This window comes from Triturus cristatus, unplaced genomic scaffold, assembly GCF_964204655.1.
Source record: "Triturus cristatus unplaced genomic scaffold, aTriCri1.1 SCAFFOLD_569, whole genome shotgun sequence".
In the NCBI taxonomy this organism is placed as follows: Eukaryota; Metazoa; Chordata; class Amphibia; order Caudata; family Salamandridae; genus Triturus; species Triturus cristatus.
The window spans coordinates 12,453-156,631 of record NW_028187671.1 but is presented as its reverse complement, the minus strand read 5'-3'; the positions used below and the strand labels follow the sequence as shown (position 1 = coordinate 156,631).

Below are 144,179 nucleotides of genomic sequence, written 5' to 3'. Positions count from 1 at the left end.
TCGCTCCCCAGGGGGCGGAGCCAGCTTTGTGGTGGTGGAGCACTGCCCTATTGAGTGTCCAAGGGACACCCCCACCTCCCACCAAGGTGCTCTCCTGCCATTCGCTACCTGTCATCCCCCCAGCCCTGTCACTCACATAGCCCAGACAGTCAGATACACGCACAGCAGAGGCGGGCTGAGATGGTTAAGCGAGTAAATACGGACTTTCTAAAAGTCGTATTTACAAACCCAGGATAGTAAAATAAACTTGACTACAAGAAGTATTTTATCATTCCGAGTTGAGGCATACTAAACATATCTCTCTACCATGTTCCCTGAGCCTGCTGGGATTATAGGATGTAATAATTCCAGCAGCTCATCTGGCCTAAGGGGAACAGGTAGCCTTGCAATAGTGAACCACGAAGATGGCGGTGATTCACTATTAGGACAGGCCTCACAACCAGGGCCTGTCCTACCTTACACCTACAACGCACCCTGCCCGCGGGCCTACCATAGGGGTGACTAACATGAGGCTAAGGGAAGGTTCTGGGGGCTGGCAAGTGTGTGCACTTGCCCAGCCAGCGTGACAGCACGGGACTGCACGCGGGGTCGGCAGTGGCAGACCCAGGACACATTTTACATGGCCGCTGGTGTGGGTGGCGCAACCAGCGCTGCAGCCCACTGGCGGCATTGGCATTCACAAGCCCTGGCACTCCGGGTGCACTTTACTGGGGACTGACAGTGAATCCAATAACCCAATCATGAACATCAATTACAGGTACACTTTATCTTAGGGAGCACTTGCGCTGCGGCACGGATTAGCCGTGGCGTAGCGCCCTGAGCGGACAACACCAGAAAAACAATCGAGGCACACCATCAAAAAGTGGAAGGGAAACTCACGCCAAGGTGCCAGGTCTAACAGAGGTGGAGGTGTGGAGATGGAGATGGAGGTGGAGGTGTGGAGAAGGAGATGGAGATGGAGGTGGAGGTGTGGAGATAGAGGTGGTGTGGGGAGGTGTGGAGGGAGGTGTGGAGGTGTGGAGGTGGAGGGAGGTGTGGAGGTGGAGGGAGGTGTGGAGGTGTGGGGAGGTGTGGAGCTGTGGGGATGGAGGTGTGGGGATGGAGGTGTGGGGATGGAGGTGTGGGGATGGAGGTGTGGGGATGGAGGTGTGGGGATGGAGGTGTGGGGAGGTGGGGAGGTGTGGGGAGGTGTGGAGGTGTGGGGAGGTGTGGAGGTGTGGGGAGGTGTGGAGAGGTGGGGAGGTGTGGAGGTGTGGGGAGGTGTGGAGAGGTGGGGAGGTGTGGGGAGGTGTGGGGAGGTGTGGAGGTGTGGGGGTGTGGGGAGGTGGGGAGGTGTGGAGGTGTGGGGAGGTGGGGAGGTGTGGAGGTGTGGGGAGGTGGGGAGGTTTGGATGTGTGGGGAGGTTTGGAGGTGTGGGGAGGTGGGGAGGTTTGGAGGTGTGGGGAGGTTTGGAGATGTGGGGAGGTTAGGAGGTGTGGGGAGGTTTGGAGGTGTGGGGAGGTGTGGAGTTGTGGGGATGGAGGTGTGGGGATGGAGGTGTGGGTAGGTGGGGAGGTTTGGAGGTGTGGGGAGGTTTGGAGGTGTGGGGAGGTTTGGAGATGGAGGTTTGGAGGTGGAGGTGTGGGGAGGTGTTAGACTTGGGAGTCTCTGGTTGGCGCAAGGATGCCCTTGTGTCAAGCAGGGACCCTCTCCTCTACGTCAGGGCGCAGGATAACCCCTTTGGAATGACCCTTGCTCACCCTCTAGGTGCGTGGCGTGAGCAGCCAAGGCTATCCTCCAGGCGTTAGTCAGTTAAGCAGTTGTAATCATACACACAGTAAATACATCTATCCCCCCAGAAATGGACACCAGACTGGGATATGTAGAAAAATACGCTTCTTTATGTAAAAATAGGTATATATATCAGCAGACTTATCACAAGACCAATAACGTTTTCTTTATGCCACCAGATTGTAAAGCAGGCAAATGTTCTTTGTTTGCAGTTTCAAATGGATACTTTGTAGTCTCTTGGGAATGTTACTTGTGTTTCCAGTACTTACAGGTGATTTGGGCCAAGCGTAGCCCTTCGGTGCGCTTCGTCGCGCTTCACTCTCTCTCCTGTCAAGGATCGGCCCGGACCCTACCGCGGCTCACGCATCGGGCGTGGGCATGCCTGCGCCGTGCACGGCTCTTCCCCAGCGGCTCTGAGGCAGAACGGGAGGCGAGACGGGCTTGCGGTGCGGTGGGGGCGACAGGGAAATAAGGCGTTGCGGGCCCCGAGCCCGATGCTGGAACTTTAAGAATCGTTGTAGTTGCTTGGGGCGTCGGCACGGGACAGTGTGACTCAGTGATGATGGGTGCACCTTTGGATCCTACTTCAGCGGGTGCATGCAATCAGGCAGGCGCGGCCCACGACCCTCAGCACGGCAGTGCGGGGGTCTCCACAGCGGGGGCGGCGCTGCCTGGTCTCAGTCCGGGATAGTGAAGCGGGGTCACAGGGCACGGTCCGTGCAGCTGATGACCCGGCGGGGATCACAAATGTCGGGGAGGAATTCCGGCGGGAGGGGCGATAGCGCTTCAGCGCGCTCCAATAGCAGGCGGTGGCAGAGGTGCCAGCGGCCTAGCCCGGGGTAGAGAGCGACTCCGGTCGGAGCGAGGCTCTCAAGGGGGGCAAAGGCAGGCAGGCTCCCGAGTGTCACAGCCCTAGGAGGGGCGATGAGGGGCGCAGTCTTCCTCAAGCGGGATACTCACACGGCTCGAGTTGCAGGACGAGCAAAGGCACAAAGAACCCACTGGTCCTGGGGTTCTGTTCAGGGGGCAAGCTCAGATCAAGCCCTTGGAGAATGTTTAAAGCACAAAGCAGCAAAGTCTTTTAAGCAAGTCTCTTCCTCTCCTTTCTCAGCAAGGCAAGCAGCAGGCCAGTCCTTCCAGCGTCTTCTTCTCCTTCTAGTCGGGCAGAGGTTCTTTGTGGTAAAACAGGATTCTGATTTCTTAGGAGCCAGGCTCCTACTTTTATACAGTGATTATTTTGTTCTTTAGCGCCAGGGGGCCTGGGCCTGGCTCAGTCCAGTTCTGAAGCACTTTGTTATGGTGACTCTGCTCTTTCCTTTCAGCAGCAGGGCAGAGACATCAGCCGCTCCACTGGGGGCGGAGCCAGCTTTGTGGTGGCAGAGCACAGGTCTATTCAAGAGTCAAGGTGTACTCCTCCCACCCATCCTGGTGTAATCTCTCTACCCACCACCTGGCAGCCAGCCTGTCTCTGGGGATTCCCCAACCCTGCTCCTTACTGTTGCTAGGCAGAACACACACACACAGCAGAGGCGGACTGAAATGGCCAGGTCAGTAAATACTAACTTTCTAAAAGTAGTATTTACAAACGCAGGATATTAAAATAAACTTTACTAAAGGAAGTATTTTATTATTCTGAGTTCAGGCATACTAAACTTGACATTCTACCATGCTCTATGAGTCCACTGGGGTCACAGCGTGTAGTGACTCCAGCAGCCCATTCTGGCCTATGGAGAGCAGGTAGCCTTCAATAGTGAAAAACGAAAATGGCTGTAATTCACTATTAGGACATGCCACACACTCAGGGCTGGTCCTACCTTACACCAACAATGCACCCTGCCCGTGGGCCTACCATAGGGGTGACTAACATGAGGCAAAGGGAAGGTTTGGAGGCTGGCAAGTGTGTGCACTTGCCCAGCCAGCATGACAGTACCAGACTGCACGCAGGTTCTGCAGTGGCAGACCCTAGACACATTTTACAAGGCCGCTTCTGTGGGTGGCGCAACCAGCGCTGCAGGCCCACTAGCAGCATTGGCATTCACAAGCCCTGGCACTCCTGGTGCACTTTACTGGGGACTGACAGTAAATCCAATAAACCAATCATGAATATCAATCAATGTATACATTTTACCATAGGGAGAGCATATGCACCTTAGCACTGGTCAGCAGTGGTAAGGTGCCCAGAGTCATAAAACAGCCAACAACAGGTCAGAAAAAATACAGGAGGAAGGCAAAAAGTTTAGGGATGACCCTGCAAAAAGGGCCCAGTCCAACACAACCCCCTTCCAGTCAAAACGCAGGGTAGACCAATCACCACCGTGATGGTCTTCCCTGCTTGGGGCGATATAACAAGGACCTGGCCCGCAACTGCAGGGGCAGACTCCATTTCTACGCCAATCTGAACCTATCGGACTTCCTCTGTCCATACTCTCAGGGCCCACCAAGCCAATCCATGGGGAACCCTTCTCCTCACCTGTGGACACCACCTGTGCAGCACCTAACCTTAACTGGCCCACAGGTGTGTCCCAACAGACAGACAGCAAAATTCTACAGTGGCCACTGACAGTAGTCAGGGATGAGACCCAGGCCGTATGCCTCTCAGGGCTCTCAATCCTCTGTGGCGCCAGGGGGCGGGGGGCAGTAGCCCCAGGTGCTTGGCACCCTTTGTCCATTCTCCCCCTTGTCAGGTCAGGTATGACATCCTGGCACTGACCCACCAGCCCCAGGACTGTACCCGGCGGCTGGACCCAAGACTGGGGTGGCCTCTCCCACACCCGGTCCTTCTCCTTGGGGCTCTGTACCCTCCTACCTGGAGTGGTACCCCCTTCCAGAATTGCCAGGGCACCTGGGGCAGGTGTCCTGTGCAATTCGCCCACCAGTTCAGGTGTTCTATCCTGCAACTGGGCGTCCAGGTCAGGGGGGACACCCTGAACCTGGCCCTCCAACCTAGGGTCTAAACCCTTCAGTTGAGCCGGGGTCAGAGGCGAGGACTCCCTCCCTCTGCACCCCCTTCCAGAGTACTGCCCACTCCCAACTGGCGTGGTACCCCCAGAAGCAACATGGGTCAGGACACTGATTACAGTAGTCCCACCCTCCAGGTCAGACAACACCTGAACCTGACTTCCCAACCCTGGGACCAACCCATGCGGTTGAACGCTCGCCTGGCGCACCAGGACTTCCCGGGGAGCACGCATGCCCCCCCTGAGGGTGACACATAACTCATGTGTCGTGTGACAGTCTGCCTGGTGCTGATCTCCCGACCCCTGTCCATCTGACAATGCCTGAAGATCCCCCAGGACATAAGTGGTGTCACCATGGTCACTCACGGGGGACACAGCCCTTCTGGCTGGCCCCTGACCCACTGGTTCTTCCACTGGGGACTCTTTCCCCCTCTCACCCCTCAATCTGGACCTCTGCACCCTCCCAACTGGAGCGGTACTGCCAGACACCAGAACTGATGGAGGCCTGCTTACAGACACTCCCAGCTCACCAGACACTAGGGGATCCCCCTCAACGGGCGGCCCATCAGGACAGCCTAGGCTCCCCGCCTGGTGTTCCCTTAAAGAACCATCCAGGCTCTGAGACTGGGTTTCGGGCACCTGGGGGCACGCAGCCCCACACTCACTCCTTCTCCACTGAGACAGGACGTGAGCCCCTACACCCCTCCCACTACCATGGGACCTAGCTGGGCTACTCTGCACCACGGCAGATGTCTCAACAAAGTTCAACAAATGAAAAACCTGTGGCTGCGTTACTTGGTCTGCTCTCACTATCTGGTGATTAATAATTCACTGTATGCAGATTACAAATGCAAATTCGAAATCCCAGCCGCTGCCAACAATGTTAGACTTGGGAGTCTCTGGTTGGCGCAAGGATGCCCTTGTGTCAAGCAGGGACCCTCTCCTCTACGTCAGGGCGCAGGATAACCCCTTTGGAATGACCCTTGCTCACCCTCTAGGTGCGTGGCGTGAGCAGCCAAGGCTATCCTCCAGGCGTTAGTCAGTTAAGCAGTTGTAATCATACACACAGTAAATACATCAATCCCCCCAGAAATGGACACCAGACTGGGATATGTAGAAAAATACGCTTCTTTATGTAAAAATAGGTATATATATCAGCAGACTTATCACAAGACCAATAACGTTTTCTTTATGCCACCAGATTGTAAAGCAGGCAAATGTTCTTTGTTTGCAGTTTCAAATGGATACTTTGTAGTCTCTTGGTAATGTTACTTGTGGTTCCAGTACTTACAGGTGATTTGGGCCAAGCGTAGCCCTTCGGTGCGCTTCGTCGCGCTTCACTCTCTCTCCTGTCAAGGATCGGCCCGGACCCTACCGCGGCTCACGCATCGGGCGTGGGCATGCCTGCGCCGTGCACGGCTCTTCCCCAGCGGCTCTGAGGCAGAACGGGAGGCGAGACGGGCTTGCAGTGCGGTGGGGGCGACAGGGAAATAAGGCGTTGCGGGCCCCGAGCCCGATGCTGGAACTTTAAGAAACGTTGTAGTTGCTTGGGGAGTCGGCACGGGACAGTGCGACTCAGTGATGATGGGTGCACCTTTGGATCCTACTTCAGCGGGTGCATGCAATCAGGCAGGCGCGGCCCACGACCCTCAGCACGGCGGTGCGGGGGTCTCCACAGCGGGGGCGGCGCGGCCTGGTCTCAGTCCGGGATAGCGAAGCGGGGTCACAGGGCACGGTCCGTGCAGCTGATGACCCGGCGGGGATCACAAATGTCGGGGAGGAATTCCGGCGGGAGGGGCGATAGCGCTTCAGCGCGCTCCAATAGCAGGCGGTGGCAGAGGTGCCGGCGGCCTAGCACGGGGTAGAGAGCGACTCCGGTCGGAGCGAGGCTCTCAAGGGGGGCAAAGGCAGGCAGGCAGGCTCCCGAGTGTCACAGCCCTAGGAGGGGCGATGAGGGGTGCAGTCTTCCTCAAGCGGGATACTCACACGGCTCGAGTTGCAGGACGAGCAAAGGCGCAAAGAACCCACTGGTCCTGGGGTTCTGTTCAGGGGTCAAGCTCAGATCAAGCCCTTGGAGAATGTTTAAAGCACAAAGCAGCAAAGTCTTTTCAGCAAGTCTCTTCCTCTCCTTTCTCAGCAAGGCAAGCAGCAGGCCAGTCCTTCCAGCGTCTTCTTCTCCTTCTAGTCGGGCAGAGGTTCTTTGTGGTAAAACAGGATTCTGATTTCTTAGGAGCCAGGCTACTACTTTTATACAGCGATTCTTTTGTTCTTTAGCGCCAGGGGGCCTGGGCCTGGCTCAGTCCAGTTCTGGAGCACTTTGTTATGGTGACTCTGCTCTTTCCTTTCAGCAGCAGGGCAGAGACATCAGCCGCTCCACAGGGGGCGGAGCCAGCTTTGTGGTGGCAGAGCACAGGTCTATTCAAGAGTCAAGGTGTACTCCTCCCACCCATCCTGGTGTAATCTCTCTACCCACCACCTGGCAGCCAGCCTGTCTCTGGGGATTCCCCAACCCTGCTCCTTACTGTTGCTAGGCAGAACACACACACACAGCAGAGGCGGACTGAAATGGCCAGGTCAGTAAATACTAACTTTCTAAAAGTAGTATTTACAAACGCAGGATATTAAAATAAACTTTACTAAAAGAAGTATTTTATTATTCTGAGTTCAGGCATACTTAACTTGACATTCTACCATGCTCTATGAGTCCACTGGGGTCACAGCGTGTAGTGACTCCAGCAGCCCATTCTGGCCTATGGAGAGCAGGTAGCCTTCAATAGTGAAAAACGAAAATGGCTGTAATTCACTATTAGGACATGCCACACACTCAGGGCTGGTCCTACCCTACACCTACAATGCACCCTGCCCGTGGGCCTACCATAGGGGTGACTAACATGAGGCAAAGGGAAGGTTTGGAGGCTGGCAAGTGTGTGCACTTGCCCAGCCAGCATGACAGTACCAGACTGCACGCAGGTTCTGCAGTGGCAGACCCTAGACACATTTTACAAGGCCGCTTCTGTGGGTGGCGCAACCAGCGCTGCAGGCCCACTAGCAGCATTGGCATTCACAAGCCCTGGCACTCCTGGTGCACTTTACTGGGGACTGACAGTAAATCCAATAAACCAATCATGAATATCAATCAATGTATATATTTTACCATAGGGAGAGCATATGCACCTTAGCACTGGTCAGCAGTGGTAAGGTGCCCAGAGTCATAAAACAGCCAACAACAGGTCAGAAAAAATACAGGAGGAAGGCAAAAAGTTTAGGGATGACCCTGCAAAAAGGGCCCAGTCCAACAGGAGGTGTGGAGATGGAGGTGTAGAGGTGGAGGTGTGGGGAGGTGTGGAGGTGGAGGTGTGGGGAGGTGTGGAGGTGGAGGTGGAGGTGTGGGGAGGTGTGGAGATGGAGGTGTGGGGAGGTGTGGAGATGGAGGTGTGGGGAGGTGTGGAGATGGAGATGGAGGGGGAGGTGGGGAGAGAGAGCGAGAGGGTGGAGGAAACTGCAGCCTGCTTGCTACATTGTCGTAGTTGTTTCCCGGCCAAAGAAATGCAAACAGATTATTGCAGCCTAAATTGTAGCCTGGCCGTCTGTGGGATTTGCATAATGAAATGCTGAGAGGCGATCTGGCTGATGTTATTTCAGTGAGGGTTTAACTTTAATACAATTCAATTTCTGGAAGGCGTGTCACTCAAATCAACCCGCCATTTGCAAACTAACAATTGCCATGGTATTCAGGTCACGCTGCTATTCAGGGTTAAGTGGCTCTGCGTCGTGGCTAAAGATGATAGGCGCATACCATGTTTATGTTGCAGCACAGAAATAACAGAATGGAAAGTCCAGGCAGGCCCTTCAATTCCCTCTGAATTTAAGGACAGTTAAAAGTAGGTCTGGGGAAAAGGACATTGCTATAGGCAGAGTAGATTGAAGTGGAAATTTGGCTAATTGCTTTGCCGTATCTTATTGTACAAACATCATGTGAAAGAGAACTTAGAATGCCTAGTGATAGACTAGTGACGTCAGTGCACAGATTTGAACAGCAATAGCATGGTAGTTGCAGCATCCTCCTGCAGAATACAAACAATCTGATGAACGATACTGGCTTCGAACTTTGAAGCTGCTGTCTACGATCAGGGTCGGTGTTACAGCCATGGCATAATGCAGTAGTGACTGTCATCCACAGACGTTGAGAGATTATGGGGTGACAACGAAAGAGTGCGTGAGAGACAGAAAGAGGAAACGTGAGGATGAGAGAGTCTAGAGAAAGAGAATGGGAGAAAGAATCAAAACATAGCAAAATAAAACACACTACAGGAAAGATAGACATGTTGTCCAGATGGAAAGCCCCTTTACAAACAGTAAATAAGTTGGTGGACTTTGTCGATTATCACTGACAAGAGTACATCGTCATTCAGTGTTAGTTTGTGGGTGCCCTCCCTGCAGAGGGGCAATGCAGCAGGCATGTTGGACATTTGTAAAATGCATGGTCCCATGACCTGGCGTTATATACTGATTTAATCTTGTAAAGATGTTTTAAATAAAATCCAGCGACCTATTCTGATTCATGAAGGTTAGCAAAGGGGAAGGATTAATTCAGACCAGATGTAGAACGTTGGTGTGTTATACATTCGGATAATCTCCCCCAGTGTTCTCTTTAGCTGCCTGGGTCCCAGATGGGTACACAAACGAGGGGCTGAAGTTTCCCCGCTCAAAGGATGCGAGCCTGGAGCAGGCCTTGCTACCTCTACATTTTCTCCATGATGTTGCTCAGACAGCAGGAGCAAACAGTTTACCCGACCCTGCTTTTACCAAGAGAGAGGTGGGAGGAGGAAGTGGCTTAATTGCGCCCATAATTGTAATAACGGCCGCCATTGTCTCGGGTTTGGTTGTAGTTTCCAGTGGGGAGTGCAGGCAGCCATGTCGTTAGAAAATTAAAGAGACTGCGCATCTTCCCATGCATTATTGAATAGCTGCAATATTGAACCACTCGTTGAATACGGCGGCTAAGGAACATTTGGCGCCTGCCTCTTGTTGGCCAATTGAAATGCACGTCTTAAATTAGTGTTTTAATTGTCTTCGCCGGGTCAGCGGCTGTGTTGAAGCGCGCGCTTGGGAGAACACCCCGCGAGCGATGCGAGGAATGCGCATTACTGTGCACGTAACCGCATACTCTATGCCACCCAAAAAGCTGGGGTCGGCTTTTTAAAGCCCCACTCACTAAATGTCTCGCCATAAAAGGACCTTAAAAGGTCAAAAGTCAGAAAACAGGCCCATTCTGGATCTACGAGCACTCAACAAGTCCATGAGACGAGAAATTTTGCATGTTGGTTCTCCACCAAATATATCCTCACCTCCGCAAAGGGGATTGGATGTGTTCGCTGGATCTGCAAGATGCCTACTTTCATGTACCGATAAATCAGTGTAGGAGAGTAGGGTCTGCTTTCTATGTTTACCCCCACTTTTTGCTTTTTGCTTTACTGGTTTTTGACTTAGATGTGGCTGTGGGCCTGCTAATCAGACCCACAGCCCTGCTGTTCTCTCTCTAAATTGATACTATGTACTTTAGGTGCATAACCCATTTGGATAGGGTCACCTTATTGGCCCCTGTACAGTGTACCTTAGGTACCCAGGGCATAGGTGTACTCTAGGCCTACCAGGGGCTGCAGCATGTATTATGCCACCCCTGGCCTGGCCTTCCATTATGACACAACTGGCTGATCACTCAGCTGGGGCAAGGTCGTGTAATCACCCCTTGCTTAGGTGTAGTATTCCTATACCTAACTTACATATAGACACATGTGTACCTATCAGCCACTCCTATGGCAGGCCTTAACAATCCTGGAGGCAGAGTGCTTGGTAACATGTGAGATGGTGCTCTAGCATGAGCTGAGCCTGTCTGCAGCTTCCGGAACCATGTCCTTATATCTGTTCTATGATATAGCCTACCATCTACTCTTAAAGTGCCTTATAATCTTAAACGGTTATGGTAACTATGGTTTGGCTTTATCAAAACATGTCGTGTAAGGTGTCTAACACTTTGGAATAATACCCCCATCCCATTTCTGGGGATGAGGATATTATCCCTCCCTTCTAGAGGGAGAAGACATGTTGTAACCTACTTACCCGGTTAAAGTTAACCAGAGCCCCAGCATCACAAAATGGATGCTGCTGCCACGACACAAGTCTGACCTCCTGCTGCTGGGAGTGATCCCGGCAAGGGAGGCTTGGACAATAGGTTTCCTGCCTTGGGAGGTGCGAGCACCACCCCAGACAGGCCTTAGTGTATTGGGGCAGGGAGGGATGAATGAAACGAGACACTGCCTGGGGCACACAAGGTGCTCCATGCATAGTCCAGTTCAAACCGGTGCTGGGGCACTCCAGCCCCAGTCCTGGCGCGAAACTGGACAAAGGGAAGGGGGTGTAACCACCCCCCTCCCAGGTCCCACCCATAAGGCGTGACCTAGCAGGCAACCCAGCCCCCCAGATTAGTATAAGAGTGGTAGCTGGGCCCCAGGAGATTAGATTATCCTGAACCTGCAACTTGAACAGAAACTCTGGACCTTCGACATTCGATGAAAGAAGAAGACTGAAGAATCTCCCTTGTGGCCAAGGAGTGGCTACCCTGTGCAAACAGGCACCATCAAGAGACTACCCTTTTCTTTGCTGAAGTTCTACGTGGGACCGACTGCAGAGCCCGACCAAAGCCTTGACTTCCAGACTTCTCCGACCCTGATCCACATCCACAGCCGAGCTGAGATCAGTGGAGGCGACGAGAGACGTGGGACCGGCTACCTGGGAAAAGTGGCGAGTATCTTCCAGCGCAGCTTCTGAGGCACCCTCGAAGTTGTGCACCGGGGATTGAGAAGCCCCAACCCCAAGCACCATCTGCACCGAAGATCAGACCCCCACACTCCACGAGTCCTGCGTGGGGCCCTTCTGCATTTTCCTGCTTGCCGCGTCTGTCCGGTTGCTTGCCCATTGGCTAGCGGCCTTTGTGACGACACACCTTGAAATCTTCACTGCTGGTTTGGCTCCTCCAGACTGGCTTCCGCTTCTTTGCAAAAGAGAAGCACCCCAGACCTTCCTGGTCTGCACCAGAAGCAAGTCCTCCGTTCTTCGTGGGTTCCGCTTGCCAAGGCTTGGTGAGTCCTAGTTCGACTTCGACGCCGCCGACAGCAAGAGCCTTCGTGGGACAGCTCGCCTCCTGGTCCTGGTTGTCCTCGACGTCTCCTGGTACCCGTGGCTGCAGCGACAAGCTTCACCTTTCACCTGCAATCTTCACGACATCGCCTGGTTCCCTCCTGGTTCCACGTGGTCACTGGCTAGTGACCTTGACTCTGTCCCTTCTGCTTGCAGGTATCCTCTCTTCTTGATCCTTGACCGGGCTTATGGTCCTCAAAAGAGCAGTTGTACCACATAAACATTCTAGAGCTAAGGGCTGTTCATCTGGCTCTCAAGGCTTTCCTCCCTTCGATTCAGGTGAGTTCCATCCTAGTACAGACGGACAATACCACCACCATGTACTACCTGAACAAACAGGGAGGAACTCGCCCGAGGACTCTCTCTTTGGAGTCACAGACCCTTTGGCACTGGCTTCTGGCGAGGAATCTATCCACCACAGCAGTTCATCTGTCAGGAGAGCAGAATTCTCAAGCGGATGCCCTCAGCCACCACTTCAAGGAACAGCAGGACTGGGTCCTCAACGACTAGGTGGTCGACATCTTCCAGGCCTGGGGTTGTCCAAACATAGATCTGTTTGCAGACGACGAAAAAAGACAAAATGACGAGACTTCACCTCAAGGTACTACCAACCAGGATCGAAAGGGAATGCCCTTTTGATTGACTAGTCAGGGGCATTTGTGTACGCCTTTCCACCCCGGCCGCTCATCCTGAAGGTGGTGACCAAGCTATCAAACTCGGACACCACAATGATTCTGATTGCTCCGGACTGGCCGAGGCAGTGGTGGTACCCGGTGTGAGAAGTTGGCCTGATGTATGATGTCACTAGTTCTAGTGTACACCTTATATCAGTCCAAACAACCCTTATGGTGATTGGTTGTAAAGTCAACCTTATAGACCAGCTATCCTAGTGGTAGCATGGACAAGAGCAGTCTTAGCCTAAACTCTGAACGGCATGTGAAGCCAGCTGTGATACCATATATAATCCCTTGAATACCAAATTAAAGGACACCACAACAGGTATATATATATAAAATAAAGTGTATTTATTCTAGTCAAACCCTCAGCACTCTTTATGAGATTAGAGGTAAGTACAACACAGTCTTATTTAAGCATACATTAAGTCACACAGGTAAGTAATACAGTTAGGCCATAGGAGCCACGCAAACCATATACTAAAGAAGTGGTATAAGGACCACTGTCACGGAAATAGGATAGGCCTAGGCCTAGGGAATCGCTGGGGCTACACTACACTAGCAACAGTTAGGAAGTGGGAGGCCCACGGGATTCAGGTGCTGAGTGGAAACACTCACGCGTAATGCTTAAAAGTCGATAGAATTACTAGCAGTTAGAAATTAACAGTTTAAGGACACTTCTGAAGCAGCTAGAGAGTCGAGACTCGGAAACTAGACCCTAGGATAGTCACTACCCATGTGAGCACCGAAGTACCCAAGTTACCTAGTCGTGGACTTCTATGGATGCCTGAAGGAAAGTTGCTGACAGGCAGTCAGTGAAGAGTGTCCGGTGGATCCCAAGGCTGGGATCAAGAAGAGAGGAGTCCTGCAAGCAGAAGGGACAGAGTCAAGGTCACTAGCCAGTGACCACGTGGAACCAGGAAGGAACCAGGCGATGTCGTGAAGATTGCAGGTGAAGGTGAAGCTTGTCGCTGCAGCCACAGGGACCAGGAGATGTCGAGGACGACCAGGACCAGGAGGCGAGCTGTCCCACGAAGGCTCTTGCTGTCGGCGGTGTCGAAGTTGGACTAGGACTCACCAAGCCTTGGCAAGCGGAACCCACGAAGAACAGAGGACTTGCTTCTGGTGCAGACCAGGAAGGTCTGGGGTGCTTCTCTTTTGCAAGGAAGCGGGAGCCAGTCTGGAGGAGCCAAACCAGCAGTGAAGATTTCAGGATGCGTCGTCACAGAGGCCACTAGCCAACGGGCAAGCAACCGGACAGGCGCGGCAAGCAGGAAAATGCAGAAGGGCCCCACACAGGACTCGTGGAGTGTGGGGGGCTGATCTTCGGTGCAGATGATGCTTGGGGTTGGGGCTTCTCAATCCCCGGTGCACAACTTCGAGGGTGCCTCAGAAGCTGCGCTGGAAGATACTAGCCACTTTTCCCAGGTAGCCGGTCCCACGTCTCTCGTCGCCTCCACGGATCTCAGCTCGGCTGTGGATGTGGATCAGGGTCGGAGAAGTCTGGAAGTCAAGGCTCTGGTCGGGCTCTGCAGTCGGTCCCTCGTAGAACTTCAGCAAAGCAAAGGGTAGTCTCTTGATGGTGCCTGTTTGCACAGGGTAGCCACTCCTTGGCCACAAGGGAGATTCTTCAGTCTTCTTCTTTCGTCGAATGTCGAAGGTCCAGAGTTTCTGTTCAAGTTGCAGGTTCAGGATAATCTAATCTCCTGGGGCCCAACTACCACTCTTATACTAATCTGGGGGGCTGGGTTGCCTGCTAGGTCACGCCTTATGGGTGGGACCTGGGAGGGGGGTGGTTACACCCCCTTCCCTTTGACCAGTTTCGCGCCAGGACTGGGGCTGGAGCGCCCCAGCACCGGTTTGAACTGGACTATGCACGGGACACCTTGTGTGCCCCAGGCATGTCTCATTCTTTTCATCCCTCCCTGCCCCAATACACTAAGGCCTGTCTGGCGTGGTGCTCGCACCTCCCAAGGCAGGAAACCTATTGTCCAAGCCTCCCTTGCCGGGATCACTCCCAGCAGCAGGAGGTCAGACTCGTGTCTGTGGCAGCAGCATCCATTTTGTGATGCTGGGGCTCTGGTTAACTTTAACCGGGTAAGTAGGTTACAACATGTCTTCTCCCTCTAGAAGGGAGGGATAATATCCTCATCCCCAGAAATGGGATGGGGGTATTATTCCAAAGTGTTAGACACTTTACACAACATGTTTTGATAAAGCCAAACCATAGTTACCATAACCGATTATAAGGCACTTTAAGAGTATATGGTAGGCTATATCATAGAACAACTATAAGGACATGGTTCCGAAAGCTGCAGACAGGCTCAGCTCATGCTAGAGCACCATCTCACATGTTACCAAGCACTCTGCCTCCAGGATTGTTAAGGCCTGCCATAGGAGTGGCTGATAGGTACACATGTGTCTATATGTAAGTTAGGTATAGGAATACTACACCTAAGCAAGGGGTGATTACACTACCTTGCCCCAGCTGAGTGATCAGCCAGTTGTGTCATAATGGAAGGCCAGGCCAGGGGTGGCATAATACATGCTGCAGCCCCTGGTAGGCCTAGGGTACACCTATGCCCTGGGTACCTAAGGTACACTGTACAGGGACCAATAAGGTGATCCTATCCAAATGGGTTATGTACCTAAAGGACATAGTATCAATTTAGAGAGAGAACAGCAGGGCTGTGGGTCTGATTAGCAGGCCCACAGCCACATCTAAGTCGAAAACCAGTAAAGCAAAAGCAAAAAGTGGGGGTGAACATAGAAAGCAGACCCTACTCTCCTACACAACCCCCCCCCCCAAACTTAGGGACATTAAACTAACCTTGACCAGTTGAGTCTTCATGTTCTAAGTGGAAATATCTGGAGAGTCCATCTGCATTGGCATGGTCAGTCCCAGGTCTATGTTCCACTGTGAAGTCCATCCCCTGTAGGGAAATGGACCACCTAAGAAGTTTGGGATTTTCACCCTTCATCTGATTTAGCCACAAGAGGGGCTTATGGTCTGTCTGAATCTTGAAGTGAGTGCCAAACAAGTATGGCCTCAGCTTCTTCAGGGCCCAAACCACAGCAAAGGCCTCCCTCTCAATAGCTGACCAAAGTTTCTCTCTAGGGGTCAGCCTTCTACTTATAAAAGCAATGGGCTGGTCTTGACCATCTACATTCAGTTGTGAAAGAACAGCTCCCACACCTAACTCAGAAGCATCTGTCTGGACAATGAACTCTTTGGAGTAGTCTGGACTTTTCAGAATAGGTGCACTGCACATGGCCTGCTTCAGGTCATCAAATGCTTTTTGACAGCTTACTGTCCACTGAACTTTCTTTGGCATTTTCTTGGAGGTCAAGTCATTAAGTGGTGTCACAATGGACCCATAGTTCTTAACAAACTTTCTGTAGTACCCAGTCAGGCCCAAGAAAGCTCTGACCTGAGTCTGGGTAGTTGGAGGAGTCCAGTCCTTTATGGTCTGGATCTTGCTCTCCAGTGGTTGAACCTGACCCCCACCAACTAGGTGGCCCATTTATACAACCTTGCTCTGCCCTATCTGGCACTTAGTGGCCTTGATAGTGAGGCCTGCCTTTTGCAGGGCCTCTAAAACATTCATCAGGTGGACCAGGTGATCCTCCCAGGTGGAGCTAAAGACAGCAATATCATCAAGATACGCTGCACAATAATCATCCAACCCAGTAAGGACTTGATTCACCAACCTTTGGAAAGTGGCAGGTGCATTCTTCAAACCAAAGGGCATTACCACAAATTGATAATGTCCTCCTGGGGTCGAGAAAGCAGTTTTGGCCTTTGCATTCTCAGCTAGTCTGATTTGCCAGTAGCCTGCTGTCAGGTCAAATGTGCTCAAAAACTTAGCAGCTGCCAGCCTGTCAATGAGCTCATCTGCCCTAGGTATTGGGTGGGCATCTGTCCTAGTGACAGCATTGAGACCTCTGTAATCCACGCAAAACCTCATCTCTCTCTTACCATCTTGGGTGTGAGGCTTTGGCACAAGGACTACAGGACTAGCCCAAGGGCTCTCTGAAGGTTCAATGACTCCCAGCTCCAACATCTTTTGTACCTCAACTTTTATGCAGTCCCTGACATGGTCAGGTTGCCTGTAGATTTTACTCTTCACAGGCACACTGTCACCAGTGTCCACCTCATGGGTGCACCAGTTTGTCTGACTTGGGGTCAGAGAGAACATATGTCTGTAGGACTGCAGAACCTGTCTGCAGTCCTGTTGTTGATGGACAGTGAGGCTGTCAGAAAAGACCACACCATCAACTGAGCCATCATCAGGGTTCTGGGTCAACAGGTCTGGGAGAGGGTCACTCTCTTCCTTCTGCCCCTCATCTGTAGCCATGAGTAAGCCCATGTCTGCCCTGTCAACATATGCCTTCAATCTGTTGACGTGAAGCACCCTGTGGGGGCTTCTGGGAGTCCCAAGGTCCAGCAAGTAGGTGACTTCTCCCTTTTTCTCAACAATAGTGTGGGGTCCAGACCATTTGTCTTGGAGGGCTGCTGGGGCTACTGGCTCCAACACCCACACTTTCTGCCCTGGCTGGTAAACAGTCAGCACAGCCTTTTGGTCATGCCAAGCTTTTTGGAGTTCTTGGCTTGCCTCAAGGTTTTTAGAAGCCTTCTTCATATACTCTGCCATCCTGGAGCGGAGACCAAGTACATAATCCACTATATCAAGTTTGGGTTGTCTGAGAGGTCTCTCCCATCCTTCCCTTACTAAACATAGGGGTCCTTTTACAGGATGCCCAAACAAAAGCTCAAAAGGGCTGTAGCAAACCCCCTTTTGTGGGACCTCTCTGTAAGCAAACAGAAGGCAGGGTGAAAGGATGTCCCATCTTCGCCTAAGCTTGTCTGGTAAACCTTTTATCATTCCCTTTAGGGTCTTGTTGAATCTCTCAACAAGCCCATTGCACGGTGGGTGATAGGGTGTGGTGAACTTGTAGTTCACAGCACACTCCTTCCACATTGCAGTCAAGTATCCTGACATGAAGTTGGCACCTCTGTCAGAAATGACCTCCTTTGGAAAGCCCACTCTGGAGAATACTCCAAGCAGGGCCCTTGCCACAACAGGAGCTGTTGTGGTCCTCAGGGGAATAGCTTCTGGATACCTGGTGGCATGGTCCACTATCACCAGTATGAATCTGTGCCCAGATGCTGTTTGTGGGTCCATTGGTCCTACAATATCTATGCCCACTCTTTCAAAGGGAACCCCCACCACAGGTAGTGGTGTGAGGGGGGCCTTTGTGGTGCCACCTGATTTGCCACTGGCTTGGCAGGTGACACAGGAGCGACAAAACTCCTTGGTATCTTCTGACATATGGGGCCAGTGAAAGTGAGGGACAAGCCTGTCCCAAGTCTTGTTCTGGCCTAAGTGTCCTGCAAGGGGAATATCATGGGCCAAGGTAAGAAGGAAGCCTCTGAACTTCAGTGGTATGACCAACCTCCTGGATGCACCAGGCTTGGGGTCTCTAGCCTCTGAATACAGTAGCCCTTCATCCCAATACACTCTATGGGTACCTTGAGCATTCCCTGCAGCCTCAGCAGCAGCCTGCTGTCTGAGGGGTTCAAGAGAGGGGCAGTCTAATTGGGCCTGCCTCAGATCTGCCCTTGAAGGTCCCCCTGTCCCAAGAAACTCAACCTGATCAGGTTCAAGTTCTTCTAGGACAGTTCCTTCAGGGCTCTCAGAATCATTCTCCAGGGAGGGCTGATCCACCACCTGAGGCAGGGGGGAAGGCACAGCCTTAACCCTACTGCTCTTTCTCTTGGGTTGTGGCTGGTCCATAGTTTCAGGATCCAGCACTTGTTCAGTGGTGCACTTTTTGGCCTGTGACCTGGTCACAGCAAGGACATGTGCATCTATCCCCAGCATTTCTGCATGGGTCCTATACTCCACTTCAGACCAAACTGAAGTTTCAAGATCATTTCCCAGTAAACACTCTACAGGAAGGTCTGAACTCACAACAACTTTCTTGAGGCCAGTTACCCCTCCCCAGGAGAAGTTAACAATAGCCACACTATGGGAGGTAGTGGCATTGCTAGCGTTGGCCACTAGGTAATTCTCACCTAGTATGATCTGTCCAGGGTCCACAAAGGCAGGTGTCACCATTGTGACACTAGCCCCAGTGTCCCTGTAGGCCTGAGCCATTCTTTGGTTGATAAAAGGAGTCTGTCTGTACTTTCCCAGGTTACTGGGGCCTACAGTAGAGGACAAAGCTAAGTCCCCATCACAGATCAGAACAGCCTGAGTAGGTTTTCTGACTAGGCCAGAATCCTCCTCAGTTCCCAGGGTTAACCCTACTACACCCTTTTGCTGGGAACCACCACTTACAGCTGGACTAGGGGGTACAGTTGCCTTAGGGGCAATGGTGGCTGGGGGCTTATCCTTTTTGGTGCACTCACTAAACCAATGTGAGTTGGACTTACAATAGTTGCACCATGGTTTCTTTTGGCCATCTTTCTTTTTATCCTTTTTGGGACCACCCTCCCCCTGAGCCTTTTGGCGGCCTGGTGAAGACTTCTGGTCTTTTTGTTTCTGATCATTACCCTTCTGGTCTGCCTTTTTCTGATCACCGCCCTGGTTCTGGTTTTTCTGCTTAACTCTAGTCCTGACCCATCTATCTGCCTTCTTTCCCAATTCTTGGGGAGAAGTCAAATCAGAATCAATCAGGTGTTGATGCAGTAGCTGGTTTTGACAGTTGTTAAGGATTTGTTCTCTCATGATCAAATTATACAATCCTGTATCGTCCTTAACCTTACTTCCCACTAGCCAGCCTTCCAGAGCCTTCGTGGCACAATCTACAAAGTCAGTCCAGTCCTGAGTCTGTGTCTTCTGGGTATCCCTGAACAACAACCTGTATTGTTCAGTGGTTAGGCCAAACCCATCAATTAGAGCACTCTTCAGGACAGTGTAATTGTCTGCATCCTCATCACTAACTGTGAGGAACTTGTCTCTACCTTTCTCAGAGAAGGAGAGCCACAAGATAGCTGCCCACTGACTTTGGGGTACCTGCTGTACTTTGCAAGCTCTCTCCAAAGCAGTTATCCATTTGTGGATGTCATCCCCACACTTGTAGGGAGGGACAATCTTGCTCAGGTTTCTATTATCATAGTGCCTGTCTCTATCCTTAGGGATATTGCTGCCACCAGTGGGTTCTGACCCACTTAACTTTTGCTCTCTAGCCAGAGCAAGCTTCTCCTTGGCAAGGGCAAGTTCTTCCCTCTGAATCCTCAGATTAGCTTCCCTCATTCTGGCTTCATGCTCCTTTCTCTCAGGGGAAGTAATTCCCCTGTGAGAGGAAGCATTAGAGATGCTAGAGACATGGGAGTGGATGGATTCCCTTGAAGGGGATCTGTCCCTCCTGCTTCTCTGTGTAAGCCCACTTGGGGGTCTGTATGGGGGGACCCCATGCAAACTCCCATGTAAGCTTAGGTTAGCCTGGCTAAGTCTTCCTACTTGGCCCTGGCTGTCTACCTCTTCATTTGAAGTCCCATCTGACTCATCTGTGGTGGGCAGACCCTCCTTGGTACCTAGGGTACTGGCCTGTGAGGCCCTCAAAGTATCATACTCCTCTAGGAGTTGTACTAGCTGAAGGAGGGTAGGGTTTGCACCCTGTTTTAACTTTCTGGAGGTACACAATTGTCTCATCTCCTGAAAAGTTAGGGTATCATATCTAGAGGGGGTCTTCTTCAGACCTGCCCCTCCTGAGAGAGCATCTACTTGATCTCCTCCCAGAGACATGATCTAGTGAGGGTGTGGTGTGTGCACCTACCTACACTAGTTGTTTCTACTAAACCTCTCTGGTAGTTGTAGTCAGGGTGTGTTACTCCCTTCAACCTACAACCACTAAGTCCAGTAGGACTTAAGTATTATAATCTATGTTATATGTACCTAAACAATATCTGTGTGATCTTTCAATTTAGTATCTCAAGATTACAATGGTATTAAAACAGCAAGCTCAGATCCCAACCGCTGCTCACCAATGTGAGAAGTTGGCCTGATGTATGATGTCACTAGTTCTAGTGTACACCTTATATCAGTCCAAACAACCCTTATGGTGATTGGTTGTAAAGTCAACCTTATAGACCAGCTATCCTAGTGGTAGCATGGACAAGAGCAGTCTTGGTCTAAACTCTGAATGGCATGTGAAGCCAGCTGTGATACCATATATAATCCCTTGAATACCAAATGAAAGGACACCACAACAGGTATATATATATAAAATAAAGTGTATTTATTCTAGTCAAACCCTCAGCACTCTTTATGAGATTAGAGGTAAGTACAACACAGTCTTATTTAAGCATACATTAAGTCACACAGGTAAGTAATACAGTTAGGCCCTAGGGGCCACGCAAACCATATACTAAAGAAGTGGTATAAGGACCACTGTCACGGAAATAGGATAGGCCTAGGCCTAGGGAATCGCTGGGGCTACACTACACTAGCAACAGTTAGGAAGTGGGAGGCCCACGGGATTCAGGTGCTGAGTGGAAACACTCACGCCTAATGCGTAAAAGTCGATAGAATTACTAGCAGTTAGAAATTAACAGTTTAAGGACACTTCTGAAGCAGCTAGAGAGTCGAGACTCGGAAACTAGGCCCTAGGATAGTCACTACCCTTGTGAGCACCGAAGTACCCAAGTTACCTAGCCCACGGGCAGCGGGTGCATAGGTGTGAACTTGCGTCGGGTTTCGTCGTGGACTTCTATGGATGCCTGAAGGAAAGTTGCTCACTGGCAGTCAGTGAAGAGTGTCCGATGGATCCCAAGGCTGGGATCAAGAAGAGAGGAGACCTGCAAGCAGAAGGGACAGAGTCAAGGTCACTAGCCAGTGACCACATGGAACCAGGAAGGAACCAGGCGATGTCGTGAAGATTGCAGGTGAAGGTGAAGCTTGTCGCTGCAGCCACGGGGACCAGGAGACGTCAAGGACGACCAGGACCAGGAGGCGAGCTGTCCCACGAAGGCTCTTGCTGTCGGCGGTGTCGAAGTTGGACTAGGACTCACCAAGCCTTGGCAAGCGGAACCCACGAAGAACGGAGGACTTGCTTCTGGTGCAGACCAGGAAGGTCTGGGGTGCTTCTCTTTTGCAAGGAAGCGGGAGCCAGTCTGGAGGAGCCAAACCAGCAGTGAAGATTTCAGGATGCGTCGTCACAGAGGCCACTAGCCAACGGGCAAGCAACCGGACAGGCGCGGCAAGCAGGAAAATGCAGAAGGGCCCCACGCAGGACTCGTGAAGTGTGGGGGGCTGATCTTCAGTGCAGATGATGCTTGGGGTTGGGGCTTCTCAATCCCCGGTGCACAACTTCGAGGGTGCCTCAGAAGCTGCGCTGGAAGATACTAGCCACTTTTCCCAGGTAGCCGGTCCCACGTCTCTCGTCGCCTCCACGGATCTCAGCTCGGCTGTGGATGTGGATCAGGGTCGGAGAAGTCTGGAAGTCAAGGCTCTGCAGTCGGTCCCTCGTAGAACTTCAGCAAAGCAAAGGGTAGTCTCTTGATGGTGCCTGTTTGCACAGGGTAGCCACTCCTTGGCCACAAGGGAGATTCTTCAGTCTTCTTCTTTCGTCGAATGTCGAAGGTCCAGAGTTTCTGTTCAAGTTGCAGGTTCAGGATAATCTAATCTCCTGGGGCCCAGCTACTACTCTTATACTAATCTGGGGGGCTGGGTTGCCTGCTAGGTCACGCCTTATGGGTGGGACCTGGGAGGGGGGTGGTTAAACCCCCTTCCCTTTGTCCAGTTTCGCGCCAGGACTGGGGCTGGAGCGCCCCAGCACCGGTTTGAACTGGACTATGCACGGGACACCTTGTGTGCCCCAGGCATGTCTCATTCTTTTCATCCCTCCCTGCCCCAATACACTAAGGCCTGTCTGGGGTGGTGCTCGCACCTCCCAAGGCAGGAAACCTATTGTCCAAGCCTCCCTTGCCGGGATCACTCCCAGCAGCAGGAGGTCAGACTCGTGTCTGTGGCAGCAGCATCCATTTTGTGATGCTGGGGCTCTGGTTAACTTTAACCGGGTAAGTAGGTTACAACATGTCTTCTCCCTCTAGAAGGGAGGGATAATATCCTCATCCCCAGAAATGGGATGGGGGTATTATTCCAAAGTGTTAGACACCTTACACGACATGTTTTGATAAAGCCAAACCATAGTTACCATAACCGTTTAAGATTATAAGGCACTTTAAGAGTATATGGTAGGCTATATCATAGAACAGCTATAAGGACATGGTTCCGAAAGCTGCAGACAGGCTCAGCTCATGCTAGAGCACCATCTCACATGTTACCAAGCACTCTGCCTCCAGGATTGTTAAGGCCTGCCATAGGAGTGGCTGATAGGTACACATGTGTCTATATGTAAGTTAGGTATAGGAATACTACACCTAAGCAAGGGGTGATTACACGACCTTGCCCCAGCTGAGTGATCAGCCAGTTGTGTCATAATGGAAGGCCAGGCCAGGGGTGGCATAATACATGCTGCAGCCCCTGGTAGGCCTAGAGTACACCTATGCCCTGGGTACCTAAGGTACACTGTACAGGGACCAATAAGGTGATCCTATCAAAATGGGTTATGTACCTAAAGGACATAGCATCAATTTAGAGAGAGAACAGCAGGGCTGTGGGTCTGATTAGCAGGCCCACAGCCACATCTAAGTCGAAAACCAGTAAAGCAAAAGCACAAAGTGGGGGTGAACAAAGAAAGCAGACCCTACTCTCCTACACCCGGACCTTCTGCATCTCCGTATGTCCACACAAGTGGCTGCCGTGCAGACCGGACCTGCTGTCCAAGATGAATGGGATGATTCATTACCCCAACCTGCCATCGCGGAACTTGGCAGCATGGCTCCTGAGGTCCTCCAGTGTGGACATTTAGGCCTTCCACAGGACTGCATGACCATATTGAAAGAGGCAAGGAGACCTTCTACAAGGCACTCTTATGCTTGCAAATGGAAACGGTTTTACATATGGTGTGTGCAAAATAATTGTAGTCCCACCAAAGGGCAGGAGGAGGTAGTTTTGCCCTATTTGCTACAACTAGCCAGAGCAGGTTTGAAATTCTCGTCCATTAAGGTGCACCTAGCTGCCATTATGGCATACAGTTAGCGCACAAGCCTCTTTTGACCGCTGCTAAAGCTCATTCCACGAGAGGAAAAGCGGCTACCACTGCTTTTCTCATTGTACCGCTCACCGAGATTGGTAAAGCAGCTACTTGGAGATCAGTGCATACATTTACAAGGCATTACTGTCTTGACTAAGATACTAGAGCGGACACTCAAGTAGGCCAAGTCTCCTTGAGGAATCTGCTCAACTGCTGATTTTTCGGTTGTTAATTTGGTCACTTTGTTTCTCATTTGCCTGCAGGTGGAAAATGGGTTTGCTATTCTATTCAGTGCTTATGACTATTGATGAGGATCCCCTGGAAGAGAAGGATACGTTACTTAACTGTAATCCTAGATCTGAAAGAAACACGTTAGTTAGATTCCTCACCTTAGAATATCCCCAGGCGTCAGCCTGGATCCGGAAAGAATTTTCGTCAGCAATACCCCTTGCGCGTCGCTAGGCGTCGTCTGCGGCTCCGCGTCCATCGTCTGCGTCGTGCGCCGGAATGACGTCGTCGGAGTACTTGGACGCTGCCCTCGCGTGCTGACGTCAGTTCTTCTTTTTTCCGCGCCAGACAGCGCCGATCCGGGAAGAGCTTACTACCCCTTAGTCAATTTTTGACTAAATTTTTTGACTCTTTTTGGTCTTCTGTCGACTCGACTCTGCTGCTAGGATGCCTTGATCTAAGGCCTGTGCCGCCTGTCATCGCCTGATGTCGGTGACGGATCACCATTGCCGGTGCCTTTACTGCCTGGGGGCCGACCACGACGCAGAATTGTGCCCCGATTGTCAGGCCTTGACCTCGAAGGCTAGGCGGGAGCGGTCCCGTAAGCTTCTCGAGCTTCGGCACTCGGCTCCGTGCCGCTCACGGTCCCGGTCCAGGAGGAGGTCCAAGGACCGGTCGTGGAGCCGCAGTCACCATCATCGCTCGTCGGGCTCGAAGTCTTCGGGTAAGACGAAGCGATCAAAGAAGTCCAAGAGGGGACACCGCTCTTCGGACTCCCCTCGCCGGTCGCGCGACTCGGCCGAGGGTCAGGGTGGTCCCGCCGCCAGAGCCGCAGGAGCCGCGTCCGTCTCCATACCCGCTGGTCCCTGGGACTGACGCGACTCCGCCGGAGGTCAGTGCCTTCCTTTCGGCCATGAGGGGCCTGTCTACGCCTGGCGGCGCGCCTTCGGGCCCCGACTGGGCGACCTCGCGTGCCGGCGGCTCCGGCGCCGTCGAGGATTTCCGTCCTGACGCCGCAGATCCCCGAGGGATCCAGGCCTGGATCTCTGTCAGCGCCGGTCGACCTCAAGACGCCTCCTCCGCCGGCGCAGACACCGGTTCCACCTCCGGCACCGTCTCCGGATGCCGCCGTTCCCCGGTTTAGCCCCTGTCCGGACCCGACACCGATGGATGACCGTTTTCATCTACCGTCCGGCTCCGATCGTTTCATCTGTTAGGAATCGGATGACGGGGGCGACTGGGAGGGGTCTGAGGACCCTATGGCACTCCAGGGTCAACTTTCACAGGACTGGGCAGACGAACTGGGGGATGTCAGTGGTCTGGACACTTTGCCGGACGCTGGCTTCATCTCTCCTCCGACTGTGGCTTTGGAGGAAGGTGCAGCTTTTTCAGTGGTGCTGCCCAAGGCGGCCGAAGCCCTGGGGCTTGAGTTGCCTGCTGTGGCCATGAGGACTAATATCCTCACAGAGGTGCTTCAACCATCAGCAAGCTCCACAGAGCCTCTGCTGCAGTTCAATGAGGCCCTCATCGATGTTCTGCAGGGCACTTGGTCCAAGCCCTCCACAGTTCCTCCTGTGGATCGGAACGTGGCCCGGCGCCACCGCCCAGCTCCAGGCGACCCCAGTTTCATGTCCCAACACCCCACCCCCTAGAGCCTGGTTATACAGGCCTCCACTTCCCAATCCTCCTTCCCGTCCGCTCCTCCGGATCGGGAATCCAAGAGGCTGGAACAGTTCGGAAAGAAACTGTTCTCTTCCCTGAGTTTGGGCCTGCGGTCTTTGAACACCGCTTGCCTCTTGGACCATTTCTCCCACTCTCTGTGGGATGCGGTGGAGGACGTGCTGCCACTGTGTCCGGAGGAGGCCCAGGCACGTCTCTCCCAGGCACTTGCTGACGGGCGAGATGCAGCGCCATACGGTGTGGACTTGACACCACGGACTCGCTGGGTAGGGCGATTTCCACCACGGTGGCGCTCCGGCGCCACGCCTGGCTGAGGTCCATGTCTTTTTCGGGGGATGTCCAGAGTACCCTCATGGATATGCCCTTTGATCCCACTACTTTCTGGTTCCCAAGAAGGGCAAAGGGGGCCTACGCCCTATCTTGGACCTCAGGAGCGTCAACACCTTCTTCCGGAAGGAACGGTTCAAGATGCTAACTTTAGCTCAGGTTCTGGCTGCCCTCGCCTGGAGACTGGATGGTAGCGTTGGACTTGCAGGACGCCTATTTTCACATCCCCGTCCTGCCGGTCCACCGGCGTTACCTGCGGTTCACGGTGGGTCAGGAGCACTTTCAGTTCACCGTGCTCCCCTTCGGCCTCACCAGTGCTCCTCGGGTGTTCACAAAAGTGATTGCGGTGGTTCGCAGCTCATCTGCGCAGATCGGGGGTTCCAGTCTTCCCCTATCGACGACTGGCTGTTGAAAGCGGGCTCGCCCCAGCAAGTCGTCTCCCACCTCCAGACTACGACCGACCTCCTCCATCAACGTGCCAAATGTCACACCTGAATCCCTCTCAGAAGCTCCTCTTCATCGGAGCGGTTCTCGATTCGGCGCAGTTCCGGGCTTATCCTCCGGAATAGCGGGTCCGGGATATTCAGGCTCGGATTCCCATCTTTCGGCCTCTATCCTGGGTTTCGGTCAGGTTGGTGCTGCGGCTTCTGGGGCTGATGGCCTCCTGCATCCTGTTGGTGCATTACGCCAGGTGGCGAATGCAGGCTCTGCAGTGGGACCTGAAGTTTCAGTGGGCCCAGCATCGAGGCAACCTGTCCGACCATGTCTTGATCTTGGAGGGCACTGCGAAACAATTGCAGTGGTGGCTCATGGACCGCGATTGGGTCAGCGGCAGATGCCTCTCCCTACCCCAACCGGAGCACGTAGTAGTGACGGACGCGTCCCTGCTGGGATGGGGGGCCACATGGGAGAGGCGGAGATCAGAGGACTCTGGTCTCCGGCGGAGGCTCAACTCCACATCAACCTTTTGGAGCTGAGAGCGATCCGGCTTGCACTGAAAGCCTTCCTTCCATCGGTCCGGGGAAGTGTCGTGCAGGTGTTCACGGACAACACCACCGCCATGTGGTATTGCAACAAACAGGGCGGGGTAGGGTCGTGGACCCTTTGTCAGGAGGCTCTGCGCCTCTGGACATGGCTGGAACACCAGGGCATCACCCTGGTGGTTCAACAGACTCACTGGATGACGTCATCAGTGATGTCATTTGAGATGTCATCAGTGATGTCATAAGTGATGTCACTGACCATGTCATGAGTGATGTAATATGTGACGTCATCAGCAGTGCATTGCGGGGGCGCGCGAGTTATAGTTAGCTGAACTAACTATAACAGGGGAATTTCTAGGGTTTTGTACGAGGGAAATGTCCAGCTAACTATAACACCCCTGAAACCTATGGTTTTTTCAGTGAATTTCAAAGGTTTTTTAAATGCTAATTCCGATCTATAATTTATCTCTACAGCTATGATGTTTAATGATTTTCATTGAATTTCTAAATTTTTTATTTTCAGTGTGTAAATTCCTTTAATTATGTTTTTTTAAAGTAGTTTATCACCTTTTCTTAACTTATTTTTTCCATTAATTCTTTTAAAAATTAAAAAATATTATTTGTTTTTATTGGGTTTTTAAAAAAAAATTGTTAATGTTTTAAAATATATTTTTATATTTTTTAAAAATATTTTTAAAAATATTTTCAAAACTTCAATTTTTCCCCCCATTTTTGGGGATCTGCGCACCCTATGCGCACCGTTCTCGACCCCTACGCGTAAGCATCCGTGTACGGTATGCATTGGGTACGTGTTTGGTGCGCGATTGCAATGCGACCGGTACGCGACTCCAAGCCTATACTCGACATGTATGATGCTCGTTACGCGACGCTTGCGCGATGCGTCATGTGAGTGCAAGACGCGGTGGGTGCGCGAATCCCGTGAAATATTTAACTTTTAAAAAAACATATATATGTATTTTATGTGAATATTAATTGGAGACAAACTGTAAACTACTCATAAAAGTAATATATTTTTACATCTAATCCTATATTCTTTTCTCCCAAAAATGTCTGTTTTTTTTCCTTGGATCCGCGCACCCAACGTGTTAGGAACCGCGCACCCAACGCTAGAGAAACCGTACACCCAACGCGTTAGGATGCGCGACTCCTAATTTTACCGTAAAAAAAAAAATAGCCCCTATCACTAATGTTTATTATCCCGGGGGGGCCCCATCCCCCAGGGCTTATAAAAAAATGTTGGAGACCGTGGGGGAAGCCCAAATGCCCCCACGGTCCCAGCCGGCTCCCCTCGTCCTTCGGGAGTCAGTATTGCTTTCCCACATGGGGAGCTGCTGACATGCAGCTCCCCGTGTGGAAAAGCAATATCGTTTGGATTTTGAAAGAGAGAGCAGGTTTCCCTGCTCTCTTTCAAAATCCTAACGAAGTTTACTATGGGAGGGCGGGAGACTCCCACCCTCTCATAGCAAACAGTGTACTGGGGGATGGGCACCCCAGGACACTGTCGGAGCCGGCCCTGGGGGGTGGCAGTCCCCAGGGCCCTCGAGGGCTTCAGGAGGGGGGCCACGGAGCCCCCCTCCCCCTATTAATTTACAAACATTTTGCACCCGGGATTTGGCCCACCCGGGGGCTAATTATTAACGAAGCGCGGAAGCCTGCGCTTAGGGTTTTTTTTATTTTTTTTTCAGCCGGATCCGCGCACCGTGCGCGCATTTCGCCGTTTTTTTTATTTTTTTAAAAGGGGGACCTAGGGGGTCCTTCTGGGACCCCCTAAGCAACACTAGAGAGGGTCAGAGTATTTCTACCCTGCCCCCTTTATATGTTTTAAACACGTATTCCCCTAACTACTTTAACCTCGCTTCTACCGAGGCACAAAATGGCTGCCAACAGTTCCTGGTTTCGAATGTAGACACACTTGACAGTTGATTAGTATTCAGCGCGTGATCGGGAGGGTGCGCGCTCGGTTCGGGGAGGGTGCGCAGATCCTCCGAGGCCATAGATATATCTATCTTTTTTTAGTCTAATTTTCTCAGGAACTACTGAACGGATTTACACCATTTATGCAAAAGGCACGAGTTTGAACTGAGGACTACCTCTTTGCCAAATTTGGTGGCTGCGTCAACAGGTCCTATGGGAAAATGCATTGGGAAAACGTGTTTTGGGACCCCCCTTTTTTCTCGGCCCCCGCTTGACGAATCACCACGAAACTTTCAGGATAGGAGCGGCCCGGAGCTGGCCAAAAGTTTGGAAAATTTCGCAAAAATTCGTCAACCGACGCCAGACTTATTGGGAATAGAATGTTGCGGATTTCCTATGGAAAATAGGTCCTAACTATAACTACCTAGTGGTGACCGCCAGTAGGTTGTGTGTGTGTGTGTGTGTGTGTGTATATATATAGAGATATAGAGATATAGAGATATAGAGATATAGAGATATAGAGATACATAGATATATATATTTTCTCTGGGATAAAAGTCTTTCACAAGAGGGCACATAATTTGACAGATTATTTTCCCCTTCTTACTACCATACTCCCGTTGGTGCACTGTAGTCACCAGCAAGCCACTTTCGTCCTCATGAGAAGGAATGACGGCAGCCGTGTCACCAAGTTAAAGCCATTTGCTTTGCTATACAATACCATTAGCAAAGCAAATGGCTTTAATTTAATGAAAGGCGAGACCTATTGCATTTACAATGCTTGTTTTTTTTCAGCCTTCGGGTTCGGACGTGAATTGCTGCGCTCCGGTTTGCAACCGTTTTCCGAGTTCCCTTCGGTGCGCAATTCACTTACCCTCAATGGTATTGTTTCGATCGCATACTTACATTTCTCCGCGTATCATATCAAATACAAAACTCTTTTAGATCGGGCATCTCTTGGAAGGTCGTCCGGCCTACCTGCGTCGGTTCACCTCGCAGTCGATGGATCGGATTCCATTTAAATTCTGCCCTCGGTGCCATGCGAAGTTCCCGCGCACCGACTCGCACGAAGTGTGCAACTTGTGCTCATCTCCGGAGCACAACGAACAGGACTGCAACGCGTGAAAGGAAGAACAGGAGCATCCTATATCCGTCTCCGAATCTGGCTCCTATATGGACAAAGATATTCTGCAAGGTCAGCGTATTGTGAGTACCGAACCTCCCTTGCCCCAAAGTTTTACTCAACCCAGGAAAAAGTCTCCGGTCCCACCTCTGCCTTCGGGCCATGGTCGGTACGGAGATTTTTTTTTTACAACTCCCCGCCTACTGGCTTGGCACCGAAACACATGTTCAAGCCTTCTGGCTTGGGATCGAGTCGTCCACACTCAGGCACCGAACTGAAACCCTTGGGGTTGAAACCAGTCTCGGGCCCAACTCCTTAGAAACAGTCTTCGGAGCCGAAATCCTCTGCACCGAAAACACCGGCACTGAAAACTTCGGCTCCCATACCACCAAAGGATCCCTGTTTCGACGTCCCGTCTGCAAAATCGGACCCAAAACAAAAGGAACTATACATTCATCCAAAAAATGGACATATTGCAGCCAAATTGCCACATAAACGCTGATCTGAGTCGGAGGAGACTTATCGCATTCCTTTAAAAAGGAAACCTGTTGGGACTAACCCGTCTCCTCCTCCTCCCCCATCACCTCCTTCCCCACAAACAGTGTTTACTCATTACTCCGACTAATTCGCCACAACCACAAACACCTGATCAGGATGATAGAGATAGGGGTCATTCTATTATCCTTCACCTGCAGACCCCTGGAACGATTATAATACAGACTCTGCAACAGATAATGATCCTGACCTTTATCCTACTATTCCTTTTCCACCAGATGACAATGTAGGCTCTATAGAGCTTCTATGTAGAGCTGCTGAATACCATGGGGTGCTAGTACATAAGGAATCCCTAGAGGAGGATTTACTCTGTGAAACCCTTAGTAGTGCACAAAGATCCACCTACACACTCCCTATGCTCAAAGGTATGTTAAGAAGTGGATGACCTATTCAATGTTCGTGTACGCATTCTCAAACCCAAGATAGACAAAAAAAATTAACCTGCACCATCGGATCCAGTTTTCATCTAGAGTGAGTTACCTTTAAATTATTTAGTAGTTTCTAGCACCCATAAACGGGCCAATTCACAGACACCGGGGGATGCTCCACCTCCAGACAAAGAGTCTAAGTTCATAGATGCCTCTGGGAAAAGAGTAACCTCCCAAGCTGCAAATTACTGGCGTATTGCTAATACCAGGCCCTTTTAGCCAGGTACAATAGGGCGCGCATTGGGATGAAATGGAGCAATTGCTCCAATTCTTACCAGATGAGCATAAATCCAAAGCTCAAGACTTGGTGCAAGAGGTAAAGCTCATTTCTAATTCTTCAATTAGGTGTGCATTAGATGCAGCTGACACTCTGGCTAGAGCCATCACTACCATTGTGTTACTAAGACGACACTGTGAGAAAGTGCCCTCTTTCTGCATGGTTACCCCCACTTTTTAGGTCTCGCCTGGCGTAGGCTGCGCAGACATGCGCAGTCTCGCTGGCGAGATTTAATAAGTTAGGGTAGATTTCGCTAGCGGGGTTTAAGCCCCGCCCCTCTTTTCCATTGGCTGGCGCCACCGTTTATGCTAAACGGTGGCCAGCCATTGGAAAAGAGCTTCCAGTGACTTACACTTTTCTCTTTTAGAGCCGTCCCAGTTGGACTGACTGCCCCGACTTACTGCTGGCGTAAAAGGTTTCTTGTCTTTATGGGGCCAAATACATGGCCCCATAAAGATAAGAAAGCTTTTAGCAGGCGAGGCCTGGGACAGCAGAAAAAGGGGTTAAAAACGTCATGGCGAGCCCTTTTTTTTTTTTTACATGCAACGTGCTTTGTCCCTCTAAGATCAGACCGCAAGGGGAAGCGGACCGGTGTTCGCAGCTCGAACCCGCTCATATTTATTTATTCAGATCTGCGGAGAGATCGAAACAGATAGATCTGTGTCCGGCTTCACCGAGGATCGGGGGTGCCAAAAATAAAGAAATCCAAATCCCAGCTGCTCTTGCCCAGGATCACACCTTGCGATCGAGCAAGTGCATGGCACGCCTCAGTTTCCCGCAAGGCCTCCTGTGACAAGTAAGGGCTGTGGTGGATTGGCCATGAAGGCAGGCGCTGTCTGCAGGATTCAAGGCACACGCCGGCCTCCGGTCTACGTGTACTGATTTGTTTGCCGTGATTAGAAGCGCCCCATCCCTTAAGAGTCCAACTTGAAGGCGCTGCTCGAGAACTATCAATGCATGTTCTGATGTGCTTCAAGTATCGGAGATTATTGTTTTAAGAACATGCTTTTATTGTATAAGTTTTTTGGGGAAAATTAGTACTTATATTAATACAGAACACTACACATGGTTATTGTAATCTTTTGCTATATTTTTTAAGGAGGGCCTTAGCGGAAAGGTCTGGCACAGTTCTGAAAGGGGGCGGGGAGCGCAAGCTGTGTCTGTGATTGAGCACCCCTCCCCCACACCTCACTATATTAAAAGCTAGGATATTTGATTTCTATTCCGCAACCGGGTCTCTCCAGCGGTGTGTGATTTGGGGGGCCCAGGGGAGTTGGGCCCCCCACAAGCTGTGCCCTTACTGGCATCTGCTGCGTCCCAGATTGAACAGACCTGTATTGCATTCCTTCTCCGCCGAGGCGGGGAATTAATACACGGGACACCGCGTGCTGCATGGAAATGGAAAGGTCAGATCCCGCCGCGTTCTCATTTCAAGTCTCCCCCCCCCCCCCCCCTTTAATTAATCCTGTAGCTTTTGCCTATGGGTTAATCGGTCTGGTGCGCAAAATCAGATCTGTCGGGTGGTTACCATGGGTAAAACATCATGTACACTTCTGGTGTGCGAGGCACCTTCAGGTTCAAGTATGGCAGCCGTGCACTTCTTTTGTAATGCACAGCTGCCGAAATCAATGAACAAAAACTTGCCATTGGCGCCAGCGACTTGCAGCCTCTCATCCCTGTCCTGCCCCCGAGGGCTGCGCTTTACTTTTGAAAAACGTGCCGCTTTCATTAACACAAATCCAACTCCGTTTTAATCGTAACTGTCTCACTGCTTGAGTGTTAGTTAACATTCAATGGTGACGTCGGTTCCCTGGCGGGGCGCCTCCTGTGTGATGCACATGTGTGGTATTTCCGAGTGTAATGCATTTTCTGACCCCCCTCCTCCCCAGCAGAAGGAAGCGGGCAGGGGGCTGAGGGCTTGTGCCACCCCGGAAGTCCTGCCAGCAGCCCGGAACACCAGAGCCCAGCTGCTAGCCTTGGTGGTAGCCCACGCAGTGCCAGCCCCCGCAGACCAGTCCAGGGGGCCCCGCCAACGACTACAACCGCCTGGAGGACCTTCTTGGCATCATCGAAAGAGATTCCCCCCTCGGGTAAAGTCCGCTCTTTTATCATTGTCACTTCTAGTGTCTGGCCAAGGACAGCCTTAGCAGTCTTTTGCAAGCGCTTTCAACGTCTCGTCGGGGGTAGTAGGCGCTATATCAATGCAGTAACAATACAAATAAGATTGATGCACACCAAGGGCATGTCTTCTCCGATGGCTATACAGTGCCATGGACTTTACATTATGTCTACTTGGTTGCTTCAAATGTTTCAATCGGACTTTGTATATAGATGTGTACACATTTAAAGCAATGCTCCTACCAGCTGCTGCCCGTCTACCTGCCCCAGCCCCTCCCTCCCATTGTAGTCAGCTTACCCTGAGCACCTCCCTCTGTTGTCTGTGCCCCCTCCCGCTTACCCCTTCACCTTACTCCTTGTTGTCTCCCACCCCCTCGCTTGCAATAAACAAGAACTTCCCTTCCTGTTGCCTCCAGTCCCGATGCCCGCCCTATAGCAATAAAGTAAGAAAGCACTATGGCGCGGCATTCACTGACAGCATCGGTGCTTTTTGCCAGGCATGCAAAAGGGGGTGGTGATGGACGGAGCATCAGAACCAATGAAACACTCACACCCAGTCAACAGATCTGGGTTTGATCCATCACCGTTCTTTAGCCCACTCTGCCACCCCATAGGCGATACACATTGGCTTTGCAACAGTAAACAGGTGGGGATGATAGTGGTCATTTTATAATGGTGAAAGACTGGTGCTAGCCCCGTTCACGTCTGCACAATCAGTGCTTGCTTACATCTACACTACAACCGCAGTGCGCACAGACGGACAATGAATCCATGTATTAAAGTTGCCGCACTTTGTGGCAACTGCTGCTTACCTACCCCGGAGATAAGCCACCCACCATCTTTCAGTTGTTGCAGGGTCGCCACTGTAGCAACAGCGTGCTGCGGCCCCACGGGGGGCTAATCCCCACAGCCAGCGGCACACCTCCACACTTGTGAGCTTGTACAGCCACCCTGGTGCCCCACGGTTTGGTGATCTTGTAAAATGATGACATAGCATTATAAACAATCCTCCTAATTCTTTCAAGGCGCGCGTTTGGTGCCATGTTTGTTTGCTGGACTGTTGTATTTCTTTTGCAAGTAAGTTTGTGCGTTTGTTTGTTTTAAGACTATACTCGCCCAAACTCGCCAGTTGGCCGAGATACAATTTTCGGACATGGCTCTATGAAGGGCTGCACGTGACAATAACTTTTCACTCTTTTTTTTTTTTTTCCTGATTGAGTCAAACTTTCGTACCCATCCTGTGACCACTGCAGACAGCTGCTACTACCCCCGCCCCGCCCGTGCCCTTCTCCGGTTGTTTGGCCACTGGGGACTTTTTCCAGCTCTGGGAAGTCCGTGAAAGGGAAACAGTCTCTTAGTATCGGATTCAGGAGGGGGCGGGACTGATCTGCTGTCTCTCCACCACCTCCTCTGAAGGGAAGCCCTCCGTGCCTGTCTTCACTCACCACTGGCTCTGTGTTTCCGCCTCTCTTCTGTGTGATGCCTCTGGTGCAGTGCTGGGCTCGGGCAAAGGGAGACTCTCTGCTTGTATTGGGAACACATCTCTCAGTGACCCATAATTTGGGATCCCTGGGTGGGGTCCATATTATGATCATCTTTTACACACTGACCTTAAAGAAATTGGCAACAAAAACTGCTATAGTGGTGGCATTACGGCAGAGCTTCCAACTTTGGAACTGGGAAACCCTGTTTGAATCCTGGCGATGGATCAACATCCTGTGATTCTGTGCAAATCATGTAATCTCTCCCTGCCTACAAAAAGTAAATGTGTTCTTGTGTAGTATAAATGGGGCTCATGTAAAGTGCTCCAATACCTTCGGGTCGAGTTCGCTCTTTATAAAAACTAAAACAAGCATTAAAAATGCAATAGGTCTTGCCTTTCATTAAGTTAAAGCCATTTGCTTTGCTATACGATACCATTAGCAAAGCAAATGGCTTTAACTTAATCAAAGGCAACACCTATTGCATTTTCAATGCTTGTTTCCGAACTGCTGATATACTTTAACTGAGTGTTCCCTGGGCTCCTGCCAATTAGGTACCCAAGGCCTATGTTCTTTCCCTAAAACTGCATTGAAGACCAAACCCAATTGGCACTCTCTGGCCACAGGTGAACCCTGGTAAAGGGTACCACAGGTACCCAGGGCACTGTGACCAGGGAAGGCCTCTAAGGACTGCAGCACTTATTGTGCCACCCTCAGAGGTCCTGTTCCTTTACACTCTCACACTGCCTTTGCAGGCTGCGTGTCTTGGTGCAGAACAAAGTGAAGAGTCGACATGGCACACAACCCTGTGTGCCATGCCTACAACCCAATGCCCTGGCATAGATCAGTCACCCCTCTAGCTGAGTGAACTATACCAGTGGTGAGCGTACAGGTGCATGAGCCCTGTACACCCACAGTGTCGAAGTTCATTCTGAGCCATTGTAATTGCAGTGCTGCCATTAAGAGTATATGGTGCTGGGAGTTTGTCATTACGAACTCCTCAGCACCATAATGGCTTTACTGAAAACGGAGAAGTTTTGTATCAAACTTCTCAGCACATTAAACCCACACTGATGCCAGTGTGGGATTTAATGAAAAATGCACACAGAGGGCATCTCAGAGATGCCCCCTGAAAACTAACCCACCACTAGTGTCCAGGCTGAGTGGCTGCTTTCAGCTGCCACCACCAGACATGTCTCTGGACCCCTGGGTCGAGAGCCTGCTGCTCTCTGGGGCCTGAAACAATGCACATCCTGGGACGAGGTGCCAATCTTCCTCCCCCAGGATGGGCAGGGTTTACGAAGGGGAAGCTTCAAAGGCTTGCCCCCTTTGTGAGCTTCCCCAGGCCACTTGCTGCTTTTAGCAACTGGTCCCCACTGGTTCTGACCCCCACTTTGAGCGGGAGAACCAGTGGGAAAAACAAGTGAGGAAGAGAGGTGTGCCCACCTTTGCCAAATCCACCCCTCAGGTGGGGGAGGCGAGGTGAAGCACAAATCTGTCCCCACCATCTTGCAGATGGGAGGACTCCGCCAACCAGGGACAGGCTCATGCCCCGCTCCCACTGGAGGGTGGCATAATAGGGAGTGAACCCACCTCAGAGAAGGGACCCATTGGTCCCAACCTTTTATTTGCCTGTAATGCCCCCAATTCTAATATTTAGTGGCACCCCCAAACCTTGCCTCCTCGTACAAGCAACATCAAGAAAAAAAGGACCGAACAGCCACCCCGAAGTTGAGAAGAGGAGGGCACCCACTGACTTGGCCCCAGCCCTACCGGCCTGTCCCCACCTCAAACCTGCAGAAGCGAAACTCCAGTGTGTCCTGCAGCCAGCAACCTCGAGACCTCCGAGGACCTGCCCTGCCTTCCAAAGAAGACTTTGTCTTCCATGAACACCGGATTTGTTCACCTACAGACTCCAGCTTTGGCAAAATCCACGAGTATGCACCACTCTGCACCTGTCGCTCATGGTCTGAGTTTGAGTGGCTCAACACCACAAGGAGGTCTCCCTAGTGCCCTGACCCGAGATCCAGTGATCAGTGACCTGCCTGAAGCCGACGCCTGCAGCCACAATCCAGAAGGTCCCCCAACTGCGAACAGAAGCGGGTAAGAAGATCCAACCCTAAAAGACACACCTGCACTGAACACCCCGCGTCCTAGCCGACCCCCTGTATCCCACCTTCTCTTCAAGTGGTGGTCGCTCCTAGAAGACCTTCGTCCCCGAACCTGCAGTGTGTTTGCGAACCGGAGAATCCCCATTGAAAGTAACAGGGCACCCAATGCCTAAACAGCACCCTGCCGCCCTAGTGCCGCAGCGGGGTGTACCTTTAATGCTAACTTGAACCCCCATTTGCCCTGAGCTAAAGTCCAGGAACTTTGCTCCCACAACCTTATGACCTATTCTTGAGCAGCTACCAACCGGAGGCCCCTCTATCCCCATAGGATAACATTTGGCCTCAACACTATGCACCTGGCCGCCCTACTGCCGCTCAGGGTGCTTTGAGAGTGCATGCCGCTGAGGTTGCTTTGAGAGTGCATCCTCGATCCTGGTGGACCCCGGAGTCTAACCCCAGAAACCCAGCTCCCACAACAAAGTACTTGCCTGTTAACCGATAACTCTGTGTTTAAGGCATATGGGCTGCAGATCACACACTAGTGCATAGATCGCCATCTGGTGGTGGGCCCGGATGATTACACTTTGTTGTTGTCCTGGAAGAGTCTTTGTATGGTAGATGACTCCTCTGGAGTATAGTGCGCATGGGCATCGACTCCATCTTCAGATTGTTTTTTTCCGCCATCGTGCTCGGATGAGTGTCACTCCCGCTCGGTTTCGTTACCGATCTCATTTCAACGCGCATTCCTTGATTCCTACCGTCTGTATTGTTTTCGATGGAGACTTCCTTATACACGCCTCTCGAACAACCTTCACTTCTTGATTCCGGTGATCGTCTAGGGCCGTTGGGCCCAACTGCGCCATTGGGCCTTCGGCTCATGGAAAGAACACCATTCAAGAAGTGCCCTCAGGATGGACACAAATTCCCCCACACTGATCTACATGAGGTGTGCAATCTGTGCTGGTCCCCAGAGCACGAAAGCCGAGATTGCCAGGCCTGTGCTTCGTTCCGGTCGAAAAAGACAATCCGAGACCATTGAGCTCGGAGAGTCATGGCACAATTGTCTTAATCGGCACCAGACACCCTCGTCGAGGAGACTCCAGTCCAACCGGAGTCCGAAGAACAACAGAAGGAAGACCCCATCGTTTCCGAAGTGGAGGATTCAGCTTCCGAAGCAGACGAGCAGGCAGAAGATGACGATCCCCTTCCAGTTGGTCAACGGGTCAACCCTCTTGATGCCCCCACACCGGTTGAGGCTTCGGTTCCACTTCTACCTTCGGGCCCAGGTGCACACCGATCACAAACTTCCGATGCCCCGCCTTCGGGCCCAGCAACGAAGACTTCCAAAAAGCCTCTAGGTGACTCGGGCTCGAGTCAGCCTCCAGTCAGTCCCGATAAACAGAAGGTTCTCAAACCGAAAGTGAAACCTATACAAACTCCGACACCAAAGCAAACTTCGGCACAAAAACGGTCGAACAGAAGCCAAGTCCGGCTCCGAAGCAAACTTCGGCACCTGAAACTGTCGACCCGAAACACGCTTCGGAACCAACAACTCGAGATCCAAACAAAATCTCCGATCCTAAGAAAAAACTCGAACCGAAAAAAGCTTCCGACCACAAATCTTCGCAACTGAAACCGCAATCTACTCCTAAGACTGTACTAAACATTGCTAAACCCAGCAAACAGCTCGATCCCAAATATGACAAGTCGGTATCGAGAGAGCATTCTCCCATAAAAGAGCTTTTCCGTCCAGATCCAAAGCAAAAGACTCTTCTTATTCACCTAAAGACTGGACATATCACTTCACCTGCTAAAAGGAAACTGGAACCACCTTCCACACCTCCAGTCCCACTCAAAAAACATGCTCAAACTTCTCCCATAAGAGTACCTACACCACTTCCAGAAGTGCCAGACCCTTACACTTGCCCGCACACGCTCACCACTCATCCCACACAGCCCTGCACCAGCAGATAACGATGAGGATGATAATTCTGGGGTGGCAGAAGATTAGCAACCCTTAGATGATCCAGATGATATTACTGGCCCATCAGATGATCCTTGGGAAGACTACAATGCACCAGTGTGAGAAAGTGCCATCTTTCTTGCATGGTATGCCCCCACTTTTTGCTGAATTGCTGAATGTACTTTGACTGAGTGTGCCCTGGACTCCTGCCAATCAGGTGCCCAGGGCCTATGTTCCTTCCCTAAAACAAACCAAACCCAAATTGGCAAACCCTGGCCACATGTCAGCCCCTGGTAAATGGTACCCTAAGTACCCAGGGCTTTGTGACCAAGGAAGGCCTCTAAGAGCTGCAGCACTCCTTTTGCCACCCTTAGAGGCCCTGTACCCTTACACACACACACTGCCTTTGCAGGCTGAGTGTTTGGGTGCAAGACAAAAACAAAGTCGACATGGCACACATCCCTGTGTGGCATGCCCATCACCTACACTGCCATGGCATACATCAGTCACCCCTCTGGCTGGGTGCCTTATGCCAATGGTGTGGGCACAGGAGCAGGAGTCCTGTGCCCCTACAGTGCCCAGGTCCATTCCTGAGCACTGTAAGTGCAGTGCTGCCATTTAAGAGTACATGGTGCTGAGAGCTCATCAAACACGAGCTCCACAGCACCATAATGGCAACACTAAAGACTGAGAAGTTTGGTATCAAACTTCTCAGCACATTAAACCCACACTGATGCCAGTGTGGGATTTAATGTACCCAGCACCCCAGAGGGCATCTTAGAGGTGCCCCCTTAAACCTAACCTACAAATCCATGTCTGCTCTGAGGCTGCCTAGGCTGCCACCCAGCAGACATGTTGCTGGACCCCTGGGTAGGAGAGCCCCTGCTCTCCTGGTCCTGCAACAATGCACATCCTGGGCGAGGTGCTAAATCTCCTCCCCCAGGATGGGCAGGGGGAAGCTTCAAAGGCATGCCGCCTCTGTGAGCTTCACCAGGCCCCTGCAACCCCCCACTCTGGCGGGAAGCTTTGGTCGGAAACCCCAAATAAGGACAGGGGATGTGCCAGCCTGCCAACCCCACCCCCAGGTGGGGGAGGCGAGGTGAAGGATATCTCCGGGTTCTCATCCAGGGGATACTCATCAATAGTCATAATCTATGAATAATCCCCGCCCATGTGCGGGATCCCGGAGCAAATAGAAAAAAACATATATATACATATATATGCATATGTGAAAACATATACATGCAGCCTAAAATGTTTCAAACATGGTAATGCTGTAAATTACATAGGTTTGCTTAGCAGTGCCCCCTAACCCATAAGGAAAAAAGGAAGCACCAAGCCAATTGTAACACAGCACTGCTTTATTGTCATAAAGCAAACTTGTAATTGTAGGCATTCGCCTGTAGGCTGCAGTAGAGTATAAAGAAACAAGAATAACCTGACACCTTGCCTTTAAGGCATTAGAGTAGGGGGACCGTGCCTTTAAGGCCTGCAGGAGACCCCCTGCTCCCAGGATGCACTACAGGTGGCAGTTGGGCCAGTTCTTTTTTCCGGCTCCTTCTGTGAGGATCCTGGAGCTTGAGCTCTTCAGTCTTTGACTGAAAGTTTTGAAGATTTGATTTTTTCTCTAAAATTTTGACAGCTTCTGGTTCCTGAAGGCATTTTCTACTGGTGTACTGTAAAATTTCGAAATTTTTCCAGTCAGTATGCCTCCTTTATTTAGGAAATGCCCTTCTTGTGGAAATAAGATGGCGCTGGCAGACCCAAACTCGGTGTGTATCGTGTGTTTGCCATCTAAACACACTCCTGACCGGTGCCCCCACTGCCAGAAGTTCTCCAAGCGCACTCTGAGGGACAGAGAGCGCAACAAGTTATATGCCCAGCTGGAGAAGGAAAGAAGCCGTCGGGAGGACGATCATTCTTCTTCTAGACCACCTTCTTCAGCTACCCAGGCTCAAAAACGGCGACATACCACCTCTCCTGACTCCAGGAAGACCAAGGTTGCACGTCATTTGTCGTCAACGTCGAAGGTACCGTCAACACACGAGAGGACGACTTCGGCATCAAGAGGGTCATCTCACCGTCGAGATTCTCCGCCGCGTAGAAGTAAGTCGGCGTCGAGGCGCAGTCCTTCGGGCTCGAAGGCTGCTAGTCCGGTGAGATCTGGACTGTCTCCGTCGAGGCTTCCGTCAACGTCGAGACACTCTCCGCCGCCCTCGAGGGGTTCGGCGTTGAGAGAGGCGACGACGTACGTTTCGCCGCGAGTGGGTCGCTCTACATCCAGACAAACCCACACTCGGCGCCATGGAAGGTCGACATCGAGGTCACCAGGTCGACGTCGTAGAAGGTCGCCGTCGGAGTCCCCAGGTCGGCGTCATGGAAGGTCGACGTCGAAGTCGCCCAGTCGACGCCGAGGGAGGTCGCCGTCAAAGTCACCAGGTCGACGTCCGGGACGGTCGACGTCCTCCGGTCGACGTCAGGCGAAGGCGATCAGCGTCTATGTCTCCGCAACGCCGTCGGCGTTCAGCGTCGAGACCGCCGTCGAGGTCTGAACACCAGACTCAACACTCGGCACCTATGGTGATGCAAACGTCGTCGACGTCGAGGGGGTCGACGTCGAAAGGATAAAGCAGTGCCCGCAGAGAGACGAGTCACTTCAGAAGAGCGGTCATCGTCTCCAGGCCTGCACATCGTGCAGATCTCTCCGGAGAAGTCGCCTAAGGCTCAAGAGAGGTTCGGACTGTCACCTCGCTGGCTGGAGGATGTGGGCGCTGGCACATGTAGGAGTCCGGGATCTGAATACTCCCGCACGTATTCTCCATCCCACTTCTCTCCGCGTCAGAGTAAGTCTCCTCGAGGGAGTCCGAGGCCTCCTCCCCCACGTCGGTCTCATTCCAGGGACCGTAGATCCACGCATAAACGGCTAAGATCTCCGTCAAAGCAAAGGTCACGGTCCAGGGCTCACCACAGCGACCGCCCCCACAAGAGGCGACGCAGCAAATCGTATACTGGCTCTTCATCTACAAGGTCCTCGGTCCGGGACTACTCTCCGACCTTCTCTTCTACACCTCCTTCTAGAGTTTCCCTGGTGGATGACATCACCACTTTCTCCGACGTCCTGGGTAGAGGTGCGCAAAAACTGAACATCACATTGCACACCCCTCTGGCACCCACTTCAGTCATCTTTGATACATTGCACCACCGGTCAGCACCCAGACCTCTGCTACCTTTGGTGCCAGGATTGTTGGAACCTGCCATGGCCACGTTCCTTACTCCGGCTACGGTGGGCGCGGTGCCGTCCCGAATAGCGAAGAAGTACAAGGCCCCTGCGGAGGATACCTTATTCTTGAGGGCGGACCCGCCAGCGGACTCAGTGATCGTGGCGGCGGCCATGAAAGCTCACTCAGCCTCAGTGTCATCTTCTGTCCCCCCTGAGAAAGACAGCAAGCTGATGGACTCTTACGGCAGAAAAATGTGCAGCACCTCTGCCTCGCACATGAAGGTGGCTAGCGCTTCAGCCCTGCTAGGGCGATATGATCGTTCTTTGTGGGATTCCCTTACAAGGTTCGCTGAAAAATTGCAGAGAGAGGACCGGCAGGATTTCACAGAAATTCTCCAGGAAGGCGGGCTGGTAGCCAACCAAATAATCAGCGCCGCTGCCGATGCCTCGGATCTCGCCGCGCATGGCTACTCGCAGGGCGTCTGTTCACGGCGATCGGCCTGGCTGAGGCTAACAGGCCTCAAGCCGGATGCGCAGAAAAGGATTCTCAATCTCCCCTTTAACGGGTCGTCTTTGTTTGGGGCGCACGCAGACGACCAGATGAGCAAGATGAAGGCAGAGTTGGATACGGTTAAGGCTGTGGGGCTGGAAAAGCGGAAGGAGTTCCGTAAGCGCTTTCGTCAGGGTGACAAGCGTGCATTCCATCAGCGCATTCAAACACCCCAATGGTCCTCCCAAAATCAACAGAGGTCCCAGTTCCAGCAAAGGGGCCGCGGCAGAGGAAGGGGACATGCAAAACAGCAGCAGTCCTCCACCAAGCAGCCTTCGAAGCAGTGAGGTCTTACTTCCTCCGCGCTCGTTCGCCACTCCGGTAGGAGAAAGTATCAGTGTTCACCTGGCAGAGTGGGAAGCAATTACAAAAGACAGATGGGTGCTGAATATTGTGCAGCATGGCTACTTGCTGCGGTTCAAGTCTCCCCCTCTGCAGATACCACCACGGAGGCAGGCACTCCCTCAAATCCAAAAACGACTTTTACAGGACGAAGTGGCCACACTCCTTTCCAAGAATGCCATAGAGGAAGTTCCACCCGGGCAGAGAAATCAAGGAGTGTACTCCCGGTATTTTCTGGTTCCAAAACGAGGAGCGGTCACGGAGTACAGACCCATTCTCGATCTCCGGCTCCTGAACGGATTTGTCAGAAAAGAGATATTCCGAATGCTGGCCCTGCACCAGATCTTCCCGCATCTCCACCAGGGGGACTGGATGTGTGCCATCGACCTTCAGGATGCTTACTTTCATATCCCTGTATCAGCGAAGCATCAAATTTCTCAGATTTCAGGTCTCTCGTCGGCACTATCAGTACAGAGTCCTGCCATTCGGCCTCAAATCCGCTCCATGAACTTTCTCAAAGTGTATGGCGGTGGTGGCTGCCTTCCTCCGCAAGCGGAAGATATTCGTCTACCCTTATCTGGACGACTGGCTCCTGAAAAGTTCAACGCCGGCTCGTCTCCGGAGTCATCTATCATTTTGCCTCCGGCTGCTACGATCACTGGGTCTACAGGTCAATTACAAGAAATCGGTCCTCAATCCCACTCTGCGGATTCACTACCTGGGCGCCTCTCTGGACTCCGCAAAGGCAAGCGTGTGTCCTTCGGAGCAGAGGTTATCATCCATGCTTCAGAAATGCCGCAAGCTTCTCAACACCGCATTTCCCACAGCCAGGCAAGTGTCTTCTCTTCTGGGGTCGATGGCTTCGTGCATTTACATTGTACCCAATGTACGTCTTCACATGCGACCTCTGCAACAAGACCTAGAGGATCAGTGGTCACAGAGGTCTGGCCGATGGGACGATCTTCTTTCCCTTCACCAAGCAGCCAAAGACTCCATCAGGTGGTGGATGAAACGCTCCCATCTACTTCACGGCGTTCCTTTCCATCAAGCGCCACCGACACAGACAGTGGTAACGGATGCCTCCATGCAGGGCTGGGGTGCTCATATGGGCCAGCTTCAAGTACAAGGTCTCTGGTCCGATATCGAGCAGAGTTATCACATCAACTTCTTGGAGCTCCGAGCGGTCCATCTCGCGCTCAAATCCCTGTACCCATCCCTCCACACCAACCATGTGCAGGTTCAGACAGACAACACCACGACTATGTTCTATCTGAACAAGCAAGGAGGCACCAGATCTCGAGTGATGTCGCTGGAGGCTCAGTCCATCTGGAGATGGCTTCTGGCGAGAGGCCTGTCAATCGTCGCCGTCCACCTGCCAGGGACCCTGAACGTGCAGGCAGACGGCCTCAGCAGAGACTTCGTCGAAGCGCACGACTGGGTGCTCAACGAAGGCGTCGCTCAAGAGATCTTCCGGCTGTGGGGAGTATCAGACATCGATCTCTTTGCAGACGCGACAAACACAAAATGCCCCGTCTTCGCCTCCAGGATCCCCCAACGGGGGTCTCAGGGGAACGCGCTTTTGATCAGCTGGTCCAGGACATTGCTATACGCTTTTCCTCCTCTCCCCCTCATCCCAGCTGTGATACAGAAGTTCTACAGGGCCTGGACTCGGATGATCCTAATAGCCCCGGAGTGGCCCCGCCAATGGTGGTACCCGGACCAACTCCAGCTGTCGGAGGTGCCACACCGGAGGTTGCCTTGCCTTCCGGACTTGTTGACCAAGGACAAGGGGAGAGTGTTCCATCCCAACCTCCCCTCCCTCCGGTTGACAGCATGGCTCCTGAATTCGTCCAGGATGGACATTTAGATCTTCCACCGGACTGTATGAACATCCTCCGAGAAGTGAAAAGACCCTCTACCAGGAAGTCTTATGGCTTCAAGTGGAAGAGATTCTATTTTTGGTGCAGGGATAACGCCCTTGATCCGATCCGGGGTCAAGAACAGGTTATCCTCCCCTACTTACTGTACTTGGCGAAGTCTGGGTTAAAATATTCTTCCATCAGAGTCCATTTAGCTGCGATCACAGCTTATAGGAAATCTCCTACCCAGACCTCATTCTTCCAGATGCCAGTGGTTAAGGATTTCTTAGAGGGGCTTAAAGTATTTCCACCAGTGAGGTCTCCTTCCCCCTCCTGGGAACTCAACATTGTACTCTCTAAGCTGATGGGGTCCCCTTTCGAACCTATCCATAAGGCATCCTTGCAACACCTGACCTGGAAGGCTGCCTTCTTGGTGGCCATCACTTCTGCCCGCAGGGTGAGCGAGATTCAGGCCCTCTGCTGCAAGGAACCTTACACGGTTTTCCATGCTAATAGAGTGGTGCTCCTTACTCATCCGAGTTTTCTGCCCAAGGTGGTCTCGGACTTCCACATTAACCAGGTGATCACTTTGTCCATTTTTTTCCCGCAGCCAACCACTCCCCCGGAGAGATCCTTACATTCTCTTGATCTCCGGAGGGTGTTGAAATTTTATCTGGCTAAGACTCTCTCACTTAGAAAGTCCGACAGGCTTTTTGTTAATTACGGGCCCACTAACACAGGGCTGGCTGCTTCCAAGAGGTCCATTTCTCGATGAATTGTCTCCTGTATAGCCTTGGCTTACCAACTGTCCCATAAGGTTTTGCAGGGTAGACCTAGAGCACACTCTACTCGAGGGAAGGCTTCGACTGTAGCTCTCCTTCGCAACGTTCCCATGTCTGAGATTTGCAAAGCGGCGACATGGCGCTCAGTGCATACTTTTACGTGCCATTATTGCCTAGATTCAGATGCACAGGCCGACGCCCAGGTGGGGCAGGCTTCTTTGAGGAACTTGTTTGTGTGTGACTGCAAGTCTTAAATGCTATAATGCTCGTCCGCGAGACTTTGGGTATGGGCTTGCTACTCTATTCATAGATTATGACTATTGATGAGTATCCCCTGGATGAGAAGGATTAGTTACTTACCTGCAATCCTAGTTCTCATCCAGGGGTATACTCATCAAAGTCATAAGCGACCCACCCACCTCCCCGGACGAGCATTGTTCTCCTTAAGGTATTGTGTCTGGAATCCAGATATGTTCAGGTGCGAATGCACCGCCAAAAAGAACTGGCCCAACTGCCACCTGTAGTGCATCATGGGAGCAGGGGGTCTCCTGCAGGCCTTAAAGGCACGGTCCCCCTACTCTAATGCCTTAAAGGTAAGGTGTCAGTTTTTCTTGTTTCTTTATACTCTACTGCAGCCTACAGGCGAATGCCTACAATTACAAGTTTGCTTTATGGCAATAAAGCAGTGCTGTGTTACAATTGGCTTGGTGCTTCCTTTTTAGGTCTCGGCTCGATGGCTGCGCTTGCGCAGTCTCGGTCTGAGATTTAATGACTTGGAGAAGAGGGGCTTGAACCTGCCCCTCTTCTCCCCTGTTCTCCATTGGCTGGCCTCTTGAATGCTGGCCAGCCATTGGAGAAGAGGTCCGTCACTCCGAACAGGCCCCGTCCTTTTCGGATTCGGGGGCGTTTTTTTGTCTACTTTTCTAATTATCGCAGGCCGGCCCTTTTTTCGCTGGTGGGCGTGTTTTTTTTTTTTTTTTACAGGGACGTTCTCTGTTTCTTTACGTCTCGCCTACCGAAGGCTCCGCTTGTTGTTTCTACCTGTTATTACACTTGAAGGGGGTTGGGAGGGGAACAAGTCTTCAGTCCGCTGGCACCCCACATCTAGCCGGGAAATGAAAGCCTCTGCCCCCACCCACCTGTCGACCCCGCAGGGCGCCGGGGTCTTACCGGAATGCAGGCTCCCGATAGTGGTGATCTCAGGCCGCGCAAGCCCCAGGATGTTCCACAGCATCAGGTCGCAGGCAAGCCTCCGCCACGGGCACATCCACAGCAAGGCTGGCCGACCGCAGCGCTGCTATTCTGCGCTGCCTCGGTGGGCTCAGGTGCCCGCGGCCTGCCTCCCTGCTCTGCGCTGCCTCCACGCAGGCAGATGCCCCACGTGCCTCCGCCCGCCATCGAAGACGATGCAGTAGCAGGAACCAAACCCGTACTGTGTGGCGACTTCCTTGCAGGTCACTGCATGGTCTGTGATGCAACTGGGGTCAGGATCACTGCTGGATATTGGCAGATACGGGCTCAGGCAGACGGAGCTCTGCTAGGGCACATCCGCCATGCTTTGCTTTCAAGCCATGCCCCTCCATAATAAACAATCTTAAGAAACACCACACAGAGCATACACTTGTAAAGCAATGTGTTCTAAGAATTATCCTTGTTTGGAGTTTTTAGTTAGCGGGAATTTGGGCCACAGGCTTTAGGGGAACACCAGATTACATTTCAAACATAAATGTTTTATTGGGGGATGGTTAAGGGATTTGTCTAGAATCATGGTACACTGTCTCTGAGCCTATGCGGGGCTCAGGCAGATCCCCTAGTCCCAAGATCCGCAGCTGTGTCCCCTCAGGCCACATCTCCTTGCCTTTCAGGCAGTGGGGGATCCAGCGGAGCACACAGTCAGCTTCATGAGCAACTCTCTCTCCCTTTTCTGACTTCACCGGTTCCGAAAAAGAACATGCAGTGACAGCTGATGCAACGCAAGGAAACGTGTGTTCACAGGCTTACTGGGAGTCGTAGTTCAGTACGCAGCCCGTGGTCGTTGGTGTTCATGATACCCTAGACAACATACAACTACATCCCCCGGCGTCCTATACGAGGGAGGCATGTCAAAGTAAGGGAAGGTAATGACTTTTGCAGGTTGACGGAAATTGTAGTCTAATTGGTTACTAAATTATGTTCAAATAAGCATTTTAAACGTGCAAAAAACCTACATATGCCAATATGCACAAGATGAAAGAAGCTCCGCAAATTCGGTGGGGCGTAGTTCTTTCAGGTTGAGATGTTCGGGAGTGCCCAGAGGTCCTTGAGTAGAGGTTCAGACGATCTATAAATTAAAAAAAAACTATATATTGCGTGCCGACCCTAGAATGCCGAGACCATTGCATTGTAAACCACCGGTGTTTTTGTCCCGGTGGTAGCAACACAAAGAGGCCTGGTGACTCACCGGGGGATGGCGCAGCTCTCGTGGGCGGCGCCAGGTGGACGGCAGAGCTCAGGGCCCGTCTCCGCAGGAGGCACCGCTGCACCTAGGCCTGCAGCTGATAACGCTGTAATAGTCCTCCATTGAGGATCGGGGCTCCCGCGCGCTAATTACTCATTTATCACAACTGGCAGCCCTGCTGATCTATAATTACTCTTCCCTTATCCGGCTGCTCTGTCATGTCCATGCGCAGAGCAGAGCCACTGTGAGGCAAAGGCTCCTGCTAATGCATGGAAATTGCTCTCTGTAATTGTAGAAGCGTTCACCAATGGTTTAAAAAAAAAATCAAATAATTTTTCCACATATTTGTGAAAATGGGAGTTTACAGAGATAAAGCAGGGCCTTTAACCAAATCAAAAATAAACATACATACGTTGGCAAACAGCTGTGGAGAGAATTGTGTGTGAGTTGCTCTGTGTGTGTGGGTGGCTTTGTGTGGGTGGCTCTGTGTGTGGGTGCAAATGCAATAGGTCTCGCATTTGAGAGTGATTAAGCTATTGACATTGTAAATAACAATGCCGTTTCTTTAAATGTTTTAAAAACATAAACAAAAATAATGTCATGAGCAATACCTATAGCTCTAACTTTAACAATGCCGAGACCATTGCATTGTAAATGCTTGTTTCCTTATGGGTTAGAGGGCACTGCTATACAAACCTATGTAATTTACAGCATTACCATGTTTGAAACATTTTAGGCTGCATGTATATGTTTTCACATATGCATATATATGTATATATATGTTTTTTTCTATATGCTCCGGGATCCCGCACATGGGCGGGGATTATTCATAGATTATGACTTTGATGAGTATACCCCTGGATGAGAACTAGGATTACAGGTAAGTAACTAATCCCTCTCGCCATCTTGAAGATGGGGAGCCCTACCTGTGAGAAAGTGGCTCTGTATATACTGTTCCCTAATAGGTACAGGGTGTACAGAGTCCACAGTCCCCCAGGGTTTGACAGAGGTTAAAGTTAGATATAACCTTACTCTTTAAAGTGGTAGCTTGGTCGAGCAGTAAGGCAGTACCAGAGGACAGTGTAAAGCATTTGTTGTACACACTCAGTCAGCAAATGGTCTCACACACTCAATAACTGAACTCTAGACCAATGATTTATATATAAAATAATTATATGTTTGTTTTATTTTAGAACCAACACTTGGATTTAAAATATACTTTCTCAGCATGAGATGTTTCATATAAATACTTTTGCAATATGCAATTGACTTTTGTAAACAGTTACAAGTGGTTGCAACGGCAACTCTATTTCAAACACAACAATGCATTAAGCTCAATGATAAATTCAAGTTATTTGTAACAGATTACTTTTTAGATTACTTTTGGAATTCCAGGACTGGATCCTAGATTCAGTCCTGGGTCAGTATTCAGAATCAAGTGATGAAAGTCGACTTTAGTACTGTAATGATTTTTAACTAATATTTAACGGTTTTAAAAGTTGACACTCAGAAAATATTTCAGAGAAAACAATCCATGATTCCCTATGGAAGAAAATTCAGGTTATAGGTACAGTATGTTCTCGTTACTTTTGCAATCCAGTACTGGGTGCCTAGACTCAGTACTGGGACCTTTATCCAAAACAGGTAAGTAATTACGTTTTCAGATATTATACGATTTTTGACGAATATTTAAAGATTGCAGAAATCAACACTTAGAAGAAATTTCACAGAAAAACAGTCAATGGTTTTCTATGGAAGAAAAATGAGTTAAAGATAAGTACAGTTGTGGGTATTTTGTCAGTGCTGGGCACCAAGATCCAGCACTGGGAGCTCACCTAAGAGCAGGTGAGTAAATTCGTTTTTGTCACTCGGCTGATTTTTGGTGAATATTTGAAGATTTGAAAAGTCCACACTTAGAAGAAATTTCAGGAAAAAGCCAGTCAATGATACCCTATGAGAAAAATAGAGTTTGCGGTTTAAGGGTAAGTACTGGACTGGCAGAGTGGAGGTTCTGGGCACAGACTCAGGGGGTCTCCCAGGGTCAGGTAGGTACAGTTGGTTCACCCTCAGCGACTCTAGGGCGGCCGGGTGCAGAGAGAGTTAGGCCCAATGTTATCCTATGGGGGATAGGGGGGCTTGTTTGGTGGCTGCTGTCTGGCAAGCCACGCGGCTGTGGGAGCTGGGCTCCTGGTCACTTACTCAGGGCAAGTGGGGAAGTAGGTAGGTGTAGAGTTTTCACTGCCAGGGCCACTCGGGCGGCTGGGTGCTGAGTGCTTTTGAGCCTTCGGGCGCTCAATGGATTTCAATGGGAAATCTACGGTTTGGAAAAAGACTGCAAGCTCGGGGACGAGGACTCTTCAGGTGCCACCACCACTTCGAGAGGTAAGTTGGGTAGTTGGAGGATAGGTAGGTACCCCGGGATTGGACACAGAGGGCCGTGGGGCGCCGGGTGCAGGGGTGCCTTTTGGTGTCGGAAAATCTTACCCTCTGTTGTTTGCGGTTGGGGTGGCACACGGTTCTGAGGCTGCAGGCTTCATCAGGATTGTCGAGGGGGGGTCCTTGGGTGCCAGACTCGGGGTCACAGTCGCCGTGGGGTCGTCCTTGTGGGTTTAGTTCACTCCGGCACCGGCCAGGCTGGGCTGGTGCAGAATGGGCTGGGATCGCGGTTCCGGGCTGCTGCCAGTTGTGAAAGGTAGGTTTTGAGTAGAGCCTCTACTCATGGGAGTCCCAGGGAATCAGAGTTCAAAGGTAGCCAGGTCCTCCGGGGTTTCTGAGGTTGCTGGCCACAAGAGATGCCGCGCTGGAGCAGGAGCAGGTTCGAGGGTCGACAGGCCGGTAGAGCTGGGGCCAAAGCAGTTGGTGTCTTCCTCTTTTTAGCAGCTGCAGGGCAGGTCTTTGTTCTTCTTGCTCTTCTTGTAGTTGCGAATCGGGGATCTGGGGAAGGAAGGTTCAGGGTGCCCCTAAATACTAGATTTAGGGGCGTTACAGGTAGGTGAAGGGCAGGGGCCAATGGGTCCCTGTCCTGGGGTGGGTACACCCCCTATCCTGCCTCTCTCCTGTGGGAGGGGGGCAGGAGCCTAGTCCTGACTGGGCAGGGCTTCCCATCTTCAAGATGGCGAGAGCCCGGAGATGTGCTTCACCTCGCCTCCCCCACCTGAGGGGTGGGGTTGGCAGGCTGGCACATCCCCTGTCCTTATTTGGGGTTTCTGGCCAAGATTCCCGCCAGAGTGGGGGGTTGCAATGGCCTGTGGAAGCTCACAGAGGCGGAATGCCTTTGAAGCTTCCCCCTGCCCATCCTGGGGGAGGAGATTTAGCACCTCGCCCAGGATGTGCATTGTTGCAGGCCCAGGAGAGCAGGGGCTCTCCTACCCAAGGGTCCAGCAACATGTCTGCTGTGTGGCAGCCTAGGCAGCCTCAGAACAGACTTGGATTGTAGGTTTAGGATTCAGGGGGCCTCTCTAAGATGCCCTCTGTGGTGCTTTGTACATTAAATCACACACTGGCATCAGTGTGGATTTAATGTGCTGAGCAGTTTGATACCAAACTTCTCAGTCTTCAGTGCTGCCATTATGGTGCTGTGGAGTTCGTGTTTGACAAGCTCCCAGCCCCATATTCTCTTAGCTGGCAGCACTGCACTTACAGGACCCAGGAATGGACCTGGGTACTGTAGGGGCACAGGGCTCCTGCCTCTGTGTCCACACCACTGGCATAGGGCACCCAGCTAGAGGGGTGGCTGATGTATTCCAGGGCAGTGTAGGTTGTGGGCATGGCACACAGGGATGTGTGCCATGTCGACTCTCTGTTTTGTCTTGTATCCAGACACTCAGCCTGCAAGAGCAGTGTGTGTGTGTTAGGGTACAGGACCTCTAAGGGTGGCACAATGAGTGCTGCAGCCCTTAGAGGCCTTCCTTGGTCACAAGGCCCTGGGTACCTAGGGTACCATTTACCAGGGGCTGACATGTGGCCATGGTTTGCCAATTTGGGTTTTGGCTGTTAGGCAGTTTTTAGGGAAGGAACACAGGCCCTGGGCACCTGATTGGCAGGAGCCCAGGGCACAACAAGGAAAAGTGCATCAGCTATTAGGCAAAAAGGGGGGGTGGGGTTACTGCAACAAAAACCCAATTTCTTCCCACAGGAGAGAGGCAGGATAGGGGGTGTACCCACCCCAGGACGGGGACCCATTGGTCCCTGCCCTTCACCTACCTGTAACGCCCCTAAATCTAGTATTTAGGGGCACCCTGAACCTTCCTTCCGCAGATTCAAAACTACGAAGAGCAAGAAGAAAGAAGACCTGCCCTGCAGCTGCTGAAAAGAGGAAGACCCCAACTGCTTTGGCCCCACCCCTACCGGCCTGTCGACCCTCGAACCTGCTCCAGCCCGGCATCTCTTGTGGCTAGCAACCTCACCAACCCCGGAGGACCTGGCTACCTTTTGGCTCTAAGCCCCTGGGACTCCCATGAGTAGAGGCTCTACCCGACACCTATCTCTAACCCCCAGCAGTAGCCCGGAACCGCGAACCCAGCACACTCTGCACCAGCCGAGCCTGGCCAGTGCCGGAGTGAACAAAGACCCTGAGGACTACCCCACGGCGACTGACCCCGAGTCCGGCACCCAAGGACCTCCCTCGACACTCCTGAAGAAGCCTGCAGCCTCAGAACAAGGTGCCCCCCCTAACGCGATCAACAGAGGGTAAGATTTCCCGACACCAGAAGGCACCCCTGCACACGGCGCCCCACGGCCCCCTGTGCCCAATCCCGGGGTACCTACCTATCCTCCAACTACCCAACTTACCTCTCGAAGTGGTGGTGGCACCTGAAGAGTCCTCGTCCCCGAGCTTGCAGTCTTTTTCTAAACCGGAGATTTCCCATTGAAATCCATTGAGCGCCCGAAGGTTCAAAAGCCCTCTGCACCCAGCCACCCGAGTGGCCCTGGCAGTGAAAACTCTACACCTACCTACTTCCCCACTTGCCCTGAGTAAGTGACCAGGAGCCCAGCTCCCACAGCCGCGTGGCTTGCCAGTCAGCAGCCACCAAACAAGGCCCCCCTATCCCTCAATGGATAACATTAGGCCTAACTCTCTCTGCACCCGGCCGCCCTAGAGCTGCTGAGGGTGAACCAACTGTACCTACCTGACCCTGGGAGACCCCTGAGTCTGTGCCCAGAACCTCAACTCTGCCAGTCGAGTACTTACCCTTAAACCGCAAACTCTATTTTCCTCATAGGGTAACATTGACTGGCTTTTTCCTGAAATTTCTTCTAAGTGTGGACTTTTCAAATCTTAAAATATTCACCAAAAATCAGCCGAGTGACAAAAACGAATTTACTCACCTGCTCTCAGGTGAGCTCCCAGTGCTGGATCTTGGTGCCCAGCACTGACTCTGACAAATACTTACAACTGTACTTACCCTTAACTCAATTTTCTTCCATAGGAAACCATTGACTGTTTTTCTGTGAAATTTCTTCTAAGTGTCGATTTCTGCAATCTTTAAATATTCTTCAAAAATCGTATAATGTCTGAAAACGTAATTACTTACCTGTTTTGGATAAAGGTCCCAGTACTGAGTCTAGGCACCCAGTACTGGATTACAAAAGTAACGAGAACATACTGTACCTGTAACCTGAATTTTCTTCCATAGGGAATCATTGACTGTTTTCTCTGAAATATTTTCAGTGTCAACTTTTAAAATAGCTAAATATTATTTAAAAATCATTACAGTAATTAAGTCGACTTTCATCACTTGATTCTGAGAACTGACCCAGGACTGAATCTAGGATCCAGTCCTGGAATTACAAAAGTAATCTAAAAAGTAATCTGTTGCAAATAACTTGAATTTACCATTGAGCTCAATGTATTGTTGTGTTTAAAAATAGAGTTGCCTACTGCAACCACTTGTAACTGTTTACAAAAGTCTATTGCATATTACAAAAGTATTTATATGAAACATCTGCTGAGAAAGTATATTTTAAATCTAAGTGTTGGTTCTAAAATAAAACAAGCATATATTTTTTTTATACATAAACCATTGATCTGAAAGAAACACGTTAGTTATATTCCTCACCTTGGAATATCCCCAGGCATCAGACTGGATCCGGAAGATTTTTCGTCAGCAATACCGCTTGCGCGTCGCTAGGCGTCGTCTGCGGCTCCGCGTCCGTCGTTGGCGTCGTGCGCCGGAATGACGTCGTCGGAGTACTTAGACGCCGCCCTCGCGCGCTGACGTCAGTTCTTCTTTTTTCCGCGCCAGTAAGCGCAGATCCGGGAGAGCTACCCCTTTTAGTCTTTTTTGACTAAATTTTTTGATCCTTTTTGATCTTGTCTCGACTCCGGTGCCGGTAGGATGCCTGGTTTCAAAGCCTGTGCTGACTGCAACCGCTTGATGACGGTTACGGATCATCACCGCCGGTGCCTTTACTGTTTGGGCCTCGACCACGACGCGGAGTCGTGCTCGGACTGCAAGGCCCTGACCTCGAAGGCTAGACGGGAGCAGTCCCGTAAGCTCCTCGAGCTTCGCCACTCGGCTCTGCGCCCCTCTCGATCCCGGTCCAGGAGGAGGTCCAAGGATCGGTCACGGAGCCGCAGCCGACGTCATCATCGCTCGTCTGGCTTCAAGTCTTCGGGTAAGTCAAGGACTCCAAGAAGTCCAAGAGGCGACACCGCTCTTCGGACTCCCCTCGCCGGTCGCGCGACTCGGCTGAGGGTCAGGGTGGTTCCACCCCCGCGGCTCCGGCGGAGCCGCAGGCGCCGCGTAAGTCCCCATACCCGCAGGTCCCTGGGACTGACGCGACGCCGGCGGAAGTCAGTGCCTTCCTCTCGGCCATGAGGAACCTGGCTCCGCCGTCGACGCCCGCTGGCGCGCCTTCGGGCCCCGCGGACCCGACTGGGCAACCTTGCATGCCGGCGGCTCAGGCCCCGGCGCCGTCGCCGGCCACGACGCCGCAGGTTCCCGAAGGACTCGTCCCCGAGTCCCCGTCGACGCCGGTCGACCTCGTGACGCCTCCTCTGCCGGCGTCAACACCGGTACCACGTCCGACGCCGGCTCCGCTCGGCGTCCAGCCCCAGTTCAGCCCCGCTCCGGACACGGCGCCGTTACGGCGTCGATGGACGCCGCGTACGGCGCCGTTAGAGATACATTATGTCTATCGTCCGGCTCCGATCCTTCCTCCTGTTTACCAGGAATCGGATGACGGGGACGTCTGGGAGGGGTCCGATGACCCTATGGCCGTTCAGGCTCAACTGTCACAGGACTGGGCAGATGAACTGGGGGAGGCCAGTGGTCTGTATACCTCACCAGACACTGGATTCATCTCTCCTCCGACTGTGGCTTCGGAGGAGGGTGCTGCTTTCTCTGTGGTGCTGCGCAAGGCGGCCGCAGCCCTTGGGCTCGAGCTGCCTGCCGTGGCTGTGAGGACTAACGTCCTCACTGAGGTGCTTCAGTCTGGAGCAAGCTCCACTGAGCCTCTGCTGCAATTCAATGAGGCCCTCATTGACGTTCTGCAGGGCACCTGGTCCATGCCCTCCACAGTCCCTCCTGTGGACAGGAACGTCGCCAGGCGCCACCGCCCTGCTCCGGGCGACCCCAGTTTTCTGTCCCAACACCCCACCCCCGAGAGCCTGGTCATCCAGGCTTCTACCTCCCAATCCTCCTTCCCGACCGCTCCGCCGGACCGGGATTCCAAGAGACTGGAACAGTTTGGCAAAAAGCTGTTCTCCTCCCTTAGTTTGGGTCTGCGGTCCTTGAACACCGCCTGTCTTTTGGACCGTTATTCCCACTCTCTGTGGGATGCGGTGGAGGACGTGCTGCCCCTGTGTCCGGAGGAGGCCCAGACACGACTTACCCAGGCTCTGGCCGATGGGAGGGATGCAGCATGGCATGCAATCCGATGTGGGCTTGACACTACGGATTCGCTGGGTAGGGCGATTTCTACCACGATGGCGCTTCGGCGTCACGCCTGGCTGTGGTCCACGTCCTTTTCGGGGGATGTCCAGAGCTCTCTCATGGACATGCCCTTTGATGGCACTCGCCTTTTTGGTGATAAAGCGGACAGTGCGCTGAATCGCTTTAAGGACTCCCGGGCTACGGCCAAGTCCTTGGGCCTCTCGGCCCCGCGGTCGCAAACTTCCGCCTTTCGCCCCTTTCGTGGCCAAGGAAGGGGTGCCTCCTCATGTCAGCCTAGCCACCAGCCGCAGAACCAACCTGCGCGCGGTCGCGGACGTGGTTTCCGCCGAGGCGGTTCTGGAGGACGACGCGGTCAGCCCACATCCACCCCGGCAGCATTCGCCTCAAAGCCTTCCTAGTCCGAGCTTTCAGGCCCATTCCACGCCAGTGGGCGGCAGAGTTCGCCATCACCTGCTCCACTGGCGGTCCATCACATCGGACAGGTGGGTGCTGCAAATCGTCTGAAGGGGCTACTCCCTCCCCTTCGAGACGGCCCCTCCAGCCATGCCACCGCAGCACCACCGTATCTCGGGGGATCATTTGAATCTTCTCCATGAGGAAGTTTCGGCCCTCTTGGCCAAGGGGGCCGTCGAGCGCGTTCCGAGCCCAGAAGTAGGTCGTGGTTGTTATTCCCACTACTTTCTGGTTCCCAAGAAGGGCAAAGGGGGCCTACGCCCTATCTTGGACCTCCGGAACGTCAATGCCTTCCTCCGGAAGGAAAGGTTCAAAATGTTAACTTTGGCTCAGGTTCTAGCTGCCCTAGACCCTGGAGACTGGATGGTAGCGTTGGACTTGCAGGACGCATATTTCCACATCCCCGTCCTGCCGGCCCACCGGCGTTACCTGCGGTTCACAGTGGGTCAGGAGCACTTTCAGTTTACCGTGCTCCCCTTCGGCCTTACGAGTGCCCCTCGGGTGTTCACGAAAGTGATGGCGGTGGTCGCAGCTCATCTGCGCAGATCAGGGGTTCCAGTCTTCCCCTATCTCGACGACTGGTTGTTGAAGGCGGGCTCGCCCCAGGCAGTCGTCTCCCACCTCCAGACTACGGCGGATCTCCTGCATTTGCTGGGGTTTTCCATCAACGTGCCGAAGTCACACCTGAGTCCCTCTCAGAAGCTCCTCTTCATCGGAGCAGTTCTCGATTCGGCGCAGTTCCGGGTCTATCCGCCGGAACAGCGGGTCCGGGATATTCAGGCCCTGATTCCCATCTTTCGGCCTCTATCCTGGGTTTCGGTCAGGCTAGTGTTGCGGCTTCTGGGGCTGATGGCCTCCTGCATCCTACTAGTGCATCACGCCAGGCGGCGCATGCGGGCTCTGCAGTGGGACCTGAAGTTTCAGTGGGCCCAGCATCACGGCAACCTGTCCGACCATGTCTTGATCTCGGAGGGCACTGCACAGTAGTTGCAGTGGTGGCTCACGGACCGCGATTGGGTCACGGGCAAGAGCCTCTCCCTTCCCCAACCGGAGCATGTCATAGTGACGGATGCATCCCTCCTGGGATGGGGTGGCCATATGGGAGAGGCGGAGATCAGAGGCCTCTGGTCTCCGGCGAAGTCTCGCCTCCACATCAACCTGTTGGAGTTGAGAGCGATCCGACTTGCACTGAAAGCCTTCCTTCCCTCTGTCAGGGGAAGTGGCGTGCAGGTGTTCACGGACAACACCACCGCCATGTGGTATTGCAACAAACAGGGCGGGGTGGGGTCGTAGACCCTTTGTCGGGAGGCTCTGCGCCTCTGGACGTGGCTGGAACACCAGGGCGTCACCCTAGTGGTTCAACATCTGGCGGGCTCTCTGAACGCCAGAGCAGACGAACTCAGCCGCCGGTGCATGATGGATCACGAATGGCGTCTGAACTCCGAAGTGGCGCAAGGTCTCTTTCAGCAGTGGGGAGAGCCTTGGTTAGATCTATTCGCCACCGAAGAGAACGCGCAATGTCAGCAGTTCTGCGCGTTGGAATTTCCAAGGCGGCACTCGCTCGGCGACGCTTTTTGTCACGAATGGAGTTGCGGTCTGTTGTACGCCTTTCCGCCTATACCACTTCTGCCCAGAGTGCTGAAGAAGATCAGGCACGACCGGGCCCAAGTCATCTTGGTGGCTCCGGATTGGGCACGAAGGTACTGGTATCCCGAGCTACTCAGTATGTTGACCGATCCTCCGATACGTCTGCCCCTTCGGGAGGATCTTCTGTCGCAGCAGCAGGGGACGGTCCTCCACCTGAACCTGTCCAGCCTCCACCTCCATGCGTGGAGATTGAGCGGCGGCAGTTGATGCCATTTGACTTGCCTCCTGAAGCCTGTGATATCATTCTGGCAGCCAGGCGTCCCTCCACAAAGACGGTATACGCCTGCCGGTGGAACAAATTTGTGGCATGGTGCACAGCAAAGGCTGTGGATCCCCTCTCCGCCCCTCTTTCTGAGGTTCTCCTCTTTCTTCTTTCTTTGGCCCGACAGGGCTCTGCCCAGGGCACCTTGAAAGGTTATCTTGCTGCCATCTCTGCCTTCTTGCGGCTTCCTGATCAGCCTTCTCTTTTCAAGTCCCCTGTGGTTACACGCTTTCTCAAAGGCATTACTCACACGTTCCCTCCTGTCCCTTTTGTAATGCCTCAGTGGGACTTGAATCTTGTTCTCACGTTTCTAATGTGCGCTCCCTTTGAGCCTCTTCATAATTGTCCTCTTCGTCTGCTGACGCTTAAAACTGCTTTTCTGGTAGCCATCACCTCGGCTAGACGGGTGAGTGAGCTCCAGGCTTTATCATCAAAGCCTCCTTTTCTCTCTGTTCATCCGGACAAGGTTGTCCTTCGGCCTCGTCCCTCCTTTCTTCCGAAAGTGGTGACCCCCTTTCATCTTGGGCAGTCTGTCACCTTGCCCACCTTCTTTCCGCCTCCGCATCCTTCCAAAGAGGAAGAGAGGCTCCACCGTCTGGACCCAAAACGTGCGCTCTCCTTTTATCTGGACCGCACAAAGCAGTTCCGGGTGGACGACCAACTTTTCGTTGGATACGTGGGTGCTAAGAAGGGGAAAGCTGTGCACAAATGGACCATCTCTCGTTGGGTCCTTTTGTGCATCAAAATGTGTTATTCCTTGGCAAAAAAGGACCCTCCTGTTGGGCTGCGCGCCCATTCTACTCGGGCCACAGCGGCTACTACTGCTTTGGGACGGGGTGTCCCTTTGCAGGACATCTGTCAGGCGGCGACCTGGGCTTCGCTACACACGTTTGCCAGGCATTATTGCCTTGACAGCCAAGTCCGGAGGGATGGCTTCTTTGGCCGTTCTGTCCTCCAGGACTTTCTGGTGTGATCTTGGTTCGCAGACCCACCACCGGGGATGGTATTGCTTGGGTATCTATTCTAAGGTGAGGAATCTAACTAACGTGTTTCTTTCAGATGAACAAGTTACTTACCTTCGGTAACGATGTATCTGTAAGAAACATTAGTTAGTTAGATTCCTCACCGACCCACCCATCCTCCCCGTTCTGCGAACTGACAAATAGGGTTAAGGCTATCCCTTTCAGGGCCCTAGAATTTTTTGGCACCAGTGTCGGTATCTTGCATGGCTCTGCGTTCCTGGCGCGGAAGGCTATGTACAAGAACTGACGTCAGCGCGCGAGGGCGGCGTCTAAGTACTCCGACGTCATTCTGGCGCACGATGCCAACGACGGACGCGGAGCCGCAGACGACGCTTAGCGACGCGCAAGGGGTATTGCTGACGAAAAATCTTCCGGATCCAGTCTGACGCCTGGGGATATTCTAAGGTGAGGAATCTAACTAACTAATGTTTCTTACAGATACATCGTTACCGAAGGTAAGTAACTTGTTCGCCTAGAGTTCAGTTATTGAGTGTGTGAGACCATTTGCTGACTGAGTGTGTACAACAAATGCTTTACACTGTCCTCTGATACTGCCTTACTGCTCGACCAAGCTACCACTTTAGGGAGTAAGGTTATATCTAACGTTAACCTCTGTCAAACCCTGGGGGACTGTGGACTCTGTACACCCTGTACCTATTAAGGAACAGTATATACAGAGCCACTTTCTCACTACCAGATGCCCCAGATCTACCCCAAGATGACGCATACCCTTCTAGGTCATCTCCTCCAGATGACACCATAGGGTTCACACAACTCATTCACAGTGCAGCAGCCTTTCATGGGGATGATCTCCAAAACGATCCAGTGGATGACGACTTCCTTATGGACACATTATTACCCTCTCATAAGACCACAACCATCTTACCAATGCTTAAAGGGGTTATAAAACACGCACCAGACGTATTTAAAGATTCCGTCCGGGCCAGGGTAATTAATCCCAGGTTGGAGAAAAAGTATAAAGCCGCTCCAATATCAAGGGCCAACTACCATTAGACTCTTTAGTGGTCTCCAACGCATGAAAAAGACCTAACTCTCAGACAACAGGGGACGCTCCACCCCCTGATAAAGAATCCAAACTCTTAGATGCTTCAGGCAAAATTATGACATCTCAAGCAGCCAACGTCTGAAGAATCGCAAACACCCAAGCTCTGTTGGCAAGATACGATAGGGCTCACTACAATGAGCTTGAAACACTTATACAACATCTACCAGACAAATAAAAGACCAGGGCTACTGATTTGATACAGGAAGGGAAGGTCATTACTAACACTTCCATCCGTTGCGCACTAGATGCTGCGGACATAGCCTCATGAGCAATAAATACCGGCATACTTTTACGCAGGCATGCCTGGCTGCGTATTTCTGGTTTCAAACCAGAAGTACGAACCAGTATTCTCAATCGACCCTTTGACCAACAACATCTGTTTGGTCCCACGGTTGATACCTCTCTCAAAGATAAAAGGACACCGACACTGCAAAATCCATGGGAGCTTTACAAAATCAAACTCCCAGAGCGTCCTTTCGTCGCTCCTCGTATAGGGGCGCCTCAACAACTTTTCCTACCAATACTGCCTCCTCCTCTTACAAAACTCCCACTCAATCCTCGCCCAATAGAGGTTATTACAGAGGAGGATACAGAGGCAACAATACTAAAGGTAGAGGCAGAGGTAACAGCTGTACTGCCTCCGCCCCCAAGCAGTGACTTCCCTCCCCTCACACCATTCCACTCCTGTCGGGGGGGAGATTACAACAATTCCTTTCTGTCTGGAACTCCATCACAACAGAACACAGGTGGGTGAGACAAATAATTCAGTCAAGTTATTGCCTGGAGCTCACTTCCACTCCTCCAACAATACCACCCAGACAGCGTCCCATGTCACAAGAGCATCTCGCACTCCTAAAACAGGAGGTTGTTGCTCTACTGCACAAACATGCAATAGAACCAGTTTCACTACACCATCAAAACACAGGGGTTTACTCTCTCTATATTTCCTTATTCCAAAAAAAGACAGCTCCCTCAGACCTATACTGGACCTGAGACCCCTGAACCTTTACATACAGTCAGACCACTTAAATATCTCTAGGACGCCTACTTTCACATTCCCATTCACCAAGCTCACAGAAAGTACCTTCGGTTTGTAGTGGACGGTCAGCATTACCAATTTAAAGTCCTCCCCTTCGGAGTCACTACAGCAACCCGAGTCTTCACAAAGTGTCTTGCGGTAGTAGCAGCACACTTGAGAAGGGAAAACATCCATGGCTTCCCATATCTGGACGACTGGTTAATAAAAGCCAAGTCATACCAGCAATGCATCCAGCACACACACAAGACCATTCATCTTTTACACAAACTCGGTTTTACTATAAACAAAACAAAGTCGCACCTCCAACCATCCCGGTCTCAACAGAATCTAGGTGCCACAATAGACACCTCCAAAGGACTTGCATTCCCCAATCCAATAAGAATACAAAGCATGCAAGCTCTTGTACAAAAAATTCAACCGCAACACTGTCTACCAGCTCGAGTGTTCATGCAAGTAATTGGAATGATGGGATCTTGCATTTTCGTAGTACCGCACGCAAGACTCCAGATGCGCCCCCTGCAAGAGTGCTAGCAAGCCAGTGGCACCAGGCTCAAGGTCAAGGGCCGGACACATCGTTCTCTGCAGTGGTGGAACACCAAAAACCTTTCCAAAGGACGGCTGTTCCTCGAGCCAGTTCCACAGGTAGTACTAACCACAGACGCATCCTTCACCGGCTGGGGAGTTCATTTGTCAGAGCGCACAGTACAGGGCAGGTGGACACCACAACAGAAGCTACTCCACATAAACCAACTGGAGTTGCTAGACCTTTTTCTAGCTCTAAAATCATTTAAAATTTACCTATCAGGCAAGGCTGTCTTAGTCCGCACAGACAATATGACAGCCATGTACTACATTCAAAAACAGGGAGGAGCACACTCCTTACAGCTCACCGGCTGGCGCAGAGCATATGGAGGTGGGCCATTCCTCAAAACATCTGTCTACTAGCAGAACATCTACCAGGAGTTCAAAATCAGGTTGCAGATCTGTTGTCATCAGAGACAACAGATTAACAAGTGGGAACTTCATCCGCAGGTGCTTCAACCTTTCATTCAAGTATGGGGAAAGCCACAAATAGATCTGTTCGCCACACTTCTAAACCCAAGCTTCGCCGCCAGGGATCCACACCCATTGTCCAAAGGCAATGCGATATGGATGAGTTGGTCAGGCAGATTTGCGTACGCTTTTCCGCCTCTCCCACTCATTCTGTTAGTGGTGTGCAAGCTGCAGCAACACTCCGTCACACTGATTCTCATTGCACCAACATCGGCAAGGCAACCGTGGTACACCACACTACTGGAACTCTCAGTGGTACCACATCAAAAACTGCAACTATCACTAAACCTGTTAACACAGAACTATGGAGAGATCATGCATCCGGACTCCATGCAGCTCAACCTAGCGATTTGGCTCCTGCGGTCTTAGAATTTGGATTTCTGATGGATACATCTGCCAGTGGATTCCTCACCTTGTGAATATCCCCTGCGCCAGCATTCCATGGAACATTTTTCCCCAGATCTCTACGACGACGTGGACGTCTTAATGCTTCGGCTCCACTTGCGACTCCGTATGACGTCACCGGAGCTATAAGAGAGCCACGTTGGCATGATGACGTCAGTTCCCTTTTTTCCGCGCCGTCGACGCGTAACGGTTTTCCAGCTACTTTATAGTCTAGTAGTGGGTTACTGTTTGTGAATTCACCATGTCTTCGACTAGGAAGTCAGGTTTCAAACCTTGTAGGGAATGTAGGGGCCACATGTCAATGACTGACCCCCATGAAGATTGTTTGTGGTGCCTTTCTTCTGACCACGATGTGGAGGACTGTTCCAGCTGCAGAAGAATGAACCCCAAGGCCTTGAAGGAGAGAGAGGCGAAGCTCTTCATGGCCAAGGTGAAGAAGGAAAAGAGGGGTAGGAAGAAGGAGAGATCGAGGCCGGAGTCGTCGACTTCACACTCTTCGAAGTCGAAGAAGCATCACAAGAAAAGAAAGCATAGCTCTCGGTGCCGGTCTTCGAAGAGCAAGGCTTCGAGATCGCCGTCGCCTCGACGTCGAAGTAAGGATGTTGTATCTCCTTCTCCATCTCCTAGGAAGTCTCCAGAGAGGTCACCTTCGCCGAAGCGGTCCCAGGCGCAGTCTCCGGCGCCAGTGGAGTCTTCTGCTTCTGACGTCGAGCAAGAGCAAGAAAAAGAGCTTTCTCCAGAGCCGGCTGATCCTGTGGCTCCTGTCGGACTTTTCGGCTCCGGTTCCAGGTACTCTTTAGTCGGATTCGGGATCAATCCCTTATCCGCAGTTCCCGGGTGCGGATTCGACGCCTTTTCTTAATGCGATGTATGGGATTTTTCACCGGGCTGCCTTCCCATCCGGCGCACCATCTGGTCCCGTGGGTCCTATGGCATACGCCTTGGGAGTGCCGCAGCATTATGCTCAGGCCCTATTTATGCCCTTTTTGCCGATGGCTCCTTCGAGGCAGTTTCCGGCGCCGTCTGGGGATCCATCTCGGCTTCGTTTGGATCGGCCTTCTTCGGAGCCCTCCTCGACGCCGTTGCCGACTCCCTCGGCTCCACGTCCTGCGCCGCCGACTCCGGCGCCGCCGACTCCACGTTTGGTTTCACCGACTCCGCGTACGGCACCACCGGCGCCGGTTCCTCGGATCCGTTCAAGGAGAGAGGCCCAGAGAGTCTTGGAAGAGGAGCGTTATAGGGAGGATGTGGAAGAAGTTGAGGTGGATACATCTTCTGACGACGACTTTTAAGGCATTCAAGATGCTAGTGGTCTTCATACAACTCCGGAGTGGGAGCATTCTTCTACTAGATCCTCGCCACCGCCACCGCAAGAACTGGCTCCCTAACATTTAGTTATTAAGAAGGCCGCAGAGTTGCTGGACTTGCAGTTACCCTCTGCTGAATATAAACCAAACCTTCTAACTGAAGTACTACATTCGCCAGCTTCAACTATTGAACCCTTGTTGCCTTTTAATGAGGCTATCTTGGAGCCAGTTATGGACGTCTGGTGTAAGCCACTCTTCGCCGGCAGTCTCCAGACAGGTGGCAAGGAGATATAGGGTGGCTCCTGGGGATCCAAGTTTTCTATCTTCCCACCCTTCTCCAGAAAGCCTGATGGTGCAAGCTTCATGTTCGAAGCATTCTTCAGGCGCCTTCCCTCAGACTCCTGCGGATAGGGAGTCTAAAAAGACTGATCAAGCAGCTAAAAAGACCTTTTCTTCAGGGAGCATGGCGCTTAAATCCACTAATGCCACCTGCTTACTAGGGCGCTACGTTCATGCTCTTATGGACTCTATGAAATCATTAGCCCCTAAGCTGCCAGAAGGAGATAAAGCTTCTTTTATGGAGGTGGTCACTGACACTCAGGCTGCTGCAAGGCAGGTAATTCAGTCGGGGCTTGACACGGCTGATTCTCTGGCGAGGATAATGGGATCGTCGATAGCCACTAGGAGGCAAGCGTGGCTTCGTCGTTCTGGCTTCTCTACTGATGTTCAAGCCACTTTGGTAGATTTGCCTTTTGACGGAGAAAAACTTTTTGGCGAAAAGGCTGATTCCGCCTTGCAAAGATTTAAAGAGAGCCGGGTAACGGCGAAATCTTTAGGATTACAGACTCCTGATAAGGGATTTGGTCTTAGGAAATTCAGAGTCTTTGGGAGATCCTCATTTCGTTCCTTCCGGCAGCCTCAACAGCAGCAGCAGAATCCCCTCTATAGGTCGTATAGGAGAAGGCAAAGGGGACGTAGAGGTTCTGGCCGCAACCCATCTTCATCTTCTGCCTCCTCTGCTCCCAATGAAGCTTCAGGGAAGCAGCCCTAGATCCCCCATCCTAGATCATGTGAGACCTGCGGGGGGTCGGGTGTCCCACTTTCTGCGAGGTTGAAATCTGTTACAACCGACCTTTGGGTTTTAAACCTCGTGGAGACTGGGTACGCCCTTCCCTTTCGGGAGTTTCCTCCCCATTTCCCTCCTTGCCAGGGTTACTGCTCAGAAGACCATCTGCTTCTTTTGCAGAAGGAGGTTCTAGCTTTGCTTCAAAAGGGTGCGATAGAGGTGGTTCCAGAGCAGGAAAGGGGTCAGGGATGCTACTCCCGGTATTTCCTGATTCCCAAGAAGGACGGCAGATTGCGTCCGATCCTGGACCTCAGAGTCTTGAACTTTTACCTGAAACAGGAGAAATTCAAGATGCTGACCCTTGCGCAGGTTCTTCAAGCATTGCAGCAAGGAGACTGGATGGTGTCGATCGACTTGCAGGACGCGTACTTCCATGTCCCAATCCTGAAGTCGCACAGGTAGTATCTCTGTTTTACGGTTGGGTCGCAACATTACCAGTTTACGGTCCTCCCGTTTGGTCTTACTACCGCACCTCAAGTCTTCACGAAGGTGATGGCGGTGGTGGCTGCTCATCTCAAGAGGTCGGGGATTCCGGTTTTCCCCTACCTGGACGACTGGCTTCTGAAGGCAGAGTCCCCAGAGATGGTGCAACATCATCTGCAGGTAACATCTCGGCTGTTATTCGACTTGGGTTTTTCGATCAATGTGCCCAAATCTCAACTGGTGCCCTCTCAACGCAAACTGTTCATAGGGGCGGTACTGGACACTACTGTGTGTCGAGCATATCCTCCTCCTCCTCAAAGAATTCTCGACATTCAGGAGTTGATCCCTTTATTCCACAATGGAGCGGTTGTTCCAGTTCTGAAGGTCCTTCGTCTGCTCGGTCTGTTCGTTTCCTGCATTCTATTGGTCAACCATGCACGCTGGCACATGAGGGCGCTCCAGTGGTGCCTCCGCAGGCAGTGGTATCAACACAAAGGAGATCTCAGGGAGTCGATCAGGCTCTCCAGAGAAGCTGCAGCGGATCTATCTTGGTGGAGCGTGGAGGGCAATTTGTCTCAAGGGAAGCCCTTCCATCTGCCTCCATCGGTGGCCACCGTGATAGCGGATGCCTCCGCCCTAGGGTGGGGTGCGCATCTGGAGGATCTGGAGATCAAAGGTCTTTGGTCTCCAGAGGAAAGGTTGCTTCACATCAACCTTCTGGAATTGCGGGCGATTCGTTTGGCACTGAAGGCCTTCCTCCCTTCCCTTCGCGGTCCGTCTGTTCAAGTCCTGATGGACCGCGATGTGGTATGTCAACAAGTAGGGAGGAGTGGGGTCGCATTGTCTCTGCAGAGAGGCTCTGCGTCTCTGGTCCTGGGCTTAGGACCATCAGATTTGTCTGATGGCAAATCATCTGGCCGGAGTTCTGAACGTGCGTGCAGACAGTCTCAGTCGGCAGTTCTCCGCCGACCACGAGTGGCGGCTCCATCCGGAGGTGGTTCGTTACGTCTTTCGGATGTGGGGAACTCCTCGGATGGACCTATTTGCCACCTGCGAGAACGCGCATTGCCCGTCATTCTGCAGTCTCCAGTTTCCGATGCAGGGGGCGTTGGGGGACGCGTTTCAGTTGAGTTGGGGCTCACAACTCCTTTATGCGTTTCCTTCCATACCCCTTATTCCTCGGGTTCTGAGGAAGATTCGCCAAGACCAGGCCCAAGTTATTTTGGTCGCCCCGGATTGGCCAAGAAGGGTGTGGTATACAGATCTTCTCCACCTCTCCTCGTGCCCTCCGCTCCGTTTCCCTCTGAGGGCAGACCTTCTCTCGCAGTCGGAGGGGCAGGTTCTACACCCCCACCTCCAGAGCTTACACCTTCATGCCTGGAGATTGAACGGGGCAACCTGAATTCCTTCTCTCTCCCGCCTGATGTGGTGGATGTTATTTTATCGGCCAGGCGACACTCCACCAAGTCCATTTACTCATATAGGTGGTCTAAGTTTGTTAAATGATGTGGAGAGAGATCCATTGACCCTTTAAAAGCCCATCTTTCTGATGTGCTTCAGTTTGCTCTTTCCCTGGCTCAGCACGGCTGTACTGTGGCTACGGTCAAGGGCTGTCTATCGGCCTTATCGGCTTTTCTATGTCTTCCTGATCAACCGTCGTTATTTAAATCTCCTATTGTACTAAGGTTTATCAAAGGACTTACAAACAGGTTTCCACCTACTCCTTTTGTAATGCCACAGTGGGACCTTAATCTTGTCTTAACTTTTCTGATGGGGACTCCGTTTGAGCCTCTTCATAGTTGTCCTTTGAGGCTGTTGTCCTTTAAGACGGTATTTCTTGTAGCCATAACCTCAGCAAGGAGGTTGAGTGAGCTTCAAGTTCTTAGTTCTAAACCCCCGTTTTTAACATTACATGCTGAAAGGATGGTACTCAGGACCAGGGCTGCTTTCCTGCCTAAAGTGGTTACTCCGTTTAATTTGGGGCAGTCTATTACTCTCCCTGTTTTTTATCCACCTCCTCATCCCTCCAAGGAGGAGGAAAGGCTTCATCGTCTAGACCCAAAAAGAGCTGTGAGCTTTTACTTGGACAGAACGAAAGACTTTCGTTTGGACGATCAGCTTTTCGTGGGGTATGTTGGACATTCTAAAGGAAAAGCTGTGCACAACTGCACTCTTATCAAGATGGATCATCCTTGCCATCAAGATCTGCTATGTCCTGGCTGGTAAGGTTCCTCCTTAGGGTATTAGAGCTCACTCTACTAGGGCTAAGTCTTCCACCTCTGCTTTGGCCAGGGGTGTTCGTGTGGCAGACATTTATAAGGCCGCGACTTGGGCCTCCCTCCATACCTTCGCAAAGCATTATTGCTTAGACTCTGAGATGAGGAGGGAGGGCCACTTCGCACGCTCTGTCTTGCAAGACTTATCTGAAAGAAACACGTTAGTTAGATTCCTCACCTTAGAATATCCCCAGGCGTCAGGCTGGATCCGGAAAGATTTTTGTAGCAATACCCCTTGCGCGTCGCTAGGCGTCGTCTGCGGCTCCGCGTCCGTCGTCGGCGTCGTGCGCCGGTATGACGTCGTCTGAGTACTTAGACGCCGCCCTCGCGCGCTGATGTCCGTTCTTCTTTTTTCCGCGCCAGTAAGCGCCGATCCGGGAAGAGCTTACCCCTAGTAATTTTTTGACTAACTTTTTAGGTCTCGCCTGACCCAGCGCATGCGCTGGTCTGGCGAGACTTATTGAGAGGGCTCCAAAAAGTGCTACCAGGCCGGCCTAGAGGTACAGTGCATGTGCGCGGGAGCGCGCGCCCCGCTTTACCGCTATTACTTTCACTTTCGCGGCCGCACGGCCGCTTTGATGTTTGATCGTGATCCCGATCGCGATCACTTTTCCTAACATGACGCCTTCCCTCCCCCTGGTGAACCATTGAATTCTGTCCTCCTCCTAGGCTGCCCGCTACGGTCCTCCTCTAATCACTTTTATAGTATTGACGTTCATGAACCCAACTTTATTAAACGTACTTCATTCCAGCTGAGTTACCGTTTCTGATGCCAACGAATACGAAGTGCGAGTTTTTTTAACATTTACTTGTGGAATGTCAAGCCTGCGATTAAGAATTCTCTTTAGATCCAACTTTAAAGGCAAGTGCTGTTCGGTTTCAGTCAATTATTTAATTTACTACACGCTATATTAATAATGCAGGTTTATAAACTTATGTGGCACTCGTTAATTGGAAGACTTCATTTTTCACACTCCTACACTCTACCATTGTTTCAAAATCTTTCTTCATTTCCCCATTGTAGACTCCTTTCAGCAGTTTCCCTACACTTTTTCACTGATGATGCTCTCTTCAGCCGTGTTTAAGTGCCTTACTACGTTCCTTTCCTTTTTGTTCACTTTTTACTTGTTGGTCAGATTTATATCAACTCCAAGAGTCAAATCTCTTTTCTAGGTGTCTTACTTAAAACTATGCAGCTGGGATTCCTAAAATATACCAAAAGGAAGGGTATCGAGCATAAACCAACAAACAGATTCACCCACGTGAAGGCCAGCCTACTAGACGTCCTGCTGAAAGGAAAGACTATATAGAACCAAAGCCAAGTCAACACAACTCGCTGGAAGCAATCAGGCAGGAACCATCATGAAGTCCCAACCCAAATCCCAGAACAGCATCCCTACCATCTCGCACCCATCCAAGCAACACACATGCCCTCCCTCATATCTCTGCTTCAGCAAATGGATTGGCTACACAGGTTCATAATGGCATGTACAAAGCTTTCTGTAGAACTCAATATTATCTCTTGGAAGGTTCCATGTAGATTGCCACCATGTCGTTTGTAGTTTGAACCCAGCCATATGCAAATCAGTCTCCAAACTAGAATGGCGTGATGAGCAAAAGAACAATGGATTAAATCCATATTTTTTCAACTGGTGGTGAATGTCTGCATTGTTCAGCACTCCGTCCATCATTTGTTCCTTTTGACATTGTACGGCTGATGCAGTTTTTGGAACGGGCGGGTCATTTCAACATTAATACACTGGTATCAATCCGGATTCATGCCAGACTGGAGTACTCTTCTTAATCATAGACAGCTTTTCGATTGTATGGAATATACCAAAGACACTTTGGTGCCAATCGCAGTTCTATCATTGGATACTGCTCAGGTGTTTGGCCCAGATTTTGACAAGTGTGCGCTCCGGCCCTAATTTAATGAACTGGGTGTGTTTGCTTTAAGATGAACCTTACTTGTTGGCCAGTTCGGGCCACGTCGTAGTGTATTTTTCGCTACACCCTCCATTGTCTGTCACCCTTGTTTTTTTCTCCCACCTACAGCCCTCCAACCAACCCAAACGCTCCCCTCAGTCTTGCCTCCCGTTCTGGCTGCAATAAAAAAAAAAAACATCATGACGTGGCCAGAGCTGCTGTGCAACATGGCTAAAAGACATTGACAAAACCAATTACTCTCTTGTAGGCAAGACCTTTTAGCTTTGCCAGTATTTGTTATTGAGTTGGCAATGATGGGGTAGACTGTTTGTAAGGCCAGTAAATTTAGTGGAATGTTACACGGAGCTTTAGATAGCATCCTGTTGTAATCTCAACACTGTTATTGCGCCCACCCCTTCTCTATCTCTGTGTTCTTCCATTCTCCCCTCTCTAGCACAGGATTTGGTCCCCAACAGACGCTCACCCCTTTAACTGCTATTTCTCAAGAGTACGCTCCTTTTTTTTACTTTACCAATGCTCCAGCCAGGGCCAAATCTGTCACTGGTGCAGCAGGTGCAGTGGCACCTGGCCCGTGGAATGAGAGAGATCTACTGCTCCCCAGTTATGGCTGCTAACCCCCAACCAAGGAACAGGGGCAATTTTCCTTAGTTGCACTGGCCATTCGTTTTTAGGTCTCACGTCTAGCGATGCAGTGCGTAGCCCTGCTCGCGCAGCAAGAGTCTTTTTGTCCGGGGTTCCAAAACGGTACCTGGAATCACACACGCTTGTGCGTGTGCTTTTCCTTTTGGCTTCCGTGATTGGCCTTTGCGTGCGTGTGTTTCTGAAAGATGGCACGCCCATGGCCTATTGGTGTCTATTACGTGCACCAAAGGCCATTTGGTTTCAATTATCGTGCTCAGACACGGACGCAATAATCGAAAACACGTTTCGCAGTGGCGCGCGCGCACACCACTCGCGGGCGTTTTTTTTTGGTGTTTTTTTTTACAATAGCGATCGCTTTCGTGATTGCTTTCAGTGTCGCTTGTCCTGTAAAGTAAGGGAGCAACATTTTTTCCCCACAGGACTACTTATGCGTATTTGGGATAGAGATTTTATTCCCTCCAGATCCAGTTAGCTTTGTTTAAAAAGTATGAAGACGTGTCAAGTCTTATAGCATTACAAGTGATGCATGCAGCATGTGTACAGTTTACTTAAGAGAAATCCTTTTGCCTGGGGACCTACTGATTGCCTAGGAAGGCTGCAGTCAGGCGTTCGAGTAGGCCTTCTCATTGAATGCAAGAGTCAACAGGCTTTGGGCGTGTGATGCAGGTTTGCTGGAAGCAGGACATCCTTTACATTTTATGTTGGTGTTAAGAGTGTAAAGCTGAATTCACTGAAGGCCAGGATGAGCTAAGCTAAAGAAGTAGTCTATACTATTGAGTGACGTAGCGGCTGCCTCTAAGAGACTGGGCTCCCCCTGCTGGTGGTGTGGTTGTGCCACCCACTAGGAACTTGACTTACCTTCCAAACTGCGTCGGACTGAAGCCCTCTGTCTTTGACCGGAATTGTAAGTGAACTTTAATCCCTCAACCTACTTCCAAAAAAGTCCTCCGAAATGTCACTACTTCCTTGGATATCAGTGTCTGGTGAGGTCCTTCATTAGAAACAAAAAATTAACATTTGATAAAAACAAAATGAGAAAGGTCGCTGTAGATTATGAAGAATGTTCCAGATAATTCCCCAGCTATGCTTTTTTTAATGGCGTTCGAACAAATGTATCGGTTTTAAAATCATTTAAACTCCATTTTATGCCTGGTAAGGGATAGATTTTATCCGCCTGCTTCCGGTTTGGCCGCACACGAGACTCGAGAGGCGAATGCAGTTAGTTAAATGTTGTTTCCTGTATCTAATTAATGCAATCTTTAAAGTCATTCCTTCAAGTGTGTGTGTGTGTGTGTATCTGTCTGTCTCGTTCGTTCTCCTTTCTCCCCCATTCTTTCACAACCTTTCCTGATGGCCCCTATTAGGTTAGTGGAATGTGATGTCCTACCATAGGCAGTTGCGCTTCCTGTACGTCGTTCATGACATATAGCACACACAAGTGCCCCAATGCGCACTCTTGCACGCTCCAGTTATTTTAATGGCGCGTGGAACACACGTTTCAATATCTGTTCAGTGAACATGCTTTCCTTAGTGTAATATGGCTGTATAATAATAAGTTATTCTATGTAAAAAAGAAAACCTTGAAAAAAATCCAGTTTAAGGCGGATCCATACGTGCCTGAACCGCAAGAAAAGATGACATTCCCCAGATATGATGAGCAGCTCAATCATAATGTGCTTACAGTGCACTGCTTAGACCCCCATAGACAATATCCAGAGCGACCTGGTGACTAGAACCAGAAAGCTCTTCTGTTTGCTAGTGATAATCACTTATGACCAGTGCAGGGCAGTGCCATTACAGATGCTACAGCTGGTTCAATAACAAAACAAGCATTGGCATAGCCAATAGGTCTCGCTTTTAGGACCTTATAAGTGTTTGGTCATGCAGCACATTATTCTGAGTGGTTCAATCATAGCATAATTCCAGAATATGTTTTAGGTTATATCAAGCCCAAATTGCATTTATTAAAAAATCGAGCATTTGCAACGCAATAGGTCTCGCATTTTTGAGAGTTTGAGCTTTTGGCATTGAAAATGACGATGCCTTTTATGTATGTTTAAAAACTTGCAAGCGGTCGTAAACACGCACTTTTCTAATTATAGTCGTTGCTTAGGAGAACCAAGGCTGGCAGTAACTGCGCCTCGTTTACTGACAGACTTGCTTGTCATAAGCAAGGACTACAAGTACAAAGTGCTTATTTACGCACCACTTTCAGGTTTTCAAAACACATAAATAAAAGGTATTGCCATCTACAATGCCAATAGCTCAAACTCTTGCAAATGCGAGACCTATTGCATTGCAAATGCTTGTTTTTTACTCTTTTTGGTCTATCGACTCGACTCTGGTGCCGGTAGGATGCCTGGTTTCAAATCCTGTGACGCCTGTCATCGCCTGATGTCGGTGACGGATCACCATCGCCGGTGCCTTTATTGCCTGGGGGCCGACCATGACGCAGAGTCGAGCCTCAATTGCCAGGCCTTGACATCGAAAGCTAGGCGGGAGCGGTCCCGTAAGCTTCTCGTGCTTCGGCACTCGGCTCCGCGCCGCTCTCGGTCCCGGTCCAGGAGGAGGTCCAAGGACCGATTGCGGAGCCGCAGCCATCGTCATTGCTAGTCTGGGTCTTCGGGGAAGTCGAAGCACTCCAAGAAGTCCAAGAGACGACATCGCTCTTCGGACTCCCCTCGCTGGTCGCGCGACTCGGCCGAGGGTCAGGGTGGTCCCACCCCCGTGGCTCCGTCGGAGCCGCAGCAGCCGTGTCCGTCCCCATACCCGCCGGTCCCTGGGACTGACGCGACTCCGGCGGAAGTCAGTGCCTTCCTCTCGGCCATGAGGGGCCTGGCTCCGCCGTCGACGCCTGTAGGCGTGCCTTCGTGCCCCGCAGGTTCGACTGGGCGACCTCGCGTGCCAGCGGCGCCGTCGACGGCTCCGGCCTCGACGCCGCAGGTCCCCGAGGGATCCAGGCCTGGATTTCAGTCGGCACCGGTCGACCTCACGACGTCTCCTCCACCGGCGCCGACACCGGTTCCACCTCCGACGCCGTCCCCGGACGACGTCGTTCCCCAGTTTAGCCCCAGTCCGGGCCCGACGCCGGCGCGGCGCCGCTGCCGGCGCCGATTGGTGAACGCTTCATCTACTGCCCGGCTCCGATCGTTCCTCCTGTTTATCGGGAATCGGATGACGAGGGCGACTGGGAGGGGTCTGATGACCCTATGGCCGCTCAGGCCCAACTTTCTCAGGACTAGGCAGAGGAATTGGGGGATGCCAGCGGTCTGGATTCCTCCCCGGACGCTGGTTTCATCTCTCCTCTGACTGTGGCCTCTGAGGAGGGTGCAGCCTTCTCAGTGGTGCTGCGCAAGGCGGCCGAAGCCCTAGGGCTCGAGTTGCCTGCTGTGGCCGTGAGGACTAACGTCCTCACAGAGGTCCTTCAACCGACAGCAAGCTCCACTGAGCCTCTGCTGCAGTTTGATGAGGCCCTCATTGACGTTCTGCAGGGCACTTGGTCCAAGCCCTCCACAGTCCCTCCTGTGGACCGGAACGTTGCCCGGCGCAACTGCCCTGCTCCGGGCGACCCCAGTTGTCTCTCCCAACACCCCACCCCTGAGAGTCTGGTTATCCAGGCCTCAACCTCCCAATCCTCCTTCCCGTCCACTCCTCCGGATCGGGAATCCAAGAGGTTGGAACAGTTTGGCAAGAAACTGTTCTCGTCCCTGAGTTTGGGACTGCGGTCTTTAAATACTGCCTGCCTTTTGGACCGTTATTCCCACTCTCTGTGGGATACGGTGGAGGACGTGCTACCCTTGTGCCCGGTGGAGGCCCGGACACGACTCACTCAAGCACTTCCTGACGGTCGAGATGCAGCACGGCATGCCATACGGTGTGGACTTTGTGAGAAGTTGGCCTGATATATGATGTCACTAGTTCTAGTGTACACCTTGTATCAGTCCAAACAACCCTTATGGTGATTGGTTGTAAAGTCAACCTTATAGACCAGCTATCCTAGTGGTAGCATGGACAAGAGCAGTCTTAGGCTAAACTCTGTATGGCATGTGAAGCCAGCTGTTATACCATGTGCAATCCCTTGAATACCAAATGAAAGGACACCACAACAGATATATATAAAAATAGAATGTATTTATTCTAGTCAAAATACCCTCAGCACTCTTTATGAGATTCGAGGGAAGTACAACACAGTCTTATTTAAGCATACATAAGTCACACAGGTAAGTAATGCATTTAGGCCCTAGGGGCCACGCAAACCATATACTAAGTAAGTGGTATAAGAACCACGGTCACGAACACAGGTTAGGCCTAGGCCTATGGAATCGCTGGGGCTACACTATACTACCAGTTACTAGGCAGTGGGAGGCCCACGGGATTCAGGTGCAGAGTGGAAACACTCACGCGTTAAAGTCGATAGAAATAGTAATGTTTAGAAATAAAGAGTTTTAGGACACTTCGGAAAGAGCTAGGAGCTGGAGACTTGGAAACTAGACCCTAGGATAGTCAATACCCTTGTGAGCACCGGAGTACTCAGTTTACCTAGCCCACGGGCTGCGGGTGCATAGGTGTGAACTTGCGTCTGGTTTCTTCGTCGACTCCTATGGATGCCTGAAGAAAAGATGCTGACAGGCAGTCAGTGAAGAGTGTCCGGTGGATCCCAAGGTTGGAATCAAGAAGGAGGGTACCTGCCAGCAGAGGGGACAGAGTCTAGGTCACCAGCCAGGAGCCGGGAAGGAACCAGGAAGGAACCAGGCGATGTCGTGAAGATGCAGGTGAAGAGGTGAAGCTTGGTGAAGAGGTGAAGCTTGTCGCAGCAGCCACGGGTACCAGGAGACGTCGAGGACAACCAGAACCAGGAGGCGAGCTGTCCCACGAGGGCTCTTGCTGTTGGCGGCGTCGATGTCGAGTTCGGACTCAACAAGCCTTGGCAAGCACAACCCATGCAGGATGAAGGATTCGCCTCTGTTGCAGACCAGGAAGGCCTGAGGTGCTTCTCTTTCACAGGAAAGCAAGGGCCAGTCTGGAGGAGCCAAACCAGTGGTGGAAAGTTAAGGGTTTGTCGTTGCAAAGGTTACTAGCCAATGGGCAAACAACCAGACAGACGCGTCGAGCAGGAAAATGCAGAAGGGCCCCACGCAGAACTCGTGGAGTGTGGAGGGCTGATCTTCGGTGCAGATGGTGCTCGGGGTTGGGGATTCTCAATCCCCAGAGCACAACTTCGAGGATGCCTCAGAAGCTGCGCTGGAAGCTAGTAGCCAATTTTCCCAGGTAGCCGGTCCCACGTCTCTCGTCGCCTCCACGGATCTCAGCTTTGCTGTGGAGTTGGATCAGGGTCGGAGAAGTCTGGAAGTCAAGGCGCTGGTCGGGCTCTGCAGTCGGTTCCTTGTAGAACTTGGGCAAAGCAAATGGCAGGTCGCTTTATGGTGCCTCTTTGCACAGGGTGGCCACTCCTTGGCCACAAGGGAGATTCTTCAGTCTTCTTCCGTAGTCGAATGTCGAAGGTCCAGAGTTTCTGTTCAAGTTGCAGGTTCAGGATAATCTAATCTCCTGGGGCCCAGCTACCACTCTTATCCAAATCTGGGGGGCTGGGTTACCTGCTAGGTCCCTCCTATGGGTGGGACCAGGGAAGGGGGGTGGGTACACCCCCTTCCCTTTGTCCAGTTTCGCGCCAGGACTGGGGCTGGAATGCCCCAGCACCGGTTTGAACCGGACTATGCATGGGACACCTTGTGTGCCCCAGGCAGTGTCTCGTTTCTTTCATCCCTCCCTGCCCCAATACACTAAGTCCTGTCTAGGGTGGTGCTAGCACCTCCCAAGGCAGGAAACCTATTGTCCAAGCCTCCCTCGCTGGAAGGACTCCCAGCAGCAGGAGGTCAGACTTGTGTCTGTGGCAGCAGCATCCATTTTGAGATGCTGGCGCTCTGGTTAACTTTAACCGGGTAGTAGGTCTTCAACATGTCTTCTCCCTCTAGAAGGGGGGAATACTATCCTCATCGCCAGAAATGGTGTGGGGGTAGTATTCCAAAGTGTTAGACACCTTACACAACATGTTTCGATAAAGCCAAACCATAGTTACCATAACCGCGAGGATTATAAGGCACTTTAAGAGTATATGGTAGGCGATATCATAGAACAGCTATAAGGACATGGTTCTAAAAGCTGCAGACAGGCTCAGCTCATGCTAGAGCACCATCTCACATGTTACCAAGCACTCTGCCTTCAGGATTGTTAAGGCCTGCCATAGGAGTGACTGAAAGGTTACCCATGTGTCTATATATAAGGTAGGTATACTATACCTAAGCAAGGGGTGATTACACGACCTTGCCCCAGCTGAGTGATCAGCCAGTTGTGTCATGATGGAAGGCCAGCCAGGGGTGGCATAATACATGCTGCAGCCCCTGGTAGGCCTAGGGTACACCCATGCCCTGGGTACCCAAGGTACACTGTACAGGGCCCTAGAGGGTGATCCTTACCAATTGGGTTATGTACCTAAAGTACATAGTATGAATTTAGAGAGAGAACAGCTGGGCTGTGGGTCTGATTAGCAGGCCCACAGCCACATCTAAGTCGAAAACCAGTGAAACAAAAGCTAAAAGTGGGGGTGAACATAGAAAGCAGACCCTACTCACCTACAGACTTGGGTCGGGCGATTTCTACCACGGTGGCGCTTCGGCGTCACGCCTGGCTGAGGTCCACGTCATTTTCGGGGGATGTCCAGAGTTCCCTCATGGACATGCCCTTTGAAGGCACTCGCCTTTTTGGTGAGAAGGCGGACAGTGCGCTGGCTCGGTTCAAGGACTCATGGGCCACGGCCAAGTACTTGGGTCTTTCGGCCCCGCGGCCGCAAACTTCCGTCTTTCGTCCCTTTCGTGGCCAAGGAAGGGGCGCCTCCTCCCGTCCGCCCGGCCGCAGAACCAACCTGCACGCGGACGTGGATTCAGCCGAGGCGGTACTGGAGATCAACGTGCCGGTCAGTCCACATCCACCCCGGCAGCATCCGCCTCAAAGCCCTCCTAGTCCGAGCTTCCAGGCCCATTCAACGCCAGTGGGCGGCAGAGTTCACCATCACCTGCTCCACTGGCGCTCCATCACGTCGGACAGGTGGGTGCTGCAAATCGTCCGCAGGGGCTACTCCCTACCCTTCGAGACGACCCCTCCAGCCATGCCACCGCTGAACCACCATATGTCGGGGGATCATTTGCATCTTCTACGAGAGGAAGTTTCGGCCCTCTTGGCCAAAGAGGCCATTGAGCGCGTTCCTGGTCCAGAAGTAGGTTGTGGTTGTTATTCCCACTACTTTCTGGTTCCCAAGAAGGGCAAAGGGGGCCTACGCCCGATCTTGGACCTCAGGAGTGTCAACGCCTTCTTCCGGAAGGACCGGTTCAAGGTGCTCACTTTAGCTCAGGTTCTGGCTGCCCTAGACCCTGGAGACTGGATGGTAGCGTTGGACTTGCAGGATGCTTATTTCCACATCCCCGTCCTGCCGGCCCACCGGCGTTACCTGCGGTTCACGGTGGGTCAGGAGCACTTTCAGTTCACCGTGTTCCCCTTCGGCCTCACCAGTGCCCCTCGGGTGTTCACGAAAGTGATGGCGGTGGTCGCAGCTCATCTGCGCAGATCAGGGGTTCCAGTCTTCCCCTATCTCGACGACTGGCTGTTGAAGGCGGTCCCAGCAAGTCGTCTCCCACCTCCAGACTACGGCCGACCTCCTGCACTCGCTGGGGTTCTCCATCAATGTGCCGAAGTCGCACCTGAGTCCCTCCCAGAAGCTCCTTTTCATTGGAGCGGTTCTCGATTCGGCGCAGTTCCGTCTATCCGCCGGAACAGCGGGTCTGGGACATTCAGGCCCTGATTTCCATCTTCCGGCCTCTGTCCTGGGTTTCGGTCAGGTTGGTGCTGCGGCTTCTGGGGCTGATGGCCTCCTGCATCCTGTTGGTACCTCATGCCAGGTGGCGGATGCGGGCTCTGCAATGGGACCTGAAGTTTCAGTGGGCCCAGCATCGAGGCAACCTGTCCGACCATGTCCTGATCTCGGAGGGCACTGCGAACCAGCTGCAGTGGTGGCTCACGAATCGCGATTGGGTCAGCGTCCCTCTCCCTACCCCAACCGGAGCATGTCGTAGTGACGGATGCGTCCCTCCTGGGATGGGGGGGCCATATGGAAGAGGCGGAGATCAGAGGACTCTGGTCTCCGGCGGAGACTCGGCTACATATCAACTTATTGGAGCTGAGGGCGATCCGACTTGCACTGAAAGCCTTCCTTCCCTCTGTCCGGGGAAGTGTTGTGCAGGTGTTCACGGACAACACCACCGCCATGTGGTATTGCAACAAACAGGGCGGGGTGGGGTTGGGACCCTTTGTCAGGAGGCTCTGCGCCTCTGGACATGGCTGGAACATCAGGGCATCACCCTGGTGGTTCAACATCTGGCGGGCTCTCTGAACGCCAGAGCAGACTAACTCAGCCGCCGGTGCATGATGGATCACGAATGGCGTCTGAACTCGGACGTGGCGCAAGGTCTCTTTCTGCAGTGGGGAGAGCCTTGGTTAGATCTATTCGCCACCGAAGAGAACGCGCAATGTCAGCAGTTCTGCGCGTTGGAATTTCCAAGGCGGCACTCGCTCGGAGACGCTTTTTGTCGCGAGTGGAGTTGCGGTCTGTTGTACGCCTTTCCGCCTATACCACTTCTGCCCAGAGTGCTGAAGAAGATGAGGCGTGACCGGGCCCAAGTCATCTTAGTGGCTCCGGATTGGGCACGAAGGTTCTGGTATCCCGAGCTACTCAGTATGTCCATCATGTAGGAGAGTAGGGTCTGCTTCCTATGATCACCCCCACTTTTTGCTTTTGCTTCACTGGTTTTCGACTTAGATGTGGCTGTGGGCCTGCTAATCAGACCCACAGCCCAGCTGTTCTCTCTCTAAATTCATACTATGTACTTTAGGTACATAACCCAATTGGTAAGGATCAACCTATAGGGCCCTGTACAGTGTACCTTAGGTACCCAGGGCATGGGTGTACCCTAGGCCTACCAAGGGGCTGCAGCATGTGTTATGCCACCCCTGGCTGGCCTCCCATCATGACACAACTGGCTGAGCACTCAGCTGGGGCAAGGTCGTGTAATCACCCCTTGCTTGGGTATAGTATTCCTATACCTACCTTATATAGACACATGGGTAACCTGTGAGTCACTCCTATGGCAGGCCTTAACAATCCTGAAGGCAGAGTGCTTGGTAACATGTGAGATGGTGCTCTAGCATGAGCTGAGCCTGTCTGCAGCTTTCGGAACCATGTCCTTATAGCTGTTCTATGATATCGCCTACCATATACTCTTAAAGTGCCTTATAATCCTCACGGTTATGGTAACTATGGTTTGGCTTTATCAAAACATGTTGTGTAAGGTGTCTAACACTTTGGAATACTACCTCCACACCATAGTATTCCTCCCTTCTAGAGGGAGAAGACATGTTGAAGACCACCTACCCGGTTAAAGTTAACTAGAGCCCCGGCATCACAAAATGGATGCTGCTGCCACAGACACAAGTCTGACCTCCTGCTGCTGGGAGTCCTTCCAGCAAAGGAGGCTTGGACAATAGGTTTCCTGCCTTGGGAGGTGCTAGCACCACCCTAGACAGGGCTTAAAGTATTGGGGCAGGGAGGGATGAAAGAAACGAGACACTGCCTGGGGCACACAAGGTGTCCCATGCATAGTCCGGTTCAAACCGGTGCTGGGGCACTCCAGCCCCAGTCCTGGCGCAAAACTGGACAAAGGGAAGGGGGTGTAACCACGCCCCTCCCTGGTCCCACCCATAGGAGGGACCTAGCAGGTAACCCAGCCCCCCAGATTAGTGTAAGAGTGGGAGCTGAGTCCCTAGGACTTTGGATTATCCTGAATTGAAACTAGACACGAAACTCTAGACCTTCGACAAGAAGACTGAAGAATCTCCCTTGTGGCCAAGGAGTGGCCACCCTGTGCAAACAGGGACCAACAAGCGACCTGCCGTTTGCTTTGCCCAAGTTCTACGAGAAACCGACTGCAGAGCTCGACCAGCACCTTGACCTCCAGACTTCTCTGACCCTGATCCACAGCCAAGCTGAAATCCGTGGAGGCGACGAGAGACGTGGGACCGGCTACCTGGGAAAATTGGTGAGTAGCTTCCAGCGCAGCTTCTGAGGCATCCTCGAAGTTGTGCTCTGGGGATTGAGAAGCCCCAACCCCGAGCACCATCTGCACCGAAGATCAGCCCTCCGTACTCCACGGGTTCTGCGTGGGGCCCTTCTGCATTTTCCTGCTCGACGCGTCTGTCCGGTTGCTTGCCCGTTGGCTAGTAGCATCAGTGACGACGAACCCTTGACTTTCCACTGCTGGTTTGGCTCCTCCAGGCTGGCCCTTGCTTCCCTGTGAAAGAGAAGCACCTCAGACCTTCCTCGTCTGCACCTGAAGCAAATTTCCCATTCCGCGTGGGTTGCCTTTGCCAAGGCTTGTTGACTCCAATCGGGACGTCGACTCCGCCATCAGCAAGATCCTTCGTGGGTCAGCTCGTACCCTGGTTCTGGTTGTCCTCGACGCCTCCTGGTCCACGCAGCTGCAGAGACCAGCTTCAAGCCATCACCTGTGTTCTGCACGACATCGCCTGGTTCCTTCCTGGTTCCACACGGTCACTGGCTAGTGACCCAGATTTTGTCCCCTCTGCTTGCAGGTGTTCTCCCTTCAAGATCCACTCTTGGATCCTCCGGACATCTTCCTCCTGGCCTCCTGCCAGCATCTGTTCTTCAGGCATCCATAGGATCCAGCGACGACACCCGACACATTTTCACACCTATGCATCCGTCTCCTGTGGGTGAGGTAACGCGAGTACTCCGGTGCTCCAGTGGATATTGACTATCCAAGTGTCTAAGTCTCTAGTTGCTTCCTCCTAGTTACTTCAGAAGTGTCCTTATTCTTCCTATTTCTAATGACTACATTCACATTGCCTTTAATGTAACCCGCTTGTGTGTTTCCACACTGCACACGCTTCCCGTGGGCCTCCCACTTCCTAACTATTGGTAGGGTAGTGTAGCCCCAGCGATTCCCTAGGCCTACTCCCTGTTAGTGACGTGGTACTTATACCACTTTCTTAGTATATGGTTTGCGTGGCCCCTGGGCCTAACTGTATTTTTCCTGTGTAACTTAATGTATGCTACTTAAGAAATTGTTGTGCTTAGACCTCTGAACTCATAAAGAGTGCTGAGGGTGTATGTTAGAATAAATACATTCTAATTTTATATATATCTGGTGTGGTGTCCTTTCATTTGGTATTCAAGGGATTATAATGGTATAACAGCTGGCTTCACATGCCATACAGAGTTTAGCCTAAGACTGCTCTTGTCCATGCTACCACTAGGATAGCTGGTCTATAAGGTTGACTTTACAACCAATCACCATAAGGGTTGTTTGGACTGATACAAGGTGTACACTAGAACTAGTGACATCATATATCAGGCCAACTTCTCACACATCAATCCCCCGATACGACTGCCTCTTCAGGAGGACTTTCTGTCGCAGCAGCAGGGGACGGTCCTCCACCCGAACCTGTCTAGCCTCCACCTCCATGCGTGGAGATTGAGCGGCGGCAGTTGATGCCATTTGACTTGCCTCCTGAAGTCTGTGATGTCATTATGGCAGCCAGGCGTCCCTCCACAAAGACGGTATACGCCTGCCGGTGGAACAAATTTGTGGCATGGTGCACAGTAAAGGCTGTGGATCCCCTTTCTGCCCCTCTTTCTGAGGTTTTCCTCTTTCTTCTTTCTTTGGCCCAGCAGGGCTCTGCTCTGGGCACCTTGAAGGGTTATCTTGCTGCAATCTTTGCTTTCTTAAGTCTTCCTGATCAGCCTTCTCTTTTCAAGTACCCTGTTGTCTCCCGTTTTCTCAAGGGCATTACTCATATGTTCCCTCCTGTTCCATTCGTAATGCCTCAGTGGGACTTGAACCCTGTTCTTACCTTTCTGATGTGCGCTCCCTTTGAGCGCCTTCACAACTGTCCACTTCGTCTACTGACTCTGAAAACTGCCTTCCTGGTGGCTATCACCTCCGCTAGGCGGGTGAGTGAGCTCCAGGCTCTGTCAGCTCAGCCTCCCTTCCTTTCGGTTCATCCGGATAAGGTTGTCCTCCGGACCCGTCCTTCTTTCCTTCCTGAAGTCGTGACTCCCTTTCACATCGGGCAATGTGTCACGCTGCCCACCTTCTTTCCGCCTCCTTCAAAAGATGAAGAGAGGCTCCACCGTCTGGACCCAAAACGTGCGCTGTCATTTTATTTGGCCCGCACAAACCAGTTCCGGGTGGAAGACCAACTTTTTGTTGGATATGTAGGTGCGAAGAAGGGTAAAGCTGTGCACAAGCGGACCATCTCGCGATGGGTCGTGTTGTGTATTAAACTCTGCTATTCTTTGGCGAAAAAGGTCCCTCCTGTTGGGCTGCGAGCCCATTCCACCCGGGCCACAGCGGCGACAACTGCCCTGGGACGGGGCGTCCCCTTGCAGGACATCTGTCAGGCGGTGACGTGGGCTTCACTGCACACGTTCGCTAAGCACTATTGCCTGGACAGCCAAGTCTGGAGAGATGGCCACTTTGGCCGTTCTGTTCTCCAGGACTTTCTGGTGTGATCTTGGTTCGCAGGCCCATCTCCGGGGTTGGTATTGCTGCGGTATCTATTCTAAGGTGAGGAATATAACTAACGTGTTTCTTTCAGATGAACAAGTTACTTACCTTCGGTAACGATGTATCTGTAAGAAACATTAGTTAGTTAGATTCCTCACCGACCCACCCAGCCTCCCCGTTCTGCGAACCGACATCTAGGGTTAAGGTTCTCCCTTTCAGGGCCCTAGATTTTTGGGCACCAGTGTCGGTCTCTTGCATGGCTCAGCGTCCCTGGCGCGGAAACTTATGTATAAGAACTGACGTCAGCGCTCGAGGGCGGCGTCTAAGTACTCCGACGTCATTCCGGCGCACGACACGGACGACTGACGCGGAGCCGTAGACGACGCCTAGCGACGCGCAAGAGGTATTGCTACAAAAATCTTTCCGGATCCAGCCTAACGCCTGGGGATATTCTAAGGTGAGGAATCTAACTAACTAATGTTTCTTACAGATACATCGTTACCGAAGGTAAGTAACTTGTTCTTTGGTATAGGAAGGTGGACACCCATCTCCGGGAGTGGGACTGCTGGTGGATACAGTATCTGCCTGTGGATTCCTCACTGGTCCACCCGCCTCCCCGTTGTCCACCTTTTGTATACCTTAAAAGATGTCTTGCTTGAGATGTAATGCTTTGTAGCTTCTTCCGTTCTGGTACATTGGTAGGAAATGCTTGTGTTCGAGGCATATGAGCTGCAGATTACACACTTTTGCATAGATCGCCATCTGGTGTTGGGCCCGGATGTTTGCAGTTTGTTTTTCCTCTTGGAAAGTCTTTGGAAGTCACGAGGTCGGTGACTCCTCCCTTGGTTCGTATTGCGCATGGGCTTCGGCTCCATCCTCAGTTTGTTTTTTTCCGCCATCGGGCTAGGATGTAATACTTCGCGCTCCGGTTCCGAACATTTCCAGTTCGACGATCGAAGCGGAATCCTCGCTCATCGCGGTATTGTTCAGATCCAGATCTCCTCAATCACCTTTTCTTTGACACATCTTCGATTCCAGTCGACGGCGGCCTTCGGGCCTATCCAAGCTCCGGTCCCGGCTGATGGAAAGAACTCCATTCAAGAAGTGCCCTCGATGTGGGTCCAAATTCCCCCACACCGATCTTCATGTGGTGTGCAACCTTTGCCTCTCCCCTGAACACGAGGCTCGAGACTGTCCCGCCTGCAAGTCTTTTAGATCGAAAAAGACTATTCGAGATCGGAGGGCCAGACGAAACATGGCGCACTCCTCGACCTCCATTCCAGTCGACATCTTCGGGGACGACGTCGAAGCTCCGGGACAGCAGCACACCGAAGAGGACCTCGTCAGTGCTTCCGAAGCCGACGACTCGGATGTGGAGGACATCACCCCGGCGCAGAGGGTCGTGAGTACTATACCCCCTCTCACACCTGCACCGACACCCAAAAAGGCTTTGGTCACGCCTTCGCCTCCGGGCCTAGGCAAGACCAAAGACACTGCTTCAAACACCCCACCTTCGGGCCCGGTGAAGAAGCCTAATAAGCCTTCCGGCGCCTCGGGCTCGAGCCAGCCTGCCAGCCGTGGCGATAATCACACTTCGGCACCGAAAAACAGACCTGCCTCTACCTCGACACCTAGCTCCGCACCAAAGTCCTCTGTGTCGAAACCCAGCCTTTCGGTACCAACCAAACATCATAAGGCCCTCGGCACCGACACTCCCGCGCCGAAGCCGACCTTGCAAAAGACACTTACCAAGGATCCAAAAACTGGACATTTGGCACTCTCTTCTAAAAAGAGACATTTGGACAAACCGGCTCCACCTCCACCTCCAAAGAGGAAAGACTGTGCTACCTCCCCTTTCAGAGTGCCTTCCCCACCTCCTCCACCCTCTCAACCTCCGCCCCCTCCGCCTTCAACACCCCTGCCTCATCGCTCTCCGACCCCGTCTCCAGACCATGATGATCAGGGGGACCCATACTACGATCCAGGGGATGTGCCACAAGACCCCGGCCCTACAGGATCCCCAGACCCATGGGACAATTATAATAATCCAGACATTCCAGATGTCCCACAAGATGACCTTTATCCATCCAGGCCATCTCCACCAGAAGACTCATTAGACTTTCACCACCTACTTCAGAGGGCGGCACATTATCACGGGGTTGAGCTACACACTGACCCGGTAGAGGAAGATTTCCTCCTCGACACCTTTGATACCGCACATAGGTCTACTTCCATACTACCTATGCTCAAAGGGGTAATAAAACATGCACCAGAGGTTTTTAAAGACCCAGTCAGGGCTAGGGTCATTAACCCACGCATAGAGAAAAAGTATAAAGCTGCCCCCACAGATCCTGCCTATATCAAAGGGCCAGCGCCACTAGATTCCCTAGTGGTCTCCACTGCACGGAAGAGGTCAAACTCCCAGGCGTCAGGCGAAGCACCACCACCTGACAAGGAGTCAAAGCTACTGGACGCGTCAGGAAAGCGCACTGCGTCACAGGCAGCCAATATATGACGTATCGCCAACACTCAAGCGCTATTGGCCAGATACGACAGAGCGCATTATGATGAACTAGAAACCATCATGCACCATCACCCAGAAAAATACAAAAATAGGGCCAATGAATTAATTCAAGAGGGTAAGACCATAACTAACACCTCTATCCGTCGCCATGCTTGGCTGAGAGATTCAGGCTTTAAACCTGAGGTACAGGCCTCCATATTAAATCATCCATTTGATCAAGAACATCTATTCGGCCCAAAGGTAGATGAGGTCCTAGAGAAGATGAAGAAGGACACAGATACGGCGAAATCTATGGGAGCCCTGCAGTCACACCCTCCTAGGCGCTCCTTTCGCCGCTCTTCCTTTCGGGGCACGGCCAGAGGCTACTCCTCAGATAGCGCGTCCACTTCCTACAAATCCCCTGCTCAATCCACCTTCACAAGGGGTTATCAAAGAGGCGGCTATAGAGGCAATAACAATAAAGGCAGAGGCAAAACAAATACCGCCCGCTCTGCCACACCGCCTACCCAATGACTTCCTACTGCTCCCTCCAGACCATCCCACTCCGGTCGGGGGCAGGCTACAAAATTTCCTTCACGTCTGGGAGACCATCACCTCAGACAAATGGGTGACCCAAATTATTCGTTCGGGGTACTGCCTAGAATTGACATCTACCCCCCCAAACATTCTACCCAGGCAACGCCTAATGTCACAAGAACATTCCACGTTACTAAAACAGGAGGTAATCTCCCTCCTACAAAAACATGCGATAGAACAAGTCTCCGCCAGTCAACAAAATTTAGGGGTCTACTCCCTATATTTTCTGATACCAAAAAGAGACGAGACTCTACGACCTATTTTAGATATCCGGCCTCTAAACACATACATACATTCGGACCATTTTCACATGGTAACACTTCAGCAGGTACTTCCGCTCCTCTCCCAGAACGACTTCCTCACCATACTGGACTTGAAAGACGCATACTTTCACATTCCGGTACACCATCCTCACAGAAAGTACCTCAGATTTGTAGTGGACGGGCAACACTACCAGTTCAAGGTGCTCCCATTCGGGGTCACAACAGCACCAAGGGTATTCACCAAGTGCCTAGCGGTAGTGGCGGCACACCTCAGAAGACAGCACATTCACATCTTTCCATATTTGGACGACTGGCTAATAAAAGCCACGTCCTACAACCAATGTATACATCACACCGCCACTACAATCCCACTACTTCACCAGCTAGGTTTCACGGTGAACCACCAAAAGTCCCAGCTAATACCATCCCACACAAAGCAATACCTCGGTGCCAACATAGACACTTCAAAAGCCATAGCCTACCCCAATCCTGCCAGGATTGCAAGCATTCAGGCTTTGCGTCAAAGATTCATACCTCAACACTCTCTCCCGGCAAGAGTGTTTATGCAACTAATAGGGATGATGGCCTCTTGCATTTTCATAGTGCCTCATGCAAGACTCCAGATGCGTCCACTCCAAGAGTGCTTAAAGCGCCAATGCAACCAGGCCCAGGGGCAACTGACAGATCTGGTGTTGGTAGACGGTCGCACCCATCGCTCTCTGCAGTGGTGGAACACCACAAATCTTTCCAGAGATCGACTGTTCCTGGACCCGGTTCCACAAATAATCCTAACAGACGCATCGCTCTCCGGCTGGGGAGCTCATCTACTACACCTCACAGTGCAGGGCACATGGGCGCCGCAACAAAAGCTACTCCACATCAACCATCTGGAGTTACTGGCAATCTTTCTAGCCCTGAAATCCTTTCAGACACAGATTTTAGGCAAGGCAGTCCTTATTCGCACAGACAACATGACGGGCATGTACTACATTCAAAAACAAGGCGGCACACACTCTCCACAGCTCTCTCAACTAGCACAGAGCATATGGAGATGGGCAATTCCACGCAAAATATTTCTCCTAGCCCAACATGTTCCAGGAGTCCAAAACACCATGGCAGATCTGCTCAGCAGACAGACGCAGCAGATCCACGAGTGGGAACTTCACCCTCAGGTTCTTCACCCGTTCTTTCAGATGTGGGGGCATCCACACATAGACCTCTTCGCCACCCATGAAAACAAAAAATGCCCAAGCTTCGCCACCAGATACCCACACCCATTGTCCAAAGGCAATGCGATATGGATGAACTGGTCAGGCAAATTTGCGTACGCCTTTCCACCTCTCCCACTAATTCCATTAGTGGTGCGAAAGCTGCAACAGCACTCCCTCACACTGATTCTAGTAGCTCCAATATGGGCCAGACAACCGTGGTACACCACGCTGCTGGAACTCTCGTTAGTGCCACACCAAAAGTTACACCTCTCACCATGCCTCCTAACCCAGAACCATGGAGAGATCAGGCACCCGGACCCAGCTCAGCTCAACCTTGCGATCTGGCTCCTGAGATCCTAGAATTCGGATACCTTAACCTTCCCCCTGACTGTATGAACGTCTTCAGAGAAGCTAGACGCCCTACTACTATAGCCTGCTACGCTGCAAAGTGGAAAAGATTTGTTGTTTATTGCCATAACAAAACAATCAATCCTCTAGACGTGTCTATACAACACATCATCTGCTACTTACTCCATCTACAAAGGTGTAACCTAGCATATACATCCATTCGGCTACACCTCGCAGAAATTGCCGCTTACCTACAGAACAGACCGCACCTATCACTTTTCAGAGTGCCTGCCATTAAAGCCTTCATGGAAGGCCTCAAACAAATAATTCCCCCTAGATTACCACCCTCACCTGTGTGGAACTTAAATATAGTTCTCGCAAGGCTAATGGGACCGCCTTTCGAACCTTTGCATAAATGTGAACTGCAATTTCTCACATGGAAAACAGCTTTCCTTGTAGCCATCACTTCCCTTAGAAGGGTCAGTGAGATATAAGCACTTACTATACAAGAACCTTTTCTCCAAATGCACCCGAACAAGGTTGTCCTCCGTACCAAGCCAAAATTCCTACCCAAAGTCATTTCCCCCTTTCATCTAAACCAATCGGTAGAATTACCGGTTTTTTTCTCGCAACCTCAAACTGTTGCAGAATGGGCTCTACACACAATGGATGTTAAAAGGGCCTTACTTTACTATATCCAGAGAACACAACCTTTCAGAAAGATAAAAAACAACTGTTTGTCTCTTTCTCTCCACCACATAAAGGCAACCCCATCTCTAAATCAGGGATAGCTAGGTGGATTGTAAAATGCATACAGATTTGCTACCACAAGGCAAAACGCCTGCTATCTGTTCCCCCCTAAAGCCCACTCTACACGAAAGATAGGGACTTCTATGACTTTTCTAGGGAACATCCCATTAGATGATATCTGCAAAGCAGCTACATGGTCAACACTGCACACTTTCACTAAACATTACTGTGTAGATGTGCAAACCATGCAACAAGCTAGTGTGGGCCAGGCTGTACTAAAAACACTTTTTCAAACCACTGCACCAGATACCGGTGGTCGCCGCTAGGGTTGGGAACTGCTATATAGTCTATGCAAAAGTGTGTAATCTGCAGCTCATATGCCTCGAACGGAATATACTACTTACCAGTATGCATCTGTTCTTGGCATGTAGAGCTGCAGATCTACACACGCGCACCCGCCTCCCCGGCTACCTGTATCTGTTCCAGTTTATCTTATTTAGATACAACACACATGGGTTTCTTCACTATTATTACTACGCTCCATCTTTCCCTGTTGGCGAAAAACAATCTGAGGATGGAGCCGAAGCCCATGCGCAATACGAACCAAGGGAGGAGTCACCGACCTCGTGACTTCCAAAGACTTTCCAAGAGGAAAAACAAACTGCAAACATCCGGGCCCAACACCAGATGGCGATCTATGCAAAAGTGTGTAGATCTGCAGCTCTACATGCCAAGAACAGATGCATACTGGTAAGTAGCATATTCCTTTCTTTAGCTTTCCTTTTGTTTATGTACTATGTATATTTGATTGTATATTGTATACTGTGTATACTTTGAATCTGTCGTTGGTCCATCTGTGCGCATCGGAGGCACGGAAAAAATGGGTGGAACTGACATCATCACGCCGACGTGGCTCTCTTATGGCTCCGGTGACGTCATACGGAGTCGCGAGCGGAGCCAAAGCATTATGAAGTCCATGTCGGCGTATAGAGCTGGGGAAAAAAGTTCCGTGGAATGCTGGCACAGGGGATATTCACAAGGTGAGGAATCCACAGGCAGATATTGTATCCACCACAAAAAGCGTTACCGAAGGTAAGTAACTTGTTCATCTCAACCTCCCACCTGATTGCATGAACGATATCAAAGAAGCTAGACGTCCCACCACTAGAGTTTACTACGCAACTAAATGGAAAAGATTTGTTATATATTGCACCAATAACATCAACCCACTAGATGTTTCCATCCAGAACATCATATGCTACTTGCTGTATCTCCACAAATGCAGTTTAGCATACTCCTCAATCAGGTTACATCTTTCTCCTATAGCAGCTTACCTTCAAAACAGACAGCATCTATCACTATTCAAAGTTCCTGCCATCAAAGCCTTCATGGAAGGTCTTAAAATAATGATTCCTTCCAGGGTACCACCCTCCCCTGTATGGAACCTCAACATTGTTCTCACCAGGCTCATTGGTCCTCCATTTGAACCTTTGCATAAGTTTGAATTACAATTTCTTTAATGGAAAGTTGCTTTTCTAGTGGCTATTACATCACTCAGAAGGGTGAGTGAGATCCAGGCACTAACAATTCAAGAACCATTCTTGCAACTCCATCACAACAAGGTGGTTCTAAGGACAAATCCCAAATTCCTTCCAAAATCATTTCATTGTTCCATCTCAATCAGTCTGTTGAGTTGCCAGTATTCTTCTCCCAACCTCAAACAGTTGCTGAGAGAGCTCTCTATACATTAGATTTTAAAAGAGCTCTCCTCTATTATATTGGTAGGACAAAGACATTTCGTAAAATAAAGCAGCTTTTTGTGTCCTTTTCTCCTCCACAAAAGGTAAGCCCATTTAAAAAAAACTGGGATTGCAAGGTGGATTGTTAAATGCATTCAAGTTTGCTACCAAAAAGCAAAATGCACTCTATCCATTCCCCCTAGGGCTCATTCCACCCGTAAACTAGGGGCATCTTTGGCATTTTTAGGAAACATTCCCTTCGATGATATCTGCAAAGCAGCTACATGGTCTACACCGCACACATTCACAAAGCACTACTGTGTAGATGTGCAAGCAAAACAACAAGCTAGTGTGGGCCGGGCTGTACTCAAAACACTATTTCAAACCACTGTAACAGATTCTGGTACTCGCCGCTAAGGGAGAGAACTGCTATGCAATCAATGCACTAGTGTGTGATCTGCAGCCCATATGCCTCGAACGGAAAATGCTACTTACCAGTATGCATCTGTTCTTGGCATGTAGGGCTGCAGATTCACACACCCCTACCCGCCTCCCCGGCTACCTCTGTCTGTTCCAGTAATATCTTAATTAGATACACTATACATGGACATCTCTTTCTGTTCTCAAACAACTCCATGATTTCCCGTAATGGCGAAAAACATTATGAAGATGGAGTCGATGCCAATGCGCACTATACTAGAGGAGTCGTCATCTACCATACAAAGACTCTTCCTGGACAACAACAAAGTGTCATCATCCGGGCCCACCACCAGATGGCGATCCATGCACTGGTGTGTGAATCTGAAGCCCTACATGCCAAGAACAGATGCATACTGGTAAGTAGCATTTTCCTTCCTCCCATAGGATAACATTGACTGTTTTCTATGAAAATGTTTCGAAGTGTGGAGATGGAAAATCTATAAAAGTCTAAATAACTGTGTACAAATAAACTCATTTACTTACCCTTATACAGGAAATTTCTCAGTGCAGTATCCAGATATACTACACTGTGTAAGAAAAGTAATTGCAAACTAATATACATGACCTACTATTGAAAAGTAATTATAAAGTATATGTACACTATTTGAAGGTATTGCATTTCCAGTAATTCTACTGTAACCAAACCAAAGTATATATAAAACTGCAATTCAAACTGTATTGTTACTGCAAAGTATAAATCACTTACCTATGCCAGGCTTGCATGGTACTATGAAATATAACTAAATAATATTTTTATACAAAGCAAATTGGTCTGAGTTCAGACTGAGTGTGTGAAATCATTTGTTAATTGTGTGTACAACAAATGCTTAACACTACCCTCTGATAAACCCATACTTCTCGCCCACACTTACACAAAGAGGGTAAGGTGCTATCTACTCTTACCTCTGCCTACCTTTACGGTTCCACTGGACTCTGTGCACACTATACCTAATTTTTGTATAGTATATACAAAGCCAGCTTCCTACAAACACTTTCTTCATGACTGCTTTAGGGGATGGAAAAATTCCCATCTCTAGTGGCTCTATAAAGCAGAAAGTACAAAACAGTTTAAGATTGTAGACAGGCATACATTTAGAGACGGATCATTCGCAAATCAAGTGCAGATATACAACAGATTCAGGCGGGAGAAGCCGATACAAGGTGGACTGTACAATTTGGACAGGTAACACGACCAAGTAGTGTCTGTACCAATGGAGGTCATCAAATCACCTATCCTGATCATAGTTAACGTATATATAGTATTGGGCTATCAAGAGACACAACTGCATAGTATTTGCCAAGAGAGGACAACACGAGAGACCCTATATCAGAGACATTTTTGTAACCTGTATGAAACATTAATATCCCCCTCTTTCACTTTTGGAGAATAATATTCATTGTTTTGTGTTTCAGCAAACCTGGGTGAAATAATACAGCAGTTGAATCAAAGTGAGCTAGCTGTCCTGCTTAACCTGCTGCAAACTTATACTGACCTGAGCATGGCCCAAATCTCTCAGCTCCTCAATGTACAAGCCAATCCAGAAATGCAGAATCAGCTCGAAGCCCTCAACCAGTCTATCAACTCGCTGAAAGAGATCAACAATCAACCGCAAGAGGGGGAAGAGCTACCTGTAGACCATCTTTCCAAAGAGCCTCTTGTGCTGGTTCCAAGACTTGACCAGGCAGCCCAGGACATGGTCAGCGCTCAGGGAGATATGCAAAGTATGCTAGCGGTTATCTTGAGCCAAGTGCTTAAGCCTCAAGAGGTGCCACTGCACTTGGAGGAGAGCAATGGAGAGCGTAGCTGTGAGCAGCAGGGTACGCAGCAGACCCCTACAGGGATACAGCATGAGGAGGAGCAGGAGGAAGAAGATGCGACCTCAGGTATAACATTTCCACACTAGTCAGACTGCACTACTCCAACTGTCATGTAAGGACCAGCTTACATCATTGATCATTTTCCTACTCACGACAATTTAAAACTAATTTTATTAGTATAGGTAAACACTAACATTTTAGCTTTGTATATGTAGATTTGATTAACATTTTTACTGATATATATATATATATATATATATATATATATATATATATATATATACACACACAAAACATTGTTTCCTAACTATGTTTATTTTTAAAGACAAACATTGAGAAAATAAGTCTTTTGAGAAACGCTCCAAACTGTGTCTGCAACAGCTGTGCATGTTGTCAGTGCAGAAGTTAAAAACGGGATGATATTTCATAGGGATGATTAAATAGCTGCAGTTGTATAGATGTGCTAGTACTAAATGCTAATGTTTTCAGGGGGTTGTACTGCTATCCAGAGCAGTAACGTTCTGAAGATGTCAGTGTAGATTTATAAGTTAAACATATACTTATCCAAGTTGTGGCTTCATTTCTTTACTCACTGAAAAACAAATCTGAATAAATTAAAGCCAAATGAGAAAAATATAAACATGAATAAATATAGATGAAATTATAAAAAATAGAATGCCAAGTGGGTGTCCTCTATATCACTTAAAGTTAGGCAAAGGTTAAATGCTTGAAAAATGTGTTATAATAAAACTATCCCTTCAAAGCGTTTAAAAACAGAAGTGTCCCTTTGGACAAAGGCAGTGTCTGAGCAGAATATTTAGGGATGTGCAGATGAAGACCTAGGATTGTGTTGTAGCAAGATTTCAAAAAAACTGTTTGCTGGTTTAACTTTTAAAGCAGGGCTACTTGTTGAAAAGTAGAGAGCAGCACAGTGATGAAAATTATCTTTTGAAAAGCCCAGGAGATACATTTTAAGAAGTGTCTGTTCTTTGAATAAGATACAGATTACATTTATGTATTTAAAGTTTTTATATAGCGCTGGTTCGACCCAGGGGTATCAGAGCACTTTACAAAAGTATGGATATTGTACAGGAGTTTAATAACGTAGGATTCAAACCGGATATAATACAGTGTTTACATAACGTAGGATTCAAACAGGATGATATACAGAGAACATATAGAAAAAAAAACGTTTTACATGTGTCAAGAGTGGCAAGAAAGAACAATCTACATAAAATGGGTATAGGTACTCGAATTATTAAACAGTAACGAGAGATGGAGGAAGGCTGGAATGGAGGAGGGTAGAGGGTGGTTAGGAGTGAGCAGGGGAGAAGAATAGACTAAAAGGGGAAGAAGTAACTAAAGGAAGGAAGTATGGACGGAGATGGGAAAGAAAAAGGCGAGGGCGGGGAGGGGGAAGGGAGATAGAAGAAAACAAGAGAAATGAAAGGCTTAAGGACCCCAAAATTTGTTTAGCAGGTGCGGTTTGAGGTCTCTTTTTCAAAGCTGACGTAAGAGGGGTTACAACGTAGGTCTTTAGGCAGGGCGTTCCAGATGATAGGGGTGTTACCGGAGAAAGAGCGAGATTGTGTGGATTTCTTTTTTCACAGAGGTGGAACAAGGAGGAGGGCGTTGGTGCTTCTCAATGATCGGGAGCAGCCCGCTTTGTTGAGTTTGTTAGTGAGATATAGTAGGGCTTTTTGGTGAGGGGCTTTGTGCGTAATGCAAGCAATCTTGTAGGAGGATATGCCTTTAATGGGTAACCATTTAAGGGCTTTGAGGGCTGGGGAGATGTGGTTAAAGGGTTTGCAGTCCGTGATGAGTCTAGCAGCCATGTTGAGTACAGATTTATAGTCGTCCGCTGGAATGAAGGGTTTAATTTTCTTGAGATGACGGAGAGAGAAGAGTGCTCATTTGGCAGAGTTTTTTATATGGTCCTGAAGGGAAACGCTCTCGTCGATGGCGATACCAAGAGATTTTACTGAGTTGGAAAGGGAGAGCGGACCGTTGAGGGCATTGAGGTCAGAGATCCATGTTTGGATAGGAAGAGGGTTGTTTTTTGGAGAGAAGAGAATGATTTCAGTTTTTTTAGGGTTGAGTTTGAAATGATTGGAGTGGAACAAGGATTGGATTTTTGCCAGGGTGTTGTTAAGGTGCAGAACATCAGAGTGGGATCTAATCTTATAGTAAAGTTGGGTGTCGTCAGCATAGAGGTGGTAGTTGATTCCGGCTTGTTTAAGAATGAGGGTAAGGGGTAATATTAACTTCCATCTATTGCAGTGTTTAACAGTATATGTCCCCGAAGAAGTGTTTGACGTGAAACGCATGTTGGCCAACCATCACATTACTTTGAATAAAAGACTACTTTTAAAGTTAAAATAGCCCCTCGCCGATTTGTTGCAGTAATGGTTGAGACTTATGAGCTAGGACTTGTTAGTAATACTAGTAGTGTGTTGTATTGCTGGTTGAGTATGTGCGGAGGCCTTTTGGATTATCGGTTGTGTTGTAACCAGGCCTGTTAGGGAATCATTAGTGATTTAGTTAATTGCTATTGTTTACCACGGACAGTCATTTCGAGCTTAGTTGTTATCTGAAGTAACTTAAGTGTGTGAGCAAATAATTTGAACTGGTGATTTGCTCTGGAGTGAAAATGCAGATTGAGTTGAAGACGCGCGCAAAACCAAATTGCGCACTGCTACAATAGCTGCATAATTCTTCTAGCTGACATATGACAAGCCTGCATAGTGATGGGTGGTATTTGGACATCTGTTTAAGCAGTGAGCTGCACATTTTTAATTACCTTTGTTGTCTCTGTGAAGTGAAAATTGTTCTCCCATTCTGGTGACTTTGTTACTGGGCGAAATAAGTTACTGTTTAGTTTGACAAGCATGTTGTGAAAAGTTTCATGTGTGCACATAATTTGACACAAACTGCAGTGAATTTAGAAGGAAGCTGTGGCAGTAATTTCTGAGATTCTGTTTTCCGTCGACCACACAATGAGTTTCAGCATGTATCAGTGGCACAAAGTTTAGAACAGTGCCATGCCACTTAACTGAGTTCCGCTTGATTACTGCATGGCTCATGTTATTCTATCACACTTGAAGCCCATTTTCTGTGGGCACTCGACTTCTCTCCCCTCAACCCCTCCCCCCACCTCCATGCTTTCTCTTTTCTTGTTTTCCATTCCTCCTTCCATGTTCATCCTTCCTCTGTGCAAAACCTTGCTTTGCATTTTTCCTGCTCATGAAAGTATTCACTTTCCATACATGAATAAGCAGTCTTCCAGGTATCCACAGGTTTTGCAGCGCAAATCTTTTCTGGATTTATACACTTCGTCATTCTGCTATCTAGTGGTTGGGTCTGGAATTGCATCATTCTGTCATATATTGGTTGTAGGAAGGTGGATATCTGACTATGGTTACCCCCAACTTTTTGCCTAGTGTCTAGCTGGTTTTTCGACTTAGTTGGCCTGAGATCCTGCCATTCAGGGTCTCAGGCTGTCTGCTCTCTCTTTAAAATGGACTCCATGTACCCTAGGTACATAACCAATTGGTAAGGATCACCTTATTGGACCCTGTACAGTGTACCCTAGGTACCCAGGGCATAGGTGTGCCCTAGGCCTCCCAGGGGCTGCAGCATGTATTATGCCACCCCTGGTCTGGCCTTCCAATCAGACACAACTGGCTGATCACTCAGCTGGGGCAAGGTCGTGTAATCACCCCTTGCTTAGATATAGTATGCCTATATCTACCCTTATATATAGACACATGTGTACCTATCAGTCACTCCTATGGCAGGCCTTAACAATCCTGGAGGCAGAGTGCTTGGTAACATGTGAGATGGTGCTCTAGCATGAGCTGAGCCTGTCTGCAGCTTTCGGAACCATGTCCTTATAGCTGTTCTATGATATAGCCTACCATATACTCTTAAAGTGCCTTATAATCTTAAACGGTTATGGTAACTATGGTTTGGCTTTATCAAAACATGTCGTGTAAGGTGTCTAACACTTTGGAATAATACCCCCATACCATTTCTGGTGATGAGGATATTATTCCCCCCTTCTAGAGGGAGAGACATGTTAAAATCCTACTTTGCTGTTTAACTCTAACCAAAGCCTCAGCATCACAAAATGGATGCTGCTGCCACAGACACAAGTCTGACCTCCTGCTGCTGGGAGTGATCCCAGCCAGGGAGGCCTGGACAATAGGTTTCCTGCTTGGGGAGGTGCTAGCACCTCCCCAGACAGCCTTTAGTGTATTGGGGCAGGGTGGGCTGAAAGGAATGAGACATGCCTGGGGCACACAAGGTGTTCCTTGCATAGTCCAGTTCAAACCGGCGCTGGGGCACTCCAGCCCCAGCTCTGGCGCGAAACTGGACAAAGGGAAGTGGGTGTAACCACCCCCTCCCAGGTCCCACCCATAAGGCGTGACCTAGCAGGTATCCCAGCCCCCCAGATTAGTATAAGAGTGGGAGTTGGGCCTCAAGACTTTAGATTATCCTGAACCTGCAACTTGAACAGAAACTCTGGACCTTCGACATTCGACGAAAGAAGAAGACTGAAGAATCTCCCTTGTAGCCAAGGAGTGGCTACCCTGTGCAAACAGGCACCATCAAGAGACTACCCTTTGCTTTGCCCACGTTCTACGAGGAACCGACTGCAGAGCCCGACCAGAGCCTTGACTTCCAGACTTCTCCGACCCTGATCCACATCCACAGCAAAGCTGAGATCCGTGGAGGCGACGAGCGACGTGGGACCGGCTACCTGGGAAAAGTGGCTAGTAACTTAAAGCGCAGCTTCTGAGGCACCCTCGAAGTTGTGCACCGGGGATTGAGAAGCCCCAACCCCAAGCACCATCTGCACCGAAGATCAGCCCCCCACACTCCACGAGTCCTGCGTGGGGCCCTTCTGCATTTTCCTGCTTGCCGCGTCTGTCCGGTTGCTTGCCCGCTGGCTAGTGGCCTTTGTGACGACGCACCCTGAAATCTTCTGCGCTGGTTTGGCTCCTCCAGACTGGCTCCTGCTTCTCTGCAAAGAAGAAGCACCCCAGACCTTCCTGGTCTGCACCAGAAGCAAGTCCTCCGTTCTTCGTGGGTTCCGCTTGCCAAGGCTTGGTGAGTCCTAGTCCAACTTCGACGCCGCCGACAGCAAGAGCCTTCGTGGGACAGCTCGCCTCCTGGTCCTGGTCGTCCTCGACACTTCCTGGTCCTCCTGGCTGCAGCGACAAGCTTCACCTTCACCTGCAATCTTCACGACATCGCCTGGCTCCTTCCTGGTTCCACGTGGTCACTGGCTAGTGACCTTGACTCTGTCCCTTCTGCTTGCAGGCTTCCTCTCTTCTTGATCCCAGCCTTGGGATCCACCGGACACTCTTCACTGACTGCCTGTCAGCATCTTTCTTCAGGCATCCATAGGAGTCGACGACGAAAACCGACGCATCTTCACCCCTATGCACCCACAGCCTGTGGGCTAGGTAACTTGGGTACTCCGGTGCTCATCAGGATAGTGACTATCCTAGTGTCTAGTTTTCAAGTCTCAACTTCCTAGCTACTCCGGAAGTGTCCTAAATCTACCGTTTTCTAAACTGTACTATTGCTATTGACTTTTACGCATTACGCGTGAGTGTTTCCACTCTGCACACGAATCCCGTGGGCCTCCCACTTCCTAACTAACGCTAGTGTAGTGTAGCCCCAGCAATTCCCTAGGCCTAGGCCTATTCTATTTCCATGACAGTGGTCCTTATACCACTTACTTAGTATATGGTTTGCGTGGCCCCTAGGGCCTAACTGTATTACTTACCTGTGTGACTTAATGTATGCTTAAATAAGACTGTGTTGTACTTACCTCTAATCTCATAAAGAGTGCTGAGGGTTTGACTAGGATAAATACACTTTATTTTATATATCTGTTGTGGTGTCCTTTCATTTGGTATTCAAGGGATTATATATGGTATCACAGCTGGCTTCACATGCCATTCAGAGTTTAGCCTAAGACTGCTCTTGTCCATGCTACCACTAGGATAGCTGGTCTATAAGGTTGCCTTTACAACCAATCACCATAAGGGTATTTGGACTGATATAAGGTGTACACTAGAACTAGTGACATCATACATCAGGCCAACTTCTCACATTGGTGAGCAGCGGTTGGGATCTGAGCTTGCTGTTGTAATACCATTGTAATCTTGAGATACTAAATTGAAAGATCACACAGATATTGTCTAGGTACATATAACATAGATTATAATACTTAAGTCCTACTGGACTTAGTAGTTGTAGGTTGAAGGGAGTAACACACCCTGACTACAACTACTAGAGAGGTTTAGTAGAAACAACTAGTGTAGGTAGGTGCACACACCACACCCTCACTAGATCATGTCTCTGAGAGGAGATCAAGTAGATGCTCTCTCAGGAGGATCAGGTCTGCAAAAGACCCCCTCTAGATATGATACCTTAACATTCCAGGAGATGAGACACTTGTGTACCTCCAGAGGAATAAAACAGGGTGCAAACCCTACCCTCCTTCAGTTAAGACAACTCCTAGAGGAGTATGATACTCTTAGGGCATCTCAGGCAGGTACCCTAGGTACAGAGGAGGGTCTACCCACCACAGAGGAGTCAGATGGGACTTCAGATGAAGAGGTAGACAGCCAGGGCCAAGTAGGAAGACTTAGCCAGGCTAACCTAAGCTTACATGGGAGTTTGCATGGGGTCCCCCCATACAGACCCCCAAGTAGGCTTACACAGAGAAGCAGGAGGGACAGATCCCCTTCAAGGGAATCCATCCACTCCCATGTCTCTAACATCTCTAATGCTTCCTCTCACAGGGGAATGACTTCCCCTGAGAGAAAGGCGCATGAAGCCAGAATGAGGGAAGCTAATCTGAGGATTCAGAGGGAAGAACTTGCCCTTGCCAAGGAGAAGCTTGCTCTGGCTAGAGAACAAAAGTTAAGTGGGTCAGAACCCACTGGTGGCAGCAACATTCCTAGAGATAGGGATAGGTCTTATGACCATAGAAACCTAAGCAAGATAGTCCCCCCATATCAGAGTGGGGATGACATCCACAAGTGGATGACTGCTTTGGAGAGGGCCTGCAAAGTACAGCAGGTACCCCAGAGTCAGTGGGCAGCTATCTTGTGGCTCTCCGTTTCTGACAAAGGTAGAGACAAGCTCCTCACAGTCAGTGATGAGGATGCTAACAATTACAAAGTCCTGAAGAGTGCTCTGATAGATGGGTTTGGCTTAACCACTGAGCAATATAGGTTGTTGTTCAGAGACACCCAGAAGACACAGACACAGGACTGGTCTGATTTTGTGGATTGTGCCACTAAGGCTTTGGAAGGTTGGTTAACTGGCAGCAAGGTGCAGGACTATACAGGATTGTACAACTTGATTATGAGGGAGCAGATCCTTAGTAATTGTCAGAACCAGCTTCTCCATCAACACCTGGTAGACTCAGATTTGACCTCTCCCCAAGAATTGGGAAAGAGGGCAGATAAATGGGTCAGGACCAGGATTAGGCCTAAAAATCAGGGTGGTGACCAAAAGAAAGATACCACCAAGCCTCAAGAGAAGGGTGGGGATAAAGCAAAAGAGAAATCTTCCTCAGGGCCCCAAAACTCCACACAGGGTGGTGGGTCCCAAGCTCCCTCCTCTACCACAGTTAAAAAGCCTTACTGCCATGAGTGTAAAACTCCTGGGCATTGGAAAACTGACAGCAGTTGCCCAAGGGCTAACAACAAAACTGTTCCTCCAACTACTCCTGTCACACCACCTATTACTGTCAGCAGTAATCCCCCAGGTGGTGGGAGTGCCCCCAAAAATTTGGTTGGGTTGTCTTGGGGAACACAGGGGGATCCTGGCCTAGCCAATTCCCCTACAGCAGCTACTCTTGTCTGTGATGGTGGCATGGGGTTTGCCAACTTCACTGCCTGTCCCAACACTTTGGGTAGGTACAGACAGGAACCCTACATCAATGGTAGAAAAGCTGAGGCCTACAGAGACACTGGAGCTAGCATCACTATGGTGGCCCATAGGCTAGTTCCCTCTGAGCAGCTTTTGCCTGGCTTCTCATACCAGGTAACTAACATTGATGGCAAACAGAACAGTCATCCCATGGCAGAGGTATGTCTCAGCTGGGGAGGGGTCACTGGCCCTAAAAGGGTGGCAGTTTCTCCAACCTTGCCTGTGGACTGCTTACTGGGGAATGACTTAGAACTCTCAGCTTGGGCTGAAGTTGAACAAGACACCCATTCTAAAATGGTAGGCCTTTCACAAAAGGGTAGTGGGGTTGTGCCAGCCACAACCCCTGTCCAAGTAGATTTCCTCCCTGAAAAGGTTGGAAGGGCAGTGGTAGCCACAGCCCAGGCAAAGACAGACTTCCCTGTAGAGACTGGCAGAGCTGTGACAGTCACAGCTCAAACCCAAACTGAGTGCCTCCCCGAAAAGGTTGGCAAGGCTGTAATGGTCTCAGCCCATACTCAGACTGACATAGGTGTAGTGAAGCCTGAAACTATGGATCACTCCACACAAACAGAGAGTAGTGGGGAGGAAGAAAAGTCTCCCTCTCCCCAGACATTAGGAAAAGGTCAGCCTCCTCAGGGATCTGACCTCACCCCTTGTGAAGGAACTGCCCCAGAGGTAGCCAGGCCTGGCCTGGCAGAGCCTCTGATGTCAGTGGCCCCTTCCAAGGTGGGACCCAGTCTGGTGCAGGTAGCCTGCCTCTCTCTACCCTGCCTCAGTCAGCCCAGGGCTGCAGAGGTCAGGGAGGCCAGTGGACCCCAAGAGGGCCCCTGTCCACAAGAACCCCCCCATCAAAAGAATGAGGATTGCCTGGCTAGTAGCCCTAGCCAGGTGATGGGTAAAAACATTCCTGAGGGATCCCCTTTACAGGTAGTTAGGGACCTCCCCCAGAGGGATTCTGTTGGGCACAGGCAAACCTGGGACCTTAGGGCCCCAAACCTGACCTGTCCCTCCAGTAAGCCCACAAAAGGGACCCAGCCTCCAGCTTTAGGTAGCCAGAGGCTGACCCTGAGAGCACAGTGCAACTCAGTGGAAGAAAGAAAGGCATCCATGGTGGAGGATGATTGGAGGAAGCTGAGGCCTCACTTTGAGGACACTCACTTCAGTACTCCATCTCAACACCAGCCTTTTACTTTGCAAAGACGCACCCAAGGTAGAGATTCCCTATGGTGGAGACCCTATGATACCTTTAGGATGAGGGATTGCTTAGTGGACCATGAGACAGGGGGTAACCATGCCAGTGCTGGTTCTTCCTTATATGGCCACTTAGGCAATAGAGGCTTACCTTGTCAAGGCCAGCCTTATCTCCTTTCGTTTGGGGGGGGGGTTGTGTAGGAAGGTGGATATCTGACTATGGTTACCTCCAACTTTTTGCCTAGTGTCTAGCCAGTTTTTCGACTTAGTTGGCCTGAGATCCTGCCATTCAGGGTCTCAGGCTGTCTGCTCTCTCTTTAAAATGGACTCCATGTACCCTAGGTACATAACCAATTGGTAAGGATCACCTTATTGGACCCTGTACAGTGTACCCTAGGTACCCAGGGCATAGGTGTACCCTAGGCCTCCCAGGGGCTGCAGCATGTATTATGCCACCCCTGGTCTGGCCTTCCAATCAGACACAACTGGCTGATCACTCAGCTGGGGCAAGGTCGTGTAATCACCCCTTGCTTAGATATAGTATGCCTATATCTACCCTTATATATAGACACATGTGTACCTTTCAGTCACTCCTATGGCAGGCCTTAACAATCCTGGAGGCAGAGTGCTTGGTAACATGTGAGATGGTGCTCTAGCATGAGCTGAGCCTGTCTGCAGCTTTCGGAACCATGTCCTTATAGCTGTTCTATGATATAGCCTACCATATACTCTTAAAGTGCCTTATAATCTTGAATGGTTATGGTAACTATGGTTTGGCTTTATCAAAACATGTCGTGTAAGGTGTCTAACACTTTGGAATAATATCCCCATACCATTTCTGGTGATGAGGATATTATTCCCCCCTTCTAGAGGGAGAGACATGTTAAAATCCTACTTTGCTGTTTAACTCTAACCAAAGCCTCAGCATCACAAAATGGATGCTGCTGCCACAGACACAAGTCTGACCTCCTGCTGCTGGGAGTGATCCCAGCCAGGGAGGCCTGGACAATAGGTTTCCTGCTTGGGGAGGTGCTAGCACCTCCCCAGACAGCCTTTAGTGTATTGGGGCAGGGTGGGCTGAAAGGAATGAGACATGCCTGGGGCACACAAGGTGTTCCTTGCATAGTCCAGTTCAAACCGGCGCTGGGGCACTCCAGCCCCAGCTCTGGCGCGAAACTGGACAAAGGGAAGTGGGTGTAACCACCCCCTCCCAGGTCCCACCCATAAGGCGTGACCTAGCAGGTATCCCAGCCCCCCAGATTAGTATAAGAGTGGGAGTTGGGCCTCAAGACTTTAGATTATCCTGAACCTGCAACTTGAACAGAAACTCTGGACCTTCGACATTCGACGAAAGAAGAAGACTGAAGAATCTCCCTTGTAGCCAAGGAGTGGCTACCCTGTGCAAACAGGCACCATCAAGAGACTACCCTTTGCTTTGCCCACGTTCTACGAGGAACCGACTGCAGAGCCCGACCAGAGCCTTGACTTCCAGACTTCTCCGACCCTGATCCACATCCACAGCAAAGCTGAGATCCGTGGAGGTGACGAGCGACGTGGGACCGGCTACCTGGGAAAAGTGGCTAGTAACTTAAAGCGCAGCTTCTGAGGCACCCTCGAAGTTGTGCACCGGGGATTGAGAAGCCCCAACCCCAAGCACCATCTGCACCGAAGATCAGCCCCCCACACTCCACGAGTCCTGCGTGGGGCCCTTCTGCATTTTCCTGCTTGCCGCGTCTGTCCGGTTGCTTGCCCGCTGGCTAGTGGCCTTTGTGACGACGCACCCTGAAATCTTCTGCACTGGTTTGGCTCCTCCAGACTGGCTCCCGCTTCTCTGCAAAGAAGAAGCACCCCAGACCTTCCTGGTCTGCACCAGAAGCAAGTCCTCCGTTCTTCGTGGGTTCCGCTTGCCAAGGCTTGGTGAGTCCTAGTCCAACTTCGACGCCGCCGACAGTAAGAGCCTTCATGGGACAGCTCGCCTCCTGGTCCTGGTCGTCCTTGATGCTTCCTGGTCCTCCTGGCTGCAGCGACAAGCTTCACCTTCACCTGCAATCTTCACGACATCGCCTGGTTCCTTCCTGGTTCCACGTGGTCACTGGCTAGTGACCTTGACTCTGTCCCTTCTGCTTGCAGGCTTCCTCTCTTCTTGATCCCAGCCTTGGGATCCACCGGACACTCTTCACTGACTGCCTGTCAGCATCTTTCTTCAGGCATCCATAGGAGTCGACGACGAAAACCGACGCATCTTCACCCCTATGCACCCGCAGCCTGTGGGCTAGGTAACTTGGGTACTCCGGTGCTCATCAGGATAGTGACTATCCTAGTGTCTAGTTTTCAAGTCTCAACTTCCTAGCTACTCCGGAAGTGTCCCAAATCTACCGTTTTCTAAACTGTACTATTGCTATTGACTTTTACGCATTACGCGTGAGTGTTTCCACTCTGCACACGAATCCCGTGGGCCTCCCACTTCCTAACTAACGCTAGTGTAGTGTAGCCCCAGCGATTCCCTAGGCCTAGGCCTATTCTATTTCCGTGACAGTGGTCCTTATACCACTTACTTAGTATATGGTTTGCGTGGCCCCTAGGGCCTAACTGTATTACTTACCTGTGTGACTTAATGTATGCTTAAATAAGACTGTGTTGTACTTACCTCTAATCTCATAAAGAGTGCTGAGGGTTTGACTAGGATAAATACACTTTATTTTATATATATATCTGTTGTGGTGTCCTTTCATTTGGTATTCAAGGGATTATATATGGTATCACAGCTGGCTTCACATGCCATTCAGAGTTTAGCCTAAGACTGCTCTTGTCCATGCTACCACTAGGATAGCTGGTCTATAAGGTTGACTTTACAACCAATCACCATAAGGGTATTTGGACTGATATAAGGTGTACACTAGAACTAGTGACATCATACATCAGGCCAACTTCTCACATTGGTAAAATAAAAAAATTGACTTTTTAGTACTTTCCTATATTTACCTGGGCAGCAACAACCATTTAATGTCCTGTCTGGCCCTCTTTGAGAAAATACGCCTGCCCCCGAAGCACTGTTGTGTGGTTGGCATTTTCAGATACTTTTTCCTCCCAGTGCTTCCCAGAGACCTGGATCAAGGACGAGAGGCTTTTAAGGCACAAGCTGCAGCTAAACATGTAACACCCTGGGCAGAACAAAAATGCAAATACTACTTCAAAGACCATACGGACTTAAGAGGCAGTGTGGCGGCAGCATTTAATCATTGCCACTACTGCACACCAATTAATTAAGGCTCCCGCTACCATGGATACCCCAACTGTAGGAAACTGGGTTTTGTTACTCCCTCTCGCCTTTTTTTTGCCTGTTTTTTTTTATGCTAATTTGACTGAAGTGTACTGAGTCTTGGCTAATCAGGTTCCCAGTACCAGTGTTCTTTCCCTAAAGCTGTACAGTTGTTCCCAAAACTGGCAAAACCTTAAGTCCCCTCTGGAAGTCCCTAGTAAATGGTACCCTGGTACCTAGGGCCTGAGGTACTTAAGAGGGTCCCTAAGGGCTGCAGTGTGAATTGTGCCACCCTGAGTGACCCCTCACCCAAGGACTTGCAAGACTGCCATTGCAGGCTGCTTGTCTTGGTGCAGACGAAAGTGAAAACACATGTCCTACATCCCTGTGTGCCATGTCCCCTACCACTGCATGTCATACTTGTCACCCCTACAGCAGGCCTAACAGCCCTAAGGCAGCGCGCTGAATATTGCATGGGAGGGCACACCTGCATGAGCAGATATGCTTCTGTGCTGGTCAGTCCTATTACTGCCAGTGCAAGTGGACAGGGAAGCCATTTTAAAACGTGCGCTGGACACTGGTGAAAACAAGTTCCCCATCTACATGATGGCTTCACTAAATATATGGATGTTTGGTATCAAACATCGCATATTGGTAAACCCACACTGATGCCAGTGTTGGATTTACTAATACATGCACCCAGAGGGCAACTTAGAGGTGCCCCCTGAAAACCTACCTGCCAATGGTATGCTTGCTGACTGGTTTCTGCCAGCCTGCCATCTGAGACGCTGTTCGGACCTCCTAGGGTGAGAGCCCTTGCTCTCAGGAGTCCCAGAACAAAAGACTGTCCGTGAAGAGAGTGTAACACCCCCTCCATGAGGATGGCCTGCTGATTAGCCTTCCTTGGGCAGCAAGCCTTAAAGGGCTGACGCCTTTGAAATTCAAATCTGGCTCCCCCTCACAGTAGAGGAAGCCAATCCCTCTTTCTAGGCCCCCTAGGCACCTGGACAGGTGGGAAAATTAGGTAGACTGGTAGGCGTGCCCCCTCCAGGCTATGTAACACCCCGAAGGTGAACTACTGTGAGGTGAACTCGATTTTTCAGAAGTAGCCATCTTTGTGATGGATTATTTAGGAATTCTGGGACAGGATTATGCCCATTTCCCACAGGAAGTGGTCATATATGGAGCATAGTGACCCGAAAGTTCAGTAGCCGATTGGCTACTACCCAACACTCCCCTAATACCCCTAAATACAATATTTAGGGGCGTCCCTGACACCAGAGAAGCAGAACTTGACTACATGCGAAGGAGGACATGAAGAGCTGCAGAAGACTGAAGAGATTTCCGGACTTGCTGTTCTGTCTGCCGTTCTTTGTCGAACCTGCACCAAAGAAGACTCATCCTGCAGCTGTGTGCCTCCAAAAACTGGGAGGACTGCCTGCCTTTAATACAGACCAAGACTTCCAGAGGACAGGGGAACTGTTCCCTGCATCCTACAGAAACTCTAAAAGAAAAGACTCTGAGGCCTCCGGAACTGCCACAACCCAATACCTGAAGCCACCACTGCACCAGTCTCCTCCGGCCTAAGTTGAAGCAGGCCACTGGTGTCAACAAGGTAAACCAGCCCTCCAGAGATCGAGTCCATCTTGGCTTCACCACTCATGTACTCCCAGACGTCTCCTGCAGGCTCTGCACGCTGCACCCTCTACTGCTCTTGGTAAAAATCAAACATCCGAAGACACCTTTGCATCCATTGCCCCCGGGCTGTGGAAAAGAGGAACCCATGTGTCCCTACTTTTCAAAGCATTGCAAGCTTTGACTCCTCCCTTTTGGTTCACACCCAACTGGCTTCCAGACAGAGCCTGCAGACTCTTTCTGCAGTGACCGATCTCTATTGAAATACATTGGGCTCCCGACACTGTTTTGCACCCTGCACTAGGCTGCCCCCATGCCACTGGTGGTGTAATGCTGGTTTTGCCTTGGACCTTGCCCACCACTCACCTTAACTTCTGGAGATTGGTCTTGTAAATCGCTGTACTTTACCTGTTTGCAGAACTTGTTCTTCCTGCCTTTGAATAACATTGCAGAACTCAGAAATTGCACTGTCCTCTTTTTAAAGTGCAAAGAATTTATATTTGTTTAACAATTACGGATGGATGTTGGGTCGGCTTGGTTAGGTTCTCAATATTTGTGTATGGTGTATCAGTTTTCAAGTTAATTTGTGATTTGTTTGATTGGATTTATAATAAAGTATTATGTATCGAGAATTCCACTGTCTAATATACTTACTCCAGTATTGGAACTTTCATAGATTCCCATCGCTTGTATCATTCCCCGTCGTCAAGATGAGTGTCCCGGTAAATAAAAAATACCATAGAAATGAGTAAAAAAAAAGAATCTCGTTTTGTAGCATATCCACCTCTTTTTCTAAAGAGACCAAATAAAATTAACAGCCAATCAGAACAGCCTCACCCCATAAAACGTTCCTGATAGCCTCAGATTTCTTTACCGCACGTTGTGCAAGTGAGTCTCCACCGAGCTCTGCTCAGTTTTTTTCAATTTATTCCTTAAATTTTAACCTGATTTTTCACTTCAACTCTTCACTTCAAGAACATGTCAGATAAGGAGAAGAAGGCTTTTTTCAAAGCTTGTGCCACCTGCTCCAAGAAGAGATATTTATGTGGAGGACAAACATAAAGACTGTATTTATTGTTTGTATCCTGACCACAAAGCTACTGACCGCAAAATCTGCCTGACCTTCTCCACCAAGACCTTGCGGGACCATGAGGGACGTCTGCTCACTTGGCTTCAGAAACTAAAGTTACGGAAAGATCCTGCCTCCAGTGACAGTGATGATGCTTCATCGGCTACTTCATCGAGGAGGTCTCAAAAAAGTGCTACGTCTTCACCTTCTACTTCTTCAGACGCCACTTCAAAAGCCTTACAAAAGACCTCTCATAGGTCTGACCGGTGTAGTCCCTCCTTCTGAGAAGTCTACAACCTTTAAAAGTTCGCTCATCGGCAACATAGATTACGTCGACTACTTCAAAAGCTTTACCGGCGTCTACTTTGGCTCTGTCAACGGGCTCATCGACGAAATTTTCCTCGTCTCCACCAGCTTTGAAGGGATTGGCGTCGACGGCTTCGACGCCACGCGCAGATGTCCAATTCACCCGGTCATCGACGTCTACGCTGACGACGTCCGCAAGGAGGACGACGGTGATAGTGTTGACGGCAACCACGTCGACGACGACAGCTTCCAGCTTATGACGACTGTCTCCACGAAGGTCCCGTCTACGGTGGCCCTCTCCTCGTCGACGACTCAAACATCGGCGGCGGCGGCTCCGTCGACGATTCAAAATGTTGCAATTTCGGTACGGAGACGTCGCATTACACCAGAGATGACTTCTCCTCGAAAAGTGACACCTCTGCCTCCAGCTCTCCTTTTAGAAGAGAAGTTTTCTGAGGACAATGACTGTCCTTACAGTGCTGCCCTTAGCCCATCACAGCTGCATGTCAAATATCAAGACTCTGACTCAGATGAGTACTACATGGAGCAGCAACAATATGAGCCACAATTAAGGTCTCTGGAGCAATATCAACAGGAGATGGTCTGTATGCCATCTTCCCTCATTACGTACTTGCAGTTCATGCTTTCTGATTACAGAAGGAGATTTCCTACACACTCTCCTGCCCTGGAAACAGTGCAAGTGCCTCCTACTCCACTTGCTCATCCGGTTTCACCTCAGCTTCCTCCTCAGACTTCGTTGCCGGAGTTACCTGAACCGCAACAAACGGTGGTTACTGTCCAGGATGATCCATCCGTTGATCAGGGGACAACAACTATTCCGGATCCTGAGGGGGAATGGGGTGAGTACATCATTCCGGACCCTGCCTCTCCCGTTCCGGAACCAACGGATTCCCTTCCTGCAGATATTGGGGGCTTTCATGATCTAATGGAGAGAGCTTCTAAGCGTTCCGATCTACCCATTCAATCTGTGCAGTCGGAATGTTTCTTAAATGAAAGAACCATACAGAAAGTCAGTCCACTCTATCCCTATCGTGGGTCACGTCTGGGATGAAGGGCTAAAGGTTAAGAAGTCGCCTGCCACAGTCATACCTGTGCTTCCTCGTCTGGAAAAGAAGTACAAAGCCCCAGAGGATAGCCCTGCTTGTCTTGTCAGCCAGCCTAAAACAGATTCCGTAATTTCTCAAGCGGCCCAGAGAAAGTTTAAAAATCCGGCGGCCCCTCTCACTACACCACCAGATAGATAGCAGGTGGTTGGATAATGCTGGGAAGAGGTTCTCTTCTATGTCTAGCTTCCTTGTCAGAGCAGCCAACGCCTTGGCAATTCTCGGAAGGTATGATCGCCAGATGTGGTGTGATCTGTCGCTTAATCTGGACCAGCTGCCGGAAGAATCTAAAGTGGAAGCTAAGAAGATCCTCCAGGAGGGGGAGAGAACATCTTCAGAGAGAATTGACTGCGCAATGGATATTGCCACTACAGCTTTCTGTTCCCTAGCGGGGGCAGTAGTCCTTCGGCGCCAAGGCTGGCTTACTGCCACTTGGTTCCGGCCTGAAGTCCAAAATAAGATCTTAGACCTTCCCTTTAACGGTGAGGCACTCTTTGGGGAAGCACATTGATGATGCGCTGCAGGATATAAAAAAGGACACGGAAACTGCAAAATCCCTTGACTCTTCAATACCGCACGGTCCCCTTCCGTGGAGCTAGGGGTAGAGGCTTTACCTCCTACAGAGGCGGATAGCAGCAGCACTATTCCTCTTACTCGCAGCCTTCACAATCATACCGGCCGCAATATTCTCAGCGTCTAATTTCTCAAATTCATTGTCTAGAGGACGACAAGGGCGCCAGGGGAGGGATTCCTCTAAACGCCAGTAGCAGCTTCTTGGCTCTTCCTACTGTTCCTTTGTCCCCTGTAACGCCAGTGGGGGGGGCAGGATATCTCAATACTTCCACAACTGGCAACTAATAACATCAGATCAATGGGTTCTAAATATAGGTTTGTCAGTCCATACTCTGGAGTTTCAACATCAACCACCATCCAATGCCCCTCGTGCCACCAAATTCAAACATCTACAACGTTTGGAGGAAAACCAACTACTCCTCAAAGGAGTGATAGAACCGGTCCCTCGATCCCAACGGGGAGAAGGATTCTATTCCCGGTTCTTTCTTGTTCAAAAGACCGTAGAAAAATTGCGCCCTATTTCAGACCTGAGGGAGCTAAGCACCTATCTCATCAAGCTCTTGTTTCGGATGGTCTCCTTACAGGACATTTTGCGACTCCTCAATCAGGGAGATTACATGGCCACTCTGGACCTCGAGGACACCTACTTTCATGTCCCCATCCACCCTGCCCACAGGAAGTTTTTACGCTTTACAGTAGCCAAGAGCCACTTTCAATTCAAGGTCCTGCCTTTCTGACTCAGATCCGCTCTGCAGATTTTCACAAAGGTCCTAGCCCCTGTCGCAGCATTTCTCAGGAAACAGAAGTTCCAGGTCTTTCCTTACCTGGATGACTGGTTGCTGAAAGCCCCGTCTCATCACGCTTTGGAAGAAGCGGTCAGGACATGCACACAGCTATTCCGTCACCTGGAGCTCCAGCTCAACACAGAAAAGTCAGTCCTGAGCTCGTCCAAGTTGTCCTGGTTCTTGGGGGCCATTCTGGATACATCTTGTTGCAAAGCGTTTCCGTTAAAGGAAAGACCAACAAAGCTGATTACCACTGCTCGTTGGTTGCAACGAAGAGGGTCACTTTAAGTGCGCCTCTACAAGTCCCTTCTGGGGTCAATCTTGTCCTGCATTCCTTTAATTCCCCATTGCAGGTTGCAAATGCGCCCCCTCCAAGAACAACTGGATTTGCAGTGGGGCCAGGCAGAAGGCTCTTTCGAAGACAAGATCACAATCACTCAGCCTATGAAAGAGGCTGCAATGTGGTGGATGATCAAGGACAATATCTCTCAGGGTCTTACCTTCAGGGTCACCCGAGCTCAATCAATCAATCAATCAATCAATCACTGAATTTGTAAAGCGCGCTACATACCTGAGAGGGTCTCAAGGCGCTGGGGAGGGGGGGGTGCTACTGGTCGAAGAGCCAGGTCTTGAGGAGTCTTCTGAAGGCCAGCAGGTCCTGGGTCTGTCGTAGGATGGTGGGGAGAGTGTTCCAGGTCTTGGCGGCGAGGTAGGAGAAGGATCTGCCGCCGGCGGTGGTTTTTCGGATGCGAGGGACTGTGGCGAGGGCGAGGTTGGCTGAGCGGAGGCTTCGGGTGGGGGTGTGGAAGCGGAGTCGGTTGTTGAGGTAGGTGGGTCCGGTGTTGTGCAGTGATTTGTGTGCGTGGATCAGGAGCTTGAAGGCTTCTCTAATAACAGACACCTCACTAGAAGGCTGAGGAGCAGTCGTACAAGACCTTCAGGTAAGCGGCCGCTGGCTGCCCCAGCATCGCCTACTCCACATCAATCTGTTGGATCTCAGGGCGATTCATCTAGCCTTGCAGGCCTTCCTTCCGTGGATTCAACGATCCTCTGTCCTGGTCCGTACGGATAACACGACGGCCATGCATTACGTGAACAAGCAGGGAGGTACAAGGTCTCGTCAACTATCCAAAGAGGCTCAGGAAATTTGGAAATGGGCAATACAGCAGGAGATATAGCTCTCAGCGGAACATCTTCCAGGTGACCTCAACAAAACAGCGGACATGCTCAGTCGCCTGAAATCAGTGAGCCACGAGTGGGAATTAGACCATGACATTCTGGAAGAGATTTTCAGTCTCTGGGGCACTTCACCCATAGTTCTCTTTGCCACTCCAGAGAACAAAAAATGCAGACTGTACGCAAGCAGGCATCACCATCCGGGATTGTTGGGGAATGCGCTTTCGATGGCCTGGTCAGGCGCCTTCTTTTACGCTTTTCCTCCGATACCACTAATTTCCAGACTTCTCTTGAAGCTCCAGGCGGAACCCTGCAGAATGATTCTGGTGGCCCTGCCAGTTTTGGTTTACGGAGCTTCTTCTACTCTCCCTGGACAGTCCAGTTCATCTGCGCCCAATTCTTTCCCTGCTGACTATGTCCCAGGCCCAGGTGGTACACCCGGATCCGAGGTCTCTTCAGTTATCAGCGTGGCTCCTGAGCACCGAGATTTTCAGGATCTGAATATCTCCTCAGAATGCAGAGAGGTGCTTGCTCAAGCTCAAGCCCAGAGTACAAATAAAACATATCGCTTAAAATGGAAGCGTTTCTGCCTTTGGTGCCAGCAATATATTTGGTGCCGGCCTTACTCTTCTGCTCCTCATCAGATTTTGCCGTACATTCTCACATTGGCTAAATCAGGTCTCACTCCTATCAAAGTGCGCCTTGCGGCCATCTCTAGATTCAAACGTACTTCCACTGGACCTTCCCTCTGGTCGGCAAGGATAGTGAAGCAATTTCTTAAAGGACTTTTTAGAGTTTTCCCACCAGTTAGACCTCCACCGCCTCTGTGGCAGCTTAACTTAGTTCTTACTCAACTTATGAGGCCGCCTTTTGAACCGATTCATAGGGCGGACCTTAAATTCCTCTCTTGGAAAATGGCCCTTCTTCTAGCCTTAACATCTGCCAGAAGGGTAGGTGAACTGCACGCTCTCACTATTCAAGAACCGTTCTTACAATTTAAAACAGAGACTTTGATTCTGAGAACGAATCCCAAATTTATCCCGAAGGTGCCTTCAGACTTTCACTTGAATTAACAAGTTATTCTCAAATCCTTTTTTTCTCCACCCACTACTCCAGCGGAGAGGGCTCTACTCTCTCTGGCCCTTCAAAAATGTCTGAAGTTTTATCTTCAATGTACCCAAGACTTCAGAAGATCAGCACAGCTCTTTGTGGCTTTCAGTGCTCCTCGCAAAGGTTTCCCTCTGTCAAAGCAGGGTATTGCTCGATGGATTGCCAGCGCGATCCAATTTTGTCACCAAGCAGCTGGCAAGCCCCTGGAGGGGCGGGTACGGGCGCACTCTGAGAGCTATGTCTTCTTCGCCAGAGTGCCTATCAAGGACATTTGCAGAGCAGCGACATGGAGCAGTGCCCATACCTTCACAAGGCATTACTGCTTGGACTCCTCCATGCGTAGTGACGCTGCAGTGGGACAGGCAGTCCTGAGGAACCTCTTTCAATGAGTGGTGAGCTTTCCCTTCTAACGCTCCTTCCTTTTTATTGGCTATTCGCACATTTTGTAAGGGTGAATGTTCAATTACTGTTCTATTACCAATTCTCTATGGATAATTTGTATCTCTACTGAATGTGATGCATCTTGCAAGGTTTTATAACATAGTATTGTTACACAAATTGTGCGTTTCTGTCTGCTAGCTATTCTGATACAAGCAATGGGAATCTATGAAATTTCCAATACTGGAGTAAGAAAACAAGTTACTTACCTGCAACTTTGGTTCTCCAGTATTAGTAACTTTCATAGATTCCCATGCGCCGACCCTCCTCCCCAGGGAAAGCTCATCCTTCAGCATCCTCTGTTATACAACGGCTATAAAATTCTGAGGCTCTCTCAGGAAGGTTCTATGGGGTGAGACTGTTCTGATTGGCTGTTGTAAGAAAGTGGGTTTCTGTTACAGTAATCCCCCCCCATTTTTTGCCTAATAGCTGATGCACTTTTCCTTGTTGTGCCCTGGGCTCCTGCCAATCAGGTGCCCAGGGCCTGTGTTCCTTCCCGAAAAACTGCCTAACAGCCAAAACCCAAATTGGCAAACCCTGGCCACATGTCAGCCCCTGGTAAATGGTACCCTAGGTACCCAGGGCCTTGTGACCAGGGAAGGCCTCTAAGGGCTGCAGCACTCATTGTGCCACCCTTAGAGGCCCTGTACCCTAACACACACACACTGCTCTTGCAGGCTGAGTGTCTGGATACAAGACAAAACAGAGAGTCGACATGGCACACATCCCTGTGTCCCATGCCCACGACCTACACTGCCCTGGCATACATCAGCCACCCCTCTAGCTGGGTGCCCTATGCCAGTGGTGTGGGCACAGAGGCAGGAGCCCTGTGCCCCTACAGTACCCAGGTCCATTCCTGGGTCCTGTAAGTGCAGTGCTGGCAGCTAAGAGTATATGGTGCTGGGAGCTTGTCAAACACGAACTCCACAGCACCATAATGGCAGCACTGAAGACTGAGAAGTTTGGTATCAAACTGCTCAGCACATTAAATCCACACTGATGCCAGTGTGTGATTTAATGTACCAAGCACCACAGAGGGCATCTTAGAGAGGCCCCCTGAAACCTAAACCTACAATCCACGTCTGTTCTGAGGCTGCCTAGGCTGCCACACAGCAGACATGTTGCTGGACGCCTGGGTAGGAGAGCCCCTGCTCTCCTGGGTCTGCAACAATGCACATCCTGGGCGAGGTGCTAAATCTCCTCCCCCAGGATGGGCAGGGGGAAGCTTCAAAGGCATGCCGCCTCTGTGAGCTTCCCCAGGCCACTGCAACCCCCCACTCTGGCGGGAAGCTTGGCCGGAAACCCCAAATAAGGACAAGGGATGTGCTAGCCTGCCAACCCCACCCCTCAGGTGAGGGTGGCGAGGGTAAGCACATCTCGGGCTCCGCCATCTTGAAGATGGGAAGCCCTGCCCAATCAGGACTAGGCTCCTGCCCCCCTCCCACAGGAGAGAGGCAGGATAGGGGGTGTACCCCCCAGGACAGGGACCCATTGGCCCCTGCCCTTCACCTACCTGTAACGCCCCTAAATCTATTATTTAGGGGCACCCTGAACCTTCCTTCCCGAGATTCCAGATTCAAAACTACAAAGAAGAGCAAGAAGAAAGAAGACCTGCCCTGCAGCTGCTAAAAAGAGGAAGACACCAACTGCTTTGACCCCAGCCCTATCGGCCTGTCGACCCTCGAACCTGCTCCTGCTCCAACCCGGCATCTCTTGTGGCCAGCAACCTCACAAACCCCGGAGGACCTGGCTACCTTTTGGCTCTAAGCCCCTGGGACTCCCATGAGTAGAGGCTCTACTCAAAACCTACCTCTAATCCCTGGCAGCAGCCTGGAACTGCGAACCCAGCACACTCTGCACCAGCCAAGCCTGGCCAGTGCCGGAGTGGACAAAGACCACGAGGACGACCCCACGGCGACTGTAACCCTGAGTCTGGCACCAAAAGACCTCCCTCGACACTCCTGAAGGAGCCTGCAGCCTCAGAACAAGGTGCCCTCGCAACCGCGATCAACAGAGGGTAAGATTTCCCGACACCAAAAGGCACCCCTGTAGGAGAGTGGGGTCTGCTTTCTATGTTCAACCCACTTTTTGCTTTTGCTTTACTAGTTTTCGACTTAGATGTTGCTGTGGGCCTGCTAATCAGACCCACAGCCCTGCTGTTCTCTCTCTAAATTGATACTATGTACTCTAGGTGCATAACCCATTTGGATAGGGTCACCTTATTGGCCCCTGTACATGTACCTTAGGTACCCAGGGCATAGGTGTACCCTAGGCCTACCAGGGGCGGCAGCATGTATTATGCCACCCCTGGCCTGGCCTTCCATTATGACTACAACTGGCTGATCACTCAGCTGGGGCAAGGTCGTGTAATCACCCCTTGCTTAGGTGTAGTATTCCTATACCTAACTTACATATAGACACATGTGTACCTATCAGCCACTCCTATGGCAGGCCTTAACAATCCTGGAGGCAGAGTGCTTGGTAACATGTGAGATGGTGCTCTAGCATGAGCTGAGCCTGTCTGCAGCTTTCGGAACCATGTCCTTATAGCTGTTCTATGATATAGCCTACCATATACTCTTAAAGTGCCTTATAATCTTAAACGGTTATGGTAACTATGGTTTGGCTTTATCAAAACATGTCGTGTAAGGTGTCTAACACTTTGGAATAATACCCCCATCCCATTTCTGGGGATGAGGATATTATCCCTCCCTTCTAGAGGGAGAAGACATGTTGTAACCTACTTACCCGGCTAAAGTTAACCAGAGCCCCAGCATCACAAAATGGATGCTGCTGCCACAGACACGAGTCTGACCTCCTGCTGCTGGGAGTGATCCCGGCAAGGGAGGCTTGGACAATAGGTTTCCTGCCTTGGGAGGTGCGAGCACCACCCCAGACAGGCCTTAGTGTATTGGGGCAGGGAGGGATGAAAAGAATGAGACATGCCTGGGGCACACAAGGTGTCCCGTGCATAGTCCAGTTCAAACCGGTGCTGGAGCACTCCAGCCCCAGTCCTGGCGCGAAACTGGACAAAGGGAAGGGGGTGTAACCACCCCCCTCCCAGGTCCCACCCATAAGGCGTGACCTAGCAGGTAACCCAGCCCCCCAGATTTGGATAAGAGTGGTAGCTGGGCCCCAGGAGATTAGATTATCCTGAACCTGCAACTTGAACAGAAACTCTGGACCTTCGACATTCGACGAAAGAAGAAGACTGAAGAATCTCCCTTGTGGCCAAGGAGTGGCTACCCTGTGCAAACAGGCACCATCAAGAGACTACCCTTTGCTTTGCTGTAGTTCTACGAGGGACCGACTGCAGAGCCCGACCTGAGCCTTGACTTCCAGACTTCTCCGACCCTGATCCACATCCACAGCCGAGCTGAAATCCGTGGAGGCGACGATAGACGTGGGACCGGCTACCTGGGAAAAGTGGCTAGTATCTTCCAGCGCAGCTTCTGAGGCACCCTCGAAGTTGTGCACCGGGGATTGAGAAGCCCCAACCCCAAGCACCATGTGCACCGAAGATCAGACCCCCACACTCCACGAGTCCTGCGTGGGGCCCTTCTGCATTTTCCTGCTTGCTGCGTCTGTCCGGTTGCTTGCCCGTTGGCTAGTGGCCTCTGTGACGACGCATCCAGAAATCTTCACTGCTGGTTTGGCTCCTCCAGACTGGCTCCCGCTTCCTTGCAAAAGAGAAGCACCCCAGACCTTCCTGGTCTGCACCAGAAGCAAGTCCTCCGTTCTTCGTGGGTTCCGCTTGCCAAGGCTTGGTGAGTCCTAGTTCAACTTCGACGCCGCCGACAGCAAGAGCCTTTGTGGGACAGCTCGCCTCCTGGTCCTGGTGGTCCTTGACGTTTCCTGGTCCCCGTGGCTGCAGCGACAAGCTTCACCTTCACCTGCAATCTTCCCTACATCGCCTGGTTCCTTCCTGGTTCCACGTGGTCACTGGCTAGTGACCTTGACTCTGTCCCTTCTGCTTGCAGGTATCCTCTCTTCTTGATCCCAGCCTTGGGATCCACCGGACACTCTTCACTGACTGCCTGTCAGCAACTTTCCTTCAGGCATCCATAGAAGTCCACGACGAAACCCAACGCAAGTTCACACCTATGCACCCGCAGCCCGTGGGCTAGGTACCTTGGGTACTTCGGTGCTCACAAGGGTAGTGACTATCCTAGGGTCTAGTTTCCGAGTGTCGACTCTCTAGCTGCTTCAGAAGTGTCCTTAAACTGTTAATTTCTAACTGCTAGTAATTCTATCGACTTTTACTCATTACGCGTGAGTGTTTCCACTCTGCACCTGAATCCCGTGGACCTCCCACTTCATAATTGTTGCTAGTGTAGTGTAGCCCCAGCGATTCCCTAGGCCTAGGCCTATCCTATTTCCGTGACAGTGGTCCTTATACCACTTCTTTAGTATATGGTTTGCGTGGCCCCTAGGGCCTAACTGTATTACTTACCTGTGTGACTTAATGTATGCTTAAATAAGACTGTGTTGTACTTACCTCTAATCTCATAAAGAGTGCTGAGGGTTTGACTAGAATAAATACACTTTATTTTATATATATATATATATATATCTGTTGTGGTGTCCTTTCATTTGGTATTCAAGGGATTATATATGGTATCACAGCTGGCTTCACATGCCATTCAGAGTTTAGCCTAAGACTGCTCTTGTCCATGCTACCACTAGGATAGCTGGTCTATAAGGTTGACTTTACAACCAATCACCATAAGGGTTGTTTGGACTGATATAAGGTGTACACTAGAACTAGTGACATCATACATCAGGCCAACTTCTCACAACCCCTGCACGCGGCGCCCCACGGCCCCCTGTGCCCAATCCCGGGGAGACCTACCTATCCTCCAACTTACCTCTCGAAGTGGTGGTGGCACCTGAAGAATCCTCGTCCCCGAGCTTGCAGTCTTTTTCCAAACTGGAGATTTCCCATTGAAATCAATTGAGCGCCCGAAGGCTCAAAAGCCCCCTGCACCCAGCCGCCCGAGTGGCCCTGGCAGTGAAACCTCTACACCTACCTACTTCCCCACTTGCCCTGAGTAAGTGACCAGGAGCCCAGCTCCCACAGCCACGTGGCTTGCCAGTCAGCAGCCACCAACCAAGGCCCCCCTATCCCCCATAGGATAACATTGGGCCTAACTTACTCTGCACCCGGCCGCCCTAGAGTCGCTGAGGGTGAACCAACTGTACCTACCTGACCCTGGGGGACCCCTGAGTCTATGCCCAGAACCTCAACTCTGCCAGTCGAGTACTTACCTTTAAACCGATAACTCTATTTTCTTCATAGGGTAACATTGACTGGCTTTTTCCTGAAATTTCTTCTAAGTGAGGACTTTTCAAATCTTAAAATATTCGCCAAAAATCAGCCAAGTAACGAAAAAACGAAATTACTCACCTGCTCTTAGGTGAGTTCCCAGTGCTGGATCTTGGTGCCCAGCACTAACTCTGAAAAATACTCACAACTGTACTTACCAGTAACCCAATTTTCTCCCATAGGAAATCATTGACTGCTTTTCTGTGAAATTTCTTTTAAGTGTCAATTTCTGCAATCTTTAAATATTCTTTAAAAATCGTATAATATCTGAAAACGAAATTACTTACCTGTTTTGGATAAAGGTCAAAGTACTGAGTCTAGGTACCCAGTACTGGATTACAAAAGTAACGAGAACATACTATCTCTGTAACTTGCATTTTCTGCCATAGGGAATCATTGACTGTTTTCTATGAAATATTTTTTTAGTGTCAACTTTTAAAATAGCTAAATATTGTTTAAAAATCATCACAGTAATTAAGTCGATTTTCATCACTTGATTCTAAGTACTGACCCAGGACTGAATCTAGGATCCAGTCCTGGAATTCCAAAAGTAATCCTAAAAGTAATCTGTGGCAAATAACATGAACCGTCCATTGAACTCAATGCATTATTGTGTTTAAAATAGTGTTGCCTATTGCAACCACTTGTAACTGTTTACAAAAGTCAATTGCATATTGCAAAAGTATTTATATAAAGCATCTCATTCTGAGAAAGTATATTTTAATTCCAATTTTTGGTTCTAAAATAAAACAAGCATATATTTTTTTATATATAAACCATTGGCCTAGAGTTCAGTTATTGAGTGTGTGAGACCATTTGCTGACTGAGTGTGTACAGCAAATGCTTCACACTGTCCTCTGATACTGCCTTACTGCTCGACCAAGCTACCACTTCAGAGAGTAAGGTTATATCTAACTTTAGCCTCTGTCAAACCCTTGGGGACTGTGGACTCTGTACACCCTGTACCTATTAAGGAACAGTATATACAGAGCCACTTTCTCACAGCTGTTCATTTTATTTGGTCTATTTTACAAAAAGAGGTGGATATGCTACAAAACGAGATGATTTTTTTTTTTGTACTTATTTCTATGGTATTTAGGTCTCTCCTACGCAGCGCGCATGCGCTGCATAGGAAAGAGACCTGTAGCCATCGAGTGCCTTTTTCAGGCTAAAACGTGCACGCGTGCCATTGCCTTCAATGGCAACGCGTGCACGTGTGGTGATTCCCTTGCAGGAGTGAGTGCCGCCATAGGGTAGCAATTATCGCTCTCGCAAGGGAAACGAGCAGCACCCCCCAAACCCCCCCCCCCCCCCCCCTTGCTGCCGCGCGAGGTGCTCGCGCTCCTCCCTTTGCTACAGGCAGCCTGCCTCGCTTGTGCTAGTTTCTTTTCTTTTGGAGGTGGGGGCTGTTCTCAGTTCTCACTCTTAGCATTGCCCAAAGTGCCGATTATGCAGAAGACACGTAACCTGATATTTCTTTCCACACAACGGCCCCTTCAGCGCCCTGGGTACTACTGGTGGATTAGCTTGCTTTGTGGAAAATGCTCGGGAAATCCTAGGTCCTTCTTTCCTAAATAGCACGACGGGCGGGGAAAAAGTTAAGGTTAAAGACGTGTTGACACAGTCCGGCGCGGCGGGCTCTGAAAGGTTTGTCTGCTTTAGCGGAAGAGTGACAGCGATGTCTCCAAAAGCCAATATGGAAATGGCTCTAAGTTTAAACACAGTGCGTTGGGTAGCAAACCTGATGTCCTGGCGGGAGAGGACGTGGTATCACCCAGGGCGGGGCTGGTGGAGGGGGGGGCAGAAACGACCCCCACCTTGTTTGTGCGCAGTTCATGGCGCCTCTCAGGGGTGCTTCGCAGACCAGTCCGCGGGTGAGGACTCCCTGAGACCAGCGGCAAACTCGCTATGTGCATCGAATGCCCGAATTAATGAGTAATGCAGCATTCCTTGAATTTACATTTATATAGTGCTTCACTTACCCCTTCTGAGGCTCATAACACTAGGGGAAATGTGAAATGTGAAAGTCGAGCTCCTCGAATGAATGTAAATATCTGCCAAGCACATGTGTCCGTCAGGACCGACCGTCACACCTGCGCGGATTAGCCCCTTAATGTGAAACTGTTGTGCGCAGTATCCGCTTCTTCTCCCCACGGCTTGTGCTACTGACGCCAGTCAGCCAATAGGAGAGATGTTTGGGCTGACCTTTGAGGGGAGAGGTCAGGGGGCAGTTGAGGATATTTTCCAACTCAATAAACCCAGGAGTCCTACGCAAGCTGGCCCCAGCACACACTGGGAGTGAGCACATGGCGTGATGTCAGGGGCTGCGTGACAGCACGAGCGACAATGGGGCAGGCCAGTGCCAGATGGACAGGCTTGAGAGGCAGGGAGCGCCACCCGCTGAGTCTTTTGCGGTTTGGTGAAAATATGTGAGAGATTTTGAATGACCTGTGGTTCGTGTGCAGTTGTTAATCCATTGACTATTTGCTGGATATAAAATACATTCTACATAATGCATTGTCGTTTCCTCAGCCCAACTCGATGATACACGTTTTGTTGACGTTGGAGCAAGGAAAGGCTGAGTCTGGGTTGAAATATGTGGCTTTAATATATGCACACCATTCCTACTAAGTCTTTGATCTATACGGGTCTTTCCGGTTGTCCTGAACTCTCTCTGTCCGTTTTAGAGAAACCAGTTCTACACGTAACTGAGAGTTCCTTAAACTGTTAAATATTATAAATGATCTGGTAGAAAAATAGCACTACAACCCTCCCAAACCCTGTCTTAGCTAACAAAGGAACATTTCCTATATACAACCACGCCCGATTGCAGTCCTGTGTTGATGAACTTAACTCCAGAAACTAGGCGCTAGGAGCAGGGTGTGAAAATGGCTGTGATCTATTGGAAAGATGTCCGCACTCCAGTGTCTTCGGAGTTTGGTTTGGCCGCTCGGCCACCATTTGAAGTTACAGGTTGCCCTTTTGGAGTGCATATTCCAGGCAGGCTATAGCATCTTGACATCTTGCACTCATCCCATAATGCGTTCGTTATACCCAGCATTCATGTCTTTTCCAGGTAAATGCGTGGATCTGTTCCAGGGATGTTGGAAATTATGTTCTGTCTTTTTATGGATTTATGGCGTATTATTAATTTAGAGGAGACTCGGGACAACCCTAAATTCTGGGAGGCTGCAAGTAGGTTAAAGACAGTACCTGTTCTGTGGCAATAATCGTGTACAACCATAAGGACGTCGCTGCAATGTTTACTTGGCCATAGGCCAGTTACTAGCGCCTTAATAATAGGTGTGATATGTACATCGGTCCAATGATTCGTCTATTATCATCCTGGGAGGCTGGGACGTATTCGAGGCCGATTAGATTGACGGATTTGGAGCTAATTCTCCGCAGGTCATGCAGGGACGCCCACTGCCGGCGCGTACGTGGCGGAGCTACCCAATGAATTCAGATGATCAGTCCAGGGGGCTGGTACGTCACTGTGACGATACAGCAGACTTCGAGCCCTGGAGATTAGGAATAGCTGAGCAAGTCTGGGCACACTCATTCATGGTTATCTGTCGGGGCAACAGTTACTCATTTGCGACTAGTCTGAAAATGTGTACAAGCTCACACATTGTTAAGGCTCCATTTGGCTGATCTGTCTGAAGTGGAAAACCCTCTGAAAGTTAACATGGAAACAAACTTCACGTTCAAATTAACGTTGTTCAGTGGCAATTTTTTTTTCGTAGCCGGAAAGCACGGTAATCTGTGCTTTTATCATATGTCTTATCTTTTCACTGAAGTGCTTCGAGTGTGTGACTACCTTTTATGATACTGGCGTTTTTGTTGATGCGTTGTGTTTACAGGTGTGATATTGAGTAGTGGAGTAACATACAGGGTTTTAAGATTGGGTTGCTCTTGTGTTGACCTACGGTGCGCTGTTACTCCTGTTGCTGGCCTCACCTGGTGCGCCCTGTGCCCTGTGCGCCTCGCCCTGCTGACCTCTCCGTCCTCCGCCGCCGCCTACAACAACAGCGGCCGCTGAGTGGGGACGATACAACTACAACTCCCAGCAGCCCGAGAGGGGGAGAGACCCGCCGACAGCGTTTCCCGCGCCAGGAGGCGCTTAAAGACCTGGCACTTCCTTCGCGTCGCGGGACGCGCGCGGGCGGCGCCGGGCTAAGCCCGGGCAAAGGGCGGGCCGTCTGTGGCCGTCCGGGGGCGGACAGGGCTGGGCTGGGCCACCCCCTTTACCAGCTCCAACTGCCTTCGGGGTCTAGCTGTCGCTATATAAAGCTTGTTGCAAGGTTTGGTTTGCAAATGTCTGATATGTTGTGCTAGTTGTGGTCATAACTGCCCCAAGAGATTTGATTTAGTGCAAGCTATGGCAAAAAACTACAGTAAGGGCTCAACAGTGGCGGGTTCAGGGACTTTAGACGCCTTTCTAAAAAAAGCTGAACATGCTGTCTCTAAAGAAATTGAGATTGTTGAGAAAAGGTTGTCTTTAGAGCCCCTTACCCAGCTCCTGACATCTGCGCCCACGCAGGCACCTCATTCTATTTCTTCTGGGACTGCTTTAGAGTTTGGTCATTCTAGCAATCAACTTTTGTTGAATGTATCTAGTCCTTCATTGTCCCCCCCAGCCTTACGCTCTAGGCAATTAAAGACCCCCTCTGTTGTCCCTGTTAAAGTACCCAAGGGCAAGAGAAAAGCCACTCATGCCCCTACTGGAAACTGCCAAAACGCTAAGCAATCCAGAAATAAAGATCCTGGTGAGGGGTTGGTTCTTCCGGTAGGTAGTTTAACGGTTGAGGCTACCACTCATTTAGGAAATGGGTTTATTGAGTCTATTGCTCAAGGGAGCACTGTCACTATGAAAGACATGTCAGCTGACTTGATTAAACGATTGGACGAGAGTTTGAGTAAGTTTATTTTGCCAGTCTTGGATAGACTTAGTGAGATTGACAAAAGACTCATTCTTATCGAACGCCACATCGCTGGTCAATGTGCTCCGGTGTTAAGGCCCACTCCTTCTGATTTACTTCCCTTAGGTGAAGTCACCTCTAGAGTGTCGGATATGGTTAATTCTATGGCAAGTTCTGTGGTAGGCTCTACAATCCCCTTACCATCTGCTCGGAGCATTAGCGGTGTTAGCCCAGGGCGGAGGGACACTACTGATAGTCGACTAGTACAGGGACAGTTGACATATAAGGAACGTCCATTAAACTTGCCACCAGAGGCATGCCCATACACGGTCATCTTGGCTAATGTCCCGAAGACTTGTGACGGCAAGGAAGAGCACTGGTCTTCCTTGAAAAACAAAACCCTTCACTTTTTGGCTGGGAAGACAGTTTTGGGGAGTCATCTCTTTGATTGTTTTAAAATGGTGAGAAGGGTTCCGTGGGTGGGGAAAACCAACAAGACTCTGAGGGGTGATTGCGTTGTTGTGAATTTTAGTTCTCCCGACATAGTTGATCACATTTTAAGACAAGCAGGGTCTTTGAGAATTCAACAGGACCACATTAACGTTCTTCCATTGGGCTTTTTTTACCCTCCACCCTTTTTAGGTCCGGTTAGACAGAGAGAGCGCCCCTTTCAGCAAGTCCCTGTAAGTAACCCACTGGTTTTAAAAAACAGATTTGAAGCCCTTAGTACCTTAGATACAAATGATTGACTTAGGGTTAATGGAGTCTACACACACAGTGAGATTTTCAGCACAGTTCCCTCTAACCCTTTTGGGCTTTTATCTGCTAGGTCATCTGCTGTGGATTACAACGTTAATTTCACCGCCCCGACAGTTAACAACTCATCTTTACAGACAGAGGCTGCCATTAGTGTCACACAGAGATGTTCTGAGGTAGTCTCCGTAGTAAAGAGAGGAATAACTCCTACTTTTAATTCTGATAATTTGGGTGTTGAATTGCCTTCTTATGGAGTAGAGGTTGATCCATTACCCCCTTCACTTGAATTGGACAATTGTTTAGTTGGAGAACAAGTGGGTGTAACGGGCTTTCCAGCAATAGATTCAATTTCTGCTTTATCATGGAACATTGCTGGTCTTCGCTCTAAACGAGGTGATCAAAATTGGAGGGCTCTCCTCTCTACTCATCATATAATCGCTTTACAAGAAACATGGGAGGCCACAGATCCTTATTACCTGGATGGGTACCAATCTTTCATTAAATACGCTATGCCCTCTGTTATGGGGAGACCACGAGGGGGTCTTTTGTTATTATTCAGCTTAAAGCTATTATATAGTACTGTGCTGATAGTAACCAATTCTCCTCATATTTTAGCGGTGAAAATGGAATGTGTTAATTTACCATCATTCTTGGTGGTTAATTTTTATAACTCATTCACAAGGTCGGACGAGTTAGAGCATCTCAAAGCACTGTTCAGCTTTCTGGATGAGTATGATGCAATTAATGTTAAACCTTATTTTCTTTTACTTTTTGGCGATTTTAATATTCATGTATGTAATCTTAACTGTTTTGTAAATAATCATCATGACTCTTGCTCACAAGAGGCTATCCATTTTGAACACTCTAAGGGTGGGATTTTCTTAGAGAATATGGTATCGTCCTATTACCTTTATATGCCTGTTCAAGATTTGTTGGTCCCGGTTCACACTTTTACAGGTCAAGGCCATTGTAGCACAATTGACTATATTTTTGTACCACGTATAATGGTGAACCTATTGGGTACTTTTCGAGTCACGCAAAATGTTCTAAGTGACCATAACCCACTCACACTGGAAATTAAAGTCAAGGCACTGAGGAAAGATGTTCTCTTGCCTCTGATTTCTAACATAAATCTTGAGTCTACCAGTCAGGGAAGACGACTGAGATGGGATGTTATTAACCCGGCCGACTTCCTTGTTAACTTATATGAATGTAAAAAAGAGGATTTTAGCTTGTGTTTTTCGCCATCGGCTCAACCGATGGTTATTCTGGGCGCTTTTGACAGAATTACTAAACATGTAACGGGGAACCTCACCACTTATGGGAAACCAAAGCCCAAGAAATTTAAAAACTGGTTTGACCATGCCTGTGCTAGTGCTCACTCTGCCCTTTTATCGGCTCTTAAAGAACCTGGCAATAACCCAAGTAAGTTAACTGAGGCTAGAAGAAACTATAAAAAAGCGACTAAGGCCAGGAAAAGTGAGTTAAAAAATAAGGCATGGGATGATTTGTCAGATGCAAGCACTCAGAAAAATAGCAGCCAGTTTTGGAAGGTGATTAATTGCCCCCTTTTTAATGTGCAGGAGAACACTATTAAAGAATGTTTTATCCCGCCAGATAAATGGGTGGCCCATTTTAGTGGTCTATATTCGGAGATACAGGATGTTAACCCAGTAAATTACGCAGACTACACATTAGCCTCAAGAATCCTTTTTAAGGAGGAGGAAGTCCTAGAGGCCATTGAGGCAATGGCATTAGGTAAAGCCCCAGGACCGGATGGAGTTCCTGCGGACCTTTATAAGGCTGACTCAGGGTTTTGGGCGAAAGTTTTAACTCGCGTTTTTAACGCTGCTTCTGAAGCCGGAGCTCCAAGATCATGGGGCAAAGCTGTTACTGTCCCTCTTTTTAAAAAGGGTTCAAGAGAAGACCCGGCTTGCTACCGGCCTATTTCTCTCCTGGATTCCGCCGTGAAAGTTATGGGTAAAGTTGTCCTTGCCTGTTTAACATTGTGGTTGGAGGAGCAATCTATAATTTCTGACCTACAATATGGGTTCAGACAAGGAAGGGGAACTGTTGGCCAATGCCTTAACTTGCATCTGATCATAGGAAAGTACACGGTCGCTAAGCAGGGGGACCTCCATCTAGCCTTTATGGACTTGTCCACCGCTTTCGACCTTGTTAATCGACAAAAACTATGGGCCTTACTAGCCACTTTGGGGCTTGACACAGTTCTGATTTCTTTCCTGGCTGTTATCCACGAGGACACCACCGCAGTTGTTCGTTATAGTGAAGACGGAAGTCAGACTGATGCTTGGCAGGTAAAGCGTGGAGTAAGACAGGGGTGTATTCTTGCACCCCTACTTTTCTCGCTTTACATTAATAACTTGGGTCCGGTTTTAACTGCGGTTAGTAAAGACATTCCGAAAGCCGGCTCCAAAATGATCCCCGCATTACTATACGCGGATGACACAGTTTTATTGGCTAGAACCGCGAGAGGATTACAAGCTCTTTTAAATGGTTTTTATGATTTTATGGTCTCTTTAGACTTATTAATAAATTTTAAAAAATCACATTCTATGTCGATTGGCTCGGGGAGAGCAAAAAGGGTGAAATTCTTCTGTAATGGGCAGGAATTAACCAAAGTTCAGTCGTTCCCATATCTGGGGATTGCATTTGACGACAGATCATCTTGGGTTATACAACGTGCTCAGAAAAAGAACAATCTCGCCAGAGCTACTGGCGCATTGTTGGGCTTTGCAAAGCGCATAGGGTGTAAACCGCTTCCTGCTCTATTAAAAATTTATAGTGCAAAGTGTTTGCCCATGGCACTTTATGGAAGTGAGGTCTGGGGTTACAAGGCTTCTCCTAATATTCAAGTAGTCGAAAATAATTTCTTTCGGAAATTGTTGTCTCTCCCCCCCTCTGCTCCTATTTTTAACATTCATGAGGATTTGGGGATGGGATATGTTACTGACCAAATAGCTGTTGCACCGCTATTAGGTTGGTTGAGGGTTTGGGCACAACAGCCACCAAACCTAAACCAACAAATTATTGAAGACTGCCTGTCCTTGGAAAAAGCCTTGTCCATCCCATGGTTATGCTATATTAAAAACAACTTGAAAGCACTTGGCTGTCTGGAACTGTTTACCAGCCCTTGTGTACTAAGTAAAGAGCAAATCAAGGCCATTAAGATCCAATTTCTGTCCAGAGCAATGTTGTCAAGGGAAGGAGATGAGCTGGGGAAACCGACAGTTAGGAGGTTTGTTATGTTAAGTTCAGGGAGTAAGATTCAGCCCTATTTAACCTACATCAACAAACCTTTCCACATGTTTTTGCTAATAAGGTTTAAGCATGGTTTGCTCCCTTGGCTCTTGGCATACCCAAAAGGATTTTTTAAAGAGGGAACTTTGGGGCCCTGTCCTTGTGACAACATTTCTGAACAAAATTTGTTGCACATGTTATTTTTCTGCAAATTTTACTCTTCTCAGCGTAAAAAATATATTTTGCCGATCTTGAAGAATTGTCAATTTAAGCAAGCAAGGCCTGCATTGACCTATTTATAAATGTTGGACTCTCCTTTGACTTGTTTTGGGGTTGCTTGCTTTATTGTGGGTGCCTTAAGAGCTAGAAACAGGGCTCAGCTTATATAGTTATCCGCCAATGAGCACTGCTCTTAATATGTTGTTGTGGACAGAGTCTTTTAAGGAGACACGATTTTTTAGAATGTTTTATTACTGAATGAATGAATTAATTGAAAAACATACTTTTATTGTATATTGCGCCAAACAGTATTGTATTTAGTTTTTGTGTTAATAATTTTTCTGTAATTGCATTTGCCTGTATCATGAATTTCTGTCCTGTGCTTTGATGGTTTTAATATTTTAACCGAATAAAGCAAATTTTGACTTTGACTTTGACTTTGAGTAGTGGCCAGCATGCTTGGAGTAAACAAATGTTTAGTGATGGATTTTTTTGGATAGTGGCAGGCTGGAGCCTGTGATGCATTTCTATGGGTTCCCGTGTGCATGAATGTGTGGAAGACATTTGCTGTTTGCTTCTTTGTGCCGGCACGTATGGGTGTCTCGCCCCGTACAGGTGGTTCTGTTTCGCAGCTTAATTGATCACTATGTGGCTTTGCTACCGTTCTATATGTGAATATAGAAGGCTGTGTAACTTGAATGGATGTGCCAAACATATAGCAACTATATTTCTTCGTGCCCAAATGTCCTTTGTTGGCGTAGGGTGAGGGGTGAATATAATCTGATTTGGACGTTTTGTTGAGTTGGCAAAGGCTGAGCTAAAGAGATGCATTGGAGCCGTTGTGTGTACAGTTGCTAAGGCCTTGTACAGTTATACGCTCAAGTAGATGTGCTGCTAAAGCAGCAAACACCCAACCTTAGAACTACAATCTGAAACCCCTCTGCACCCACACATGCAGACCAGGGGCATATTTTGCATCCTGTACTCTAATCCCAACAGGACCTCCGTAGGCTGCACTGTAACACCAGACCTTCTCCTACCATCTTTGAGCTTGACTACCCAATCCTTCTATGAAAGCCACCTTCATTTTCATTCGTAGAAAGTCAAGAGGGCCTTCCCTATACCACTCGCTTTCTTCCTCATTAGAGTCCTCTTTACCGAGCTAGCAAAGTGGTAAAGGCCTAGGTTAACACCACTTAAGCCATCGTTTGTACCAGGGAGAGAGACCTTACTTGACACAAACTTGATTAGCAGAACTTTCAGGAGCCAATGACTAAGAAAAGCATGTGCCTGGAACCTACCAAGAACTGGTGCTTTGGGAATACACAGGGAACTGCAACAGAGGTAGAGTAGGTGGAATTTGTGGGTGGTTTCGGGCTACCTGTGTGTGCAGAAATTAAGACACACAAATGGTGGAAGGAAAGCAGAACAAATCAAACATTCCCCCCCAGTCAACTGATCTGGGTTAAATCCATTGCTCTTTTGGTCACCATGCCAGTTTAGATCCAGCCATAGGCAAATTAGTTTTGACCCTGCACCTCATAAGAACAGTCCAGCCCGAACTGCCAAGCCAGGTTCTCCCCTGGACCGGAAAAAAGCATCCTGGGACTGGCTTTGGTGGTATCACCCCATATCAGCCAGGCTAGCTTTAATCCAGTGGCACAATGTGCCCAGGAACCACGTCTGGGCATACCTTGCGCACTTAGGGCGAGAAAGCAAAATGCACACAAATGGACAGAATGCGGAAGAAATCAAACATTCACCCCCAGGGTGTGTAGAAATTGGCAGCAAGACTGAGGTGATAAAGGAAGCTAACCATAACCTACTCTAGGCACCTACCTCCAGGCATTTAGCCCCACAGCATAGAAAGTAAATATCCTCTTAAGGCAAAGCGGCTTCAGTACGTACTTGTGGAAGATTTGCCTGGATGAGCCGTCTCAGGCTATGACTGAACAGTAAGAATACCACCACCACTTACTGTTAGCCCCAATCCAGGCACTGAAGTTGCATATGAAAATGTATTACCCTAAGAAAGAGCAAACCGGAAGCGACTGCTTACTGGTACCTCAACCGGACGTCCTGGGAACTCTGCCAACTCCAGTCCTGAGGTTTAAGAACAAACTTGAGTACGTTCGATAAACACATTACTTGCGGTAGAGGAGCTCTGAAATAAGGATCAGGAGCAGAACTTGTGATTCAGCTCTCAAGTCTAGGCGCAGCGGAGGTGCAAGAACATATACCTGCTCTGGTCGATGCACCCATAGTGCTGACCGAGCTTCCCTATCCTCAGTAAAGCATGGGGTGTACTGGTGTGTTTTCAGAGATGAGGGTGTGAGTTATATGGAGATATTGCCCAAGCGCTCGCTGCGATCCGCCTGGCCCAGGCTTGCATTCCCTGAGTCTGGAAAGCAAGGGCCGGGGGACGTTCCTTTCGCTTTATGGCAGCGAGACTCTGGAACTTGCTCCCGACCTCCATCAGAACCATCTCGAGCCATTTGACATTTCGTAGGGCCTTGAAGACCTGGCTTTTCCCTACGTCTGCGGTTTAACCACTCTGTCTCCCTCCGTGGCTTGTGCTCGCTGGACCTTGGGTTGCGCTGGGATGCCTCGTTGCTGAGACAGCCATGCGCATTATAAATGCATAAATAAATAAATGTCTATGGGGTAACAAGCATGATGCGTCAACTGCGGACAAGATGTTGGTTTGATAGGTAAGACTGTGGTACGACTGAGGGTGGAAATTGGATCCGCCACAGTCGAGCATACTTGATAGGAAAGTAGGGAGTCTCGCCGTTCGTGGTACTGGGGCATGGGGTAATCAAGGGTACTTGCTAGGGTTGATGCAAGTGGTAGGTAGGGACACAGTTGTCTCTCTCCGCCAGTCCGCTTAACTTTCCTGCTAGCCTCTAGTGTCACTGCTTCCCTTGTCATGTTCCTGAAAGGTTTGCCATAGACATAGTAAGCAGCTTACCACACAGTTTTCTTTTCGTTGACCTTTTTCTTTTCTTTTTTTTTTTTGTGCCAATTTTTAACTATTTAGCTGAGAATTCCCTTTGTTTTAAGAATTGCAACCTTTTTCCATCCTCCGTTTTACGCTTGTTCATTTGGAAACATCTTGTCAGGTTACCAATCTTTTATTGATAATTTAGGCTTCATTTTAAGTAGTGGGCTGTAAGACTACCCATGACGTTTCACAGGATTTTTACCGCCCCATTCTGCTCCATGAATATAACAAGCATTGGCATAGTCAATAGGTCTCGCCTTTGGGACCTTATAAGTGTTTAGCCATGCAACAGTTAATGTTGGTGCACCAAGGATATTGTGCTGCATAACTAAATACTTATAAGGTCCCAAAAGCGAGACCTATTGGCTATGCCAATGCTTGTTTTTATTTACCGGGACTCCCATCTCGATGACGGGGAATGATACAAGCAATGGGAATCTATGAAAGTTACCACTATTGGAGAACCAAAGTTACAGGTAAGTAACTAGTTTCTTTTTGAGGATCCATGGGTGAGAGTAAAATTGGTTGAATGGATGTCATTTGTTTTTTGGATTGAAAGAGTGCCTAGACCTCTATAGTTAAATAGGCCAACCCTATTCCTATGGGTGAGTCACTACAGAACAACAGTGAGACTGCAAAAGCTCCTCCAGTGTAGAGATCCTTCCGAGGTGAAACGGGGCAAAGGAAAATACCAGTCGCTAAAGCAGATCACAACCAGTCACTCCTCACACCAGTTTTGTGCCTCAACCCAGTGCTCAAAGCATGCCATCTCAGTTGCAATACCTCAGCACACCAAGACAGTATTTCAAGGAAGCGGTAGAGGGAGAGGTGCTGCTCTCACGAGGAGCAGGGCATACTTGCATGTGACTTAACTTACTCCTGCAAGGGGGCATAACTAAATGTTTTCTCCACAAATGAAAAACGTTCACCTCTGGCAAATGGACTCTGAACGTCATCCAGCATGGCTATTGTATTAAAATGTCAAGATCTCCACCGAACGTGAGACCAAGAAGGAGGCCACTATAGCAAGAGGTGTGTCTCAAGATAGTGACCACGAAAAGGGGCTTCCAATGTGGGCATCTGATGTATTAAGAGGATCGGCAGGACTTCAAATGGTCTATGGTGCCCAGGTGGAGGAAGCGGACTCTTTATGTAGTATACCAATAATTGGTTATATCATGTAGAGTCCGGAGATTCCCCCAGAAGTGTACAGGGCTTCTATGTAAATCCTACATGTGGTTGAGCAGCCTTAGGCCTAACACAGATGTGTAAGACATTTGTTAATCACACAGTGATTAATAAATTACACACAACGCAAAAAGGAGATTCATGCCAATTTTAGAAAAATAAGCTTCTTTCTAGGTTTATTTTAAGACCAAGATCTACATTCAAAGGTGAGTACATTTTTTTAAAGGAGCTAATTTTCACTTTAAAAAGTGGATACCACCAGCCCCACAGGACGACTGCGTGCAGAGGTAAAATTCGGAGTTGGGTGCCCTATGTTAACCAATATAAACAGGGATTGATCGAAGATGCGCTGTTTACAGGTGAGTGAGAGAGGGGCGTTTGGGGTCAACCCCCGGGAGTTGAGGCAAGCATTGGAGGTGTCACAGGGTAGCACCACCCATGCAGCCTCTGGCACAGAGGCGGCTGGGTGCAGCTTGCCAACACCGCATCGGATGCCCAATGCAAAACAATGGAGAAGATCCGTTTAAAAACAGGCTGCAGGCTCTGGTTTGGCGGTTGGACTATGAAAAACATCTGCCCAGCATGCTTGGGGACGTAAGGACACCAGTGGTAGAGTTCCCCAGGGGCTTCAGGCGCTGGGGCGGCCTTTGATGTTGGAAAAAGCTTACCGAAGCAGGTCACAGTTAGGTGGTGCGGGAGGGGAGGGAATCATCGGGTTGAGGCTACAGGTGTCGGTATGGGGCACAGGAGGTGCAACACTCTGACTTGGTCTCAGGACAGCTGGGGAACCTTCTTAGGACCAGTGGGCCATTCAGACTCTAGCCGGAGGCGTATTATGCAGACGTTGGTCGGTTTCGTGGTTCCGCATGGCTGAAAAGTCCTTGGTTGTTGGTTTCTTGTGGATAGGTCTGCTGTCCTCTGGAGTTCTTGATCTTTCATGAAGGAAGGGAGTCCTCCCAAGGTTTTGGAGGTCACTGGTCCTGTAGGTGTCGACTAATGTAGCAGGGGCCAAAGGCGGCCAGCAGGGTCGCGCGGAGTCAATGATTGGTCCTTCCTTCTTTTTTGCTATTGCATCTCTTCGGTGTCCGGGCTCCGTATGTCGTCAGAAATCTATAATTCTCTTCCAGGGGAATCCTCATCAAAGTCATAAGCACTAGAATATTCCCGCCTTTGCGCGGGACCTTGGAAACACAATCATATATGTGTTAAACATATCTGCATATATATATATTTAACACACTCATATATGTGATAAACATATATGTATATATATATATATATCTATCAAAACCAACAGAGTTCCCTCATGTGTTGCGATACTTGATTAAAAGTCAATAACATCACAGTGGATTGACGATCACCTTAAAATCATCATGTGGCATTCTTATTCCTTCATGCATGAAAACTACCAGCCTCAGCGGGAATGTCGAGTGAACATCGCCTTAGGAACGCTGTGCTCACAGCGGGGCTCTTCCGCGACCGAGGAGGCCGCTAAACAACAAAACCAACAGAGTTCCCTCATGTGGAAGAGCCGACATCAGGTAGGTTGATTTCAATCTTTATTGTGCACGAAGGCTGCACACACGGGACAAAAGGTTACATCCAGAATTCATGTGCCCAAACCAGATGCGTTTCAAGTCAAGAGACCCTTCTTCAATGGTTGTCGGCATCAAAGTATCACAGCACTAGTTCCTGTGCAGCCAATATATGCTCCATACGCCGCAGTGGGCGTGGCCTCACCTCAGGCTTTCTGGTCTATGTAGTTGCACTCGGTTTTCTCAAGTGAGTCCGTGTTGCAATACTTGATTAAAAGTCAATAACATCACAGTGGATTGACGATCACCTTGAACCATTGAAGAAGGGTCTCTTGACTTGAAACGCGTCTGGTTTGGGCACATGAATTCTGGATGAAACCTTTTGTCCCGTGTGTGCAGCCTTCGTGTACAATAAAGATTGAAATCAACCTACCTGATGTCGGCTCTTCCACATGAGGGAACTCTGTTGGTTTTGATATATATATATATATATATATATATAATGCAGCCTTTCATAAGTAGAGCTGAATAATGCTGTAAGGACTCCCCTGTATATAATCAATAATCTAACCAATATAAATAATATATCATAGAAAACAGGGAAGAAACAAAAGCAAATCATGTTTGAACACTGTTTTAATGCTTTGCATTAGCACAAACACCTCAGATAGGACTGAGAGCATTGTCAGCTCACAGGCTGCATTGCAGAAAACCACAGCCTAGAAAGGCTAGAAAGCCAACTCTTAGCAACATAGAAAAACTGGCACCGTGCCTTTAAGGCAGCCATGACCCCTAGCTTCCCATCATGCCTCAGGGGTGACAGGTCAGTTGTTCTTTCCGGCTCCTTCAGTCAGGACCCTGGTTACACAGCTCCACTCTTTTCTGGTTTTATTCAGAAATAATCTACTTTTTTCAGGAAATTTTTATCTTACTTCGACGTGTTTCATCCTGTCAAGTAAGGTGTTTGCTTTTTCTGACTATTTTTGGCATTTTTTACCACTCAAAATGCCATCCCTTTTTGATCCCTGCCCTTCTTGTGGGAAAAAGGAGGCCAGGTCAGACTCTCACTCTGTATTCTTTGCCTGCCTAAAGACGATGTCCCCAAGACTTGCCCTCATTGGCAGTCTCGCTCAAAAAGAACTTTAAAGGACAGAGAGCGGATAAGTCTTTATGGATTGGCAGAAAAGGCTTCCAGAGGCAGGTCTCTGGTAAGAAAAGGCTCCAAGAGGCCCAGATCCTCTTCTAGACCCTCAGCGTCGGGCTCGGCGCTGAGAAAACAGCTACCGGAGGGACATACATCAAAGAAAAGACCGTCGACGGCGGGCTCACCGTCGAAAGATCGCAGGCATGAAGGTACGTCACTGCCTTCGATGTCGAGAATTCGACAGCCTCCCCCGTCGTCAACCCGGTGACGATCGGCCTCGGAGTTCCAGTCCACCCGCATCAAGGCGACGATTGGCTTCGAAGAGCCAAAGCCCTCCGCCGTCAACCCGGCGACGATCGGCGTCGAGGGCCAGCAGACCTCTGTCGACGTCCGTTAGATGTTCGGCGTCGAGAGCCAGCAGACCTCCGTCGACGCCGGTTAGACGTTCGACGTCGAGAGCTGATAACCCTGCGTTGCTGTCACATAGACAACTTCCGACGTCGAGGGGAGAGAATTCTCCGCCGTCGCAGACCAGGCGGCGATCGGCGTCGAGAACGAGAAGTCCTCCGCCGTCATCCCGGCGACGTTCGACGCCAAAGACCAGAATCCCTCCGCCGATGTCATTCCAAAGTCGCTCGGCGTCGAGAGCTAGCAGCCCTCCGCCGTCGTCATCCCATCGGCGTCGAGCAGAGGAAGTCCTTCGCGCCGTCGAGTCCACATCGCTCGACGTCGAGACGAAGAAGTATTCTGCCGTCGTCAAGGCGCCATTCGCCGTCGGCACATTCGACGCCGAAGAAACCAGTTGACGGCGAGACCGCTCCCAGAACCTGGTCGATCCGCGACAACTAGAAGATCTCGATCGATGTCTAGGAGGGCTCCGTCGCAGCGGGATATACGCTCGACATCGAGACCACCATCGCATAGATCTGACGACGGTTCAGTAGTCTTAGTGACTGAATCAGCATCAAGACACTCTTCTTCTCACTCCTCAAGACGTCCACATTCTCCATCTGCGTCTCCAGAACATGCGAGGAGATCGCGACAGAGATCCCTGTCGCATCAGAGCACCTCTCCTTCTATACATCTGTCTCCAAGATGGCTTTTACCAGTACATCACTGGAGTAAGACTCCGGCGGGAGCATCGAGAAGGGAGGAAGAATACACAAGCCCTGTCCACAGATCCCCTCTGCAAAGATTAGTACAGGAGGTGGATAGATCGCCTTCGCCAGTACGCCACCACCGTGAAGGAAGATCTAAGGAACGCAGGCCTTCTACGTCACATCACCACAGAAGGAGGTCTCCCTCATGGTCATCTTCCTCCACCCACTCCTCTAAGAGGGACTATTCGCTTACTCTATCGGACAGCCCTCAGTCGAGAGTGTCTCCGATAGATGACATTAACACCTGTCATGATGTGCTGCAGAGAGGGGCTCAGAAACTGAACATTGCAATGTCCACCCCTCAGGTCGCAACGACAGTGATCTTCGAGACGCTGCACCAAAGAACTGCTTCGCGTCCATTGCTGCCTCTGGTTCCTGGACTTTGGAACCAGTAATGGACATTTTTCTAACCCCCTCAGCGATTGAAGCAACACCGGCCAGAATTCAAAAGAAGTAAAAGCCAGCGGCTCGTAAGACGCACGCAGTCTCTGCTCATGCGTTGGTCCCTCCAGACAAGGAGAGTAAGTCCCAGGATTCGTGGGGGCAAAACGTTTGTGGCTCGGCAGCTTCTTCACTCAAAGTCTCCAGTGCAGCAGCCTTATTAGGTCGATACAACAGATCCTTATGGGACTCCTTGGATCGGTTCAAAGAGAAGTTAGCGAAGGAGGATCAGAAAGACTTTGAAGAAATCATTACGGAGGGTTCCTTGGTAGCTAATCAAATGATTAGCACTGCAGCGGATGGTGCCACACTATCGGCGCATTCTTATGCGCATGGAATTTGAGCAAGAAGGTCTGCCTGGTTAAGGCTTACAGCTCTTAAACCGGATGCTAAGCAGAGGATCCTTAACCTACCTTTTTCGGGTTCTTCATTGTTTGGCTCCCACACAGATGAAGAGATGGCTCGAATGAAAGCCGAGTTGGACACTTTGAAGGTGGTGAGGCTAGAAAAGAAAAAGGAATTCCGACGAAGGTACAGGCCCAGCCACCGCAAGGGATACCAACAGAGGGTTCAAACCCCTCAGTGGTCCCAAACCAAGAACCAAGGAAGATCGCAATTTCAGGGTCGAAAGTCTAGCAGAGGTAGAGGGGGGTAACCAACAACAGTCCTCCTCCACCGCTCGACCAACAGGAAAACAATGAGCCGGAGCTTCCTCTGACGCCGTTGTTGACTCCAGTGGGATGAAGTGTTTTACAACATCTGAAAGAGTGGTGCAACATAACAAAGGAACGTTGGGTGCTCAGTATACTGCGCAATGGCTACGCACTACGTTTCCGTGTGTCTCCAAAGGACATTGCTCCGAAAAGATCTCGTCCTCACCAGCTAAAATTACTACGACAAGAAGTGGTGGCGCTTCTACAAAAAAAGGCCATAGAGAAGGTTCCCATCTCGCAGCGAGGAAAGGGAGTGTACTCCAGGTACTTCCTTGTGCCAAAAAAAGATCAGGAGCACAAGTTCAGACCAATCCTGGACCTGCGGTCGCTAAACAAGCTCATCTTGAAAGAAAAATTTCGCATGCTGGCGCTTCATCAAATATGTCCACATTTGCAAGCAGGGGACTGGATGTGTTCAGTGGATCTCCAGGATGCGTATTTCCACATTCCTGTAACACCCCGTCATCGCAAATTCCTGCGATTTGTGGTCGGCAACAGTCACTACCAGTTCAGAGTGTTGCCCTTCGGACTAAAATCTGCCCCACGAGTCTTTACCAAGTGCATGGCGGTGGCAGCGGCAGCTCTACACAGACGAGGTCTGTTCGCATATCCATACTATGACGATTGGCTCTTGAAAGGGCCATCTCCTCAGCAGGTAAAGATCGACTTCCAAGTGTGCCTAACTCTACTCCACAGGCTGGGCCTGCACGTGAATATGGAAAAGTGAGTTCGCCAGCCTACACAGGTGATCCCCATTACCTGGGCTCCGTCCTAGATACAAACCTAGGAAAAGCGTTTCCTTCGGAACAGAGACTTTTATCAATTTGGCAGAAGTGCCAAGTTCTTCTCCAGACCAATCGCCCGACGGTCCGGCAAGTAGCGCCCCTATTGGGATCCATGGCTTCTTGCATATGCCTCTTTCCCAACGCCAGGCTGAGACCTCTACAGCAGGACCTGGAGGACAAGTGGCACCAGGCAACCCGTTTCTGGGAAGACCGGATTGTACTTTAACAAGCAGCAAAAGCGTCTGTTCTGTGGTGGACTCGTCCACGGAACCTCGTACTGGGAGTCACCTTCCATCAACCTGTTCCTACCCAGTCCTTGGTAACGGATGCATCGCTTCAAGGATGGGGGGCGCACATGGATTGCCTACAAATGCAGGGGCGGTGGTCCGTCAAGTAACCATCTTACTACATAAACATGTTAGAGCTGCGGGCAGTCCATCTAGCCCTGAAAGCTTTTCAGCCCTCGATCATGTCCAACTCAGTCCTCATCCAAACAGACAACACGACCACCATGTATTACCTCAACAAACCGGGTGGTACGCGCTCCCGCCCTCTCTCCCTGGAGGCTCAAAAGATATGGCATTGGCTTCTAGCTTAAGGCCTTTCCGTCATAGCGGTGCATCTTCCAGGAGAGCGAAATGTGCGAGCGGACGCACTCAGCCGGCACTTCGAAGATCAGCCAGACTGGGTGCTAAACGACGAAGTAGTGGCACAAATTTTCCATCAGTGGGGTCAGCCTTCCATAGATCTTTTTGCAGACGATCTAAACAAAAAATGCCACGCCTTCTCCTCCAGGTTCCACCGTCCAGGGACGAAGGGGAATGCTCTTTTGATGGATTGCTCCGGAATATTTGCATACGCCTTTGCTCCCCTGCCTCTGATTCCGAAGGTGGTGTCCAAGCTCATCCGGTCCAACATGTCAATAATCCTTATAGCCCCGGACTGGCCTTGACAATGGTGGTACCCGGACCTATTACAGCTGTCGGTGCACCCCCACAAGAGGCTCCCTTGCAGGTCGGATCTACTGACCAAGATGGACGGGAAGATCCTACATCCCAACCTTACCTCACTGAACTTGGCAGCATGGCACCTGAGGTCCTGCAATATGGACATTTGAACTTACCGCAGGACTGTATGCATATACTAAAGGAAGCAAAGAGACCTTCCACAAGGGCTTCGTATTCCTTTAAGTGGAAGCGGTTCTACCTGTGGTGCTCTAGTAATAGCTTTAATCCAACCACAGGGCAGGAGGAGGTTATTCTTCCTTACCTCCTGTACTTAGCTAAATCAGGGTTGAAGTATTCATCGATCAGAGTACATTTAGAGGCTATTACGGCCTATAGAAAGTCTCCAAGCCAGCCTTCCTTTTTTCAACTACAGGTGGTCAAGGATTTCCTACAGGGGTTGAAGAAAGTGTATCCCCCTGTTCGGCCGCCTCCTCCTCCTTGGGAGTTGAATCTGGTCCTCTCTAAGTTGATGGGTCCTCCTTTTGAGCCCATCCATAAAGCCACGCTGCAGCATTTGCCATGGAAGACCGCTTTCTTAGTCGCGATTACCTCAGCGCGAAGAGTAAGCGAAATCCAAGCACTTTCTTCCAGAGAGCCATATACTATCTTTCACCACAAAAAAGTAGTATTAAGGACTCGCCCTGCTTTTCTGCCGAAAGTTGTATCTGATTTTCATATTAATCAGGCAATTTCTTTGCCGTCCTTTTTTTCCCAATCCTGCAACTCCTGCGGAAAGGTCACTCCATTCCTTAGACCTTAAGAGAGTGCTTAAATTCTGCCTAGAGGGAACTAAGGTCATAAGAAAATCAGACCAATTGTTTTTAAATTATGGTTCCATGAGGACAGGTTTTCCAGCTACCAAGAGATCCATTTCCAGATGGATAGTGTCTTGTATAAAATTGGCCTACCAGCTGGCAAATAAGCCCCTAGGTTGTCACCTAAAGCCCACCCCACTAGGGGAAAAACAGCTACAGTAGCTTTCTTGCATGATGTTCCGATGGCAGAAATTTGCAAGGCAGCAACCTGGAGATCTGTGCATACTTTCACAAGGCATTATTGTCTTGAATCCGACTCCAGGGCGGATACTCAAGTAGGCCAGGCCTCCTTGAGGAATCTGTTCAGATAGCAGAAATGTCTGAATTATCAAGTTTAGTTGTCTGAGCTTGATTGTTAATTATTTTTCCATTGCCCGCAGTGGATGAGGTGAGTTCTCTTCCAGGGGTATCCTCATCAAAGTCATAAGCAACCCTCCCGCCTCCCCGGGCGGGGAGGCGGGAGGAACTGTCAACTCTTTGTGTTATGGCTTTGTGTCACCGCAAAGAACAACTGACCTAACTGTCACCCCTGAGGCATGATGGGAAGCTTGGGGTCATGGCTGCCTTAAAGGCACGGTGCCAGTTATTCTATTTTGCTAAGAGTTCGCTTTCTAGCCTTTCTAGGCTGTGGTTTTCTGCAATGCAGCCTGTGAGCTGACAATGCTTTCAGTCCTATCTGAGGTGTTTGTGCTAATGCAAAGCATTAAAACAGTGTTCAAACATGATTTGCTTTTGTTTCTTCCCTGTTTTTTATGATATATTTTTTATATTGGTTATATTATTGATCATATACAGGGGAGTCCTTACAGCATTATTCAGCTCTACTTATGAAAGGCTGCATTTTTTTTTTTATATATATATATATATATATATATATATATATATATATATATATATATATATATATATATATATATATATAGAGAGAGAGAGAGAGAGAGATATATATATTTAGATATTACCTACTGGCGGTCGCCAGTAGGTAGTTATAGTTAGGACCCCTTTTCCATAGGAAATCCGCAACATTCTATTTTGAATAACTTTGGCGCCGGTCGATGAATCCTCGCGAATTTCTCAAAATAGGTGGGGCGCTACGCTCCGCTCCTACCCTGAAAGTCTCGGGGGGATTCGTCAAGCGGGGGCTGAGATAAAAGGGGGGTCCCAAAACGCGTTTTTCCCATGCATTTTTCCATAGGACCTTTAGAACGAGCTACAGCCCGAACGGCTGAACAGAATTACTAGAAATTTGGCAGAGAGGTAGCCATAAGGTCAAGGAAGTGCCTTTTGCAGGTCTGGTGTAAATCTGTTCAGTATTTCCTGAGTAAATAGCATTTAAAAGCATATATATATGTGGGCGGAGCCTAACCACACATCTCATCCTGAGATCTGATTGGCTGTCAGCACTTCATCCAAGAAGTGTTGGCAGCCATCTTGGGACAAATATACATGATAGCATCTCATTAAAAAGCATTGCAGTTAATAGAAGGTTTTAAGACTTTAGTTACATTATAAATCATTTGTTGATGGTACCATACTCATTTTAGGAATTGTGGTATGTTCTAAGGTGATTTCACCATGTGAAAAAGCCTTCTGCTGGGATATCATGATTGAGAGAAAAATATTTTCTCATGCTTTTACCACAGAGGTTTGGAAGGTGATCTATAGGCTAAACTGAGAGCTTATTTTCTGTAAATTCACATTATCTTTCTCAGTCATGTGAGAATGAAGTCTGATATTCTCAGTAAAACATGTACATCCAACAAGGGCAGAGACTGTCAGTTGATTCCTTTGTGTTCTACTGCAGCTTCCCAGAGTGTTCCAAAGAACTACTAGAGCGCTAACAGTCCTACTTATGATAAACGTATGGCACACCTGAAGCCATCTTGCTTGGATTAAAGTGGTAACTCTTAAAACATTTAATTTAAAAAGGAACAAAATGAGGGGGTTCATTTTTCCATAAAAAGTATGATTAGTGCTGCAGAAAGAAAAATTAGGGCACATTTTGAGTGACTTCTCAAATCCTCTTCTATTTCATTAAAAAATTCTGACATGCAGACTGAAACATGCCCTTTCAATACCAGCAGCAGTTTTCCCTGGTGAGCAGTAGCTTTACTACAGTGATCTAATGAGCAAAAAGAGTGCTAACATTCTGAATTTATGGCAAATGTGTGACACATCTGAATGCCTTCTTGATGGAATCAAAGTAAAAAACTGAAAGTATTTCCTATTGAGGAGACTGCAGTAAATGAGGAAATTAGGAAACTTCATAACAAATAAGTCTCCCAAGATGGCCACCAGAGACAAAAGAGCCCAAATGTAGCCCAAATATCACCCAGATGTAGCCCAAGTATAGCCCAATGACAGAATGTCCCAGAATGTTCTTAAAAACAACTAGAGCGCTTACTGTCTTCATTATGACAAAAGTATGGCACACCTGAAGCCATCTTGATTGGAATAAACTGGTAACACTTAAAACATTTAATTTAAAAAGGAACACAATGAGGACGTTCATTTTGCCATAGAAATTATGATTAATACTGAAGAAAGAAAATGAGGGCACATTTTGAGTGACTTCTCAAATCCTCTTCTATTTCATTAAAAAATTCTGACATGCAGACTGAAACATGCACTTTTAATACCAGGAGCAGACTTCCATGGTGGAGTAGTTTTACTACAGTGATCTAATGAGCAACTAGAGTGCTAACATTCAGAATTTATGGCAAATGTGTGACATATCTGAATACCTTCATGATGGAATCAAAGTAAAAAACTGAAAGCATTTCCTACTGAGGAGACTGCAGTACATGAGGAAATTAGGAAACTTCATAACAAATAAATCTCCCAAGATGGCCACCGGAGACAAAAGAGCCCAAATGTAGCCCAAAATCAACCAGATGTAGCCCAAATATAGCCCAATGACAGAAGTGTGCAAAACACTTATTATTTTGTGTTTTTGCAGTGTTATATAGTGCAGACTTGTCAGGTATTGGAGTGCTTTACATGAGCATTGGTTACATCACACAAGAACAAATTCATTTTGGTTGTAGACATGGGGAGACTAAATGATTTGACCAGAATCACAGAATGTCGAGCTGAAGCAGAAACTTCAACCTGGTTCCCCAGTTGCAAAGTCTGCAGTTCTGGAAGTAACACCACATCCTCTCCCCTAAGTGCAACATTTAATCAAGTGGTCAACTGGATAAAAAAACATAAAGATAACAAATAATTTAAAAGTGCTTTGTCGCTATTTGAAAACTCAGAAAATATGTCCTTATTTTAGTCTTTTAGAGCACTAACCATAATTTTGATGCCAATAAGACCCTCTCATATATGTAATTTCTAAAGGAAATGCTCTAGGTATTACAGTTTTGATTACATCAAGATGATGTCAGGCGTTCCACACTTTTGTAATAAATATAGAATGTTAGCAATCTAGTTGTTCATTAGGATACTGTTGAGAGGCAGAGGCCAGGGGCACGGACTCTGAAAATTGAAGGCAGGTAGGAGGGTGCAAAGGCAACAATTTAACCACACTGAGCAGGCAGGAAGGGCCGTGGAAGCACAACAGACTATGGAGGGCAGTGGAAAGGGGGGCAGGGGCAACAAACCAACAATACAGGACTTGCAAGAGAGGCTGTTGGAGGGAAGATCTATTACGGGTCAAGGAAGCTAGGGGCGGTCCCCAGATCCCCGGGAGCCACCACAGAACTGAGCAGGAGAGTGAGTCAGGGACAAAAGGGGCACCTTAATTTGAGCCGGGGTGCCTAGGAACGCTTGCTCCAAAAATGAAGAAAACAGACATATGAGACATGGAATTGGAGGCAGAATACAATGGCAGTTTAATGAGAAGATGCAACTTCAAAGAAACCGCAGAATAGAGACATAAAGTACAAAAAACAGAATCCAGATAATCATACAGCTGTCATAATATTCTCTGTATCTCAATTAATGTACTGACAGAGAGAGAGAGAAAACACATCTATAAATGCATCATGAGAAACAAGTTACACCAAGGAAAATGTTACCTAGGAACACTCAGGTTTACTCTTAGAGCAAGCATTCCTGCAATTACAATACAAAATCTTTTAAATGCAAAAGTAAAGAGAACAATGGTTAAACATAACATGACATTTCATATAGGTAAAATAGAATAAGATACTTCAAGCAAAGCAGAGCAAGACATTTTAAGCAAAGGAAGACAAGAGCTCCCAGCTCTTGGGGAAAACCTGCACTGCCTGTTAACCTACATACAGACGGCGAGGTAGTCC

The 144,179-nt window shown here is 49.8% G+C and overlaps 1 protein-coding gene across 1 annotated transcript; it reads left to right on the top strand.

Annotated features, from left to right (window-relative positions):
- Positions 1 to 33,207: 33,207 nt before the first annotated feature.
- LOC146770974 (cyclin-dependent kinase 12-like) lies at positions 33,208 to 93,096 on the top strand. Its single transcript, XM_085640382.1, has 2 exons — positions 33,208 to 33,330; positions 92,606 to 93,096. Exon 2 carries the CDS (start codon positions 92,692 to 92,694, stop codon positions 93,094 to 93,096), a length of 405 nt encoding a protein of 134 aa, XP_085496508.1. The 5' UTR covers positions 33,208 to 33,330; positions 92,606 to 92,691.
- Positions 93,097 to 144,179: the final 51,083 nt, after the last annotated feature.

Bases quoted from the DNA above. Each gene is read 5' to 3' on its own strand.
- LOC146770974 (XM_085640382.1), top strand. From the start codon at position 92,692: ATGGCCCAAATCTCTCAGCTCCTCAATGTACAAGCCAATCCAGAAATG.